Source organism: Nicotiana tabacum, chromosome 20 (assembly GCF_000715075.1).
Source record: "Nicotiana tabacum cultivar K326 chromosome 20, ASM71507v2, whole genome shotgun sequence".
Taxonomy (NCBI): domain Eukaryota; kingdom Viridiplantae; phylum Streptophyta; class Magnoliopsida; order Solanales; family Solanaceae; genus Nicotiana; species Nicotiana tabacum.
In genome coordinates this window covers 146,241,518-146,373,043 of record NC_134099.1, presented here as the reverse complement: position 1 = coordinate 146,373,043, position 131,526 = coordinate 146,241,518, and the positions used below count along the sequence as shown (strand labels likewise).

The 131,526-nt window shown below is 38.4% G+C and overlaps 2 protein-coding genes and 1 long non-coding RNA gene across 9 annotated transcripts; 2 read left to right on the top strand and 1 right to left on the bottom strand.

Annotated features, from left to right (window-relative positions):
- Positions 1-14,755: 14,755 nt before the first annotated feature.
- On the bottom strand, positions 14,756-28,126 carry LOC107761112 (uncharacterized). 4 transcript variants are annotated; one of them, XR_012703656.1, is made up of 5 exons: positions 24,249-28,126; positions 20,796-21,054; positions 18,722-18,857; positions 17,433-18,523; positions 14,756-15,327 (listed from the first exon to the last, which is right to left on the bottom strand). XR_012703656.1 is itself a non-coding variant. In XM_075240592.1 (5 exons), exons 3-5 carry the CDS (start codon positions 17,783-17,785, stop codon positions 15,010-15,012), a joined length of 585 nt encoding a protein of 194 aa, XP_075096693.1. In that variant the 5' UTR covers positions 17,786-18,523; positions 18,722-21,054; positions 24,249-28,126; the 3' UTR covers positions 14,756-15,009. The 4 variants fall into 4 exon arrangements, 3 of the variants coding, with proteins under 3 accessions (XP_075096693.1, XP_016434764.1, XP_075096694.1); XM_075240592.1 differs by having other exon boundaries at positions 17,433-17,576; positions 17,663-18,523; positions 18,722-21,054; XM_016579278.2 differs by having other exon boundaries at positions 17,433-17,576.
- An 8,395-nt stretch (positions 28,127-36,521) lies between these two features.
- Positions 36,522-41,589, top strand: LOC107761114 (ubiquitin receptor RAD23b). Of its 4 annotated transcripts, XM_016579282.2 has the most exons (13): positions 36,568-36,783; positions 38,116-38,277; positions 38,862-38,900; positions 38,997-39,055; positions 39,136-39,180; positions 39,296-39,473; positions 39,577-39,711; positions 39,788-39,856; positions 40,052-40,099; positions 40,175-40,284; positions 40,767-40,845; positions 40,947-41,108; positions 41,224-41,277. In XM_016579282.2, the coding sequence occupies exons 1-12, from the start codon at positions 36,718-36,720 to the stop codon at positions 41,061-41,063; spliced, it is 1,107 nt and encodes a 368-aa protein (XP_016434768.1). In that variant the 5' UTR covers positions 36,568-36,717; the 3' UTR covers positions 41,064-41,108; positions 41,224-41,277. The 4 variants fall into 4 exon arrangements, with proteins under 4 accessions (XP_016434770.1, XP_016434767.1, XP_016434768.1 ...); XM_016579284.2 differs by having other exon boundaries at positions 36,522-36,627; positions 40,947-41,589; XM_016579281.2 differs by having other exon boundaries at positions 36,567-36,783; positions 40,947-41,589.
- A 35,585-nt stretch (positions 41,590-77,174) lies between these two features.
- Positions 77,175-80,452, top strand: LOC142174761 (uncharacterized). The gene is made up of 2 exons (XR_012703817.1): positions 77,175-77,594; positions 79,920-80,452. It is a non-coding gene; the product is annotated as an uncharacterized LOC142174761 (long non-coding RNA).
- Positions 80,453-131,526: the final 51,074 nt, after the last annotated feature.

Below are 131,526 nucleotides of genomic sequence, written 5' to 3'. Positions count from 1 at the left end.
ACATTGGGAGCAGTATGTGTTATTTAATGAGTCAGCATTCCTCTGCACGCATTTCTCAAATGACTCTCAGGTGTGTCAGGGGAAAGGATTTGTTTTCCCCAAATGTCAAGGGAAAGGATACACACTAAAATATTCTTATTATTCAGTGACTTAAAAGATCTAACAACTAAAAAGAATAAGAAAATAACACAACTCGGGGCAGGGAGTGTTGGACTTTAAGCCATTGGGCTTTAAAGTAGAAGAAGTGTGAATTGGAAAATGGAGGGAAAATAAAAATTTGAAGAAGTGAACTTTTGTCTTGCACTTTGTCCCTCATTGGTAAGAGACAATCATATTTGTCTGCTTATATATAGATTCACTTCTTAAAGCTCTTAAAAAGGAGTTGAAGAGAATGAACCCTCGTGCCGTCGTCGTCGCTCGCTCGGCTCGGCTTCGGCTTCGAATTTGTCAAATGATCGAAATGAGCAAAGACATTGCCGACATTCAAGCTACTAAGCGTATGCTTGCTAGTAAGTTTGATATGAAAGACTTAGAAGTTGTCGATGTAATTCTAGGAATTAAAATCCAGAGGACTCCTCAAGGTCTAGCTTTGTCTCAATCACATTACATGAAAATGGTACTTGAAAAATTCAAACACTTGGAATTTAGAAGTGCAAGGACTCCAATTGACTTAAACCATCATCTTATGAAGAATAAAGGCGAAAGGAGTATGCTCGTGTGTTGGGAAGTCTAATGTACATCATGAACTGTACACGACCCGATATAGCTTGTGCAATAAGTAAACTTAGTCGATTCACAAGTAATCCTAACAAGCATCACTAGGTGGCTATGAAACGAGTTCTGGGATATTTGGAGTATACCCAAGACTACGCTTTGCACTACAATAAATATCCTGCGGTTATTGAAGGATATAGTGATGCTAATTGGATAACCGGCTCATCAGAAACAAAGTCCACAAGTGGATATGTGTTTACTGTTGGTGGAGGAGCAGTATCTTGGAAGTCTTCCAAACAGACGTGTATCGCTCGCTCTACAATTGAATAAAAGTTTATAGCATTGGATAAAGCCGGTGAAGAAGCTGAATGGCTTTGGAATTTTTTAAAAGACATTCCGTTCTGGCCAATACCTTTGGCTCCTATTTGCATACATTGCGATAGTGAGGCTGCAATAGGACGGGCAGGGAGCGTTATGTATAACGGAAAGTCTCGTCATATACGACGAAGACATAATACCATTAGACAACTACTTTCTAGTGGAATTATCACTATTGATTATGTAAGATCAAAGGATAATGTTGCGGATCCGCTTACAAAAGGCTTAACTAGAGAGGGAGTTGAGAAATCATCTAAGGGAATGGGACTATGGCCGAGGACAAGTCAACATGGCGGTAACTCTACCTAGAATTTTGGTTGTTCCGAGATCTAGGTTCAAGGAGCTCAAACAAAGTTATGATTGACCGGTTCAACATTGTCAAAATAAAAACTTTGGTCCATTCTCGTGATGAAGACAATATTCAGTAACAAGGATAGAACTGTACACGTTCTTTAATGATTACCTAAGTTTGATGAGGTATTTATCAAATAATGTCAATCTAAAGGATTACACGTTTAGGTGTGAAGTGGAAGCCGCTTCAATGAGAATTCTGTAAGGCCAATTCTCTACGCACTTATGAAACCAGGCGGTGTTCATGGCTAAAACGAACACAACAATGAGAACCAAAAGACGGTTCAGGGTTGGTTGTGTGTCATATGGTTGTCTAGGTATACACTAAAGTTCGACGGTTCAAAGATATCAAATCTACCGATTGACCGACTATATCCGACATATGTTCACTACGGAAAGTTCAAAGGGAAACCTACTTATCCAGATGCAATTAATCCTTACTTGCAAAATCACATAGCTTTCATCTATGATCTTTCTTGATACAGCCATTCCCATTCATGTGGGGGATTGTTGGACTTTAAGCCATTGGGCTTTAAAGTAGAAGAAGTGTGAATTGGAAATGGAGGGAAATAAAATGGAGGGAAAATGAAAATTTGAAGAAGTGAACTTTTGTCTTACACTTTGTCCCTCATTGGTGAGGGACAATCACATTTGTGTGCTTATATATAGATTCACTTCTTAAAGCTCTTAAAAAGGACTTGAAGAGAATGAACCCTCGCGCCGTCGTCGTCGCTCGCTCGGCTCGGCTTCGGATTTGGATTTGGATTTGGATTTGTCAAATGGTCGATAAGATTATTTTTTGGACAAAATTTATTTAATTATTTAATAATTAATTAAATGCCAAATCACTGCTGAAAATACGCCAGAACCCTGCTGAAAGTTTAGAGGGCCTCGCTGGCCGCGGTTCTGCCGCGACCGCGGTAGAACCGCGGCAGTCGGATTCAGAGCCTGCAGTCAGATTCCGTGAGCCTCTCTGGTCGCGGTTCTACCGCGATCGCGGTAGAACCGCTGCAGGCCGCGTATTTTCTGAAAAGGCACCTTTCCAGACACCTTTTCTGATATTTGCCTATAAATTCTGAGGCAAGTCTGCATCTTCTATATACGAAAAACACTCTAGAACTTCTTTCTTTGTGAATATACTGCATCCTAATTCGCAGTCTCTCTCTCTCAGATTCGTAAGTGTGATTTTGCTTCGTTCTTTGAGTTCGTTGGTATCCTGCAGTTTGTATTGCCACTGTTGCAGGAAGGTTTATTCCATTTTATCCTGGAAGGATTTAATCCATTACCTTGGCAATGTGTGAGAGGGTTAAAATTCCTTAAGGACGCACAAGAAAATTGTGGACTCGGAATATTTCTGATTCTTTACTATTTTATACATTTCTTTATTCTTCTAACAGTTTTCTGATTTTTGTTTTAACACAGTAACGCTTACAAGCTTAAGGAATTTTATTACGAACGTTTCTGTGTTGATTATTAAACTGTTTTCTATATACTCAGTTGGAGACTAAAGCCTTGTTGCTTTCTACTCCAATAATTATTTCTATCCGGTTTAAAGTACATAAAAACTTTGCCGGAATAATAAACGTACGAGTTTGAAGTATATAAAAACTTCACCATTGTTACGTATTGTATGTTTGGTTTGGTATTCAGTTTGAAGATATCAAAACTTCACTGATTTAACAAAGTTCTGTATTGTTTTCAACTTTACAGAAATATGACGAATGAAAAACAAACAAATGGAAGTGTTGCGGGAATGGGTGCTACCGTTACGAGTGATGCTGCCTTGTCAAGCCGTTCTACTCCTGCCCATGCTATGGCACCGGCAGAAAAACCCGGAAAGTTTTCCGGTATTGACTTCAAACGCTGGCAAATGAAGATGCTCTTCTACCTTACTACGTTGAGTTTGCAACGTTTCATCAAGGAGGATCCTCCGGTCATGGCTGAAAATACTCCGGATGATGAACGACTTGTTGTAACTGAAGCATGGAAACATTCTGATTTTCTGTGCAAAAATTACATTTTGAGTTGTTTGGAAGATAGCTTGTACAATGTCTATAGTGTCATGGAAACTTCAAAAGCGTTATGGAATGCGCTTGAGAAGAAGTATAAGACTGAGGATGCCGGACTTAAGAAGTTCGTGGCTGCAAGGTTCTTGGATTTCAAGATGATTGACACTAGGTCGGTCATAACTCAAGTCCAAGAACTACAAGTCATTGTGCATGACCTCCTTGCTGAAGGTATGACCCGAGTCAATAATTTTACTAATAAGATTTATCTTATTACTAATTATGAGTTTGTTATTGAAGGTATGGTCATAAACGAGGCCTTTCAAGTCGCTGCTTTCATTGAGAAATTACCTCCGTTGTGGAAGGATTTTAAGAACTATCTTAAACACAAGCGGAAGAAAATGACACTAGAAGACTTGATTGTTCGCCTGAGGATAGAAGAAGACAACAAAAATGCTGAAAAGAAGTCATGTGGAAACTCAACAATTGTGGGGGCAAACATTGTTGAGGAGGCACCACAAAATAAGAAAAGGAAGAAGGCTTCTGGACCAAAGAATTACCCAAGCAAGAAGAAGTTCAAGGGTAATTGCCACAATTGTGGAAAAAACTGGGCATAAGGTAGTGGATTGTCGTGCGCCAAAGACTGATAAGAAGAAAAAGAATCAAGCCAACATGGTTGAAGATGAAATGGAAGACTTGTGTGCCATGTTGTCTGAATGCAACTTGGTAGGAAATCTGAAAGAATGGTGGATAGATTCTGGAGCCACCCGCCATGTGTGTGCTAACAAGGAGTTATTTTCTTCTTATGCCCCTGCAGGTCCCCGACGAGACAATCTTCATGGGAAATTCATCTACGGCCAAAATTGAAGGAGTTGGAAAGATTGCATTGAAGATGACGTCGGGAAAAACAGTGACTCTAAACCAAGTCCTCCATGTTCCAGAAATTCGCAAGAATCTTGTGTCTACTTCACTTCTTGTCAAGAATGGATTCAAATGTATTTTTGTTTCTAATAGTGTTGTACTAAGTAAGAAAGATTTGTATGTAGGAAAAGGTTACCTAAATGAGGGCCTTTTTAAGCTAAATATAATAGCAGTTCCTATCAATAAAGTGAATGTTTCTTCTTACTTGCTTGAGTCAAACACTTTATGGCATTCGCATTTAGCTCATGTAAACTTCAAGACATTGCGAAAGATGATAAATCTAGAAGTATTGCCAAAATTTGATTGCGTTAATTCCAAATGTCAAATATGTGTGGAATCAAAGTATGCTAAGCATCCTTATAAGTTTGTTGAAAGGAATTCAAGTCCTTTAGACTTAATTCACACAAATATTTGTGACATGAAGTCAACACCATCTCGCGGTGGGAAAAAGTATTTTATTAGTTTTATTAACGATAGCACGAGATATTGCTATGTTTATTTACTTAATAGTAAAGATGAGGCAATTGATGCTTTCAAGAAATACAAGAATGAAGTTGAAACGCAACTAAACAAAAAGATCAAAATGATAAGAAGTGACAGGGGTGGTGAATATGAATCTCCTTTTGAAGAAATATGTTTGGAAAATGGCATTATTCACCAAACAACTACCCCTTACTCTCCACAATCTAATGGAATTGCGGAGAGGAAGAATCGCACGTTGAAGGAGATGATGAATGCATTGCTAATAAGTTCTGGATTACCACAGAACTTGTGGGGGGAAGCTATACTTACAGCTAACCGAATAATCAACCGTGTACCTCATAGTAAAACACAGTCCATTCCTTATGAGAAGTGGAAAGGAAGGAAGCCTAGCTTGAAATACTTCAAAGTATGGGGGTGTTTAGCTAAGGTACAAGTACCTAAACCTAAAAGGGTTAAGATAGGTCCAAAAACGGTTGATTTTGTGCTTATTGGATATGTAACCAATAGCAAGGCATATCGTTTTCTGGTTCATAAATCAGAAAATCCTGAGATTCACATTAATACGATAATAGAATCAGATAATGCTGAATTCTTTGAAACTATTTTTCCGTATAAAAAGGAAAGTGAAGTGACCTGCCAAAAGTCAAAACGACCTCGGGAGGAAAAAACAGATGGTATGCCTAATGAGGAAAATCCGAGAAGAAGTAAACGTCAAAGGACATCTACTTCATTCGGTCCAGATTTTCTGACTTTCTTGTTAGAAAATGAGCCTCGTACCTTCAAGGAAGCAATGTCTTCCTCAAAGGCACAATATTGGAAAGAAGCTGTCAATAGTGAAATAGAATCCATATTGAGCAACCATACTTGGGAATTTGTTGATCTTCCTCCGGGTAACAAAACGTTGGGTTCTAAATGGACTTTCAAGAAGAAAATGAAAGACGATGGTATTATTGACAAATACAAGGCAAGACTTGTTGTCAAAGGATTTAGACAACGAGAAGGTCTTGACTATTTTGTCACATACTCTCCGGTAACAAGAATTACATCTATTCATATGCTAATAGCGTTAGCCGCCTTGTATGGTCTTCAAATCCATCAAATGGATGTAAAAACATCCTTCTTAAATGGTGATCTTGAGGAAGAAATTTACATGAACCAACCTGAAGGGTTTGTGGTTCCAGGAAAAGAAAAGAAGGTGTGTAGACTTGTTAAGTCTCTTTATGGACTAAAACAAGCACCCAAACAATGGCATGCGAAATTTGACCAAACAATGTTGTCAAATGGTTTTAAGATTAATGAATGTGATAAATGTGTTTACATTAAGAACGTTCAAAATCATGTAGTCATTGTTTGCTTATATGTTGATGATATGCTAATAATGAGCAAAGACATTGCCGACATTCAAGCTACTAAGCGTATGCTTGCTAGTAAGTTTGATATGAAAGACTTAGGAGTTGCCGATGTAATTCTAGGAATTAAAATCCAGAGGACTCCTCAAGGTCTAGCTTTGTCTCAATCACATTACGTGAAAATGGTACTTGAAAAATTCAAACACTTGGAATTTAGAAGTGCAAGGACTCCAATTGACTTAAACCATCATCTTATGAAGAATAAAGGCGAAAGTACATCTCAATTGGAGTATGCTCGTGTGTTGGGAAGTCTAATGTACATCATGAACTGTACACGACCCGATATAGCTTGTGCAATAAGTAAACTTAGTCGATTCACAAGTAATCCTAACAAGCATCAGTGGGTGGCTATGAAACGAGTTCTGGGATATTTGGAGTATACTCAAGACTACGCTTTGCACTACAATAAATATCCTGCGGTTATTGAAGGATATAGTGATGCTAATTGGATAACCGGCTCATCAGAAACAAAGTCCACAAGTGGATATGTGTTTACTATTGGTGGAGGAGCAGTATCTTGGAAGTCTTCCAAACAGACGTGTATCGCTCGCTCTACAATGGAATCAGAGTTTATAGCATTGGATAAAGTCGGTGAAGAAGCTGAATGGCTTCGGAATTTTTTAGAAGACATTCTGTTCTGGCCAAAACCTTTGGCTCCTATTTGCATACATTGCGATAGTGAGGCTGCAATAGGACGGGCAGGGAGCGTTATGTATAACGGAAAGTCTCGTCATATACGACGAAGACATAATACCGTTAGATAACTACTTTTTAGTGGAATTATCACTATTGATTATGTAAGATCAAAGGATAATGTTGCGGATCCACTTACAAAAGGCTTAACTAGAGAGGGAGTTGAGAAATCATCTAAGGGAATGGGACTATGGCCGAGGACAAGTCAACATGGCGGTAACTCTACCTAGAATTTTGGTTGTTCCGAGATCTAGGTTCAAGGAGCTCAAACAAAGTTATGATTGACCGGTTCAACATTGTCAAAATAAAAACTTTGGTCCATTCTCGTGATGAAGACAATGTTCAGTAACAAGGATAGAACTTTACACGTTCTTTAATGATTACCTAAGTTTGATGAGGTATTTATCAAATAGTGTCAATCTAAAGGATTACACGTTTAGGAATCACCTATGTAAGTGTGAAGTGGAAGTCGCTTCAATGAGAATTCTGTAAGGCCAATTCTCTATGCACTTATGAAACCAGGCGGTGTTCATGGCTAAAACGAACACAACAATGAGAACCAAAAGACGGTTCAGGGTTGGTTGTGTGTCATATGGTTGTCTAGGTATACACTAAAGTTTGACGGTTCAAAGATATCAAATCAACCGATTGACCGAGTATATCCGACATATGTTAACTATGGAAAGTTCAAAAGGAAACCTACTTATCCAGATGCAATTAATCCTTACTTGCAAAATCACATAGCTTTCATCTATGATCTTTCTTGATACAGCCATTCGCATTCATGTGGGGGATTGTTGGACTTTAAGCCATTGGGCTTTAAAGTAGAAGAAGTGTGAATTGGAAATGGAGGGAAATAAAATGGAGGGAAAATGAAAATTTGAAGAAGTGAACTTTTGTCTTACAATTTGTCCCTCATTGGTGAGGGACAATCACATTTGTGTGCTTATATATAGATTCACTTCTTAAAGCTCTTAAAAAGGAGTTGAAGAGAATGAACCCTCGCGCCGCCGTCGTCGCTCGCTCGGCTCGGCTTCGGCTTTGGATTTGGATTTGGATTTTTCAAATGATCGATAAGATTATTTTTTGGACAAAATTTATTTAATTATTTAATAATTAATTAAATGCCAAATCACTGCTGAAAATACGCTAGAACCCTGCTAAAAGTTCAGAAGGCCTCGCTGGCCGCGGTTCTGCCGCGACCGCGCTAGAACCGCGGCAGTCAGATTCAGAGCCTGCAGTCAGATTCAGAGAGCCTCTCTGGCCGCGGTCGCGGTAGAACTACGGTAGGTCGCGTATTTTCTGAAAAGGCACCTTTCTAGACACCTCTTCTGATATTTGCCTATAAATTCTGAGGCAAGGCTGCATCTTCTATATACGAAAAACACTCTAGAACTTCTTTCTTTCTGAATATACTGTATCCTAATTTGCAGTCTCTCTCTCTCAGATTCGTAAGTGTGATTTTGCTCCGTTCTTTGAGTTCGTTGGTACCTTGCAGTTTGTATTGCCACTGCTGCAGGAAGGTTTATTACGTTTTATCCTGGGAGGATTTAATCCATTACCTTGGCAACGTGTGAGGGGGTTAAAATTCCTTAAGGACGCACAAGAAAATTGTGGACTCGGAATATTTCTGATTCTTTACTATTTTATACATTTCTTTATTCTTCTAACAGTTTTCTGATTTTTGTTTTAACACAGTAACGCTTACAAGCTTAAGGAATTTTATTACTAACATTTCTGTGTTGATTATTAAACTGTTTTCTATATACTTTGTTGGAGACTAAAGCCTTGTTGCTTTCTACTCCAATAATTGTTTCTGTCCGGTTTAAAGTACAAAAAACTTTGCCGGAATAATAAACGTACGGGTTTGAAGTATATAAAAACTTCACCATTGTTACGTATTGTATGTTTGGTTTGGTATTCAGTTTGAAGATATCAAAACTTCACTGATTTAACAAAGTTCTGTATTGTTTTCAACTTTACAGAAATATGACGAATGAAAAACAAACAAATGGAAGTGTTGCGGGAATGGGTGCTACTGTTACGAGTGATGCTGCCTTGTCAAGCCGTTCTACTCCTGCCCATGCTATGGCACCGGCAGAAAAACCCGGAAAGTTTTCCGGTATTGACTTCAAACGCTAGCAAATGAAGATGCTCTTCTATCTTACTACGTTGAGTTTGCAACATTTCATCAAGGAGGATCCTCCGGTCATGGCTGAAAATACTCCGGATGATGAACGACTTGTTGTAACTGAAGCATGGAAACATTCTAATTTTCTGTGCAAAAATTACATTTTGAGTTGTTTGGAAGATGGCTTGTACAATGTCTATAGTGTCATGGAAACTTCAAAAGCGTTATGGAATGCGCTTGAGAAGAAGTACAAGACTGAGGATGCCGGACTTAAGAAGTTCGTGGCTGCAAGGTTCTTGGATTTCAAGATGATTGACACTAGGTCGGTCATAACTCAAGTCCAAGAACTACAAGTCATTGTGCATGACCTCCTTGCTGAAGGTATGACCCGAGTCAATAATTTTACTAATAAGATTTATCTTATTACTAATTATGAGTTTGTTATTGAAGGTATGGTCATAAACGAGGCCTTTCAAGTCGCTGCTTTCATTGAGAAATTACCTCCGTTGTGGAAGGATTTTAAGAACTATCTTAAACACAAGCGGAAGAAAATGACACTAGAAGACTTGATTGTTCGCCTGAGGATAGAAGAAGACAACAAAAATGCTGAAAAGAAGTCATGTGGAAACTCAACAATTGTGGGGGCAAACATTGTTGAGGAGGCACCACAAAATAAGAAAAGGAAGAAGGCTTCTGGACCAAAGAATTACCCAAGCAAGAAGAAGTTCAAGGGTAATTGCCACAATTGTAGAAAAAACTGGGCATAAGGCAGTGGATTGTCGTGCGCCAAAGACTGATAAGAAGAAAAAGAATCAAGCCAACATGGTTGAAGATGAAATGGAAGACTTGTGTGTCATGTTGTCTGAATGCAACTTGGTAGGAAATCTGAAAGAATGGTGGATAGATTCTGGAGCCACCCGCCATGTGTGTGCTAACAAGGAGTTATTTTCTTCTTATGCCCCTGCAGGTCCCCGACGAGACAATCTTCATGGGAAATTCATCTACGGCCAAAATTGAAGGAGTTGGAAAGATTGCATTGAAGATGACGTCGGGAAAAACAGTGACTCTAAACCAAGTCCTCCATGTTCCAGAAATTCGCAAGAATCTTGTGTCTACTTCACTTCTTGTCAAGAATGGATTCAAATGTATTTTTGTTTCTAATAGTGTTGTACTAAGTAAGAAAGATTTGTATGTAGGAAAAGGTTACCTAAATGAGGGCCTTTTTAAGCTAAATATAATAGCAGTTCCTATCAATAAAGTGAATGTTTCTTCTTACTTGCTTGAGTCAAACACTTTATGGCATTCGCATTTAGCTCATGTAAACTTCAAGACATTGCGAAAGATGATAAATCTAGAAGTATTGCCAAAATTTGATTGCGTTAATTCCAAATGTCAAATATGTGTGGAATCAAAGTATGCTAAGCATCCTTATAAGTCCGTTGAAAGGAATTCAAGTCCTTTAGACTTAATTCACACAAATATTTGTGACATGAAGTCAACACCATCTCGCGGTGGGAAAAAGTATTTTATTAGTTTTATTGACGATAGCACGAGATATTGCTATGTTTATTTACTTAATAGTAAAGATGAGGCAATTGATGCTTTCAAGCAATACAAGAGTGAAGTTGAAACACAACTAAACAAAAAGATCAAAATGATAAGAAGTGACAGGGGTGGTGAATATGAATCTCCTTTTGAAGAAATATGTTTGGAAAATGGCATTATTCACCAAACAACTACCCCTTACTCTCCACAATCTAATGGAATTGCGGAGAGGAAGAATCGCACGTTGAAGGAGATGATGAATGCATTGCTAATAAGTTCTGGCTTACCACAGAACTTGTGGGGGAAGCTATACTTACAGCTAACCGAATAATCAACCGTGTACCTCATAGTAAAACACAGTCCATTCCTTATGAGAAGTGGAAAGGAAGGAAGTCTAGCGTGAAATACTTCAAAGCATGGGGGTGTTTAGCTAAGGTACAAGTACCTAAACCTAAAAGGGTTAAGATAGGTCCAAAAACGGTTGATTGTGTGTTTATTGGATATGTAACCAATAGCAAGGCATATCGTTTTCTGGTTCATAAATCAGAAAATCCTGAGATTCACATTAATACGATAATAGAATCAGATAATGCTAAATTCTTTGAAACTATTTTTCCGTATAAAAAGGAAAGTGAAGTGACCTTCCAAAAGTCAAAACGACCTCAGGAGGAAACAACAGATGGTATGCTTAATGAGGAAAATCCGAGAAGAAGTAAACGTCAAAGGACATCTACTTCATTCGGTCCAGATTTTCTGACTTTCTTGTTAGAAAATGAGCCTCGTACCTTCAAGGAAGCAATGTCTTCCTCAAAGGCACAATATTGGAAAGAAGCTGTCAATAGTGAAATAGAATCCATATTGAGCAACCATACTTGGGAATTGGTTGATCTTCCTCCGGGTAACAAAACGTTGGGTTCTAAATGGATTTTCAAGAAGAAAATGAAAGACGATGGTACTATTGACAAATACAAGGCAAGACTTGTTGTCAAAGGATTTAGACAACGAGAAGGTCTTGACTATTTTGACACATACTCGCCGGTAACAAGAATTACATCTATTCGGATGCTAATAGCGTTAGCCGCCTTGTATGGTCTTCAAATCCATCAAATGGATGTAAAAACAGCCTTCTTAAATGGTGATCTTGAGGAAGAAATTTACATGAACCAACCTGAAGGGTTTGTGGTTCCGGGAAAAGAAAAGAAGGTATGTAGACTTGTTAAGTCTCTTTATGGACTAAAACAAGCACCCAAACAATGGCATGCTAAATTTGACCAAACAATGTTGTCAAATGGTTTTAAAATTAATGAATGTGATAAATGTGTTTACATTAAGAACGTTCAAAATCATGTAATCATTGTTTGCTTATATGTTGATGATATGCTAATAATGAGCAAAGACATTGCCGACATGCAAGCTACTAAGCGTATGCTTGCTAGTAAGTTTGATATGAAAGACTTAGGAGTTGCCGATGTAATTCTAGGAATTAAAATCCAGAGGACTCCTCAAGGTCTAGCTTTGTCTCAATCACATTACGTGAAAATGGTACTTGAAAAATTCAAACACTTGGAATTTAGAAGTGCAGGGACTCCAATTGACTTAAACCATCATCTTATGAAGAATAAAGACGAAAGTACGTCTCAATTGGAGTATGCTCGTGTGTTGGGAAGTCTAATGTACATCATGAACTGTACACGACCCGATATAGCTTGTGCAATAAGTAAACTTAGTCGATTCACAAGTAATCCCAACAAGCATCACTGGGTGGCTATGAAACGAGTTCTGGGATATTTGGAGTATACCCAAGACTACGCTTTGCACTACAATAAATATCCTGAGGTTATTGAAGGATATAGTGATGCTAATTGGATAACCGGCTCATCAGAAACAAAGTCCACAAGTGGATATGTGTTTACTATTGGTGGAGGAGCAGTATCTTGGAAGTCTTCCAAATAGACATGTATCGCTCACTCTACAATTGAATCAGAGTTTATAGCATTGGATAAAGTCGGTGAAGAAACTGAATGGCTTCGGAATTTTTTAGAAGACATTCCGTTCTGGCCAAAACCTTTGGCTCCTATTTGCATACATTGCGATAGTGAGGCTACAATAGGACGGGCAGGGAGCGTTATGTATAACGGAAAGTCTCATCATATACGACGAAGACATAATACCGTTAGACAACTACTTTCTAGTGGAATTATCACTATTGATTATGTAAGATCAAAGGATAATGTTGCAGATCCGCTTACAAAAGGCTTAACTAGAGAGGGAGTTGAGAAATCATCTAAGGGAATGGGACTATGGCTGAGCACAAGTCAACATGGCGGTAACTCTACCTAGAATTTTGGTTGTTCCGAGATCTAGGTTCAAGGAGCTCAAACAAAGTTATGATTGACCGGTTCAACATTGTCAAAATAAAAACTTTGGTCCATTCTCGTGATGAAGACAATGTTAAGTAACAAGGATAGAACTTTACACGTTCTTTAATAATTACCTAAGTTTGATGAGGTATTTATCAAATAGTGTCAATCTAAAGGATTACACGTTTAGGAATCACCTATGTAAGTGTGAAGTGGAAGCCGCTTCAATGAGAATTCTGTAAGGCCAATTCTCTACGCACTTATGAAACCAGGCGGTGTTCATGGCTAAAACGAACACAACAATGAGAACCAAAAGACGGTTCAGGGTTGGTTGTGTGTCATATGGTTGTCTAGGTATACACTAAAGTTCGACGGTTCAAAGATATCAAATCTACCGATTGACCGACTATATCCGACATATGTTCACTACGGAAAGTTCAAAGGGAAACCTACTTATCCAGATGCAATTAATCCTTACTTGCAAAATCACATAGCTTTCATCTATGATCTTTCTTGATACAGCCATTCCCATTCATGTGGGGGATTGTTGGACTCTAAGTCATTGGGCTTTAAAGTAGAAGAAGTGTGAATTGGAAATGGAGAGAAATAAAATGGAGGGAAAAAGAAAATTTGAAGAAGTGAACTTTTGTCTTGCACTTTGTCCCTCATTGGTGAGGGACAATCACATTTGTGTGCTTATATATAGATTCACTTCTTAAAGCTCTTAAAAAGGAGTTGAAGAGAATGAACCCTCGCGCCGTCGTCGTCGTCGCTCGCTCGGCTCGGCTTCGGCTTCGGCTTCGGCTTCGGCTTCGGCTTCGGCTTCGGCTTTGGATTTGTCAAATGATCGATAAGATTATTTTTTGGACAAAATTTATTTAATTATTTAATAATTAATTAAATGCCAAATCACTGCTGAAAATACGCCAGAACCCTGCTGAAAGTTCAGAGGGCCTCGCTGGCCGCGGTTCTGCCGCGCCCGCGGTAGAACCGCGGCAGTCAGATTCAGAGCCTGCAGTCAGATTCAGAGAGCCTCTCTGGCCGCGGTTCTGCTGCGATCGCGGTAGAACCGCGGCAGGCCGCGTATTTTCTGAAAAGACACCTTTCCAGACACCTCTTCTGATATTTGCCTATAAATTCTGAGGCAAGGCTGCATCTTCTATATACGAAAAACACTCTAGAACTTCTTTCTTTCTGAATATACTGCATCCTAATTCGCAGTCTCTCTCTCTCAAATTCGTAAGTGTGATTTTGCTCCGTTCTTTGAGTTCGTTGGTATCCTGCAGTTTGTATTGCCACTGTTGCAGGAAGGTTTATTCCGTTTTATCCTGGGAGGATTTAATCCATTACCTTAGCAACGTGTGAGGGGGTTAAAATTCCTTAAGGACGCACAAGAAAATTGTGGACTCGAAATATTTCTGATTCTTTACTATTTTATACATTTCTTTATTCTTCTAACAGTTTTCTGATTTTTGTTTTAACACAGTAACGCTTACAGGGAAATCTTGCCAATAACGATCATTCAGCCACAAATGGCAAGGGGGCTATGGTTAATATCAACAGCATGCCACCTATACCAAATGCCTCAAAGCAATAGGGTAATCTGCTACCACCAAGATAATGTTTGACATGCCAAACAACAAGGAGAATGCACCAAAATGGTCTTTAAAACTAGGAGAGGAAGTTACGATACTATGTGCTAAAACACCAAAGGAGAACCTAATAATTTTCTAATGAAGAATAAAAAGTGAAAGATGTGCAGTGGAAGAATAATAGCATTATACGGTTCACATAATTACACGAGCATCTGGGCCAACCAGCCATTCTAAGGGTACAAAAGAAAATGCAGCACAAACAGATAATGCCTCTTCATTGAAGCATGAACCTACTACCATCAAAAATCATGAAATATAGTCTTTGTTTAGCAATAACCAATAAATAGATACTTCCATAACCTCGACAAGTTTACATGCACCACTGACGACAGTAGAGATCTGATATAGTATTTGTACAAAAACCTATTGGATGATCACCACAGCCTTCCTAGAGATAGCTTGCCCATGTAGTTCTGGTTGGATTGAGTTGCGTTTTCTTTCATCGAGTGAAAAATCGAACATTTTCTCCCATGTACCACTACCAGAATAACAACTAAAACATGGGGCGAGAACCATTCGTTCAAGTACCATTGCACTTCTCAGAATATAAACAGCAAATTCAATCTCTGCTTCGGATCTATGAAATCCACCGAATGTCACTTCTTTTAGCTTAGTGTGACATGTAGGAGATAAAGGAGGCCTTATGTCACTTCCTCTTTCTCCCCTTGTTGTCCTCGATTGCTGAGATCACAACGAGAATGAGATCAACGTATTGCTAATTGAATATAACTATGATTTATGTAGTTACGCAAGCTGCAATGTGAGCATTTGACTGAACCAAGACTACTTGCTAAAGCAGCACATTAATTGGACAATGAGGAATATACTAAGTAGTTCATTATGCTGTTGATCACAAAAATAGTTTCATGGAAATCAACTATAGTAAGTGTTTCATTCAGTTACGAGTCCAGTTAGACTTTTTCTAGCACACAGCAAGGCGTAACATCTGCTAGTTATAATGAACGAATGATAACATATAGTTCTCTAATGTATGCAAGACCTTGAAGATTTGTACTTTGCCAACTAAACTTATGTGGCACGTCGTTATCAAATATCAGCATTAACAAGGTTTTCAATGCAAAGTAGAAAAAAATTAATTCAAGATATTTTTTGTTGAGAAGATAAAGTGAGAAGATAAAGTAATTTTATAGATAAAGTAGCATAAAGGTGTGCTATTACAACTGTAAATATCTTCAGAAACAAAACAGACAAATATGCCCCTTCTAATCATGTAGGGTTTCTAACATCTGTTACACTTAGTCAACTATCCACACTCGAAAGTGAAGGAACCTTTTTCTGCAACTAATCATAAATGTTGGTAAACCATTTTTATTATTCTTCAGAGAAACTTTAACCTGCCGAGGCAATGAACGAACTGAGATCGTTCAAAGCAGTCCAATAAGAACAATTCTAGTATGCAATTCTCAATACAATGATAATTCCCGGCAAAAGTGTCTCAACATTGTTTCCTTGTTGTTCTGGTCAAGGGAAACATAAGTTGCAGTTTCTTCTTTGCTATGCTATTTTAATGATACATGAAGCCACATTCTGTAATGTCAAAAATATGTTCTTAAACTGTAGGTGCACAATAACATCATAATAGCAAATGGTGCCCATCCAAAATTAATTAGTTTGTATTTGAATCACTTTAGAGTTAAAAATCTTTCGGTAATCAATTCCTTTATAGTGTTAACAGATTTAAGGATATTTTGGTCCTTTTAACAGAATAAAGACCAGAATATTAGATCCAGAGGAGGAGCACTGATGCACCGGTGAAGAGGTGTGAGCGACTGGCTGTAGTGGGCACGCGGAGAGGTAGAGGGCGACCTAAGAAGTATTGGGGAGAGGTGATCAGACAGGACATGGCGCGACTTAGGATTACTGAGGACATGACCCTTGACAGGGAATTATGGAGGTCGAGCATTAAGGTTGTAGGTTAGGGAAAGTTGTGAATATTTCTACAGCACAATAGAGTGAGACTAGCCAATTAGGAGTTAGACTAAGAATGTCATTGGTCGTCTATTGATGTAGGGCTTTACCTGCTAGTTTTACTATACCAGCCATCTATTTCGTATTTCGTATTCTGTGTTTCATATCTCTTATATTGCTGTTATTTTATTATGCATTTTTATGGTACTAATATATCGGCTCCTGTTGCTTTTTGAGGTCTGCGTACATATTACCCTCCCCAGACCCCACCTGTGGGATTATACTGGGTCGTTGTTGTTGTTGTTGTTGTTTAACAGAATAAGCATTTATTTTATCAAACACATTAACAACTTATTTTCAGCTTCAACACTTCTATCCAAACACGTAACTGCTTAATTACAAAATTACCTCCAACACTTAAAAAGTGTTTTCCAGCACTTGATGCTTAAATGCTATTTAAATTTAGCTAACCCAGACGGGATCATAATCTCTCCGGCAGAAAATGAAGGATTTCTCTAATAGTAGACCAAATTATTATTTGGGGTAAACATTTTTATTAGTTCCCAGACTAGCTAGGTAGTGAAGGGTGTTTTGTCTCATGCGACAACCTAAGCACACCAATAGATGAGGGTTATTGGTAATAATACTACTTTTCCCAGTATAAATTGTTTTTGACAGAAAATGCATGGTTCCACATAAACACAAGGATAATTACCAGTAAATCATGCATGTGGGGGCAGGGGAGTGTGGACTTTAAAATTCAACAAATGCAGAAGTCAACATCATATAAGATCAAGCAAACAATATCCAGAATATCCAAAAAGGAAAAGAAAAAAGGATGAATATAGATAACTCACGACTAAATCCAAATGTCGAAGAAGAGGACAAGCGCCTAAGAGAGGGGGAATTTTGACTATGTCAAAGTCGTACGTGAACACAAGTACCAAGGTTAGCTCCCTAAGGTTTCTGAACATCTTTCTCTCGGTTGGGAAGTGTTTTATCTGAAATAAAGAATGCTTTAATTGATCAGGATCTTCAAAAAGACAAAGACCAAAGGAATTTGAGAAGACAAGACATCATCAGATACCTGAGAATAACCCACTTTGACTGTTAAAGATTTAACTTGAGCAGGTAAATCTCTTGCAAAATCACCAAATATGTATGGCATTGCATCGACTTCGTTAAAATTAATCATTACAATTTCCAACATGGGAACAAAAGAATAAAATCTTACTTTGCTAAAAAAAACACTCAAACCGACGAAGATTTTTAGCCCGAAGATCAATCTCTTCCAATCCGCCACAAGCTAAGAAAAAAACGGATGTCACTGTGCCAGAGATGCATAGCTTACAAGGAAGTTTGCTACATGCTAGCTCTAACTGGTTAAGATTCAAACAAGAGGAAAAACACTCTCAAGCTGTCCACTTGCTAACAGAACACCGTTCAAAGTAAGGGTCCTAAGGGAATTAAGACGGACTCCGGAACTTGGTTGGATAATGCAATGGTATAAATACAGGTGCTTCAATGAGGATGCCTGAGAGAGAAGCTCAAGAGAAAATTTAAACAATTTGTTGGGGTTGCGTATGGGATTGGAGTTGTAGATGGGGTGATCAGTGCCACAATCAAATGAAAGACGTAGTCTTTCAACACCTAATCTTGAAATAGAATGCATCCATTGGTCAAATTCCCTAAAAAACTTTTTACCACAGCAAAAGGTCATCTCAACATTAGCCACTTTACGACCCGAATAAAGCTGTAATAACTGTTCTTTCAAGGATTTTTGCTGATCGTAAGGGCAACAACTGTGATCCCAAGAGTCAATCCCAAACCTGCCAAGGGGTTCGAATTCTAATGTAGGCATAGAGTCTATTACTGTCAAATGTGCGAGAATGGAAATCAAAACATCATCTGGTAGTTGACCGAAGTAATCCTCCTTTGCACCATGAACCTAATTGCATTACAAGTTCCAGCAAGAATCTTTAAGGAGAAATTTTATAGAAGTCATGTTATTCCAGAAAAAGAACTAATAAACAAAATTCAAAGTTTTTTTTTCCTTTATGGAAATTTAAAGATTACTACGACTCTTTTTTAAAATCTTGCCAATTTGTTTCCACAAGACACCATCAAAATCAGATTTTGCACATACCTCTGCAAAACAAAGGGGCACCAAATACTTTTTGATTAATCGACGAACATTACTTCTCGGTCTTTTACCCAAAAACCCATAATAATTCATCCAAAGAGCAATTCCGCTAATGTAAGCAACGGCAAAATTATTCGTCCTAACAACAGGAAAAGGGAAAAAATTGCAGTAAAACACAAAAAGGAATGAACTTTCATTATTGCAAATTCAACTATCAACATGTTAAAGGAAGAGAATGTTTACCCGGAACATGTCTATCACCATCCACCATATCTGTAGAATTTTGTAACCAGCAAATGATATATATGTAAATCTGTACGTATAATGTACGTGTGTATATTATGTACCTCTGCTGCTAAAATATAAGCGAGAGAGAAAGCAGTCCAGCTTACTTGGGGCAGAAGACAAGGGTAAGGGAACTACCGAACTAATGATTTACTGCTGCTTGGCTTATATTGTACCTTGCGCATTATGCTGTTTGTTCCCTTTTTTCCTTTTGAAGAAAAGCTAGTACGGCTCTTTGTGTTTTGAATCCATCTTCCTGGTTTTTAATATAACTCGGTATATTCTAGTTTTACTGTTTTGGCCTTATGCATCTTAGGGTACGCTCAGTAAATAAAAGTAGTGTTGGTCTCTCTCTGCTCAAGTAGTTACTCAAGAAAAACAGCAAACAGTACCTTCAAAGGAAAGTTAGGCTTTTTCTGTAGAATTTTTGATAGATCACCTTTTGTTCAGTCTTTGCAAACTACAAAGTACATACTGAGGATAAACTGGTAAACCACTTCTCCATTGAATTAAATAGTAATGACAGCTTGATAAAATTCAGGCACGATACTTCCTCACCTTCCCAGTCAACGAAGAGAGCATTAGACACAAAGCCAAACACTAATCGATCAAGTAGTGTAACATGTGTTTTTCTCATTCTATTCAAATTAAAATTAAATCACTTTATCGACTTGAATGCCCAAAATGGAAAGTTAACACTTCATGTAATAAAGATGGTATGCTCAAGAATTTGGAAGCGTTAAACAAGCTTGTTGTCATGAAACAATTACTTGCAAGCAAAGAGCAGTTCCGCAAACCTGGAACTTACCTATATGACAGAAGGTAAAGATGTTTTCCTTTTCAGAAGGGGAAGATTAACATGAATGATTAAAGTAGAAACTTAGAGATGTTATCACGGCCATGGTTGTCCGTTCCTGAATGGAATGGACACTTCTAAAGTGGTTGTGTTCTTGTTGGATATTGACACAATCACTCGTTTGACCCTCATCAGACTTGTGTCAAACTCACCTCACTTATTAAGGTTCAAAGAAAATGTAGACAGGGTGAGCAGGAGTCAAAGTTGTGGTATTCCGGAGTCATGAAGGGCAAGAATGGAGTGGGTATCTTGGTTGATAGGGAACTTAGAGAGTCTGTGGTAGAGGTTAGGCGGGTGAATATAGATTAATTTCTATTAAGTTAGTGGTTGGAGAGTGCACCCTAAACATCGTTAGCGCTTATGCGCAAGCGGGCTTGGATGAGGAGGTTAATAGCCTGTTTGGCCAAGCTTCTCCAATCCTAGAAGCACTTTTTTTCAAAAAAGTGCTTTTTTTCAAAGTTGAAGTATTTGGCCAAGCTTTTGGAAGAAAAAAAGTGTGTTTTAGGATAAGCAGAAGCAGTTTTGGAGAAGCAGAAAAAAGTAGCTTCTCTCCAAAAGTACTTTCTTGAAAAGCACTTTTGAGAAAAATACACTTAGAAGCAGTTTTTAAAAGCTTGGCCAAACACTAATTGTTGCTCACAAGTACTTTTCAAATTAATTAGCCAAACACAAACTACTTCTCACCAAAAGTACTTTGGAGAAAAACAATTTTGAGAAAATGCACTTCTCAAAGTAAGTTGATTTTGCAACTTGACCAAACGGGCTAATATTAAGTTTCAAAGAAACATGATCCATATGTCATTGTTAATAGATAATGATGCATACATTTAAATATTCATGGTTATTGCCTCCCATTCTTTTTAGTTGGAATAATTCACATATATATAACTAATAAAATCATCCGTTTCCCCGAAATAAAAAGGAAGAGAGTCTTACCTCATGCAAGTTTGCGTTATTGTTGGCTTGGGCAATGCTTCTTTTCCTCAGTGGAGAGAAAATACGAAAATGATGTTCTCCGCTTTCCATCTGTCGTGTATTCTTGCTTATGTCTCTTTAATAACGAGATTGATGGGTTCCACTAACACTTGTTCAGATATTACTCCTTCCAAGGACGTTTTCTCGGGCTTTTTTCCCTAATCCCTTTCGGTTTGTGGATGATAAGTACTTCGTCTCAACTGTTGTTCTCTACATTCACCTGTATATTTTCGACTAGATTCAAGAATCAACCCAATACCATCAAGATACGCTAAGACTAAGCCAAAAAGGGTGACAACCTAGTGCAAGCTTTATTGAAAATGCCCATTTGATGAGAAATCTCTATAAAGCAAGAAGCAAGTTATTAAGCTGCACAAAGCTATTGGTTCTTATGCATATATGTTTTCTTGCTCGCTAGAGCTATATACATCACTATAGATCATCCAAGTTCTTGCTACATTGTGTCCTGCACTTTCGCAGTAAAGTGAGTGTGTTGGATAAGAACTTGTTTGCATCCATGAGGTAAAAGACAGACAGAGTACCTTAAAAGAATAAGATAAGATCTGGAAGTACTTGTATTGTTTTGAACCTAATACTTGGATAGAGAACCAAAAAAACTAGAGGTTTCGAGTGCGTAACTGACTCAGTCTTTCTCACTCTAAGAACAAAAACACTGACCGGAAATGTCAACATGCTTCTATTTCCAATTGCTTCCTCCACCCTCCAAATGAGAAATCACAAGCTCATTTCTGTTTCTAGATTGGTTAGAGGAAAAATGATAACTAGATATAAAACGAAAAATTCTTGAGATTGAAACTGATTCAACAAGCTACGCACATTGGAAGATCTTCAAGAATGATCAAGCTTCAAGATCTAGATAAAAGGATTTCCCCCAGGGCTTTGTCTAGTGGTAAGAGGGTAAAGAGCGATGTATGGGTTAGGCACACGTCAATACGTCATGGTTTTAGATCCTGCCACAAACAAAAGCCTAATATTCAAATGAAGAAGGGTAGAGGTGCGGGCCTATTATCCACCAAACTTTGAACAGTGCGCCATTGACCCTAGGAGATTTCTCGGTTATCAAAAAAAATTTGGGTTAAGAATTTGTTTGCCATAATTTGGTAGCTCATGAGCCTCACATTTTTCCATTAATACAAGCCTTTGATGGGATAAGTGAAATCTACATATGTCTGATATGTCAGGTAGGCATGTCGAGTTCATGCCAGATGCATACTTACCTCCAAGTCCATGCTACCTAGTTGAAACTGGAAGCAAAGTTTTGTCCGGAGAAAGGATTAGTGAACTTCTATGTAGAGTATCTAAAGTTTGTCAATTAACCCTCATTCATTTTCTTTTATTGCAGCTTGGATCCTAGTAGGTTATTCCAGTGGTTCTACAACTTCTTCTCGGAGATTTCTTTTTTCTTTTTGTTTTCCATCTAGCTAGCTATTGTGATTTGTGAGACTTGGTTTGCTTTTATCTGTTTTTTGTCAGTCTTGCGTGAGATAACAAAAGCTTCATTAAAGTATAACATCTTTGCAAAAGTTAAGCCTCTTTTCCTACTCTCAGGCAGGTACTTATTTTCTCACCCTATTCTAGTCAATCCCAAGCCGGATAAAAGAGGAGGGTGACAGCGGGTTGACGGCTAACAATAGTCATAACGAGTCCTCTGAAGCTATACTCCATCAAGGCAAATAGAGCCAAATGGCACAGGAGATACATAAAGCTGGTTCCGACCAATTCGGGATTGAGGCGTCAATGATGGATTTATTTTAAACCAAACTCACTTTAGTGACTAAGTAGCTTTACTAAAGATGTATAATTTTGTCTATGGCTGATCCTATTGGTTATCAGCTCAGCTTATCTGTTGGCTCATTTGTTGTATCTCATGAAGAACAAAGGGTATTCAATGCTTCTTTTGTTTCTCATAGGAAATGGTAAATTCAATACTAAAGTAAGTTCGAAATTAGTAGGATCAAACTTTATCTGTATCCAATGTTAGTCTAGCTTCGTTCAGTACAAGATTGCTGCATTTATGTATAATTTTTCTCAATGAGAAAATTTAATTTGGATCACCTGGAACCGTTTTGCCAAAAATAAGATTTAAACATATATTTTCACTTTTTCTTCACTAGATCTAATATTAGTAACACAAGGATTTAGCAAAACATATAGCATTGGGATGGAAATCTAAACTTCTTCTACATATCCAGGTATATTTTTTTAGTAGTTACAGCATAGCCCCTCGAAAACTGGAGCATAAGATATTGTAGACCGTCATTGGGTAATCTTAGATAATCCATATAGCACATCCACATGATCTTAATGCACATGGAAGAAACATCTTTTATTTGGATAATGACGGTATACGGCCCGGCTTGCACAACCTCAATTATTCAACCAGTTACCTGCTACCTCCTCCCAGCACAAGTACCGAGTAACTTTGCCCACCAAGATTTAGGCAAATGGAAAGAAATCACCTAGGTTTTTTTCCTCTGCTAGGATTTGAACCCTGGTTTCTACGATTTTCACCAACATCATTACCGCTAGGCCATACCCTTGGGTAAAACATCTATGGCAGAAACTTCTAATAACCAGAATACTTTCTTAGGATCATTACTGGGTTAAAATAGTTGCAGATCATTTTTTTATATTATATAAGCTGCCAAATGTTATGTGTTGTAATAGCTTCACTGATCAATGGAGACTTTATGTCATATTATTCTGACGTTAAGTAGGATAAAGCATCTTTTCTCATACAATTTTCCCATATCTCTAAGCTGCAATCGACAAAGTTATTGGCGAAGTTGACTTCTTTTCACTTCCTTCCTATCATTTAGCTCATGCATAACCGCAATATTGTTAAGAATTTCACATTGTATCTTAACAATAAAATATTTAGCAGCCACTGGGATATGTTAACCACTAATTTAGACCTTAAAGTCCAGAAATAGAACAAATGGAATTCTAGATTTCATTTGTTATATAAGGAAAAAAAAAGAAATGTAGAATCAAATTTCTTCTAAATACCCAATTAACATTTTTTTTAGTTACACTATAGCTCCTTGAAGACAGGTTAATAAGATATTATGGGCCATGATAAGTCTTCCAAGAATCTATATGAGCAGGGACTTCTCACGGAAATATCCTAACTCGGAAAATGCACTGAGTTGATGATTAACAAGCAAGAATAGTGGTCTAACAAGTCCAGATTCCGCACAGTTTAGCAATATTCAATCAAAGTAGAAGGTCAACTGTATCTGGACAAGTACAGAGTGATAATGAGAGAAAGACGCTACATTTAAAGACAAGGCCCTGGACAAAGTAAGAAGCCCTTGGAACTAAATTTGTTTGCTCAATACTAAGAGATATATAACTAGAGAAAGAGGAAAAGAGAGAAACTTTTGTTCTGACCTCTTCTTTTTCCAGATAGATAAGTGTTTTTCCTTGTCCAGCAACAACGTCACCAGTTTTCCAGCAAGAATAGCTGATTCCATCTCCATTACCCTGTGCAAAAGAAAAAATTTCCATCTTCCAACTGCAATTCCATTGTCAGAACGAATTATTTTTTCATTTCTCTTTCTGTCCCCCTCAGCCTCTCCCTAATGCTACTTTTATTTTTTCTTTCTAGAGGATTAGGTGAATCCTCCAACTCAGGATAAGATTTGAGCTTGTTATTTACACCAGTTCAGTATTAAGATACTCTGATTACATGCATCGTGCTGAAAAGAGGAATAACGAGGCATCGTTAAAAATAAATATACTGAAGCCATAAGATAATGTAACACTGACGGTACAGTCAGGTATCACTACAATGTAACTGCTAATTAAGACTATCACACTTTTGGTCACTGCTCAAATCCAGAGCACCAAACACAATCAGCCAAGAATGCTAAGTAAATCAGTCTACTAGACCTTATAAGAAAAACAAAAAACAACAACATACCCAGTAAAATCCGACTAGTGGGGTCTGGGGAGAGTAGAGTGTACGCAGACCTTACCCCTACCCCGAAAAGGGCAGAGAGGTTGTTTCCAGGAGACTCTCGGCTCAACAGGAGAGGCAATAATATCAGAAAAGAAACAAGAGAAAAGACATGTAACAACAAAAGATACCAGAAAGAAAATAACCACAACAAATAAGTGAAAGGACAATACCACAAAACTATGCAAAACAACAATGTGAATACAACAAAGACCGCTAACAAACCTAAACGAAACTCTATCAGACTACCCGGTACAAAGAGGGAAGAACTCTCGACTACCCCCTAGCCTACCACCCTAATGCTCGACCTCCACATGTTCCTATCAAGAGCCATGTCCTCGGAAATCTGAAGTCGCGTCATGTCCTGCCTGATCACCTCGCCCCAATACTTCTTAAGCCGCCCTCTACCTCTTCTCGTACCTGCCAAAGTCAACCGCTCACACCTCCTAACCGGTGCATCTAGGCTTCTCCTCCGCACGTGTCCGAACCATCTAACCCACGCTTCCCGCATCTTGTCGTCCACGGGAGCCACGCCCACCCTCTCCCAAATATCTTCATTCCGAATCTTATCCAGCCTAGTGTGCCCACACATCCATTTCAACATCCTCATTTCTGTTACTTTCATCTTCTGGATATGTGAATTCTTAACTGGCCAACACTCAGCTCCATACAACATGACCGGTCTAACCACCACTTTATAGAACTTACCTTTGAGTTTCAGTGGCACATTCTTGTCACACAGGACTCCAGACGCTAACCTCCATTTCATCTACCCCACTCCAATACGGTGCGTAACATCCCCGTCGATCTCCCCATCTCCCTGGATAATTGACCCCAAGTACTTAAAACTTTCACTCTTGAGGATGACCTGTGAGTCAAGCCTGACTTCCACATCTGCTTCCCCCGTCACGTCACTGAACTTACATTCCACATATTCTGTCTTAGTCCTACTCAACTTGAAACCTTTAGACTCTAGAGCCTGGCTCCATACCTCCAGTCTCTCATTAATGTCGCCTCGCGTCTCATCAATCAGAACTATATCATCATCGAACAACATACACCATGACACTTCTCCTTGGATATGGTGTGACAGTGCGTCCATCGCCAGAGCAAATAAGAACAGGCTGAGCGCAGATCCTTGGTGTAATCCCATAACCACCGGAAAAGGCTCTGAGTCACCTCCCACAGTCCTAACCCGAGTCATAGCTCCATCATACATATCCTTTATCGCCCTAATGTAAGCCACCAGCCCACCTTTCACCTCCAGACACCTCCAAAGGACGTCCCTAGGGACCTTGTCATATGCCTTCTCTAGGTCAATAAACACCGTATGCAAATCCCTCTTCCTATCCCTGTATAGTTCCACCAACCTCCGATGAGGTGGATAGCTTCCGTAGTAGAACGACCCGGCATGAACCCGAACTGGTTTTCCGATATAGACACCGCCCTCCTTATCCTCCCTTCCACCACCCTCTCCCAGACTTTCATGGTATGACTTAGTAACTTGATACCCCTATAGTTGTTACAATTCTGGATATCCACTTTGTTTTTGTACACCGGAACCATTGTACTCCACTACCACTCATCAGGCATCCTCTTTGTCCTGAAGATAACATTAAACAACCAGTCAGCCACTCCAAGCCTGCCCTACCCGTATATCTCCAAAACTCTACTGGAATCTCGTCAAGTCCGGTCGCTTTGCCCCGACTCATCTTACCCATCGTACCCACGACCTCCTCAACCTTAATGCGCATACACTACCTAAAGTCTCGGTGACTCGGAGTGCCCCAATTGCCCTAACACGATGTTTTCATCCCCCTCTTCATACAAAAGTTTATGAAAGTACGACTGTCATCTTTGCCTAATCTGGGCCTCTTCCATCAATACTCGACCGTCCTCGTCTTTGATGCACCTCACTTGATCTAGATCGCGAGCCTTCTTCTCTCTCGCTTTGGCCAATCGAAATAACTTCTTATCCCCACCTTTGCCCCCAAGTTCCTCATAAAGCCGACCAAAAGCAGCAGTCTTAGCCTCTGTGACCGCTACTTTCTCCTCATTCCTAGCCTCCTTATATCTTTCTCTGTTCGCTCTCCTCTGATCCTCGTCAGTGCTCTCTACTAACTTAATGTACGCCGCTTTCTTGGCTTCCACTTTACCTTGGACCACGTCATTCCACCACCAGTCGCCTCGGTGCCCGCCATAATAACCTTTCGAAACTCCCAACACCTCTCTTGCTGCCTCCCTTATACAGTCCACCGTCGTCGTCCACATAGCGCTAGCGTCCCCACCACTCTTCCAGGATCCCATATTTGTCAGCCGCCCCTCCAACTCTTGCGCATTATCCTTAGACAAAGCTCCCCACCTGATCCTCGACGGACCCCGTACAAACCTCTTCTTCCTCTTCATCAAAATACCGACGTCCATCACTAAGAGCCTATGTTGAGTTGCGAGGTTCTCACTCGTGATCACCTTGCAATCCTCACACAACCCCCTATCACACCTCCTGAGGAGGAGATAGTCAATTTGAGTCTTAGCCACCATACTCCGGAAAGTAACCAAATGTTCCTTCCTCTTCGGAAACATAGAGTTCACAATCACCAACTCAAAAGCTCTAGCAAAATCCAACAGTAAGGTACCACCCTCGTTCCTATCACCAAAGCCGAAGCCACCATGCACCTCACCATAGCCACCAGCAGACGACCAAATATGACCATTGAAATCCCCTCCTATGAATAGCTTCTCCGTCGGCTGAATACCCCGCACCACCTCATCCAACGCCTCCCAGAAGCGCCTTTTTACCTCCTCGTCCAAGAAAAACAAAAAGTTTCCAAATTTGATTTTTGGTGCAAGAAAATAAACTTATCCGAACCTCGAGGCAAGCGATAAATAAGGAATCTGGAAAATCTAACACCTCAGAGTGACTTAATCAGCGACTATGTTTTAACACCATTCTCTCATTTAGTAGTGAGCTGGACTTCCATAAAACTGAAGTATGCAGCAAGGCTATTACTTAATAGTCAGACCTTATAGACAAATAAATCAATAATATAATTAGTGATAATAATTCTAACCACAAAATCATCAATCACAAGAAGTTGGATGCTTTACAGTACTAGTATGTAGCTTCTTCGGACCTATTTGATTATTTTATATACTACACACCAAAGATGTGTTTCCCACATGCAAAGCACTATTTTTATTTATAACAAGAACGAACAACTATCTTAACAAATGAAATATTTGTAAGTCGGTGTTTCCAATCAAGAAAAAGAACACCAATAGGTTTGTTATCAAAAGTCAAGCAGTAAGTTAGGTGAATAAGAGAGATGTCCCACGTCTCAATACAACATTGAGCATCATGAGTTACGAGTAATAAGCTGCATAAATGGAGTTACTCGGCTAAACAATACCAATATATAGGAAAAAGAAAAAATTGGACCACAAACCATACGAGTTTTGATTTAAAAGTAAGACTGTGAGCTGATTAAGCTACTGCTGAAAAGGTTCTGTTTTACATGTAGTTAATATACATGAACTCTTGCATCATTCAATTTCACCTTTCTACTGAAGTACTAGGCTACAGTTATTCCTCCAAAACTGTTAAAAATTTACTCATTGACTATAAATTACAAGAGAATGTAGAAAATAAGAGAATTGTGCTAATTATACAACAGGGCAACCAACAAGGGATTCTTTTCTTCAAGTCCCTCTCAGTGGTTGCAAATAAATGGGGGTTTTTCTGGCCAAAGTTAAGCCCTGTAACAGGTGAGATAAATAGTCCTCAGCTCTGGTCCCTATCATCTTCAAAGAGACAAGTTAAACTTCAACAGTTATAGACTAGTTCAAAGGGCCGGCCACAAGAGAACTAGCACAGAGGCTACAAAGAAAGACCCTAGCATGGCCGGTGCCCTCTGATCCAGTAGGGACCAATACGAGCTCAATTGGAAGACAACAAAATCCATATATGCCTTTATTCCTCAGATACGCGAGCACATACTTTCTCCAGAAGCAATGGCCAATCCTTGCCAAGTTGCTGCCGGTTTAGCTCCATGGCAGCCCTAAAATCTTGCAATGATACCAGGCTGTCGGGAGCCTGTTCTTGCATGAATTCTGAAAATTTATCGCTACTCACCTGAAAATGATGGCCTAGTCTGAGACCATTAACAGGCTTCATATAGGTTTGCTGCTTCTCTTTGCTGACCTTAGTAGGTTCATGCCCAGACCTTACTCCCAAAAGTTGAACACAAGACCCGATTAAACCTTTTAAGTAAGAATCTAAACCATTGTTCACCAAATTGGCACAATCGACAGCCACCCCTTCAATTCCCTGTTCTGCAGCAATCTGCTCCATGCGTTCCCTCAATGTTAAGGTGTCCAACAAAGCACCAAAATTAGAAGAGCTAAAACATTTATTACTGGTTGCCAAAGGCAATTCTCTATGTGATCCACCTACACTAACAGGGTAAAATGGAACTCCAAGCGGCGCTTGTAGTTCACTCCTAGCATGCATCTCTTTCCCATCACCACTAACATGGTCTTTGTTATGTACAGAAACTGGACCTTCAAGTGGTCTCTTTGTTAAAGAAAGTTTGGAAGTTTCTAGATTCGCTGCTTCCCTTTCGTCGTCTGATCGCTGGATGAGTCCTGGATTGTGCTGTACAGACCTCAGGCCATCAGGGGGATTCAAGTCACCATTTTCCTTAGTAACATCAAAATCACTCGATTCTTCTGCTGTTGATTGTTGAAAAGTGAAACTAGTTTTCTCATTTGGTCCAAGTGCACTATGGCCATCCCCAGCACTACGATCACGGAAGCCCGTTCTGGTCTTTCGAGGAGATAATGGCAAAATGTCCCCATTTGACAAACCTGGTTGACTTGAAGAATGTCTTAACAAAACACACGACCCATTTTGCTCATAAGCATCATTTGAAGCCTCATTATTGCCAAGCGCTGCACCAGGCTTCAAAAACTCATCCTCATGACTTGACGGTGGAACTTTTGCACTACAAGCATTTTTCAAAATAGAACAGATAAACTGATTGTGCAGTGGAATGTTCTCTCTTCCGAAGATCCTAAGACAAATCTTATTGAACTCAACCTTGCTTATCTTCAAGCTCAGCAACCTATTTAAGTAATAAAAGTACTGTTTTGACCTATCTGGTCCGAGTTTCCTCACTATCAAAGCTTTCAGTTCAGCAAGATTGATCCGTGAATGCTGATGTGGCGGTTGCATCTCAGTCAGCACATAAATGCCATACACAAAAAGCAAAAGTTATAAAGTTTCCCCTGCTCAAAAACAAACTTTAGGGTCAGAAACCAATTCCACCACTAAATTAGGGTTTTCCCCCCAAACTCCAAAAAAACAACTTGGAAACTGCATTGAATCCCTCTAGTATCAATCTTTGCATTTTCCAAATCAAATCCCATCTCCAATATCCCAATTTGTAACAGTATAAGATTTAAAGGGGCTGAGGTCAGCACCAGAAATCCAAATTCTCAACTAACTCTCCCTCCAAAAATCCAATCTTGAAAAACTTCAAATCCCAAGTCCTACTAAAACTCCAACCTTAAAATCTCGTCAAAATCATTACTTTATCAAACCCTCCATTTCCAGCTAAGATACCTCCCCGTAACTCCAACTAAAACCCACAACTTTATTCCCAATTCAATAACTTCAAACTGCCAAGATTACCTAAAACATACCCAAAAATCAAGTTCAAGCTGCCAATTTTTTCCAAAATTTAAAAGCTTGAAGCTTCAAACCTCAAGTTCAAATTCACTTCTACATGAACAATGATTAAACTTCAAGAATTCATACAGACAAAAGTGAACACTCTTGACCTTATTGGAGCTTCACGTAACTGACACACAATTCAGATTCACAAAGTATTGTAAAAAAAACATTTTTTTTTCAACTCTTACTTGTTTCTTGATACCCATGTATAAGCTTCCTCTTCCATCTCTTTGCATTTCAGTTCTCCTCTGTTTAATTATCTTCTTCTCCAAAAATCACATCTTTTAAATCAAGAATTGAAAATACCCACTTCCCACTTTCTCTCTCCGACACTACTCTCTCTCTCTCTTCTTGATTTCTCCTGAAGCCGAGTCTTCTTTGTTCTTGTGTTTTTCGTACTTAACATTTTAGAACTTCATATTATCACACTCTCGTTTTCTCGTGTTATAGCACGCGATTATTTATTGGGTATTAATCGGAATGTGGAAGTTACAGGACTTAACTGCGCGTGGGTGAAGTAAGTTTAAGAGGATATATTTGCTCAAGTTTGTATGAAAAAAGAAGAAAGATTCTAAAGAGAAATACTATAAACTGCTTATAGGATTTAGTGAGCACTGAATTGCAGCAGTCAGCAGTCTTTACAAGGTCCTTTACTAATTTGTAGGAGTACTAAAATAGGAATGAAATGTTTTCTGTTTTGAAGATGAAGAAGAAAATAATTTAGTCTGACCCAAGAAAAAGTCAAAGAAAAAACACACAACACTTTGCACATCTGCTGAATTATTGAGGACTTGTGTTCATTTAAAACTTTACCATGTAACTTGAAAAATAATGATTCCTATTTTGTTTGAACTAATGCTAACTTCAATTATTCTATGCTTAGGTTAGTGGGAAGAAATCATTTAATAGGTTTTTTTTTTGTCTATGTTGGAATTTAATAACGAGACTTCATGGTTTATTTCCACTTATTAATTACTAGATCATATCCTTGAATGCAAAAAATAATTATGATCGACGATTAGAAAATTGAAGTAGAATCTAATCCGGTTAAATAAACTACATAAAGGGAAGGGCATTAACCAAGACCCTAGACCTTAAACCGCGGCAAGTGGACAAATATATGCTTCGAAGATCAATGTTCAAAGAAAAGCCGAAGATTAAAAAGTGTTTAATGTTTAGCCGCTTTAGAATCAGCTTCAGACACGTAGAACTGAAGCTGAAATAATGAATTTAGAGTTTCAAACTTTAATAATTTGGATCGGAAGTCAGAATTGTCACAGCCTAACTTCAAACCTATGAATGACAATGAGATTTGAGTTTTAGGCTATAACATTCTTGATCTTTTATCTTTATTTGTTCAAACTATCAACCTTCGAATCTGAATTTAGGCTCGTCGGTTCAAATATTAGACCCATGATCTGAAATTTAAACTATTTTACAACTTACACTGCAATGGAATGTGTATGTCCATTTCACTCCATTCATCCTTTTAAGTTTTTTGTAATATAATAAAATTCATTAAAATTTTGCAAGGAGAAAAATAAAAAAATCCACAAAAATCACTAGTGCTCCTTATTTAATTACCAAATCCTATAAGCACAGTTTATAATTTTAACACATTTTTAGAAAAAGATCTATAACATTTTTTTTATATATTCCTACTTCTTAGAAGAGGGAATAGCAGAGAGCTCTTCGTCAACATGTCTGCTTATGACGAGGGCAGTCTGGTCATTTGATGTGCTATTTGCTTTAAATTGTCTATTATGTCCTTATTTGTTAACTATTCGGATCAGATGTAGTAGGTCATTTTCTACTTATGCTGTGGCAATCACCGCTACCGAGTTTGAAGAACAATTTTCTCTCTCCTCAATATTTGACGCATAGTTCTTCGCCGCTCAAGCTTCTTCTACCAAAGTAAATCCTTTTGATTTGCTTTGTTTCCTCTCTGTTTTTCTTTGGGTTTTGCTACTTTCTTCTCTTTGATTTTCGCACATTGTTTTGCCAAAATTAAAATTTTGACTTCTACTGAGATTCTCAAAAATGACTAATCGAAGGTTACATATGTTACTGGATTTCCTTGAATAACAGAGTGATTTGGTCATCTTCTTGCAACACTGGTAACATCGTCATCCGCCAGCTGCACTTTTGCTCTGTCAGGGTAATTGCATGGGTTAAAAAGTTTTTCCCCAGCTATGTTGTATCTGGTACTTTGATATTGGTTCGGGCTTACAAAATGGTAAAATATTACAGCACAATCGAAAAAAATAAGTTGCCCGAGAGAATATTACGCAAGAATAATATTTTAAGAAATTATACTTTCATTATTTTGGCATTCAGATTGCGATTAAGTATGACTCTGTACTTTTTTCAACGCTTTAGAGATGCCAATAAAAAATTGTAATAAAGCAACATTATTTAAAAGTGTCAAAGGCATGTCCTAGATCATTCAAAAAGTGTTCTTAGTTGAAAAAAGGTAATGTTCATTGTGTTAGCTTTAGAGATACTTAAATTTACACACAATATTAATTTGCACATGCCAATACCCTTTGGAATTGTTACTACTCGAAACTGAGAACTTGACAAAGTTTCGCCTTGGAATATGAATGAAGTTGGAGTTAAAGCTGGTTGTCATGTGTTGAAGGATGTATTGATCCCTGTAGTATAGAACTTTGTATCTTGGTAGCTTGCCCTCTGCAGTTTTCCTTCTTGAATACCTTTCCACATCCTATATAATGGAGACAAGGACATAAACTTAAATTTTCTTACTTGAAGAACGATAGTAACTGAAAGTAGAGTGGACCATTGGACATGCTTGCTTACCCACTTCTATGTCATCTTGTAGTTTGTTTAATTGCAGCTATACATACTTATAGTTATAGGAACCTAATATGAATAAATTTTGCAGTTCTTATTTAGCTAAATTTTTTTTCTTCATATATTCCATAACCAATTGGTCATGAAATAAGCACTCTATTTGATGGTTCATTTTTATCTTGACTAAAACTTATTCTTCTTGTTATTGGTTTGGGTTTAGTAGGTACCAATAACATATAATCCTTTGCATGGTATAAAACTCAAGCTCATTGGTTTTAAAAGTTCTTTTTAGGTATTTTGTTGTGATTCTATAGCTGGGTTTCTATGAAATACAAAGCATAAAGATCAAAACAATTTGTTCATCTTCACGACTTCGGTGACGTTCTTCACTACTCCGTTTTGCTCTTTCAAGGTAAGTGCATAGTTAAAAAAGTTAGTTTGCTGATCTATCGTGTTGGGTCTTTTATTACGGCTCTATTGTTTGAAGGTTTATAAGTTTGACTTCACTGAGCTTCAATAAACTGATAATCAGACTGTAATCTTTAATGTATAACCTGTAAATTATAAAGCTTTGATTTTTTTCGTTCTTTGTCTCAAAGTAAAGATTTGGATAGTCTGAGTTGTTTAGTTAGCCTTTCTGGTTGGGTATAAATAAGAGCGTATGAATTGCTCAAATTAAAATAAACACTTAGGACCAAACTACTATTTCTGATTACTATCTTAAAGGTATGAAATGATGAGTACTTTAATATATGTTAGTTAGTAGCCATGTTGTTGGAACGTTAGAACTTTGCTCATATTTAACTTATGTCTCCTTCTTTGCTCATTGATATATTCCATATGTCTTACTTCTGCACTTTTATCATTGGAAGAGATAATATTTTCTATTTTACACAATCAACATCTTTGAAATCATTTACTCTATCAAGACCTACTATTCATCTATTAGTCGAGCAAGATTCTCAAAGCTTGCAGTAATTACTTCCTGAAATTACTAGTTGGGTTTATTGTCTGGATAATGACCTTGTATGTATTCAGTTACATGTTTAACCTGCATCTTTAGAGTTGCTTAGTTATTATACATAATTATTATCTTTATATGTTGCCGAAGCTGGACTGACTCAATAAATTTCTTGAGCACATGTGGCCTTATCTGGACAACATACTCTCCATTTCTTAACAGTGTTTTGAATTTCCTTCTCATAGTATCTTAGGTAACTAGCTTGTGTAAATTATTTTGTATAATTAGTTTTTTTGCATGACTGCAAAAAGTATTGTGCAGCTATTATTGTAGGGCAAAATTTTGAAACATCCAATTTGGGTTCCTTACCTACTTTCCAAGCTTAGTGATTCTTAGTGGCTATAACTAAAGTTAGTTGGTGTTTTTATTTTCAGATACTGTTTCGGCTTGCTAGACATTAAACTATGGCATAAGATACATAAGATGTTATTTCTTACCCGCATTCTTTCCATTTGTAAAAAAACATTAGATGACAATTGTTAAACGGCCTTGATGTTTTCATTTGGCAAGTAAATTTTCTACTTAAGAAGACGTATCAGTTATGTAGGATACTTTATAGTTGCTCCATTTTGTTAGCTGAAGTTCATACTCATATAAAACCGTCAAGGAGTTCACACTCAAACTAGTTGTTGCTGTTGTTTAGACACATAAGAAGAGTTTTTGATAAATCACTTGATTAGTGCAAGTTATGGACGAATTTGACTGCATTGAAAAGGTCCAGTTAGTAAAGCTTATTCATTTGACACAAAGATACAAACTCGCCAACTAAAAGGTCTTGTACAAATAAGAAGGAATGGCAAAAGGCGAAACAAAGGAGTTAAAAGTATAATTTTCCAGTAAAGAGTCCTCTGATTTTAACTTGATTTAGGCAAAAAAGTCTTTGAATATGTTGACTGACGTGCTTATGGATAGTCTTCTCGTATTGATAGAGTTTTCCTGTTAGTATGTGTTCTCTATACGACGAGTTCTTTGCGAGATACAATTACATGCTTTTCCTGAGAAGAAGTGGCTTACATCTGAAAATATTAATAGAGGTGGCATGTACTAGCCTTCTTGAGATATAATTTTACCAATTTCATTAAAGTTATCAAATGTAAATTGGTATGCTCCTTCGCTCATTATCAATACTTGTATTTACATACGTTATGCTATTCATTTACTAATATTTTAATAAAGTTTCACTTGATTCTAGTTCAACAATACTGTTATCAACTCATTTTTGAAATAATAATGATCATAAACATTTTCATGGATACTCCTTTTAACTTTGTGCAGATCAACTAGGCTCGCACATTTTGGATACAGGGTCTGTCCTTTCTGATGATTTAGTTCACAACGCGCTCAGCTCGATCTACTTTTTGACGAACTTATATGATATTGAAAACTAAAATTTAAAAGTCAAAGGATAAAGAACTTTATGCGCTTTGCTTTTGGGTCCTTGCAGATATTGTCACTATACATTTATTTACAGTAGTAGTATTTTTTATATTTCTCTTTAGCACTTACAAAAAATCATGATAAAGAATTTGAAAAATTAGTGAGAACTCTCATAAGAGAAAGTCAAAATGTTACGGTGAGAATCAGAAGTAACATAGTGTAATGAAACAATATAGATTGTTTATGTTGGGCCCGGGCGAAGCCCCCGGGCTATCCCTACTAGTATTCTCTATAAAAGGAGATGCCATTCACTCTATATTGAATACTTAAATAACAACTCATAACATACTTGTTGTATCCTAGATGCGCATTGTGTGCATAATTACTCTTTGAGACAATAATCGCATCACGCATCAAGCCTTTCTCTTATTTTCTTTTCCTTCTTTCTCCATCAAATTTTTTAGCACAATATACTCGTAAAACAAAAAGTTAAAATAATATACTCCCCGTTCAATTTCTGTGAACTTGTTGACTAGATACAAAGTTTAAGAAAAAATAAAAACTTTTGTAATTTGTGGTTCTAAACAAATTAAAAAGGGTTAGAGTATTTGTGTGATTATAAAAGCTTCTCGATAGTAGAATTGAAAGTTTAAGCTAAATTATTTTTAAATTTTTTATTTGAAACGGAAAAAAAAAAAGTTCACGTAAACATAAATTAGAACGGAGAAATTAGTACATCTTTTTCTAACACCATATACTCGTAAAACAAAAGGTTAAAATTAGTAACTCAATTTTCTTACAAACTGCAAATAGGTTGAAAATCAAAACCCATTAGTGCTCCTCTCTCATTACCAAATCTTGTAAGGTAAGCACATTTTATAATTGTGTGACATTCATAGCAGCATTTGGTGTTTTAGGGTTTTCTCTTTCAAAAGTAAATTCGCAATTCGACAATATGAAGCTTACAGTGAAAACTCTGAAAGGCAGTCACTTCGAAATTAGGGTTCAGCCCTCCGATACCGTTAGTCCCTCTCTATCTCTTTTAGCATTCTTTAATTCCGAATTTTGCACCTTTTTTTTTCTTTTTAAAGTAATTTGATAGTTTCGATGGTGGTATTGAATGAGCTGGAACTTTTCTGTCCTATTTTATATGACAGGAATTTGATTAGACATAGCTTTTATGATTTATTGGACTTATGTGTTATATGAATGATAGTGGAACAAAATATTGAAGTACTGGTTTGGAAGTTATTTGATAAAAAGGACAGCTTGGTGCACTAACTCTCGTGTAGCTACATGTGAGGTACAAGAAAAGGTTGAACCACATTGGGTTCTATCATATGTAATCTTATGTTACAATTTTGCAATAGGTTGTTTCCACGGTTTGAATCCTTGAAGGCTTGAACTTCCGGTCACACGACAACAACTCTTATAGTTACGCCAAGGCTCCAAATTTGAATAGATTAATAAATCTGAATTCTTGGAAGTTCTGAAGTTTGTGTAGAAATATAATGGTGTCAAACATATTGTGGGAGCTTACAAATTGGAAAAGAGTGTTATATAAATTGGTACAGAGGGAGTAAAATGGAAAGTTTGTCCCAACCTTATTTAGATTTAATTTACTTTACATTAAGGTAAAGAATGGCACTTGAACAACCGTGTGTTACATAATGCTAAGATTTTCTGCCAATGTGAATATTCTTCCGCGAGACTAAATTTTGTGGAGAAAATAAGAATCGTTGAATTGGGCAGAGTTATACGTTGAGTAATTTAAGCAGCCTTTGGTCTTTATTTATGATGCCGATTTTTTCCATGTCTTAGGAAATGACAAAAAGTGTGCTTTGATAGCCGACTATCCATTTAACTGATTTTACTGTTGTTTGAGAAGCAGAGTGTTAGAAATGATTGTTGCTTTGAAGGAGGGTTAAGATCAATTATTTGTAATTAATTCAGTTGTATGAGTACTTTAAAACATTTCTTCAATTATGATAGTGGATAGGCAAATGATTGAATCATGGATTTCTAAGCTGTTTAAAGCTAGAACTTGTTCTGCAGGCTTTTGTGAATTAGATACTGTTCCTTATTAAAAAAAACATTTGCAAATATTTAATTGCATATGAAGTTCCTTACTCTTTAGCTGAAGAGTTCTTGTAACTTTTTAGTGCGTATAGTGACTCAAATCCTAAGAATCTCACGTCGCTAGTCTCAGATGACAATGTTGCTTTTCTTCATCAAAAAATGATATGGTTGCTTTGACTTCAAATTAAAGACTTCTATAGAAATAGTGGTTACTGTTGTGTGATGACTTATAATACTTTTTCGGTCAATTAGATTGGATTTCTTGTGATTGTAGATTATCGCAGTCAAGAAAAACATTGAGGATATACAAGGAAAAGATAATTATCCATGTGGGCAGCAGTTACTGATTCACAATGGTAAGGTTTTGAAGGATGAAAGCACATTATTGGAAAATAATGTTTCTGAAGATGGCTTTCTTGTTGTCATGCTTAGCAAGGTAAAACTGTAAATCTTCGTGTTCTCCTTATCTGTGAAGTTCTTTACCTATAACTTTGCACTTCCTCAGCACCTAACTCATATCTTGTAAAAGTGCTGCCATACCCGTTTATCCTTTGAGAAATCTTTTCTTTTTATGAAGTAAGGATTTTATATCAGAGCATCCAGAGGATGCGAGCAGCTGAGCATAATATCCTGAGATCAGCATGATGTCCAGTCAATTAATTTTCTAACCCTCAAGCCAAAATCCACTATGGAGCTACTGCAATGTTGGAAGAAAGAAGGGTTGTGCAATAAATCTCAAAAGACTTAGAATACTGCCCTCAAGCCATTTGGTGGACTGTGTGACTTGAAAGAAATGATAGAATTTTTGAAGGCTAAAGGAGGAATATACATAGCCTTAATCAAAGATGTATTTTCTTGCTAGCTTTTTGGTACAATCTACTTATAGTACAGGATGTTGATGCATGCACAATTTATAGTTATGCTTTTGTCGCACTGGCTTAGTGCAAGCATTTATAAATTTTTTGATTACTTATCCCAAAAAGCATTTCTAACCTTCTATGCGTAATGTGCTTTCTGCAGAGCAAGACTGTTGGTTCAAGTGGGACATCATCTGCACCGGTACTTCTCTTCTTGTAGTCATTTTGGGATAGAGTTCTCCAGGTAGTGTCCATTCATTCATTTTCATAGTATTAATTCTTATTCTTTGAACGTTAGCAGCCTTCAGCTCCTACAGTCAAACCGACTCCAGCACCTGAAGTGACTCCAGCAGCACCGTAAGTCAACAATCTCAGTGTCAGCATAATTTGACTCTTGTTTACTCGGATTCTGCTTTTCTCATGAACATTCTGTGTAGGGAGCCTAAGGATGTTGCATCAGCATCTGATGCTGCAACAGCTAGGTAAGACACTTTACCAGTTTACTTCATTATAAGATCTCCTTTTGCATACTTCTTTGCATGTTCTTTCTTGATTCCCATGCTCGAGATAACTATTACATCTTTTACCTTGCTGCAGTCTTCCAACTGATAATTTTAGTCAAGCTGCATCAAATCTAGTTGCTGGAAATAATCTTGAACAGACAATACAACAAATTATGGAAATGGGCGGTGGCAATTGGGATAAAGAAACAGTGACACGGGCACTTAGAGCAGCTTATAACAATCCTGAAAGGGCTATTGATTACCTGTATTCAGTATGTACCTGGTTTGCCCCACTTTACAGGAAAAATCCACTGCAAGTCTGTTTTCTCTTATTCTTTTTGTCTTTTGAGAGGGATTTCTTCCTTTTGTTAATAGGGGATTCCTGAAACAGCAGAAGTTGCTATACCAGTAGCTAGTAGCGGGGGTAATTCTGCAATAGGGACTACTACAGTGCCTGCTGCCCCTGTTTCTGGAGCACCCAATTCAGCTCCTTTAAATTTGTTTCCGCAGGTCTACTACAGTTTTTGATTGATGCTTACGTTTGTTTATCCTTTTTCTTATGTCGTCTAAGCTGAAAGTTCTACAGGAGAATGTTGCTGGTGTTGGTGGTGCTGCCGCCCTTGGATCCCTTGATTTTCTCAGGAATAACCAACAGGTAAGATTCATCTTTTAGGCATTCAATTTGACTTTTGCCTATGGTCCTCAGTTTTGGTGGTAGGTTGCTCAACTTGAAGTAATTAGATTAAGCCGTATCTCTGTAGAATAGATTGCATTGGACATTCCTTTGTGCTTAAATTTCCCGGACATCTACTTTCTTGCCCCTTAAATTTCTCTTTTGTTTTCTTTGCAGTTTCAAGCATTACGTTCTATGGTTCAATCTAACCCGCAAATTCTACAGGCAAGTAACTCTCGTCCTCTAGTGTAGTTTATCATTGTCATTGTCTAAATGTGCAAGTTCATTCTTTCTGTACAGCCTATGCTTCAGGAACTTGGAAAGCAAAATCCTCAACTTTTGAGAATGATACAAGAGCACCATCAAGAGTTTCTTCAATTAATCAATGAACCAGTAGATGGTTCTGATGGGTTAGTGGCTTTCAGCTTACTCCTTATCAAGTTATAGTTACACATGGAATTTATATAATTTATCCCCCAAAAAAAGAAGAGGGTAAAAAATTTTGTTAAAAAAGAAAAAAGAAGAAGGATGCATGTATCTTTTCTTGAAATGGTAAGGGTGCATGTAATTTTGAAAAAAACATTCTATCATTTATCTGTTTCAGATCAGGTGGATGTTTAATTTGGTGCTTTATTCTTTGCTGTTTTAATTAATTTATTTGCCTAGAAATAGATTTTGCATTACTTCCAGTATCTAAGCATAGCACAGAATTTAAAGAGAATTTTCTCATTTTCATTTTTCTTACTAGCGAAGAGCTAAGGTGTTTCTGTTTTTAGATTTAATAATAGTACCAGGGCCACATTTGGAATACCATAGGTCTTTTCAATGGGGAAAAAGAAATGAAATACCTCAGATGCTTTTGGATGACATGCTTTGCCCTTGTTTCTTCTAGGGACCTATTTGATCAGCCTGAGCAGGACATGCCCCACACAGTTAGTGTCACTCCACAAGAGCAGGAGGCGATCGAGCGAGTAAGAGTCATCTCTCTTCATGCCCCAACTAGCTCTTGTTTTCTGTTTCATTCATGAATGGATATTATGATGTACATTAATTAATTGGTTCATATTTGCAGCTCGAGGCAATGGGTTTTGATCGAGCTCTTGTTATTGAGGCCTTTTTAGCTTGTGATCGCAATGAGGAACTAGCTGCAAATTATTTATTGGAGCATGCAGGAGATTACGAAGATTGACTGCCAGAATCTTCTTAGCAATATTCTTTTGCACACCACTAACAGGTCTTGAGTTGATTTTAATTACTCTACGAGGGTTTGTAAAGGAGGTTTTACTTAAACTGTGCGTCCAAAATTCTTGTCGAGTGGGGAAGGTTCATTTGGTAGCTTTGCTTTGCAGTTACTCCAAGTGAAAGAAAATGATCACTAGTGGAAATTTGTTCCGAAGACTAAAGAACTGCTGGTTTAGGTGGGAATAAGGCTGTATTGTGGTCCGGTCCCGGGCCTAAATGGGCTAAACGGGCTGGGCCAAACGGTCCCGGGCTCTGGCGGGCCGGTCTCAAGCGGTCCTGGAGGGTGGAACCGGCCCACTGTGGGCCTAAGCCCACATGGTTCCGGGCTAAATGGGCCGGGTCCACGTGCATAAGTGTTCCGGGCTATTTTTTTTGAATTTTTTTTTATCTAAGACAATTTCTTGTAAATTATATTATATAAGTGTGACTTAAATCTTCTAATTCAAATTTAAACACAAAAAATTGCAAAGAAATATTCAAGGGAATGCCTTATAATTTTTATTATTACGACATTAACAAAAAATGACAATATCGTTCTTAGTCTTCCTCCCCCAATGGAATGAGCACAACAAGGTGTTAATACCACCATTAAAAGGAAAAAAAAACTAATGAAGATGTGTCAAAATACAAGTTACATATTAGTTTATGTATTATCTCTAACAAATTTCATAAATCCTTTTAAGGTTCACAAATTTCATGTATTATCAAGAATAATAGGTGGAGGAGGACGGGTAACAGGTCTGCGTCGGGGAGCCGGGAGAGGAGTAATAACTTGACCACTAGATTCACCAATTTAGATTTTTCCTTACCACCAAACATTTTTTTTCAAAGAAAATGTCATATTAATTATAATTATACAAACTAAATCAAACAAAACTATAATAGTAAAACTCAAGAGTTGGAACGAGTTTACCGAATTGACGAACAACTTCTTGAAAATTGTATATCGTTGAAGACTTGAATACTTCAATTCGCCAACTTCACAATTTTTCACAAATTGCAATAATAAAGTAAGGAATTATAGAAGAAAATTAGAGAGAGAGATTGATGATTTTGTGAGTAAAAATGAAAGAATGAGGGGGTATTTATAGTTGAGAATAGGGAAAAAGTGTAATTATAAAAAGTTTATGGGCCAAATGACTATTTTTATTGGCAGGCCAACGACTAGTTTTTAAACTTCCAACCATTGGCCAATTTAAAAAAAAATATTTTTTTGAAAAATAGCCATTGGGCCCGTTAGGCCCGGTTGAACCGGCCCAGGCCCGCTAGCCGTTCCCGGGCTAAATGGTCCCGGGCTCGCGGTCTCAACATGGAGGACCGACCCACAGTGGGCTCCTAGGACCGCTTGGGACCGGACCGTTTGGACCAGCCCGTTTAGCCCGTGGTCTCGCGGTACCGGGCAGGGCCCGGACCACAATACAGCCTTAGGTGGGAAATGCAACTTCTGGGTTCTCCCATTATTTAATGCCTTTGACTTCTAGTTAGTCCAGTTGCTATTTTTGGGAAATTTGTTTTAAGACAGTAAAGTTCTGCTGGTTTTGACTTATTCCCATTGCGATTTAAGGCCTCTTGATTTTAGTTAGTCCAGTTGCTAAGGATGGGGTATTGGTGGGTTAAGTGGAGATGTACGGTTACCAATCAACAGATGCATCTGTTTTCCTGTGTTTGACTTCTGATTTTGCTCCAAGCGCATGGCCAACAAAAGGTACGCGATTCTCGATTGGATGGGAATTGGTAGAGGTGTACACAAGCTCAGGACTAGAATTACTACAGAACTTGATGGAAAGCCCTTAACATATTGGAAGCTTTTTGTGTAGCTGCAAAGGTTGTTCAAGAATTGCTTTATACTGTAGGTTCAAATTCTAGGTGTGCAATTTTTTTTTTAGCATAGCCTTTGCTTTTGTCAACATAATTGAAGCTCTCTCCAGGACTAATGAAGAAGCTAGCACAAGGTTAGCATCATTGTATCTAATGATAAAACCACAGCACACCATCACAATTCAAACTTGAGTGAGGTAGATAATAGTTATAGAACAACAACACAAACCCTGGGAGGGTAGAGTGTACGCAAACCTTACAACTATCCCGAAAGGGTAAAAAGGTTGTTTCTAGGAGACTAGATTATAGTTATAGTTGATGCAGATAAATTCTCCAAAGTACTAAAGATTCTACGCCATGTCATTCTCTAAAGTTGAAAACTTAGAAATTGTAAAGAACATGAACCCCAAATTAGAATTAATATTATGGATCAAAATGAGATATAGATATTATCTGTGCCCGATATTTGTATCCACACCTAGTCTTACCCCCAAAAGAAGTAAAAAGCGGGCGCGCGCACATACAATGAGTTAGAATTTAGTAACCTTCTACCACTAATATATTTTTTTACCCCTCTTTAGGAGCTCCTCATTTTGCTCCTTGGTGCTCAAACCCACAACTTCTACTATAGTACTATTTAATTGCACTTTCATGAGTTCGAACTTAAATGATTTCTTAACTGCTACTATCTGGTTGGACATTTCCAAAGGGTTGAGATCTAGTCCAGTAAAATTCCCTCCAGTAAAGTTCAATAGGGCGTTAATATGTTGACACGTGCTTTAATATAGTTTCAAACTTTCAATGGTCAAGATCTATTTGGTTTTTAACTATAGTTAATTATTCTCTAACTTTTACTTTCCTCTTGGAGAATCTAGACTAGGCCCCCTTTTCTCTTTACCCTTCCAGCAAGTTCTGCATTTTTTTTCCAGTTTCGAGATGTTCTGTAATGGATTAACAATTATGAATCATTCAATTCGTGTATTATATGTAATTCAATTCTAAAATGGAACAAAATCATATTACTAGTGAATAAATAGTATTCTTAGGAAAGGACAATATGCTGCATCTTCAACCAAATAGTACCAAATAGGGGACTTGTTATGACAAGAAGAAAATCAGTCCTGAATATTTAAGGACGAAAGAGAACAAATAATTATCAAATCTGTAAAGAGAGCAATATAAACTATACAAATCTTGAAGAATGGATAGAGATAATTGAAAAATTATTTGGCTGAAAGTTCTAAAGGAGTTTGAAGAAGGAAGAATGAAGAGAGGAGAGAGTAAAAATTAAGAAGACATGTATGTGTTATCACAGAGGCAATAGAGAAAAGTTAGAGAAGAATTAACTATAGTTAAAGACTAAATAGATCCTGACCATTGAAACTATACTAGAGTACGTGTTAATTGTCATGGACGCCTTTCCAGCTATGCCCTCCTTGGACCCCCTTGGACGCGCCCTATGGCGTCCTGGCAAGCCTCCCAACGCCTAGCGCCATGGACGGTCCCGTGGTCTTGGCCGCGCCAAGTGACAAGTGCGCCTGTGCCTATGTCGCACCACCGATAGCCCTCGCCAGCGCCCAGCCGCAGGCAGATGTCAACAGCACCGCGCGTGCAGACTCTGATGCTAAAGAGAAGGTTGCTGCCGTTATTGTAAATATAGAGTAGTTTTACTTCATGTATTTCCGTTATGTCTCTCTAGCTTAGTTATGTCAAGTCCTGTAACTTTGGTTTATTTTTTTAAGTACTAGGGGATCAAGCAATCAAACTTTCTAGCAAGCAAATAATTCTCTGTACTGGTGTCTCTTCCCCTTCGACACCGTGTTGCTTTTCAGTAATAGCTTTCATTTATGCAATCAAGCTTTCTTTTATTCTCATTTCTCTTTTCTATTCTCTCAATTGCTCTTGATATTGGTTTCCTATACGACACTGACAATCTCGTCTAGCGTACGGAAGGGATCCTAATTGGCGGATAGTAATTGATCACACCCAACTATGCCTTATAAGAAGGACAAATAGGTCGTTGCAGATATAATCCGGTTTACAAGTCCGGAGTCGAATCCCACAGAGAACTAAGGCTTATCTACAATTGTTCACTATCACCAAAAATACAAGCTTGAACAATTCATAACTTATAGATATTAAGATTCTTGTGTTTAACTAACTAACTAACTAACAAATTAAAATAATAAATTAACACTAAAGATACTACAGGTTGGAGAAAAGATTAAGGAGGTCTAGAGTTATGATTTCCCCAATTGTCGGAATCCTTCTCGCTATGTCTTCTATAATTTTGCCTAAGTGTTCTCTATCGATCATGAGCGCTCTACGTATTGTAATTCTCTCCCAAGTAATTACGACAATTTACTAGACATACTCTCCCGAGTTACGCTAGCTGGCTTTAATTACAGCTCACTTATATCGCACCCAAGATTTTGTTATCCCTAATCCCACCTTTAAACCCTTGGTTATTGATTCCTCACATACGTCGGGAGTGATGTTGTTTAACAACTACCTAAATATGCGCTCTCTCCCGAGTAATACACGCTAAATAGGCACAGCTAATTGAGGACCCTTCAATCAACCACAAGAATAATATAATTGAACAAATAGAGAAAATACTACGGCTCAATTATATAAAAGCATAACAAGAATTTATCCTACAAAAGGTTCCATTAAAACCCTAGATAACAAATTAGCTATTCATAATAGTATATAAAACTATAATACTAAAAGTCATAACCAATAATGAAAAATAGGAAGAGGAAGGAAAAACTCGTAGAAGAATTCCACGCCTTGCTCCTATTGCGTTTCTGCCTCCTTAGGTCTAAAATATATCAAAAGTATGTCCAACCCTTTAAAGTACCATTTTTCCATGTGTATATACCAAGTAGGGTCGGGCCCAAATAATTATACCTTCTCCTACACGAAAAAAACACTTTTCCAGGATTTGACTAGCGCGACCGCACTCGTGACCACGCATATTGCCCAGTATTCTGCCTGACGAGCGCGGTCTGAGCGCGGCCGCGCACTTTTCACCCTGTTCTGTTGGGAATTTGGAAAAACGTAAAACATGAAAGTTGTAGTCCTTTGAGTTATCTTTCCAACCATATATTGTGGAACCAATTGGAGTTTTGCGAAAAATATTATGTGCATTTTACTAGACAGTGCGTAATATGCCTACTCGATTCTTCGTTTGTTCTAACTATCATCCGTTGACCCCTGAACACGATCCCAGATTAATTCCTTGAGATTTTACTCAGACTTCAAAGCTCCAAATCACTTGAATTCATTCCATAATATCTACATAGCTCGAAATCACTCCTACGAGGCATAAAACACACAATTAGTGCAAGACACTAGCGATTAAAGTTCAAACTCAATTAAAGTGCAGTAAATTTGAGTGTAATAAGTGACTAAAATACATAATTATAGCATATCATCAACACCTCACACTTAAACCATTGCTCGTCCTCGAGCAATCAAACTACACTTTATATAGACACGACCTTTTTTTTAAAACAATTCTCCTAACTCATCACACCAAGAATATTTAAAATAGACTAAGCACAAAAGCGTAACATCTTCACCTCAATATTTGACTCATAAGTACCACGCATTATTCACAACTCACCCACTTACTCTAACATAGAGGTCACTGACATTACCGTTCCTTCATGAATCAAGTGCCTTCACACAACAAAAGAGAGTAGTTCCACACAATAAAATTTAAGAACACTTAGGAACTCAAGATAGAAAGAATTCACTCACTCTCAGAAATAACATTCGTATGCCACAAAAGATGCACCATAGACTTGCCCGTAGTATACTACTCTACAAATTGAGGTCATTCAGTCTAGGATCAAGTAGGACTTTATTTGGTTGCAATGTAGGCTGCAGGACGTGTGAGATACATTTAGATATAAGAGTGACTACACCTCCCTAAGCACTTTAATACATATAATTTAACATTCACCCCATACTTATGTCAAACCAAACTCCACATTCACATCAATATATATTACCCCATACTTCTTTAAGCACAATTACATCAAGAACCACCATTTATCAAGGAATATTTTTCGCAACAATACAACTATTTTTTTTAAATTCATGTGGCTCTTACTTTTTCAAAATAGTCCACCTTTCTCCTTATTTCATTAGTTCCACTCAAAAGCCAAACCAACCACCCCACACTTTAACTTTTACACAGCTCATAACAATTCAAGTGCTCATGAGAGGTTAGAAGGTTCAAATATATGGTTAATTCAAACAAATGGGTAAGGCTTGTAAAGTGGTTGCCAAAGAAACAAGATTACAGGCTCAAAGGGGTTAACTACGATACATAACAATTAGGCAGGTAAAATATATATATCTGGCTCAACAAAGAAATGCCTATATCACTTCCAAGACTGAATAAAACTACTATTTCGCTTTGCAAACACACGACGCAAGTTCTAGACATCAAATGCAATGCACTAAATAACGCAAAACCTTACACACACATGACACATAACTCACTCAGGATTGGATTCATAGACACTCTAGTCAAAGCAGTTAAGCAAAGTTAAGATCATACAATTTAAGGTACTTCTACAAGAGTCAAAAACTGAGCCTAAGCGTCACAACCAAAGTACTCACTATTCTCAAGGCATAAAGTCAAGAGATATTGCTTCATTTCAAAACACAACACAATGACTCATATTCCTAAAAAAACTAACTACACCATGTTCAAACAAAACCCTTGGAAAAGAACTATGGTTTAAAGAAAAACCAAGGGGTAATTGCTACACTACCTAACAAAAGAAAATCTTTTTGTTTTTTTTCTTTAAACTTAAATCCCTCAAGAAAATTGTCTAATAGATCCATCGTCGGGAAAAGTCCAATATTTTCTATTTTTTTTAAAAATATTCAATTAAACTAACATAACTAAAATAGTATAGAAAGTCACCCAGACAATCTCCTCACCCACACTTAAAATTGTGCATTGTCCCCAATGCACATCCATACATACAAGAGGGTTAAAGAAACTCTCTGGTAGGCCAAAGGCCGAAGCACTAGCATCTCACGGGGTACTCAGACTTCTCCCAGGCTTGGTTCTTCATGTGGGTACCTCACACTTTGTTCCAACCATCTGGTTTGTTGTTGCATCCTTCCAATAGCTTTGCTTTCCATGCTCCTAGAAAAACAAAAATCGACACTACAAAAATAATACAATTAAAAAATAAAATAAAAAATAAAAGAACGCAGTAAAGCTGGGTTGCCTCCCAACAAGCGCTTGATTTAACGTCGCGGCACGATGCGAATCACTTTCTGCCTCCACTTTGAACTTATAAATTGGACCCCAAGTTTTGATTCTGCTCTATGATCATGCTCCTGGGGTGGTGGAACGAATCTGACTGGCCCAATAAAATAATGTAGTATTTTGCATTTCTTGGCCTTTAGATGAGGTGTGTAATTCCGACTTTCTGGCAAGAAGAATTCCAGAATGTAGGCATCTTGTTCCTCATTCCTTGACTCCTCAAGTGGCTCGGATGAATCTATTTCTATATCATCATCCAAACACAATGTGGAAAAATGCTTGGAGTGTGGACCAATGCGCTCAACTACATGAACATTGGGACTGTCTACATTCTCAACACTAATGATAATAGAGTCAACTAAATATGTATCCTCAATATCCTTGGTTGACTCTAGTATCTCTTCTACGATATCGGTATCCTCAAAATCTAGTTCGCTTGATTGTTGATGTTTTACTTTGGCCTTCTCCTCTAGCTCATCCTCGTAATTTTTTAAATCCTCTAGTATAATGGCAATTTCTGCAGCCAATTCATGCTCATATTGGCTACTATCCACAATATCAACTTGTTGCGCTTTACAAAGTGCAATTAATTTATTCTCTTGAGCCTCCAAGTTATAAATAGTTGCCGCTTGCCTTTGTATATGCCGTGGTCTCTTATCATATAGTTCCGTGCAATACTTTAACATATCTTTGATCTCTTTCCGATCAGCATCCATGGGTTCTTTGTTCCTATTAACTTCACAAGAAAAAGAAGAACCATCAAAGTGAGGGGTTGGGGGAAGATAAGGACTATAAGCACAACCATGAAAGTGATCATCTTGACCACCACACATATCACACACATTCCACACATAAGATTGAGTTGGTGCACATAACTCACTCTCGGGAATATTTTGATAATTTTACCCTGCGTGGTTTCCTCCACAATATGCATAACAGGGATCAAAAGTAGAATTACCAATATCAAACTCTCATAATTCCAAGATGTCATGTCTCTCAGATCAAAAAATAAATAAATCAAATACACGAAAATAAAAATAACAGTTCAAACTTGCAACCTAGAAATATGTACACCTACAGCTACATCGTTAGTTCCCCAGCAACGACGCCAAAATTTGATCACGCCCAACTATGCCTTATAAAAAGGAGAAAGCGATCGTTGTAAATATAATCCGATTTACAAGTCCGGAGTCGAATCCCACAGAGAACTAAGGCTTAGCTATAGTTGTTCACTATTACCAAGAATACAAGCTTGAACAATTCCTAACTTATAGATATTAAGATTCTTGTGTTTAACTAACTAACTAACAAATTAAAATAATAAATTAACACTAAAGATACTACAGGTTGGAGAAAAGATTAAGGAGGTCTAGAGTTATGATTTCCCCAATTGTCGGAAATTTTCCCGCTATGTCTTCTATAATTTTGCCTAAGTGTTCTCTATCGATCATGAGCGCTCTACGTATTGTAATTCTCTCCCAAGTAATTACGACAATTTACTAAACATACTCTCCCGAGTTACACTAGCTGGCTTTAATTACAGCTTACTTAGATCGCACCCAAGGTTTCATTATCCCTAATCTTACCTTTAAACCCTTGGTTATTGATTCCTCACATATGTCGGGAGTGATGTTGTTCAACAACTACATGTCGCGCCCCCTTTTTCTTGCGAAATCGGATTTATGACATTTGGAGGGACAACTCGTTCCTTTTGGGAACTAGGTTTGCATTTGAAGAGTCGCCACCTAATGATTAAGGTGCATTAGGACACCAATGGGGTTTGATTTGAATAACTAGAGATAGGGTAAGGGCTTGAAATTATTCTAAGGGGAAGGTGTTAGGCACCCCTCAGAATCCACTAGCGTGGTTCCCGGCCAGACATTTATTGTGAATTCGGGTGCAATTAACATATAAGCAAATAAGGCTCAACTAAGAGGGGATTTCAATACATAATGGTTTGAAAGTAAACAAATTTGAAAGAACGATCAAAGAGTTGATTTTTAAATAAAGAGTTACAATGCTAAAAAAAAGAATAAAGAATAAAGGGGGTCCTAGGTTTATTAAAAATATGGATCACCCCACACAATGTCCGGTTATCACTCCTCAATGAGGGGCCACACGCGACATTATCGTGTGGTCATCATATCCATATCTCCCCTTCCCACCCCGTTAAGGTATTAAAGCACGGATTGGTCTCGATTACTTATTGCATGATATTACCCGTCCCATTCCTATCAGTCCCGGAGGCACTTAGGACTACTAATCCTAAAAGGGAGGGATATTAGGCTTATTTGAAGTTTCAAAGGTAAAAACTCTAAGACGACATACAAAAAAAATACATACTGCATATTAAAGGGGAAACACATAAGCATATAGGCTCAAGTATACCTCCTCAAACAAAACACATAAATAGCATGTCTTACACGTACTGCTTAGGTCTGATTTAAAATACTGAAGATGAGGGAGATTAATAATTGAGGCAGATTTGTTTATTACATAAATCAGATAAGAAGTTCGAATCAGGCCTGCCTGCTGGTTGTAGCGATTAACAAAATGGATTCAATTTGCAGTTATTATTCTAAGGCTTGCCTAAATGTTTAGGCGGGGTCCTATAGGCATGCTTCCTAAACCTTGTTAAGCGAGGGAATTAGGTTATTAAAAGAGGTTCAGAATGTACAAAATTAAGAATTAAACCGGTTACAGGTTCTGCAGGCGATAATATCTACTATTACTGATTTTAGTTCCTAGGAGCATGAAATCTAACATTGATTGTGAATAAAACGAATCAGAATTATTTAGAAACTCATATAGGCATGATTTCTATATGTAGTGAATATGCAGAATTTAAAACACCCTATAGGCATGGTTTCTAGGTGAAGTTTTGAATATGCAGAATTAAAAAGTACCCTATAGGCATGTTTTCTAAATGAAGTTTGCATATGCAGAATTTAAAACACCCTATAGGCATGTTTTCTAAATGAAGTTTGAATATGCAGAATTTAAAACATCCTATAGGCATATTTTCTACCCTTGTATGCATATTACCCGACCCTTTTTACTAGCCAACCCCAAATGTTTATTACAACTTATTACAAACCAGAATAATAAATTACATAAAAAACGTACAACCAGAAGAAGCCTGATTCTTGACTTCCTCTCTAAGTTATGAGATAAACCAACTCAAAGACCATTGATCCAAAGCCTTTCTTCAGACTTGAGTGTGTCAGAGTTTCCTAAAGGCCTCAATAGGACCCTGGGCAATGCTCACACCCAAGTTTCATAACCAGAATAGGGACAAGTATAGTGTGGAAGTGCCAACCCCCATGGGTCCGAGTTCAGAGGGAGCTCATAGGTCCCAAGGCAAGGCTCACAAGAGGGGGACAGAACTTAAGTCTAAGAGAGAGTGAAAGTGCAGAAACAGAGCTTTACGAACAGTTACAGAGTTGATAACTTCACACAAAAGGGGTTCAGGGGTTGGGAATTTATTGCAAAGAGCCTATGTACTTAGGCAAGGGTCAACTTTGGGCATGCACAACAATAGAAGATGTTGGCATGCCTATAAGCCTACCAGAACACACAACATCAGAGAGACATAGAGGTTATGATCCCAGGGGATCAAGTTCGAGTTATGGACAACAATGTTCCATACTGCCATGCCTCAAACAAACATAAGTATCAAACACATTGGGGTGGGGGTTTAAGATTTATAATACATAGATTCAGAATAGGAAGAAAGAAATTACAGCATGCTAAAATAAAGTACTGAATTAAATACAAGAAGTAGGCAGACAAGAATGCAAGAACATTAAGTAACCATGTTGTTGTCGATGCTGAAAACTTAATTAGGACATACCAGTTCAAAGAAGCAAAACGTAGTAAAGAAAGGTAGTAGGATTTTTGAAATATAGCTTTGGCTTTCAGCCAGCTAAATAGGCCACAGTAGAAGTTGTGAAGTAAGAGAGAATGTTTTGAGTATAAGTGAGTTCAGAACTAAGAGTGTTTGTGTGTTTGTGCTAATGAAAGAGCAAGGTACTTATAGTTTAAAAACAGGTAGAAAATAAGGCAAGAATCATAGTTTAGCAGTAATTATGGAACTATGTACTAATTAAAATCAAATCAGTGTAAGTACTTCCTTTAATTAAGGAGTTAAATTTAAGCGGTAATAGGCAGAAAACATTTAAGGAAAGAAATCAAGTAGAGCATCATGTGCAGAATAGAAAATTAGGGGTAAGTACATAGAGGTTCAATTAAGGGAACAACTAATGAAGTATCCTTGAAATACTCGGTTAATCCAAATAAGGTAAGAAGACAAAATAAAGTTGCAGAATATGGAGATAATCGAAAATTAGTACATAGTAAATCAGGGAATCAAGGATTTCGAAATCACTGATTTAAGGAGAATAACATGGGTTCCCATGAGTAAGCAAATAAACCAAGTTAAAATAGGAGAATCGAAAGTCTAAGGAAAGTTTTCAAATCAAGCCCAGAAACAAGCTCAGAGTCAATCAAAGAGAGAACCATGAGTCCTGTTTTAGCATATAAATAGAGTGCACAAAACATTAGGCATGTGAGGCTAAACTATGGCAAAGAGAAGCAGCATGCAATAACAATCACAAAATTAGTAGAGAGTGAACTATCGAAACATGGTAGTCACATAGGTCAACTTCATTAGCTTAGTGATAGAGAAAAGAGAGAGTATCAGAAGCATGCAAAAGGGTCAAGTAAAGAAAAGGCCCTATCTGAAAAGTATAGTCTAGTTTCAATGATTGCAAGAAACCAAATCACATAAAGAAACAGATGCTGAAACAAAAAGGATATCGAATCCAATCGAGCAACTTCAAACAGGTGAAACAGCTTTAGAAGCTCGAATAGGCCCAAGGAAATTAGGGTTTTAAAACCAATCGGATTCAGAGATGATGAACAAGTAAATCACACATCAAATGCTCTCAGAACTCGAATGAACCCAAAATTTTAGGATTTTTACCACCAATCGAGTCTAGAGATGAAAAACAAATAAATCAAACAAATACTAACAAAAATAGAATTGGAAACCTCGAAAGGAGTTAAGGCCCTTAAGAAGCAAACTCAAGTAGAAGAATGTCATAAGGAAACACAGCAAAACGTGTTAAACAACTTAACAGAAAACCTAATCGGAAATGATAAAGGTTTTGAAGGTAGAGTCTTAGAAGAAACTTTAAGGAAAAATGTTTAAAGGTTTAGAGCAAACACAGATCTAAAAGAAATCGGAAGAACCTTAAAGGTTAGGGTTTCAGAAGAACCCCAAATGGTGAGAAAGGCTTTGAAGACCATCGATCTAAGCATGAGAGTCAAGAATCAGACTCGAATAGCCATAACTGGCCGGGAGAAGATCAGAGATGATCGGAGAACAACCATAAACTGAAATCGACCCAGGTCTGAACCAAGTTCTTTCACGATCTGGCCTTGAAACCATAATAATCGGGCACGTAGAGACCAAAGGAGGTGGATACATGCCTCCAATGGTCTTGGAAGCCATGGATTTGGGAGGTTTTCGGGTGGTAGTTGAGGGCGGCGGCTAGGGTTTGAGAGGGGTTTGAGAGATGATTGAGAGAGAAGGGGGATTCAGAGGCGGCCTTAGGTAAGAAATGGTTAGGATTTGGGGGTAGTTGAGAATTAATTTAGGAAAGGGTTAATGTGAGCCGTAGATCAACGGCTGGGATTAAACGAGAATCCGAGCAGGTTGTTTAAAAGGGTTATGGGTCGGTTTGAATGGGAATTGGGTCGGGGTAAAATTGGGTTTAAATTGAATTCATTGGGGTCCGAATTGGGGCTATAATCGAAATGAAATTGGGCTAACATTTAAATAGCCACTTTTCCCTATTTGATTTATACAAAATAGTAAAATAATTGCTGGAAATAAATTAAAGGTACTAAAATGACTAATAGTATAAATATCAAATTAAAATACTGGACTTAATTTTTATAAATATAAACGTAATTAAATCCAAAAAGAGGCTAATATTGCAATTATATGCAATTTAGATTTAAAAAATACTAGATAAATTTGTAAAAATATGTAAAAATTATCTTAGCTATATTTTAGTATAAATATGAAAATTCAATAAATGAGTCACCAAAATGATAATTTCGGAAATAATTATTGGATTTTTCTGGATAAAATAGGGCAATAAATTGATTTAATAATCTGTAAAAAATTTAAAAAATAATAATTAAATATTTGGACATGCTTATATATGCATACATATGTTATTTGAAAGTATTTTGCATGTTAAAAATATACAAGGAAAAATTGGGTATCAACAGCTGCCCCTCTTTACTCGGGAAGGATGGAAGAGTTGTTGGGTAAAGATATGATGGCCAATTTTGACCGAACGAAATGGTTCGAAGAGGTTTAGGTCGCGCCCTGGCTTCTGAGCTGCCTTCATATCCCTGGTCTTATAGGAATCAGGCCATATGTAGTTCAGGATCTGTCGGCGGAGTATGCCGATGGAGACTTTCGAGAACGGACGCAATATTCAGGGCGGGGGAATGGTTAAGGTTTGACATGGCTGCGGGAACTGGAGCAGAATCGCTCCTGTTGAGATGGCCGTTGCTTGCCGGTTTTCCTGCAAATAAGCAATACAAGCATATATTGTGCATAAATTTAAACATGATGCAAATTCTCGTCAGACCATGATGATTGTGTTCGGACAGTTAGAATGACGTCCTTAGACCATGATGTCTTGGGCCATGAAGCGTATAATAAAGGATTCGCATGCCATGAAATGATGCTCTCGGGCTATGAGGATGACACCTCCGAACCATGATGCCTTTAAATAATGATATGCAAAAGATTAAAAGGGATCCTCAGGCCATGGCATGGTGTTCTCGGGCTATGAAAATGGTGCCTCCGAAAAATGACGCCTTTGGATAATTTGGCGATCTTTCAGCCCATATACAGTATGTGGCGATCTTTCAGCCATGCAATGTAGTATGGGGCAATCTTTCAGCCATGTAGATGCAGTATGAGGTGATCTTTCATCCATGGAGATGCAGTATAATGTAGCGATCTTTCAGCCATGCAAATGTAAATAAGGTGGAGATTTTTATGCCATGCAAATGTAAATAAGGTGGTGATCTTTCAGTCATGCAAATATAGAGGTGGCAATCTTTCAGCCATGCAATGTAGTATAGGGCGATCTTTCAGCCATGCAGATGCAGTATAAGGCGATCTTTCAGCCATGCAGATGCAGTATGAGGCGATCTTTCAGCTATGCAGATGTAGTATGAGGTGATCTTTCAGCCATGGAGATGCAGTATAAGGTAGCGATCTTTCATCCATGCAATGCAAATGTAGAGGTAACGATCTTTCAGCCATGCAAATGTAGTATAAGGTAGCGATCTTTCAGCCATGCAAATGTAAATAAGGTGGCGATCTTTCAGCCATGCAAATGTAAATAAGGTGGCGATCTTTCAGCCATGCAAATGTAGAGGTGGCGATCTTTCAGCCATGCAAACGTAGATAAGGTGGCGATCTTTCAGCCGTGCAAATGAAAATAAGGTGGCGATCTTTTAGCCATGCAAATGTAAATAAGGTGGTGATCTTTTAGCCATGCAAATGTAGAGGTGGCGATCTTTCATCCATGCAACCATAGATAAGGTGGCGATCTTTCAGCCATGCAAACGTAGATAAGGTGGCGATCTTTCAACCATGCAAATGTAGAGGTGGCGATCTTTCAGCCATGCAAACGTAGATAAGGTGGCGATCTTTCAGCCGTGTAATGGATATGGAGGTAGAGCTTAACCTCGGAAGGCAAAATGATAGCTTTATGCAATGCAGAAATGTAGATGGAGGCAGAGCTTAACCTCGGAAGGCAGAATGGTAGCCTTATGCAATGCAGAAAATGCAGATGGAGACAACGTTTAGTCTCGAAAGGCAGAATGGTAGCCTTATGCAATACAGAAGTGCAGATAGAGGTAGAGCTTAACTTCGGAAGGCAGAATGGAAGCCTTATGCAAAAATAAGATAGCAAATGGTAATAGAGCTTTCTTAGCTGATAGCAGATTGCGATATTGTGCCTGCTGGGGATATTGTGCCTGCTGGGGACACTATTGTGTGCGGATAGAACTTGTGAGTAAGTGCAACGGTTCTAAGAGTTGTATTCCTGAACAATGTTTCTCTCGTGAGTGTATAGTATATTTGATAATTTTGTAATCAAGTGCCTGCATCCAAAGAAAAATCGTGAGTTTTTTAAAAGGGGGGCGGTTAGTTCGTATCCCCCGCTGGCTCTACTTGACCTACTCGGCTTTGATTTGGTGATACTATATGTATCATTGGGGTAGCGTTGCTAAACAAGGCGGTTTCAGTAATAGACATGCATGATTTAGTAAAATTATGACATAATAATAATAATTTTTTAGATGAACCGATAACTGTGACGTGGTTCAGGACACTGCAACCTCTCTTGCTACGGAATTTTGAGGGTCCTCCTCAAAATTCTGCCCCAGTTTAATGGGTTGATGTTATTGACTGTTGCTTGCGATGATTGGCTGAAATCAACTTCGGAATTTTGAGGGTCCTCCTCAAAATTTTGCCCCAGTTTCCAATTGCGGGGGGAAATGAGAAGGGGAGATGGAAATTTTATTGAATTGTGACCGAACTCATAGGGATACCTACGTATCCCCTCTTAAACGGGAATCAGGTCAGGCATAGTTCAATTTACATCATATAGGAAAACATAAAGATTACACATAGTAACGCTTGACTACATCTGAATTGATCGACTTTGGCCATACTTCCCCATCCATTTCTGCAAGTATGAGGGCTCCTCCTTCAGAACCCGATGAACCATGTATGGACCTTGCCAGTTGGGAGAGAATTTCCCCTTGGCTTCATCTTGATGTGAAAAAATTTTCTTTAACACCAGTTGCCTTGATGTGAACTGCCTCGGCTTGACTCTTTTGTTGAAGGCTCTAGACATTCTGTTCTAATAAAGCTGATCGTGGCAAACTGCATTCATCCTCTTTCCATCTATAAGAGCCAGCTTCTCGTAACGACTCTTCACCCATTCTGCATCGTCGAGTTCTGCTTCCTATATGATTCTTAAGGAAGGAATTTCCACTTCGGCGGGAATGACGGCTTTTGTACCATAAACCAGCATATAGGGGTTGCCCCAGTAGATGTGCGGACTGTGATGCGATACCCCAATAAAGCAAATGATATCTTCTCGTGCCACTGCTTATGCTTCTCTATCATTTTCCTTAGTATCTTCTTGATGTTCTTATTGGCGGCTTCTACGGCCCTGTTCATCTAAGGTCTGTAGGCTATAGAATTCTTGTGTCTAATCTTGAAAGTTTCACACATAGCTTTCATCAGGTCACTATTGAAGTTGGAGCCATTGTCAGTAATGATTGATTCTGGAATCCCGAATCGACAAACGATGCGGTCGCGGACAAAGTCTGCCACGACTTTCTTAGTCACTGCTCTGTAAGATGATGCTTCTACCCACTTGGTGAAATAGTCCATGGCTACCAGAATAAATCTGTGTCCATTGGAAGCGGCAGACTCGATTGGTCCAATAACATCCATTCCCCAAGTAGCGAACGACCATGGTGAGCTTGTTGCATTAAGCTCATTTGGAGGTACCTTTATTATGTCTGCATGTATCTGGCAGTGATGGCATTTTCAGACATACTGGATGTAGTCCATGTCTATAGTCATCCAAAAGTAACCAGCTCAGAGTATCTTCTTTGCTAAGACAAAACCGTTCATATGTGGATCGCAGGTCCCAGCGTGAATTTCCTCTAGTAGCCTAGATACTTCTTTTGAGTCGACACACCTTAGTAATCCTAATCAGGAGTCCTCCTATACAGGATTCCTCCGCTGTGAAAGAAGTTATTGGATAACCTCTGAAGTGTATGTTTCTGAGTAGTATTTGCAAGTTCTGGGTATTCCCGTTTCGCCAAGTATTACTTGATGTCATGAAACCAAGGCCTTCCGTCTGCTTCTTCTTCAACAAGAGCACAATAAGCTGGCTGATCATGGATCCTTACTGGAATAGGATCAATGAAGTTTTTGTCCGGATATTGTATCATGGATGATAGGGTGGCCAATGCATCGACGAACTCATTCTGGACTCTGGGAACATGTTGGAATTCCGTCTTTGTGAACCTCTTTCTCAATTATTGCACATGGTGAAGATACAAGAGTATCTTGGAGTTCTTGGTTGCCCATTCTTCTCGTACCTGATGTATAATTAAGTCTGAATCTCCGATCACTAACAACTCTTGAATGTTCATGTCAATGGCCATCTTGAGCCCTAAGATGCAGGATTCGTATTCGGCTATATTGTTGGTGCACGGGAACCTGAGTTTGGCAGACACCGGGTAATGCTGACCGATTTCTGATACTAGGATTGCTCCTATGCCAACTCCTTTGAAATTTGCTGCTCCATCGAAAAACATTCTCCAACCATCACAGGATTCTGCAATGTCTTCTCCTATGAAGGATACCTCTTCGTCAAGAAAATACATTTTCAGGGGTTCGTATTCTCCGTCCATGGGATTTTCAGTGAGGTGATCTGCTAGTGCCTGTCCCTTGATCGCTTTCTGAGTCACGTAGACAATGTCAAATTCACTCAATAGGATTTGCCACTTGCTTAGATTGCCAGTAGGTATGGGCTTCTAGAAGATGTACTTCAATGGATCCATCCTTGATATGAGATATGTAGTATAGGCACAGAAGTAGTGCCTCAGCTTCTGAGCTACCCAAGTCAAAGCATAACAGGTGCGCTCTAACAGAGAATACCGGGCCTCGTACGGGGTGAACTTCTTGCTGAGATAATAGATGGCCTGCTCCTTCCTCCCCGTTTCGTCATGCTGCCCCAGAACGCAACCGAAAGCTCCATCCAATACTGCAAGGTAAAGTAATAAAGGTCTACCTGGCTCGGGCGGGACCAAGACTGGTGGTGTTGACAGGTACTCCTTGATTCTGTTGAAGGCCTTTTGGCAGTCATCAGTCCATTTGGTAGTGGCGTCCTTCTTCAACATCTTAAAGATTGGCTCATAAATAACTGTAGACTGCGCTATGAACCGGCTGATATAGTTAAGTCTTCCCAAGAAACTCATTACGTCCTTCTTGTTCTTTGGCGGTGTCAACTCTTGAATAGCTTTGACTTTCGATGGATCCAGCTCTATTCCTCGGCGACTCACAATAAACCCAAGTAGTTTTCCGGCAGGAACCCCAAATGCACATTTAGCGGGCTTCAGTTTTAGGTTGTACCTTCGTAGTCTATTAAAAAACTTCCTCAAATCTTCCATGTGATCAGTGGCTTTCTTGGACTTGATAATACCATCATCTACGTACACCTCAATCTCCTTGTGTATCATATCATGGAAGATAGTAGTCATGGCCCTCATGTAGGTGGCCCCTGCATTCTTTAGGGTAAATGGCATCATCTTGTAACAATATATTCCCCACGGCATAATGAAAGCCATTTTCTCAGCATCCTCTTCATCCATCCAGATCTGATGATAACTAGCGAAACAATCTACAAATGATTGTAACTCATGCTTGGCGCAATTGTCGATCAGGATGTGTATATTTGGCAAAGGGAAGTCGTATTTCGGATTGGCCTGGTTGAGATCCCGGTAGTCGACACAGACTCTGACATTCCCATCCTTCTTTGGCATTGGCACGATGTTGGCTAACCATGTCGGATATTCTACTATCCTGAGAACTTTAGCTTTGACCTGCTTAGTGACTTCTTCCTTGATCTTCAGACTCATATCAGGTTTGAACTTTATAAGCTTTTGCTTTACCGGCGGACATGTTGGATCAGTTGGCAGTTTGTGAGCCACAATAGATGTACTCAGACCAGTCATGTCATCATATGACCAGGCGAATATGTCCTCATATTTCCTTAGAAATTTTGTGTATTCCTTATTTTCTGATGGCGATAAGTGAACGTTGATTCGTGTTTCTTTGACATTTTCTACATCTCCCAAGTTAACAACTTCTGTTTCATCCAGGTTGGACTTAGGTCTGTTCTCAAAATTCTCAACTTCCTTAACAATCTCTTCTGGTATGTCATCTTCCTCTAAATCTATGTCCGTTTATTGCATTGTCTCGTTGCATGTCACAGTCATTGGTTCATCAAAATAAGTAATAGTAATGTTGTATAAGTAAAGTAATGAGAGAAATAATAATGAGTGTTGATTCATAAGAAAAGTCAAAATGCTTTGATAAATTGCTTAATTTTTTTGAACATTGAAGATCTTATTGCGGGAATTAAAATGCGAGAAGAAAATCATTTAGTAAATAAAAACAGTGCATGATGCTTGTTTTAGCCTTACTACCCCGAGGCTCGTCGGGCTCTGGTTGTCTTGATGGTCCAGTTATTGAGGCGTGCTCCTCTGCTTATAGCCTGTATAGAAGGGCCTTCCTCCCCCTCCTTCTCGAGAACAACACAGCAGTCCATGTCACCGTCTTCTAGGAATAAATTCTTTACTGCTGCTAGTGCTTCCTCTTCTTCTGACCCATATATAATATTGGCCGGTTGGAAGGTCTGTTCCAGATGTGGTATCGGCTGCTCCAACGGATAGTAAGGATCGCGCCATGTTGGCGACCTGTTGTTGAACTCTTCCCAAGTGTAAAGTGGTGCCATGTTTCTTGAGTTTTATGGGCTTGACGATTCCTTGGAGGTTCTTTCCGAGGCCCTTGCCAGGTTCGTACCCACTCCAATTCAGTATACTCTCGATTTTGTTATCTCACTATTTGTCTTTGTCGACAGCATTTACCCATTCGATGTGATGGTAAGTCTCTCCTCCTAGCTTCCTTCTTCCCTCGATTGACGGAATGGCCTGGCGACTGTATATGGGGTTGCTACCGTCGCCATGAATGATCACCTCCTGGTGATTCCATTCGAGCTTTACCGCCTGATGCAGTGTTGACACTATGGCCCTAGCAGCATGAATCCATGGCCGTCCCAATAGCAGATTGTAAGATGCTGGAACATCTATTACTTGGAAGTCAACATCAAACCAAGTTGGCCCCATTTGCAAACATAGACTAATTTCCCCAATAGTGGACCTCTGGGAACCGTCAAAGGCTTTCACATTGATGGCTTCGTCCTTTATTTCATGCAGTCCATTGCCCAACTTCTTGAGTGTTACCAGCGGACAAATGTTGAGACTAGAACCCCCGTCGATCAAGATCCTGGTGATAAAGTAGTCTTCGCATTGCACAGTGATGTGCAGTGCTTTGTTGTGTCCCAACCCTTCAGGCGGTAGCTCATCCTCATGAAAAGTAATTTTGTGACTTTCTAATACCTGTCCTACCATGTTGGCCATCTCCCTGCCAGTGATGTTACTTGGCACGTATGCTTCACTCAGCACCCTCAACAAAGCATTCTTGTGTGCCTCAGAATTTTGTAGCAAAGCAAGTATGGAGATTTGTGCCGGTGTTTTGTTCAACTGGTCGATGACCGAGTATTACATGGCCTGTATCTTTCTCCAAAGATCCTCAGGACCTGTCTCGATGATGGGTGACCGATTGGAGGCTTGCTTGCTTGACTCAGCTAAATGTTCATGGGTATAGACCCTACTAGTTCTCGTCATACCTTGTGCGACAACAGTCTCTTCGAACCTGACCTTGCCTTTCCTCCTTGCCTCGGTTGTATAGTCCCATGGTATAGCCTTTGTATGGAATGGCGTCATGGTCGTCATCGCCACTGGGATCGGTGTGGCTATCTTTACTCCGAACGGAGCATGTGCTTTGGGTGGTAAAACTGCAACTTCAAATGGTGTGGGTGTATTTGCTGGTGACACGAATTCGACCTCAATTGGTGCTAGTGTCTTTGCAGATGACGTTGCTTCAAACTCAAGTGGCACAAACATATTTACCTCAGTGTCTCCAGATGGCTGAATCTGGCCCACAATCGGATTAAGAGTAACCATTGGCTTCTTTGGGTCATCACCTTTTGCGATCAACCCGATTGACCCTTCGGGATCCCAATCATCCTCTATTTCAATCATGTGAACGCCTCCACCCTTATGGTCCGGCAGAGGGTTATTGCGGACATTTGGAGTAGGTTCCTTTGCCACAATAATCTTGTTGTCAATTAGAGCCTGGATCTTGTCCTTCAGAGAATGACATTCGTCGATGGTGTGTCCCTTCATGCCGGAATGATATGCACAGGATTTGTTTGGGTTAACCCATTGAGAAGGGTTCTTAGGGGTTATAGTAGGGATATGGGTGATATAACCAGCAACTTTGAGTCTCTTATACAACTGGTCAATAGGTTCAACAATGGCTGTGTATTGTTTAAGAGGCCTTCGATCAAAGTTTGGTCGAGGTCTAGGGAAGTTTTGACGTGTAGGAGGTGATTTATAGTGGGATGGTTGAGTATTGTAGGCTTGGTAAACATGTGCGGGTTGGGTATATCTGGGTGAAGTAGGTTGATATGTGGGAGGTGGAGGTGATTGATAAGTGGGTGGTGGAGTTTGGTAAGAGGGTGAGAGTGCTTGGTAGTTCGGAGTTGGTTGATATGTGAGTGGAGGTGTTGGGTAAATTTGGTATTTGGCAGGAGATTTGGTTCTCTGTGTGACCATTATGGCTCCTACGTCCTTTTTCTTAGACACACCACCAGACTGCAAGGCCTTATTTGTAGCTTGTAAAGCTTCGAAGTTTGTAACCATACCGCTTTTGATGCCCTCTTCAATCCTTTCACCCAACTTGATAATGTCAGAAAATTTATGGCTCTCAATCAACATTAGTCGCTCATAATACTGCGGGTCTTGAGCCCGAACAAAGAATTTGTTCATCTGTTCCTCCTCTAAGGCAGGTCTGACCTTAGCAGCTTCGGACCTCCAGCGAGTAGCATACTCGCGAAATGTTTCTGTAGGCTTCTTCTTTAGATTCTGAATATAAAACATATCCGGTGCATTCTCGGTGTTGAACCTGAACCTGTCCATAAAGTCGGACGCCATGCTTACCCAGCTTGACCATTTCTTTGGATCTTGGCTAATGTACCAAGGCAGAGCATCTCCTTTCAGACTCCTCATAAAAATCTTCATGCAGATTCTCTCGTCTTTTCCTACTCCAACCAGCTTGTCATAGTACGTTCTCAAATGGACCCTTGGATCCCCTGTACCATCAAACATCTCGAACTTAGGATGTTTGTACCCCTCGGGCAGTTTGACATCAGGCTGTATGCAAAGATCTTCGTAGATCAGCCCTTCAATTCCCTTGTTTCCTTCAACGCCTTGAATTCGGCTAGTCAATTTCTTAAGTTCCTCAGCCAGGTTTCTGATGAGCGAGTCTTTATCATCAGACTCGGGTGTGTTTGAGATGGGTTGGGTGGAATGTGGCATAGTCTCCACATAGATGGGGGTGTTATGATGGGTTTGGAAGTGGTCATTTGTGGAGTTTTGAAGTTCTGGGATGAGCAGCGGAGTATTGTTTGAAGTATGGCAGGTGTTGCAGTGGTGGTGAGGAGCGGGATGGTTTTATTGCTTTGGGATATTTTGTGGAGGTGCGGGGTTCTGAGCATTTGGGAAATTGACATCTGGAGTGGTGAGGGAAAATGACATATTTGTCATATTTCGAACCTGATCAAGTTCTTCTTGGAATTTTAATAGCTTTTGTTCGAGTTGGGATGCATGACCATGAGTGACTTCTACCCTTTCAGTTGAGTTTTCCTTTCTAGCATTGTTCAAATCTTCCATCTTCCCTTTGTTCTTGTTTTTGACAGGACTAAGAGAAGGAGTGGGTGGAGGGCCCCTGGATCTCGTGGAATAAGATGATGTTGCCAGAGTGCACGAACTAACCTTTGGGGAGGGGAAATAATAAACAAAAAATAAAAAACAAAAAGGTAACAAGTTAGTGAGGATTATAAAAAACATTGTGATATTTAAACACATAGTGCAGAATGTAAACTGTGTCCTAACTTGGGAACCTCTTTGTGCCCGAGGTAGGCCTAGCGACAAGTTGATTTGGAGAACTTAGAATGCTAAATGCCTTATTTTATTGATAAAAAATAGACGAATCCCAAATCGACACTAAATAACAGGAAATAAAAGTCACTAGTGGTCGTTGGCCTTATTACATTTCATAAAGCAAAAAAGAAAACTTCTATCTATTTGGTCCCAGAAGGACCTTCCCCAAACTCGGCATCCTTGGCTCCGTCCAACAGCTTTCCCAGCTCGCGAAGTCCTAGCAATAGGTAGGCTCGGGCTAGATGTCCGCCTTCGTTTCCTTCAGCATTTTGGCGGTCCTCGACCCTCTTAAGAAACTTCCTTTCTAGCTCCGCTATGCCTCGCTCCAATTATCCCAGTCGCTTGTTGGCACTGATAACCATGTCCTTCCACTCCTCAATCAGCTTTTGGTTGGCTTCTTATATCTTACTGTGCTCGCTTTCGCACTCCTGGATCCTCTTGCGCAGTTGATTGTATTTAACCTGTGCCTCGGCCCTCTCATCTACGATTCTGTGTCCCCTAGAAAACCCTGGTTGACCCAGACCATCCTGATTATCTTCCAACCAGCCTGAATAGTAGGGAGCGCAACCAGCGTGGTATCTGTCCGGCTCGATGGTATCTCTCCCAATGACGATCTTGCAGTGCCACATATGCTGAGCTTGACACTTGTAAGGACTGTCATCAGCCTGGAAATCAGCCCGGAAATGACTCATCTTGTCGACCCTGGGTATAACCTGCTTTCTACCAGCTTTTCTCATAACTTGGAGAGGGATGTAAGGGTATGTTCCTCTCAGACCGATCAATATCAGAAATGGTGCATCCTGGATCGGGCGATGAATTCCTTGGTAGGGAACCACTCGAACATCCATTGTACTTGACCCTTAGTTAGATTATCTAATAATTCTACCCATCCTTTGCATCTTCTGGCTGGGCAAACATGTTGGGCAAGTAATTCATTCGCTTCGGATGATGGAAAGCGATATGATCATCCCATTCCCTTTGCTGAATCTTTTGTCGGTAATCACCCCGTTGGAGATGCTCCATAAGCCAGAGCTGAAGTAGCAAATTGCAGCTTTCGAAGTGTTTGGCTCCTCGTTGGCATTTCTCCAAGGCTCGGTATATTTCTACAATGATCATGGGCACAATGCTGAAAGGTTGCCCACCAATTCCTTCCATTAGAGTTTTAGTTACCATAGCTAACCTGGTGTGGATCCTTGCTTTCTTCATTGGAAACACGATCATACCCAGGAAATAGAACATGAATACAAAGACCCTTCGGTGAATATGCCCTAATAAGGCGATAGCAAACTCGTCCGGATAGGTACGGTAGGATTTGCTGTGACCGTGAGTCTCGTACAAATAATCAAAAGGGATATAAGATTCTTTCATACATGTCAGTTCTGGATTCTTCTTTAAACCAATCATTTTGAGGAAACCTCTGCCCTTGCGGTTTTTAGGCATTAACAAACCCGGAGTTTCCCATGGTATACCGGTTAATCCTCCTATTTCTTCTAGCAAGGGTGTCATTTCAATGTCTCCGAAGCGGAATACGGACCTCTCACAATCCCAGAATAAAGTAGCAGCTTTTATAACCTTGTTGTTGGGTTGGATTTCCAGGAGGGAAGGTAGGTTGCCTAGATATTTCCGAACAAGGGTCTGATCACTGGAGTGGAGATCCTCCCACTAGCTTAGAAATTTTGGGTGGATGTTGGTGACCATGCAGAATCTGGGGATTTCGTGCCTCATATTTCTGCAAGACAAAAAGGTTAGGCCCTTACCCCCGTCAGACTCGACTATTTAATATCAACAATTGGCATAAAAGAATTTAGTTCTCCAAATAAATGCACAGAAAGTGGTAGTGTCCGTTTGGGTTTAGGAAAACCCAGTGGACTTTGGACAAGGCTATCTTAGAGAGTCATTATGCGGACAACATAACTGACTCGGCTAAGTTTGACCATGATGCATGCACAGTTAAACAAAGTAAGGTTTCTATGGGATTTTAGACTGGTACCCTTGAGCGTACAACTCAAGGGGGAAAGGCACGGAACCGTCGACTACACCGTTGATCGACTAGTTTTACCGCAAATATGCCTTTTCCGGATTTAGGGGGTGATAATATCGGAAGAGCGCAACCACTCATTATAAGCGTTGCTTTGGGATTTGTTCGGCACGAGTGGAATATGAGCATGATTGTGCAATAATTTAAAAAATGTTGTCACGTATTTGCATGTTTAAGAAAGCAGTAAATACAATAGTTTCATAATTTAAAGCAGTAGTAAAGGAAAGCAGTAAAGGAAAGAAACAAAAGATAAGTCAGTTTTGCAGTTGAAAAGGGAATTGAATGAACAAATAATTGCACGTAAAGAAGCATAAATTCACAATGATAGTCTGAAATGGTAAAAGCCTAAAAATCCCCAGCAGAGTCGCCATACTGTCGCGCCCCCTTTTTCTCGCGAAATCGGGTTTATGACATTTGGAGGGACAACTCGTTCCTTTTGGGAACTGGGTTTGCATTTGAAGAGTCGCCACCTAATGATTAAGGTGAATTAGGACACCAATAGAGATTCGATTTGAATAACCAAAGATAGGGTAAGGGCTTGAAATTATTCTAAGGGGAAGGTGTTAGGCACCCCTCAGAATCCACTAGTATGGTTCCCGGCCAAACATTTATTGTGAATTCGGGTGCAATTAACATATAAACAAATAAAGCTCAAATAAGAGGAGATTTCAATACATAATGGTTTAAAAGTAAACAAATTTGAAAGAACGATCAAAGATCTGATTTTTAAATAAAGAGTTACAATGCTAAAGAAAAGAATAAAGAATAAAGGTTGGTCCTAGGTTTGTTAAAAATATGGATCACCCCACACAATGTCCGGTAATCACTCCTCAATGAGGGGATACACGTGACATTATCGCGTGATGATCATATCCATATCTACCCTTCCCACCCTGTTAAGGTATTAAAGCGCGGATTGGTCTCAATTACTTATTGCATGCTATTACCCGTCCAATTCCTATCAGTCCCGGAGGCACTTAGGACTACTAATCCTAAAAGGGAGGAATATTAGGCTTATTTGAAGTTTCAAAGGTAAAAACTCTAAGACGACCTACAAAAAAAACACATAATACATATTAAAGGGGAAACACGTAAGAATATAGGCTCAAGTATACCTCCTCAAACAAAACACATAAAATAGCATGTCTTACACATACTGCTTAGGTCTGATTTAAAATAATGAAGATAAGGGAGATTAATTGTTGAGGCAGATTAATTTATTACATAACTCAGATAAGAAGTTCGAATCAGGCCTGCCTGCTGGTTGTAGCGATTATTCAATATGCAGTTATTACTCTAAGGCTTGCCTAAATGTTTAGGCGGGGTCCTATAGGCATGCTTGCTAAACCTTGTTAAGCGAGGGAATTAGGTTATTAAAAGAGGTTCAGAATGTACAAAATTAAAAATTAAATCGGTTACAGGTTCTGTAGGCGATAGTATCTACTATTACTGATTTTAGTTCCTAGGAGCATGAAATCTAACATTGACTGTGAATAAAATAAATCAGACTTATTTAGAAACCCCTATAGGCATGATTTCTATATGTAGTGAATTTACAGAATTTAAAACACCCTATAGGCATGGTTTCTAGGTGAAGTTTTGAATATGGAGAATTAAAAAGTACCCTATAGGCATGTTTTCTAAATGAAGTTTGCATATGCATAATTTAAAACACCCTATAGGCATGTTTTCTAAATGAAGTTTGAATATGCAGAATTTAAAACGTCATATAGGCATATTTTCTGCCCTTGCATGTATATTACCCAAGTCTTTTTACTATCCAGCCCCAAATGTTTATTACAACTTATCACAAACCCGAATAATAAATTACATCAGAAAAGTACAACTAGAGGAAGCCTGATTCTTGACTTACTCTTTGAGTTATGAGATAAACCAACTCAAAGACCATTGATCCAAAGCCTTTCTTTAGACTTGAGTGTATCAGAGTTTCCTAAGGGCCTCAATAGGACCCTGGGCAGCGCTCACACCCAAGTTTCATAACCAGAATAGGGACAAGTGTAGTGTGGAAGTGCCAGCCCTCATGTCTCCAAGTTCAGAAGGAGCTTATGGATCCCAAGGCAAGGCTCACAAGAGGGGGGCAGAACTTAAGTCTAAGAGAGAGCGGAAGTGCAGAAACAGAGCTTTACGAACTAAGGAAGGAAAGAGGTGCTGGGAAACAGTTACAGAGTTGATAACTTCACACAAAAGGGGTTCAGGGGTTGAGAATTTATTGCAAAGAGCCTATGTACTTAGGCAAGGGTTGGCTTTGGGCATGCACAATAATAGAAGATGCTGGCATGCCTATCAGCCTACCAGAACACACAACATCAGAGAGACATAGAGGTTATGATCCCAAGGGATCAAGTTCGAGTTATGGATAGCAATGTTCCATACTACCACGCCTCAAACAAACCATAAGTATCAAACACATTGGGGTAGGGGTTTAGGATTCATAATACATAGATTCAGAATAGGAAAAAAGAAATTACAGCATGCTAAAATAAAGTACTGAATTAAATACAAGTAGTAGGCAGACAAGAATGCAAGAACATTAAGTAACCATGTTGTTGTTGATGCTGAAAACTTAATTAGGACATACCAGTTCAAAGAAGCAAAACGTAGTAAAGAAAGGTAGCAGGATTTTTGAAATATAACTTTGGTTTTCAGCCAGCTAAATAGGCCACAATAGAAGTAGTGAAGCAAGAGAGAATGTTTTGAGTGTAAGTGAGTTCAGAACTAAGAGTGTTCGTGTATTGTGCTAATGAAAGAGCAAGGTACTTATAGTTTGAAAACAGGTAGAAAATAAGGCAAGAATCATAGTTTAGCAGTAATTATGAAACTATGTACTAATTAAAATTAAATTAGTATAAGTACTTCCTTTAATTAAGGAGGTAAATTTAAACAGTAATAGGCAGAAAACATTTAAGGAAAGAAATCAAGTAGAGCATCATGTGCAGAATAGACAATTAGGGGTAAGTACATAGAGGTTCAATTAAGGGAACAACTAATGAAGAATCCTTGAAATACTCGGTTAATCCAAATAAGGTAAGAAGACAAAATAAAGTTGTAGAATATGGAGATAATCGAAAATCAGTACATAGTAAATCAGGGAATCAATGATTTCGAAATCACTAATTTAAGGAGAGTAACATGGGTGTTCCCATGAGTAAGCAAATAAACCAAGTTAAAATAGGAGAATCGAAAGTCTAAGGAAAGTTTTCAAATCAAGCCCAGAAACAAGGAGCTCAAAGTCAATCAAAGAGAGAACCATGAGTCCTGTTTTAGCATATAAATAGAGTGCACAAAACATTAGGCATGTGAGGCTAAACTATGGCAAAGAGAAGCAGCATGCAATAACAATCACAAAGTTAGTAGACAGTTAACTATCGAAACATCGTAATCACATTGGTCAACTTCATTAGCTTAGTGATAGAGAATAAAGAGAGTATCAGAAGCATGCAAAAGGGTCAAGTAAAAAAAAGGCCCTTTCTGAAAAGTACAGTCTAGTTTCAATGATTGCAAGAAACCAAATCACATAAAGAAACAGATGCTGAAATAAAAAGGATTTCGAATCCAATCGAGCAACTTCAAACAGGTGAAACAACTTCAGAAGCTCGCATAGGCCCCAAGGAAATTAGGGTTTTGAAACCAATCAGATTCAGAGATGATGAACAAGTAAATCGCACAGCAAATGGTCTCAGAACTCGAATGAACCCAAAATTTTAGGGTTTTTACCACTAATCGAGTCTAGAGATGAAAAACAAATAAATCGAACAAATACTAACAAAAAATAGAATTGGAAACCTCGAAATGAATTAAGGCCCTTAACAAGCAAACTCAAGTAGAAGAATGGCATAAGGAAACACAACAAAATATGTTAAACAACTTAACAGAAAACCTAATCGGAAAGGATAAAGGTTTTGAAGGTAGAGTCTTAGAAGAAACTTTGAGGAAAAAATGTTTAAAAGTTTAGAGCAAACACAGATCTAAATCAGATCTAAAAAAAATCGGAAGAACCTTAAAGGTTAGGGTTTCAGAAGAACCCCAAATGGTGAGAAAGGCTTTGAAGACCATCGATCTAAGCAGGAGAGTCAAGAATCAGACTCGAATAGCCATAGCTTGCTGAGGGAAGATCAGAGATGACCGGAGAATAACCATAAACTGAAATCGACCCAGGTCTGAACCAAGTTCTTTCACGATCTGGCCTTGAAACCATAATAATCGGGCACGTAGAGGCAAAAGGAGGTGGATACAGGCCTCCAATGGACTTGGAAGCCATGTATTTGGGAGGTTTTCGGGTGGTAGTTGAGGGCGGCGGCTAAGGTTTGAGAGACGATTGAGAGAGAAGGGGGATTCAGAGCGGTTGTAGGTAAAAAATGGTTAGGGTTTGGGGATAGTTGGGAATTAATTTAGGAAAGGGTTAATGTGAGTCGTTGATCTAAGCGATCAACGGCTGGGATTAAACGGGAATCCGGGCCGGTTGTTTAAAAGGGTCATGGGTCGGTTTGAATGAGAATTGGGTCGGGGTAAAATTGGGTTTAAATTGAATTCAATTGGGGTCCGAATTAGGGCTATAATCGAAATGAAATTGGGCTAACATTTAAATAGCCACTTTTCCCTCTTTGATTAATAAAAAATAGTAAAATAATTTCTGAAAATAAATTAAAGGTACTAAAATGACTAATAGTATATAATCATCAAATTAAAATACTGGACTTAATTTGTATAAATATAAACGTAATTAAATCCAAAAAGAGGCTAATATTGCAATTATATGCAATTAAACTTTAAAAAATATTAGATAAATTTGTAAAAATATGTAAAAATTATCTTAGCTATATTTTAGCATAAATATAAAAACTCAATAAACGAGTCACCAAAATGATAATTCTGGGAATAATTATTATGTTTTTCTGGATATAATAGAGCAATAAATTGATTTAAAAATCTTTAAGAAATTAAGAAAAAATAATAAAATATTTGGACATGCTTATATATGCATACATAAGTTATTTGAAAGTATTTTGCATGTTACTCATATACTTTGGGAGTCGTATTGTTCAACAATTACCTAAATATGCACTCTCTCCCGAGCACTACACACTAAATAGGCACAGTAAATTGATGGTCATTCAATCAACAACAACAAACACGTAGTTGAACAAGTAGAGAAATCCAACAGCTCAATTATATAAAAACATAACAAGAATTTATCCTACAAAAGGTTCTATCAAAACCCTAGATAACAAATTAGCTATTCATAATAGTATGTAAAACTACAATACTAAAAGTCATAACCAACAATGAAAAATAGGAAGAGGAAGGAAAAAATCACAGAAGAATTCCCCGCCTTGCTCCTATTGTGTCTCTGCCTCCTTAGGTCTAAAATATGTCATAAGTATGTCCAACCCTTTAAAATACCGTTTTTCCATGTATATATACCAAGTAGGGTAGGACCCAAACAATTATACCTTCTCCTAGACGAAAAAACACTTTTTCCAGATTTGACTAGCACGGCCGCGCTCGTGACCGCGCATATTGCCCAGTATTCTGCCTGACGAGCACGACCTTAGCGCGACTGTGCAATTGATGCGCATTTTTCACCCTGTTTTGTTGGGAATTTGAAAAAACATAAAGCATGAAAATTGTAGCCCTTTGAGTTAGATTTCCAATCTTATATTGTGGATCTCAAATGAAGTTCTAAGAAAAATGTTATGTGTATCTTACTAGACAGTGTGCAATATGCCTACTCGATTCTTCGTTTGTTCTAACTATCATCTGTTGACCCCCGAACACGATCCCGACTTAATTCCTTGAGCTTTTACTCAGACTTCAAAGCTCCAAATCACTTGAATTCATTCCATAACATCTACATAACTCGAAATCACTCCTACAAGGCATAAAACACACAATTAGTGCAAGACACTAGTGATTAAAGCTCAAACTCAATTAAAGTGCAGTAAATTTGAGTATAATAAGTGACTAAAATACGTAATTATAGCCTATCATCAACACCCCACACTTAAAATATTGCTCGTCCTCGAGCAATCAAATTACACTTTATATAGACACGACCTTTTTTTAAAATAGTTCTCCTAACTCATCACACCAAGAATATTTTAAATAGACTAAGCACAAAAACGTAACATCTTCACCTCAAGATTTGACTCACAAGTACCACACATTATTCACAACTCACCCACTTACTCTAACATAGAGGTCACTAACATTACCTTTCCTTCATGAATTATGTGCCCTCACACTATAAAAGAGAGTAGTTCCACACAATAAAATTTAAGAACACTTAGGAACTCAAGATAGAAAAAATTCACTCACTCTCAGAAATAACATTCATATGCCACAAAAGATGCACCATAGGCTTGCCCGTAGTGTACTACTCTACAAATTGAGCTCATTCAGTCTAGGATCATGTAGGACTTTATTTGGTTGTAATGTAGGCTATGGGACGGGTATGATACATTTAGATATAAGAGTGACTACACCTCCCTAAGCACTTTAATACATATACTTTAACATTCACCCCATACTTATGTCAAACCAAACTCCACCTTCACATCAATATATATTACTCCATACTTCTTTAAGCACAAATATATCAAGAACCACCATTTATCAAGGAATATTTTTCGCAACAATACAACTATTTTTTTTAAATTCATGTGGCTCTTACTTTTTCAAAATAGTGCACCTTTCTCCTTATTTTATTAGTTCCACTCAAAAACCAAACCAACCACCCCATACTTTAACCTTTACACAGCTCATAACAATTCAAGTGCTCATGAGAGGTTAGAAGGTTCAAATAGATGGTTAATTCAAACAAATGGGTAAGGCTTGAAATGTGGTTGCCAAAGAAACAGAATTACAGACTCAAAGGGGTTAACTACGATACATAACAATTAGACGGGTAAAATATACATATCTAGCTCAACAAAGAAACGCCTATATCACTTCTAAGACTGAATAAAATTACTATTTCTCTTTGCAAATACACGGGGCAAGTTCTAGACACCAAATGCAATGCACTGAATAGCGTAAAGCCTTACACATACATGGCACATAACTCACTCAGGATTGGATTCATAGATACTCTAGTCAAAACATTTAAGCAAAGTTAAGATCATACAATTTAAGGTACTTCTACAAGAGTCAAAAACTGAGCCTAAGCGTCACAACTAAAGTACTCACTATTCTCAAGGCATAAAGTCAAGAGATATTGCTTCATTTCAAAACACAACACAATGGCTCCTATTCCTAAAAAAAACTAACTACACTAGGTTCAAACAAAACCCTTGGAAAAGAACCGTGGTTTAAAGAAAAACCAAGGGGTAATTGCTACACTACCTACAAAAGATTTTTTTTTTCTTTAGACTTAAATCCCTCAAGAAAATTGTCCAATAGATCCATCGTCGGGAAAAGTTCAATCTTTTTTATTTTTTTTTAAAAAATATTCAATTAAACTAACATAACTAAAATAGTATAGAAAGTCACTCAGATAATCTCATCACCCACACTTAAAATTGTGCATTGTACCCAATGCACATCCATACATACAAGAGGCACTACTAAAAAATCTGGTTTTAGCGACAGACAAATTCTGTAGCAAAACAGAAAAATCTGTCGCTAATCTCATTTAGCGACGGATTAACAACAGATTATAAAAAAATTCTACTAGCTATGGGCGATTTTACGACTGATTAGCGACGACATTCGTAGCTAATTTAGTTTTTTTGTAGTGAGGGTTAAAAAAAACTCTCTGGTAGGCCAAAGGCCGAAGCACTAGCATCTCATGGGGTACTCAGACTTCTCTCAGGCCTGGTCCTTCGTGTGGGTACCTCACACTTTGTTCCAACCATCTGGTTTGCTGTTGCATCCTTCCAATAGCTTTGCTTTCCATGCTCTTAGAAAAACAAAAATTGACACTTCAAAAATAATACAATTAAAAAATAAAATAAAAAATAAAAGAACGCAGTAAATCTGGGTTGCCTCCCAACAAGCGCTTGATTTAACGTCACGGCATGACGCGAATCACTTTCTGCCTCCACTTTGAACTTATAAATTGGACCCCAAGTTTTGATTCTGCTCTATGATCATGCTCCTGGGGTGGTGGAATGAATCTGACTGGCCCAATAAAATAATGTAGTATTCTGCACTTCTTGGCCTTTAGATGAGGTGTGTAATTCCGACTTTCTGGCAAGAAGAATTCCAGAATGTAGGCATTTTGTTCCTCATTCCTTGACTCCTCAAGTGGCTCGGATGACTCTATTTCTATATCATCATCCAAACACAATGTGGAAAAATGCTTGGAGTGTGGACCAATGCGCTCAACTACATGAACATTGGGACTATCTACATTCTCAACACTAATGACAATAGAGTCAACTAAATATGTATCCTCAATATCCTTAGTTGACTCTAGTATCTCTTCTACGATATCGGCATCCTCAAAATCTAGTTCGCTTGATTGTTGATGTTCTACTCTGGCCTTCTCCTCTAGCTCATCCTCGTATTTTTTTAAATCCTCCAGTATAATGGCAATTTCTGCAGCCAATTCATGCTCATATTGGCTACTATCCACAATATCAACTTGTTGCACTTTACAAGGTTCAATTAATTTATTCGCTTGAGCTTCCAAGTTGTGAATAGTTGTCGCTCGCCTTTGTATCTGTCGTGGTCTCTTATCATATAGTTACATGCAATACTTTAACATATCTTTGATCTCTTTCCGCTCATCATCCCCGAGCGCTTTGTTCCTATTAACTTCACAAGAAAAAGGAGAACCATCAAAGTAAGAGGTTGGGGGAAGATAAGAACTATAAGCACAACCATGAAAGTGACCATCTTGACCACCACACATATCACACATATTCCACACATAAGATTGAGTTGGTGCACATAACTCGCTCTCGAAAATATTTTGATAATTTTGCCCCGCGTGGTTTCCTCCACAATATGCATAACAAGGATCAAAAGTAGAGTTACCAACATCAAAACTCTCATAATTCCATGATGCCATGTCTCTCAGATCAAAAATAAAAAAAATTAAAAATAAATAAATAATCAAATACACGAAAACAAAAATAACAGTTCAAACTTGCAACCTAGAAATATGTACACCTACAACTATACCGTTAGTTCCCCGACAACGATGCCAAAATTTGATCACGCCCAACTATGCCTTATAAAAAGGACAAAGCGGTCGTTGCAAATATAATCCGATTTACAAGTCCGGAGTCGAATCCCACAGAGAATTAAGGCTTAACTACAGTTGTTCACTATCACCAAGAATACATGCTTGAACAATTCCTAACTTATAGATATTAAGATTTTTGTGTTTAACTAACTAACTAACAAATTAAAATAATAAATTAACACTAAAGATACTACAGGTTGAAGAAAAGATTAAGGAGGTCTAGAGTTATGATTTCCCCAATTATCGAAATCCTTCCTACTATGTCTTCTATAATTTCGCCTAAGTGTTCTCTATCGATCATGAGCGCTCTGCGTGTTGTGATTCTCTCCCGAGTAATTATGACAATTTACTAGATATACTCTCCCAAGTTACGCTAGCTGGCTTTAATTACAACTCACTTAAATCGCACCCAAGGTTTCGTTATCCCTAATCCCACCTTTAAACCCTTGGTTATTGATTCCTCACATACGTCGGGAGTGATGTTGTTCTACTACTACCTAAATATGCACTCTCTCCCGAGTAATACACACTAAATAGGCACAGCTAATTGAGGATCCTTCAATCAACCACAAGAATAATATAGTTGAACAAATAGAGAAAATACTACGACTCAATTATATAAAAACATAACAAGAATTTATCCTACAAAAGGTTCCATCAAAACCCTAGATAACAAATTAGCTATTCATAATAGTATGTAAAACTACAATACTAAAAGTCATAACCAACAATGAAAAATAGGAAGAGGAAGGAAAAAATCACAGAAGAATTCCCCGCCTTGCTCCTATTGTGTCTCTGCCTCCTTAGGTCTAAAATATGTCAAAAGTATGTCCCACCCTTTAAAATACCGTTTTTCCATGTATATATACCAAGTAGGGTCGGACCCAAATAATTATACCTTCTCCTAGATGAAAAAAACACTTTTCCCGGATTTGACTAGCGTGGTCGCGCTCGTGACCGCGCATATTGCCCAGTATTCTACCTGACGAGCGCGGCCGCGCACTTGACGCGCGCTTTGCACCCTGTTCTGTTGGGAATTTGGAAAAACGTAAAACATGAAAGTTGTTGCTCTTTGAGTTAGCTTTCCAACCATATATTGGAGACAAAATGGAGTTCTGAGAAAAAAGTTATGTGCATTTTACTAGACAGTGCGTAATATGCCTACTCGATTCTTCGTTTGTTCTAACTATCATCCGTTGACCCTCGAACACGATCCCGACTTAATTCCTTGAGCTTTTACTCAGACTTTAAAGTTCCAAATCACTTGAATTCATTCCATAATATCTACATAGCTTGAAATCACTCCTACAAGGCATAAAACACACAATTAGTGAAAGACACTAGCGATTAAAGCTCAAACTCAATTAAAGTGCAATAAATTTGAGTGTGATAAACGACTTAAATACGTAATTATAGCCTATCATCAGTAATTATACAGACACCGGTTGCTTAGCCTTACGTCACCCTTCCAAGAAATCTCGCGTAACATAACATATGAATGCTCTATTGAACTTTACTGGAGGGATTTTACTAGACAGGATCTCAACCCATTTCCAAACGCCTATAAAACGCGGTACTACTAACTACTAAGTTCTTACATCCACATTCACCGAGAGTTGCAAGACGAGCTGTGACAAAGGCGCCTTTTAGTAGAGAATGTAATTCAACATAACTTCTGCAAAATATTTTATAGAGATAATACCTAAAACTAGGCAAATCTTTAATCACACACCTAATCTTTTAGGGAAGACTTTTATAATAACATGCATATACACAATAAATCGATATAAAATAATTCACAGTAGTAAAGATTAAGGAAGCAAATCCTCAAAACCAACAATTCTATCCAAACTTATTTACAAGCTAAATTGTACAGTAATGAGCTGGCGTTATAATCACTAAACACCAATGAACAAAGTCCAAATCTTGTCTATCTCTGTAGAGAAAAGCGTGTGACCCTCGTGTCGTTGCGGGCATCTCTCCGAATCAAAAGGGGGCTCTGGATTCTTATAATTACCCATAATTCCTCAAAACAAACTGGACTCGTAATTGATTTTTGCAAGGAAAAGGACATCTCTTCAATCCCCATTAGCTACGATCTGGCTGAAGGACGTTCTTTTCGCTTTCCCCTTTCGTTGTAAGGCCCTTCCCTTTTGTCATCTCAATTAACGCATACGTATAATTTTTCAGCTGTATACAATGTGGTTTCTCTTTTATACGGTTTTGCAGATCTGTTTTATTCCTATCGATTTGTCGAAATTCATTGGTTTATTAACTTGATTAATTGACTGTCCTCGGAAAAAAATTGGGAACTTTTCTATCCTCTCCATTGAAAAATAAGGATTATGTAAAATTGAGATCCGTATATTACGTATGTCATTGTACGATTTTTAGTAATAAAGGAGTTTAATATTTGGACTCTCAAGTCGAAATGCAACTATTAACATTGAGGTTCAGTATTTAGTGAGTTTTGAGATGTTTGCATTACCTCAAAGTCTAACTAGTTTGGGATTGAGGTGCACTGACTAGTGAGTTTGTTTGATGAGTTTGATGTTTAGAGGCGATTTATGTTTCGGGCCTTGTACAAAGCATATTGATGAAATCGTGTGATTGATGAGTTTGATGTTTAGAGGCGATTTATGTTTCGGGCCTTGTACAAAGCATATTGATGAAATCGTGTGATTGATGAGTTTGATGTTTAGAGGCGATTTATGTTTCGGGCCTTGTACAAAGCATATTGATGAAATCGTGTGATTTCAACAAGCTCTGTTGGTTAGGGAATAATAACTTTGTGGAGATTAAGTATATTGGGCTTAATTGTAATTATGGATCAGGAAGAGGTCTTAACCTGATAAGTCTAGAGGTTTGATACAATCAACTTATAATGTAGTTACGTTGTATTCAGTGTAATATTTTACACAAATTGTCTAAAGGCATTAACACTATCTTTTTTAGAAAGCCTCAAAGTGTTGCCTGCTATAGTCTAAAACTTTGTTTGCAACAGATTATGTGGTTAAAGAAAAGTATGTAATCTGTTGAACTAAGCTAAAGGGCAGCCCGGTGCACTAAGCTCCCGCTATGCGCGGGGTCCGGGAAAGGGCCGGATTACAAGGGTCTATTGTACGCAACCTTATCCTGTATTTCTGCAAGAGGCTGTTTCCACAACGTGAACTCGTGACCTCCTGATCACATGACAACACCTTTATCAGTTATGCCAAGATTGTGTTGAACTAAGCTGCTTAACATTCTCTTTGCACCTTGAGTTGGGTTTATCACTCCTAAACTCGAAAAGAGATTCTCACTTTAGGGATTTTTTGGGAGTGATGGTCTTTGTCAATCGTCCAGTTGAGCTGTATTTATGCAGTTATGAGGTTGGTTTGTGCTAATGAACAGGTTTATTGAGTGTATTCTGAAATATCAATACATATTGATATTGCATTGACATCTGGCCTAGGTTGTTGCTCCTTTGATGGTGAGAAGTGAGAACATGAATGTTATGGTGCGGAAGAATCTGAATTTCATAATCAACTGATAACGACAGCTATAGGAATTAAACATAGCTATTGCGTCAGAAATATTTTGGAATTTCTGAATAACATGACCTGATTGCCTTTCTTATCTTAGAACTAGACAGAGCAAATTTGGATTCTTTGCATGCAGCATTGACATTCATGGTGCCGGATTACATCCATATACTACTTCACTACGATAGTGTTGCATTATCATTTGCTAGCATAGTGTTGTTACATAATGACTAGTATGAGGAGATTGTTATTCTTTGCATATTGCGCTATGTTATTAATATCCCTTTTTTTGATACAGTGGAGTTGTCTAGCAGATATAGAGATGGATAATGAATAAACCATATATGGTAACTCGATCATGAACCGAGTTAATGCAAATGAATCTCATATGCATTTAGTTTTAATTTAAGTGAAATGAAATGAAAAAAAATAGAGATCTGCTACTCTGCCCTCTAACCATGTTGCTACATTCTCTCGTATCGCGTAATTGATTATATGATCTCCCCCCCCCCCCCAAAAAAAAAAAAAAAAAAAAAGAAAACCATATCCAGAAAATGATGTCTCTAATCAATTTAGTGGTAAGAAAAGGAAGGATGTGGAAATGGCTATTGTTGGCCATTATTTTTGCCAATCATTTTACAGTTATCATTGTTACTTTGACATTGTTGGATTAGTTACTAATGGTTCAATTGTTTTCAGTAGTTCATATCTTAATTTCTAGATGTGTTATAAACTGGCTTCATACCTGAAAGCTAGCTAGCAGATGCCTATTATATCGCCTTCTCCCTCCCTCTTTGTCTTGCCCCAATTGCTGCTGTTAATGGCTTAGGGCCAGTAAAATATAGATTTTCACTTCCATTTGTTGTCTCCCAGAATTTAATCAGTGCTCTGTGCTCTTCTATAGCACTCATATTGCTTACTACATTGAATTTAAGTAGGTGCAGGAATTGTATCCGGTTGCAAAAGATTCGGTGTATAAGCTATGGTTCTTGAAGTTAATATATCTTCACCTCATAGGAGGTCACAGACCCAGACTGCATTTTCAACTTCATCATTAAAAAGACAACATTCTCGAGGTGATGAATTTGGGAGCTGTTCGACTCTACTTCAGCGTCACCGCTTCCTGCTAACTGCACTTGCCCTCCTAGCGTTTCTTTGCACTATCTATCTCTACTTTGCAGTCACTTTAGGGGCCGGTGACTCATGTTCTGGCTTGAAAGGGTCTCAAAAAGCAGCATGCTATGTGGAGCATGGAAAAGCATCGATGGCCAAAGGAAAACTCAAGTTCTTCTAGCACATTGATAGTTTTCTAGCTGAAATAGCGGTTAGCTGAATGATTGCTCCTTTCTTTCCTTGTGAGGGGCACACTCGTATAGCTCAATGTAACATTCCTCCTGTATTCTTTTAGACATCTGTGCTATAGTATGATTTATATATATATATCAAATTGCACCAAATTTGGTCCAGGAAACTATTTGACATACGTGAAGCGTTCTCTGTTGCTAAGAATTAATCGTGGATGTTTAGCTCTGCTGTTTGAGTGCCATTTTCTTGTGGCATACGGATGTAAACGACGATGTGACGATGAATGAACTGGAAAATAACATTATTGAGGTACAACGTGAAGATAGCTTGCCATTCTGAAGGCTTTTAAAATCCTTCAATGGACTAAGGAGCAAGTCACCACTCAATTCCTCCAACTCAGAATCACGTTTCCGCTTGCTCTTTTGTTTTTTCTTGGGATTACTGCACTTTTGGTCCCTTCGGTCATTTGGTAAATTGTAATTTTGATCATTGTCATCAGCATTTCTTCACAGTTGAGCTATAATGGTTTCTTTCTGAAATTCCATTACCCTTTCCCTTTCCCTTTCTCGTTACCTTTAACCTTTCACCAAAAAAATAAAAAATAAATAATTGAACCACGTAAAGAGCTTGCAACGGGAAAACTAAATCATGAAAAGAACAAAATTGGTAGCTATGCAGTTGAGCAAGAGTAACAACGGGTCAAAACTTTGTCTACAAAGTAAACTAATACCATTGCATATCAAGTCTTCTTACACTACTCTCCTTTTAGATGCTGCTGGCGGTTACAGAAGATAATGCAAATAGGGATGGCAATGGGGCGGGGCGGGTTTATACTTATGCGGGTGCGGGCGGGTTAAAATAACAGAAATTTATTTTTTTGCGGGTGCGGGTGTGGGTTTAAAATTTTTACGAAGTTACTGCGTTTCAAGTTCCTGTTGTTGTTATTGAAATTATTCTCACTTTTCCTTCATTTGTGATGGATGAATGATGAATTAATAGGATCTTTACTGAAATGAACAAATGCTTTAATTTTTTCTAGCAAGCTGACCTTTTAGTAAATAGCTTTTGTAATTTGGGATGTGTAGCGCATCCCAGTGTGGAACTTTAAGCTTAAGATTCTGATTCTCAATGAACTGGAAAGAATGGCTTTTTTGCCTTATGGCATCCTTCATCTGTTACTATTGTATATTCCTCCTTTTTTTTTTTTTAAATTTTTTTATTAAATTATACATTTTCAAAATATAACCGGTAAAAAGATTATGTATTTAACATTTGAGGATATAAAATCTATAATAAGACACTTTGAATTAAAGTATGGTGCTAAATAATCACTTTAGATGCTTGATTCTGAATATAAATGATTATTGTTTAGATTAAATATACTTATAATTGAAATAAAAATAAGACAAATTGAAAGGAAAAAAAATTGCGGGGAGAGGCGGGGCGGGTGGTGCGAGTGTGGTACGGGACGGGTGGACGCGGGTTAAAAGAGCTATGCAGGGCAAGGCGGTACGGGTTGAAATTTTGTGGGTTAAGATAGAACCCGCACCATTTGCCATTCCAACCAAGGATGCGACCAACCCCACCAAGTAGCCACCTATAGCTCCATAAGTCAAGGAAAAATATTTTATTATAAATATATGAATGATATCTACAATTTTTTATTTTATCCACACATTAAATAAGCTACCAATAACACTATTTATAATAATACGAGACCTATTTTTTTTAGGGATAATGCACAAAATCCTCCCCGACCTATGACCATATTACCAGCTACACACATTTTCTTTTCGAGGGTCCTATTACCTCCCTGAACTTTTTTTAAGTAATATTATTTACCCCTTAAAAAGCAACAACCAGATGCGTGCAAGGTGGTGAAATACATGCGCCTAAAATGTGTATTTCTTACTTAAAAACTTTTTTTCACCGTTTTCTCTTTCTTCCTTATTTTCCTATTTGCAGGCCTTCATTACCATATCCGGCCAAAAGGCAAAAACCTCATTTAATGGATTTTATATAATACTTGTTTGATATTGTCAGATCTGGCCGGAGAACGAAACTCCGACGAAGACCCTTGCTCCAACGAAACTCCAGTGAACGAAACCGTTTTGATTGTTTGTAGGTTCTTATTGAATCATGCTCGTTGCTCCCTGTAGTTGTAGCTCTGTTTCTATTATTAAACATATCTGCTTTTGATTTCTGGGTTGATTTTGCGTTGTATTGGATTTTTGCTCCGGCATTTCACCGTTGAAACGATGTCCCCCTTGTTCGTACGAGAAGAGGTTTAGAAGCGAAGGAGACTAAGTAATTTGATGTAATTAATTCTGTAATGTCCAATCAAAAGATGGCACTTGTACTTGTTATTCAATTTTAAAATTATTTTTGTAACTTCCACTTGCCTTTAAGAGAGTGTACACACTCTCTATGCCACGTCAGCACTTAAGGTGGTGTTTATTATACTCTAAAATAATCCAGGGGGTAATAGGACCCCCGAAAAGAAAAGGTGTGTAGTTGGTAATATAGTCATAGGTCGGGGAGGATTTTATGCATTATCCTTTTTTTTATTACTATAATTAGGAAAACCTATTCCTATATTAATTCTGACTACAAATCCTATTTAGACATTAATTAAATAAACTAGCAAATATCAAATCTTAAACAATTAAGGTTTCCTACTACAACTTTGAATTAAATTTCCTACATTATCCCGTAATTCAAAGTTGCATACATCTGACTTTTTTATTGTTGTTGTTGTTGTTGTTGTTGTTGTTGTTGTTGTTGTTGTTGTTGTTGTTGTTGTTGTTGTTGTTGTTGTATTGTAGAATTTCTCTCGAGGTTCCACTTTTGTTGAAGCACATATCTCCAACCCTCGTTGATGCACTTTGTCACCAACACCCAATTTTGTTGAAGTACATGTCGTTGATGCGCTTTGTCACCAACAACTAATTTTGTTGAAGCACTTGTCTTCAACTCCGTTGATGCACTTTGTCACCAACAACCAATTTTGTTGAAGCACCTGTCTTCAACTCCCATTGATGCACTTTGTCACTAACACTCAATTTTGTTGAAACACCTGTCTTCAAATACCGTTGATGCACTTTGTCACCAACATTCAATTGATAATGCACCTGTCACCAACTCTCAAATTATTATTTTTTAACCACTACTCTCCAATTTCTTAAAAAAGAGTTTCTTCCGTTTGTGCCATATTGGCTAGACCTCTTAGAACTTAAATTTCATCCTTCTATTTTTTTACATGCATATATCATTGGCTTGTTATTTGCGAACATATTCAATAACCAGACGGGCGGCACATATTAGCTAGTACCACCCGCCGACAACGAAAGCTATTTGATTCTCTCCCAAGATCGTAGAAGCTTTGATACCAATATGAAGGAAAATATTTTTATTATAAATCTCTAAAAGCTCTTGACAACAACAACAACAACAACAACCCAGTGTAATCTCACAAGTGGGGTCTGGGGAGGGTAATATGTACGCAGACCTTACCTCTACCCCGAGGGGCAGAGAGGCTGTTTCCAGGAGACCCTCGGCTCAAAAAGGCAACAAGAGGCAACAAGAGACACTATATTAGTACTATCAATAGTCTCATAATAAAACACCATAAAATACCATAAAATCCATAACATAACATAAATAGCATACAAACAAAGTAACAGAGTAACAGCAATATAAGAGATATAGGAAATACGAGAATATGTAGGGTATTAATACACAGAAGATAAAGCCCATCATTAGTAGTTGATCAATAGCATCCTAAGACTAATTACTAACTAGCTAGTCTCACTCTAGTGCGCTGTAAAAAAGACATCATAATTTTCCCTAACCTACAACCTTAATGCTCGATCTCCACAATTCCCTGTTTAGGGCCATGTCCTCAGTAACCCTAAGTCGCGCCATATCCTGCCTGATCACCTCTCCCCAATACTTCTTAGGTCTCCCTCTACCTCTCCTCGTACCCACCACCGCCAGTCGTTCACACCTTCTCACCGGTGCATCAGTGTTCCTCCTCTGAATGTGCCCGAACCATCTGAGTCTTGCTTCCCGCATCTTGTCCTCCATGGGGGCCACACCCACCTTATCTCGAATATCTTCATTTCTAATCTTATCCTTCCTTGTATGCCCGCACATCCACCTCAACATCCTCATCTCTGCAACTTTCATCCTTTGGATGTGTGAGATCTTCACCGGCCAACACTCGGTTCCATACAACATAGCAGGCCTAACCACTGCCCTATAAAATTTACCTTTCAGTAACAGAGGCACTTTCTTGTCACACAGGACTCCCGTAGCTAACCTCCATTTCATCCACCCCACCCCTATACGGTGTGTGACATCCTCGTCGATCTCCCCGGACCCCTGAATAAACGACCCCAGGTACTTGAAACTACCCCTCTTAGGGATGACTTGAGAATCAAGTCTCACTTCCACTCCCGCTTCCGTCGGCTCTGCCCCAAATTTGCACTCAAGGTATTCCGTCTTTGTCCTGCTCAACCTGAAACCTTTGGACTCAAGGGTATGTCTCCAAACCTCTAACCTCTCGCTGACGCCGCGTCGTGTCTCGTTGATTAGGACTATGTCATCAGCAAATAGCATGCACCATGCCACCTCCCCCTGAATATGATGCGTCATAGCATCCATCACCAGGGCAAATAGGAAAGGGCTGAACGCAGACCCTTGGTGCAACCCCGTAATAACCGGAAAATAATCTGAATCGCCTCCTGCTGTCCTAACCCGAGTCTTAGCTCCATCATACATGTCCTTAATCGCCCTAATGTAGGCAACCGGGACCCCTTTAGCCTCTAAGCATCTCCATAAGACCTCCCTAGGAACCCTGTCGTACGCTTTCTCTAGATCGATAAACACCATGTGGAGTCTTAGCTCTAAAAGCTCTTGACAATTCTCACAAATCCCACATACATAAAATAAGCTGTTAATATCCCTATTTATAATAGTATGAAACCTATTTTAACTAGAAATAGGAAAGCCTACTCCTATATTAATTCTGACTACGAATTCTATTTAGGCATAAATTAAATAAACTAACAAATATCAAATCCTAAACAATTAAGACTTCCTACTACAACTTTAAGTTAATTTTCCTACAATAAGTCACACAAACATGCCATTTCTCCAAACACATTATCCACAAATAAGAACAAACAAATAAAGAAGCGAAACATAAATTAACATAAAGAACTTTGCAAAATAGCAAATCAAAAGTTTAAAAAAAAGACGTAAACTTGTGATAGTTTTTGCCTGCAAAGGTGTAAGGGGGGGATATATATTGAATATTGACAAAATATTTAGATACCAAGTAAAAGGTCAGCTATTTGTTCCAGAGATAAAGAGACTACTAAAGTTTAGAACGGTACATCCAACCAATTCTCAAACTCAGGAAGTCAAAATGCCTATAACAAAATTAACAATAGCTCTATTTGTGAAATTATCATCCGAACACAGATGAATCCACCACTACATAATTCAAAGAAACACACAAGACAATAGAGCAACTTAAAAAAAGTTACAAGACAATGAATCTATTAATTCCAACTTCTTTGCTCTATTCTCTCCCTCCCTCCCTCCCTCACTTTCTAATCTCTTTAGAGAGGAGATGTCACTTAAATGTAACTCCTAAGGGTTCATAAGCATCCCTCGGTTTGTTTATTTTCCAGCGCAACATATCCTCCTCTGTTGGGCTTTGAGGTGTAGCGGTCGCCATGGTCCCTCTCCACCTTTGCAAGAATTCCTCCAGCTCATAGCATCATGGACTGACTCAACCACAATCTTCCTTTAATACCTGGTTTGTTGTGCTATTTCGTTGCATTTCGTATTCTTTCCCTTTTCAATGGCTTTACTTGTCTCTTCATAAGTATCAACAATCGTTGTCGCCTCAATGTATTCTTGGAGACACTTGTATTGCGGTGTTTTTGTCTGTAAATTAATCTAGAGCAAAAAAGAGAGTAAAGAAATGTTAATGTATACTAGAACATTACTAATTAATTAATAAAGAGAACATTAAGTTAGTATACCGAGTTGTTTCTGATGAAGAGTGGAGCCTTTCCTTTGCTGCTTTGGCTTTTCGACATTTTCACACTAAAGAAGAAGAGAAGGAATTAAGAAGAAATAGAGAGTTTTGATTCAGATTGTGGTGTTCTAAGTTACATCCATTAAGACCCTATATAGATGCAATGCACTCTCATGTACTCATGGAATAACGTCTCGATAAAATTCATGGCCTAAAGCCAAATTTTAATAGGGGACCTTTTTTTTTCTCCTTTTTGTCTATAGTGTAGTTATCTTACAAAATATAATATTAATATTTATTTTGGTTTATTTTTTTCTTTCTTTTTATTTGTAGTGTAGTTATCTTACAAAATATAATATGTACTATTAATATTCACATTGGTAAGAAAATTCAAGTTAATAAGATGTTACCCACGTTTTTATAATGTATTACCTTGGCCACAAGTCTTTGGATTAATGCCACACAAGTAGCTTAATTCAAAGTTCTAAAATATTTTTATTGTTAAAAAATAGATAGTCTTTCTTTCTACTTTTATAAGGAGTTTGTATTTTATTTTTATACATTTTAATATTGTCTAAGTGAAAATAAGATAGAAAATTTATAACTAAAAATATTCCCCGCCCCTCCCTTAAGCCAGTATTGCACATGCAATACTGGAGTTTTGAAAATTGATTTGCATGCAAGATGCTTAGTAACTTTTGTAACTACCCATAAAACTAAACACCTATATGTTAGTAATATCTTTTGGTTACCATGTCGGATAAATAAGGATATCCCATGGGATAAGTATCCTAACTTCTACATTCCACTAATTTGGTATAAAATCATCCCACCATTAGCTATTACCCATAACCAAACATGGAATAAGTACAAATCCTGTCACGACTTTATGTCGTGGTATAGTAAGAACCACAGAAGTTTACGATGTATTGACAGCTCATAGTAACTTATTATTATATTAGCTAACTTATTACTGAAACCGTTACTAACGTATTTATACATTAGTTTATAACATGCATAGGCAGTCGTGTAAATGAGGAGACATCCCACACCGATCCCTGAAAACGAATAGGGCTTGTTTAATTTAAAAGAAGGAATTTTTACATTCCTATACACTAATGAAACTATATTACCATCCCTACTCAAGTTTTACTATAATTACATTTTATATACCCAATTACCATTTATGTTCATTTTAAGGGAATTAATGATAATAATTAGTGTCCTAAAATTACTCTAACGTATCTTCCACTCCCCCACATTAACATTATTTGTTTGAATTGGATGTTGTTGCAAAGAATTGAGAATTCTCTCTACGTCTCTATCTATCTCTTAATCTCTAATTTCAGTAATGTAAAGCAAAGGAAAAGAGAGCAGCAATTCCACCATTGACAACCATTAAAAAGCTTTGAAGTTTTGAATTCGAATTTGGGTTTTCAAAAATCATTATTTGGTTGGATAGGGTATTGTTGTAAACAATTGAGAATATGGTTTGGAGTTTAAATCTCAATTTTGAGGGGTTTTGGTGAAGATTAGACTTGGTTTTGGCTGAATTTCAGATTGAAACTCGAAGAAGAAGAAGAAGATATGATATACATTATATTTACAAAATTATAGTAAAATTGTAAAAAAATTGTAGAAAATTTGTATTCTGTTGTTTATATTTTTTTTTATTTAACTATTGTATGAAAGTTGAACAAGATTGTATAAAAATTATATTTAAGTTGTATGATATTGTAGTTGTATATAACTGAGTAAAAATAATATATGAAAATTGTAGATAAGTTGTATAATATATAATTAGTTGTATGAAATTTGTTTTTACTATGTATAAATCAGATACAAAATATACAAAAGACATATTGTATAAATTTTGTATTCAAGTTGTATGTTATTGTAGTTGTATTTAAATAGGTAAAAATAATGTGTGAAAGTTGTAGATAAGTTGTATAATATATAATTAGTTATATGAAATTTATTTTTACTATGTATAAATCAGATACAAAATATACAAAAGACATATTGTATAAATTTTGTATAAAATTTGCATTTAAGTGTCGCGACCCTAAACCCGAACCCGGTCGTGATGGCGCCTCTCATGAAGACAAGGCCGGCCGACATTTCCCATTTCAGTTTTAAGCAATCAAACAATAAGAATTTAAGTCTAAAACATGATAATTAATCCAAAAGTGAACAATTAACAGTACAATTGCATAAGATAAACCCAACACAGCCCAATACTGGGGTGTCACTAGTCATAAGCATCTAACAATACGCTACAAGTCTGAAACGCCTACTAAACTATTACAGAACAACTGATAAATGGATAGAAATGAGATAAAGGGGGAGAAACACGGGACTGCGAACGCCAAGCAGCTACCTCGTAGACGCCGAAGTCTGCTGAGAGCTCTCAACTCGCGCTAGTAGGATCAACAACGCCTGAATCTGCACAAGGGGTGCAGAGAGTAAAGTGAGTACTCCAACTCAGTGAGTAATAATCATAAATAAATGACTGAGAGATATGAAAACACGTAAGGCACATTACTGGCTATAATGAAGCAGTAAAACTGGTAAAACAACGAATCAGTAAAGATATGTGAAATCATTTAAGTTCAGTTTAAAGTTCATGAAATGCCTTTTCAACAATTAAACAGATAAATGACAGGTAAATAAGAACAATAAATACATAAAGGTTCGCCCCTCGAGCACAATATCAACAAATCCGCCCCTCGGGCAATATCTCAGAACAATACTAGTCCCTCGGGCTATATTTCACATCACAATGGGTACCCGCGCTCACTAGGGGTGTGCAGACTCCTGGAGGGGCCCCTTACGACCCAAACGCAATATCAAGCAATCTCATGGCATCATCACTAGGCTCTCGGCCTCATATCAACAAGCCACCTCGTGGAGTACATATCTCAGGACCTCGGCCTCATAATCATAATCAGTGTTACCTCACAACATAGGCCCTCGACCTTACTCAGTCAGAATCTCACAGCCACTCGGGCAACAATAAAACATAGTGCTCAGCCCAAAATATCATTTAAAACATCATTTAAGTGTTAAAGTAGATTAAACATAGCTAAGTTATGAAAAAAAAGTAGAATATAGCATGACTGAGTTCAAGTATAAAGTCAAAACAGTGAGAAAATAACAATGAAAATCCCTTAAGGGTTCAAATAGTTGGCACGAAGCCCAAATATGGCATTCAGCCATTTAATTATATTAGCCCATAATATTTATTTGAACCAGTATATTTAAAATATAGTCTAAATTATTTATTAAATTTAAATTTAATAAATTTTACATGTCTACAAATACTCCTACTTAAAAGACTTGTCACGGTATATATTTTGTTTATCAAAGACAAGGCTAGAAGTGTCAACTCATATAAAGATTAGCTTTGAATTTGTATGCTTCTCACGTGAGGCAAATGCCACTACTTTTTGAATTCATAAATTGTCATATCTGTCATGACATGGACAATCACTAATCACATTACTTTCTCCACTTATTTTGCCCAATCGCGTTCTTTAACAGGGAATATTTTCCCTCTTTTTACGCAGATCCTTGGACATCCCAAGTCGGATACATTCGGGTAATTATTTGGAATCGAAATGCTTCAGGAAGCATATTTGACTTCAAATTGGATACCTAGTGCCATTCCCTGTACATATAGGGAAGGAGTGTTTTTTTGCCGCCTATACACATGATCCCACATCGGTAGGCACACAAGTCGTCCTTTACACACCTATATAAACCCCATGCTCATGTGATTGTTGAGCATCAATTCGCATTTTTCGTTTTTGTAAGGCACTTAAGTTTAGTTTTGTAGACTCGGAAGCATCAATGCGAAGGTAATTTCATCTTCTTTTCTTGTGCTCACACTGACAATTTCAGATTGCGCGACTTCACCAAAACTTTTGTATCTTGGTATGGAAGCCTCGAGATCGGAAGATGTCTTACTTTCCATCAATCGAAATTTAAGAGCTATAGTCTCACAAATATCATGGGTTCAAGTCTCACTGAATTTGAAACGTTGTGCCAGACAATCTTTTCCTATATGTGTGTTTCCTTTTGATGCCTCTCTTCTCTTCCCTTTTTCTTAAGGCAGAGGGCGGACTTGGAGACCAACAAACTTGAAGGTTTGGCGAACCTGAAGATATAGAGAATCCCTGGACTTCAATGCAAATACTTGACATCCTCCTAAAATTGGCCCATTGAAGATATCAATTTACCATGGAAGGTTGCCCCATTTAAATCAAACGAGATCAAAGTTCAACAAGAGGATGACATTTCAGCTTGATCTTACATTCCTTCATACTTCATTCGAACAACAAATAGTTTTCAGTCAAATATGCGGTAAAATAGTCATTCGGGATGGACTAAGTCACAATCCCCAATAGTGCACGACCCCACGCTCGTCATCTAGCGTGTGCGTCACTTCTATATGGCACAACGATGTGCAAATCCGGGGTTTCATACCCTCAGGACATCATTTACAATTATTACTCACCTCAATCCGGTCTAAACTCTAGCCCGCGATGCCTTTGCCCTTACGAACCGACCTCCGGATGCTCCAAATCTGGCCACAATCAGTACATAACCATTAAAATATGCTAAGGGAACAAAGCCCACTTGAAAATATCTAATTTACATAAAAAATCCCGAAATTGTTCAAACCCGGCCCCGGGCCCACGTCTCGGAATCTGACAAAATTAACATCAATAGAATTCTCATCCTCCCACGAGTCTATAAATATCAAGAACATCAAAATCAGACCTCAAATGGCTCCTTAAATCCCCTATCAAAGGTCTCTTAAATTTCAAGCCCTAATTACCCATTTTTGCTACTGATTTTCCATGGATTTCAAGCTGACAATGTTAAAATTCATCATAGAAACAAGTTTAGGGTCCAAAAATCTTACCTCCACGAAATCCTCTTGAATTCCCTCTTCAATTAGCTCTTCCAAGCTTTCTCCCGAATGAAATATGGTGAAAACCCTCTCAAAATCGCGAAGGTTGAAATATATACATTCTGACCCAGGCATTTTCGCACCTGCGGTTATTCCATCGCATCTGCGGTACCGCTTTTGCGGTCCAAGAGCCGCTTATGCGGTCCTTCACTTAAGTTACCAAAAACCGCATCTGCTGATGCCTTGCCCGCACCTGCGCCTTCGCAGGTGCGGCTCCACAACCGCTTATGCGGCCACAACATTCCTAGCCTATTTTCGCTTCTGCGACCAATCTCCCGCATCTGCGGTGTCGCACCTGAGGTCCTAAATCCACAGGTGCGGAAACAACAGAAACAACAAATCTACAACATTCACCAAACTCCCAATCTCTCCGTCGACCATCCGAAATCACCCCGAGGCCCACAGGACCTCAACCAAAAGCACAAACATACCCTATAACCTTATTCAAACTCATCCCAACCTTCGGAACGCTCAAAAAAATATTAAAACACAAAAATCACATCAAATTCAAGCCTAGGATTCAAAAATCTACCGACTTCCGCTTTTGATCAAAAACCCAACTAAACCACGCCCGAATGACCTGAAATTTTGCACACACATCCCAAATGTCACAACGGAACTACTGAAACTTCCGAAATTTCATTCCGACCTCTATATCAAAATCTCACATAGCAACCGGAAAATGCCAAAATCTCAATTTCGCCAATTCAAGCCTAAACCTTCCACGGACTTCCAAAATGTTTTCTGATCATGCTCCTAAGTCCCAAATCTCCTAACGGAGCTAACCAAATCATAAAAATTCCGATCCGAGATTTTATACTAACAAGTCAAATCGTGATCAAACCTTTCAAATTTCAAGCTTCAAATTGAGAATTGTTCTTCCAAATTCATTCCGATTACCCAGAAAACCAAAACCAACGATTTATAATACATCACACGGGGCAAGACATGCCCGAGAACTGGCGAGCAAAGTGCAAAAGCTCAAAACGATCAGTCAGGTCATTACATCCTTCCCACTTAAACATACGTTCGTCCTCGAACGTGCCTAGAGTCATTCCAAAAGCCAACCAATCGCTGAATAACCTTACCATGCATATACCCGGGGGTGATCCCTCGTTACCCTATCTCATATAGGTCCGATAATACAATGTGACTGAAATTTCACAATCCAACTAGCCCATTAACCTTAGAACTACATTTCCACTTCTGAAATCTTCCACAAGATCAGAATATCACATCTATACTCTGAATAAGTCCGAACCAGCTGTAATAACCTATACTTGCAACCTCAGGTTCAATTACATGATATACCACATAACTCAAACACTTGTAGCGATAAGTTCTAATAACAGCAGCTGCACACAATAACCGAATACCGGTAGGAAACCCCTTATCAGCTAAAGTCTTATTCCAACACTTTCATATACTGCCAATGATAAATAAAACACGCAATAAGCCATAACCATTTTTCAGATCAACCATTCATGAAGCCATTTCTCCTTGGCAAGCAAATTTCTGAGCCGAACCTCGATATTATCCTTCCAACATGCTGAAATCAAATCCGTTTGTATTAATTAAAGACCCCAACGATCTCATATAATCCAACACAATTACTCTGGTGACATAACACATCAATACAGGCTAAAGCCGCAACTTGTGTAATCCACGCACCAATAAGCAACAATCCGAACATACTCAAATCATGAAAATGACTCAAATGAAAAAGCTGTACCGCAAGCTCACCGGTACCACCACACACAATGCTGAGAACCCATCACACATCATAGAAACAGAACATACGAATCTAACCTGCAGGATCATACCTCCACATAGCTTCGCTCCAATGTGCGACCTCATCAAAACACTAGTCCACATGAAATACCTCAAGTCACTATGCTCAAAAATCGACAACCATGTGCAATATGATGTCTAACACCAAAGCAATCGTCATAACCACCGCGAAGCAATTGACATAACATTACACATACCCGAAGGGACACATTCAATACACCACCCGCCGAGCAATACCCAATACTCTTCCCGCTCGACTTCCACCATGAAACCCCAATGGAACCGCACCACACATGCCTATAACCAACAAATCATAATGCCTCGCAACCCAAAAAAGTAACTCATAGATCACTTCAGAATACTAATAGCTCGATAACAATTGGATCAACACATCCCTCACAAATGGCAACTCGAAGTCAACAAAGCCGTCTCGATGTAGAACATACATCCCTATAGGTCTACCAATGAACCCTTATTAAGGAGTTCCTAAAGTTGTTCGTTCAACTCCTTTAACCCCGCCGGTGCCATACGCTACGGTTCCCGGCACCAAATCGATACCAAAATCAACAACCTCGTTCGGTGACATGCCCATCAGTAGGAAATATATCCGGAAAACCCCTCATTACCGGAACTGAATTAATGGTAGGAGTCTCTGCACTGACATCCATCACGAATGACAAATATGCAAGACAACTCTTCCCAGCCATTTGCTGGGTCTTCAGAATATAAAACCGCCCTACTAAGAACATAATTCGTCGAACCTCACCACTCAATCCGTGGGATTCCCGGCATAGCCAACAGCGCTGCCTTAGCGCAATAGTCTAGAATAACACGACACAGAGACAACCAGTCTGTACCCAATATTACATCATTATCTAACCTATCAAACAACAAAAGATCCACTCGGGTCTCCAAACCCCGATAGTCACTATACAGTGTCGATACACACGACCCACAACCACAACATAACCTGTTCATGAGAACTTCCCCTCTCCAAATCCATATAGCACACGAATCACCATACATGATCTCAATTCCGCCATCCAAATATACAATACACCTCCAATGTCCAATCATTCCACGAGAGGTACTCTTATAGTTCTTCTGTGCCACCAAGCAAACTCGAATATCAGCAGACGATCCAACAAGAGAGTTATTGATACCCAATTTTTCCCTATGTATTTTATACCCAAAATATTTTCAAAATAGCATATATATGCATATATAAGCACACCCAAGAGTTTTGGTATTTTTGTGATTTTTAAACCAATTTACTGCCTATTTTAATACCACAAAAATCCAAAATCATTCCCAAAATTATTATTTTTGATGAATAACTTATTTCATTCTCATAGTTACACCAAAATATAATTAAGGTGATTTTTGCATATTTTTACCAATTTATTTGGCATTTTAAAGCTAAATTGCATATAATTGCAATTATAGCCTATTTTGTAATTAATAGTATTTTATAACAATAAAATTTGCTCCAATATTTTTAAATTAATATTTATATAATATTTGCCTACCTAATATTTTTAATTTTCTTTTAAAATCGTTATTACTATTTTTATAAAATAGAAAGGTGAAAAGTGGCTATTTAAAACCTAGCCCCAGTTGCATTTCAATTACAGCCCAAATTGCACCCCAATTCGACCCAATTTCAATCCCCAAATCAAACGACCCAATTTCAATTTAGCCCGCCCCTGACCCAACTAACCTAACCCGCCCGGCCTCCCCTTTTAATCCAGGCCGTTGATCATTCTGATCAACGGCCACGATCAGTTATTTCCTTTTTAATTCCCACTTACACCCTAACCCTAAATCACTTCTATCAGATACACCACCTCTAAACCCTCGTCCTCTCAAACTCTCTCTAAGCCTTCTCCGAAACCCTAATCTTCCCTACCGATTTCTACCCTGTTTCACCGGAACCCATGGCATTCCAAGCCCTGGGTGACCTGTACTCACCTCCATGTGCTCTTGTACACTTGCTTCTTGAAGAATCGAGGTCTGACCTTGAAGGTTTTCGCTCAGATCTCCGCCGATTCAAGTTGCACGACCATCTCCGGCTTTGCTCCGGCATGTCCTGATCCTATCTCTGACTCGTCCGACTCAGATCAGACCTTTTCCAGGCCTTTCTCGCCTCTAGGGGTCTTCTGAAACCCTAGCCTTTCGAGGTTCTCCTAATTTCTCTAGATCTATTCTAGATCTATGTTTATTTTAAGGTTTTCAAACGATTTCTCGAAGTTTCTTTCAAAACTTTGCTTTCAAAACCGTTCATCTTCTTCGACTTAGGGTTTCTTTAGCTTTACTTGCTCTACTGTGACTCTCATGTGTTTTTACTGTATTTGTTCTACTGTGATTCTTGTGTATTTTTCTTCGACTATACTTTCTTCTACCATTTCCTTATGATTTCTTTTACTGTATCTTGTTCTTTTATTATGTTTTCATGAAATGTGTAAGGTCTTAAGTTCCTTTGGGTTTTCTGAACTTATTTTGTTGTTATTCCTGCCTGATTTACTTGCTTTCGTCTCTACACTCGATTAATGGTAAAAACCTTAGAATTTGGGGGTTTCATTCGAGTTCTTGAGGCCACTTGTTACGTGACTTGTTTGCTTCCCATCTCTGAACTTGTTTGGTTTCAAATCCCTAATTTCTGAGTTCCTAAAGTTGTTTCATCTTTGCCTGACCTTCTGCATGCTCTCTGATATTCCCTCTTGCCTATAGTCCACTACTCACTGATTTTTGATTGAAATCCAGCCTCGCATGTTTAAAGCTTATGCACTATTTATAGGTAGAATTTCCCACTCAGAATAACCTCTGATTTTGGGACTGATTTCAGACTTCATTGTGTAAGCCTGATTGATTCATTCCTTGTTTAATTTGAAGACCCTCTCTAACCTTTCGATTCCCCTATTTTCTGACTTGGTTCATTAGTGATTTTTGAATCTCTGATTCCCTGATTTACTATATACTAATTGATTTACTCCTTGCCTTATTTATTTAACCGCGTGTTTCAAATCCTCCCCTATTTATTTACCCCTTATTTGTATGCTATGCACAATGTGTTACATGATCCCCTTTCCTTAAATAATTTCTGCCTTTTACCGTTCAAATTTGGACTCCTTAAATAAAGGAGTCTCTGCTATTGATTGATTTTAATTGATACATGATTATTTTCTTGCCTTGCTTACCCTGATTTCAAAGTATAAATACCTGCTCCTCTCTTAACACACACAAAAAAAACACTTCAGAATTCAAACACACTTCGAGCACTTTTTTTCTTCACAATTGAACACTATCCAATTTCAAAAAAAAAAAAAACTAACATTTTTCGTGGATACAATATTTGGATACAATATTGGGAAAGAACTAACATTTTTCGTGGATACAATATTTGGATGTCCATAAATCGAATCGTGTATAAAATTGGGAAAGAACTTAAAAAGTAAACAAATTAATAGTTTCTACAGAATCTTCATTGTTTCATTTAAGGCGAACTCCTCTTCTATATATTTTTTATATAAAATGCCATGATTCGTTTATAAATCCTATGTCCTTCTCATGTATTTGTTTTAGTCCAAAGTTGCAATGGTTTGGTTAATGTTTGCAATGGAAGATAAGAGTCAAGTTGATAAGAAAGAGGACTATTATACAAATTGATTCAATAAAATTACATCACATGCAATATAGTTGTACGTTTGAACCATTCCTAATATTGTATCAACTCACCTTCCACATATGATTATATATATACTCATCATCATGCCATATATGAACATACAACTTATATCAATCTAAACCAAAATCAGATTTTTTACAAGATATACTAATAATGTAATTTCTTGATACTTCCATTCTACTTTACATTTAGCTAACAATATTACGGGATGTAATTAATGGCCCATTTTATGCCATATTCCCTACCTTGATATTTCAATCATGACTTCACTTAATGAAAATTCCGAAATAGATGATATTATTACAACACTTAAACGAGTTTTAAGAGGTAACAATTATCTTATATTCATTACGCCAAACGTACTACTATATTAATCAACTGAAACAAAAACCAAATTTTTAACTAATGAACTTGAACGAATGGAAAACAGAATTATAATTCCCGAACTTCATTAATTTGTCATGTTGAAGCTTTTCGTGACATGAATTTACAGATATGTACCTGATATTGGAAGCAAAAGAAAATGAAGATGAGAATCAGCAGCAGTAATAACAGTACAACAGCAACAACTGCCCAGCAACAGTAACAACCCAGTAACAGACCGGTGGAGTAGTAATCCCAAAAACAAAAGCTTTAAGCTTTAAATGAAACAACAACCATTAATACTAATTTCAAACAAAGAAAGAAAGCAGTAGATTTTTAGTTTTATTTTTATTTTGAAAGCTTAAATATTTTTCGGAATTTTTCTCTCTTCTATTCTCTGTCCGTTTTTTCTCTCTATCTGTGTGTGTATTTTTTCTCTCGTATCTCTTTCTATTCTCATATGTCTTGTGTTCAAGACTTCACATATATAACTCATCCCATAAACCTTTCAATTAATTAAAATCCATACTTTTTCTCTACCCAACCCATTATCTTTCCACTCATCCCCATTACATTAAATAAACATATCACACCACCCCATTATATTTTGTCCCCCATGCTTCATTTAAAATAATGCAAGATTCTCCTTTAAATTAAATCTTGTCCCCCCTTTATATTAAATAACCATATCACAACTCACCCCATTTCATTTTGTCCCTCATGCTTCAAATAAACAATTACAAAATGTACAATTCCTAAACTACCCCCTCCGACCTTACTGAAATTACCAAACTACCCCTAAACGTACTACAAATTTACCAAACTACCCATCAGCTATAACACATCAATTAATCAAACTTAACCAAAATATAGACAATATGATCAATTTCTAACAATGTTCAAACAACAATATGAACACGGATGAACATCATAACAACAATATCACATGAACACAATTTTAACAACATTCCAACAACAAATCACATGAACACAAATTGAACAACAAAGAACAACTAAAATTTGATTGAACAATATTTTAGCAACAAACAATCCTATTTTCGGATTCAACAACTACAACAAACAAGTATATTTAGATTTCTAACTTCAATCATATTGAACTTAAAATCAATTCTAACAACATTACAACCAACAATTCCTATATTAAACTTTATGAGACAAATTCAAGAAATAATCACAAATGGTAAACAAGAAATCAAGCTATACAAATTTCGGATTCAAGAACAATCAAACAAAGTATGAACATGAATTAAATCTATTTTAAACAACAAACATGATGGATTTAAACGATTAAACCAACATATTTCTCTAAACACAACTAAATTCTTTTAGACAAATAACAAGATCGACGAATAAACAATTATGAACTTAAGCTTAAACTTAACAATATTAACAACTTCTAACAATACATAAACACATGAAACAAATTGAAGAAATAGTTAATTAAATTTCAATTTGAATCTAACAAACATCAAACTAACAAATATTCATTTAAACAATAATACAAACATGAAATGAATATGAAAACAACTAATTAAACTTCTATTTTGAAATCTGAAAATTAATTTAACAAACAACATGAACATGAACAAAACCAAAAATCAAATATCTAACCATAGACATGAACAAAGCAAACATTCGCCGATTTTAGATTCGAAAAATATCAAAACAAAATAACGGACAAAATAAAATTCAAAAACTACTAACCGGATTGAAACGACGAACAACGACCAAACAAACAACGAACTTGACGAGCCTCGACCAAAACGAAGAAGACGGAAGGAAAGGAGCAGCAGTCCGCAGCTTCAACCCAGCTGAAAACGACGAGAAGCGGAAGCAAGCCGGAGCAGCGAGCAGCAGCACGTCGCGGACAGCAATGGACGACGACATGGTCGACGTCGAAGCTCGTCCATGGTTGGACGTAGTAGAAGGCAGAAGAAAATGAAACGCAGCAGTAGCAGATGCGTGAGCGGACAACCATGGCATCTTGGTTCGTTTTGTGTTGTTCCGGCGTGGCTGGGGGTCGTTCGGAGGTGGTGTTTGGACGGAAAAGATCTAAGCAACCACAGCAGTAGCTCGACGTGCTCGTAAGGAGGAAAAGAAGCAACATGGTCAGCCATAGACGTCGAGCTCAAGCTTGAGCTCGACGAGCCTCGTCAATGGCGGATAGGGCTAGGGAATTCGGACGAAGAAGAAGGAGATGAAGACGATGTAGCCATGGGTGGTCGGATTTAATGGAGGATCGCCGGAGAGGTTTTGGAGAGGAAGAAGATAGGGTGGCCATTGTTGGCTTTCTTGAAGCTTGAGGAAGAAGAAGAAAGAAAGAGGGGGGGGGGTCTCTTAGTCTTTAAGGTTTTCTTCTTTTAATTTTTGCTTTGTTTTTGTAAAATGTAAGACAAAGGGGGTTGGGTCTTTTGGGTTATGGACTGGGTCGACCCAGTTCGAAATGGACTGGGTCGTAGGGAAGATTGAGCCATTTTTTGGGCTTGTGGCTTAAATTTGAAGAAGAGGCCCAATTCCGACTTTCTTTATATTTCCGCTCTCTTTTCTTCTTTTATTTCTCTAAAACTAAATTATAAAAATACTTAAACTATTATTAAGAACTAAATTAAGTTATAAAAGTGCAAATTAACTCCCAATAACAATTAATGCACAATTAAATAATAATTAAGCATAAAATTGTATATTTGGACATAAAATGCTAAAAATGCAAACGATGCCTATTTTTGTAATTTTTAAATTTTTGTAAAACAAATTTAATTACTAACAATTTTAGAATCAAATCCTACATGCAAAATGCAACATATTTTTTGTATTTTTTATTAATTTAGCAAATAAGCAAACACAGAAAAATAATTATCCAAAAATATCACAAAAATACTCAAAATTGCACACCAAGGAAAAATCATTTGATTTTGAATTTTTTGGGAGTAATTCTCATATAGGGCAAAAATCACGTGCTTACAGCTGCCCCTCTTTGCCCGAAGACACGAAGGGTTTTCGTGCAATGATAAAGCGAGCGATTTTTGCTCATCCGAGTACTCCGTGTGAAGCATTTTTTGAAAAAGATTTGACCGAACCTTTGCTTCAAAGGTTTCCTACATATCCTGGGCTAAACAAGAATCAGGTCAATGTAGTTCGGGAAATTTTGGGTAGCTGGGACTACCGTTGGACTGCAATGTTACTGTTGTTGCATGCTATTACTACTGCTTACCGATCTCCTTGTTACACCGTGCTTAAAAGAAAACAAGAAGCTAAGCTATACTGCAATTTTTCTTGTTGCCTTGCTTTCTTGTCTGCTTGCCTTTTTTCCGGTGTTTTTCTTCTTTTTGACACATGCACTTGAGTTTGTGCTGTGACCTCTTGTTGCAACCTTCTGTTTCCCGGTGCCGGGGAATTTTATTGTTTCCCGCTGGGGATTCCTATTGTAACCCTCTGTTTCATTGTCCTCTGACTTGATCTTGAAATGTATGCCTCTGTTATCTGGGCAGGCTCCCAACTTCAATACTTGAAAATTAAAGACTTGAAATGTACGCCTCTGTTATTTGGGCGGGCTCCCAACTTCAATGCTTGAAATATAAAGACTGAAATGTATGCCTCTGTTGTCTGGGCGGGCTCCCAACTTCGACGCTTGAAATATAAAGACTGAAATGTATGCATCTGTTATTATGGGCGGGCTCCCAACTTCAACAACTGAAATGTGAAGACTTGAAATGTATGCCTCTATTATCTGGGAGGGCTCCCCACATCAACAACAACTTTTTAAAAATAAGCGCCATTCCTCTTTTCAGGCGGGCTCCTGACTTCAACCGATACATCGCCATTCCTTTCTTTAGGTTGGCAAGATTTCAACAACTTTGAAAAACGCCTTTCCTCTCTTCAGGCGGGCTCCTGACTTCAACAACTTTGAAAATAATTCGCCATTCCTCTCTTCAGGCGGGCTCCTGACTTCAACTTTGAAAATAATCGCCATTCCTCTCTTCAGGCGGGCTCCTGACTTCAAACCATATATCTCCATTCCTTTCTTTAGGTTGGCAAGATTTCAACAACTTTTAAAAACGCCTTTCCTCTCTTCAGGCGGGCTCCTGACTTCCATCAATAAATCGCCATTCTATTCTTCAGAGGGGCTCCTGACTTCAACAATAAATCGCCATTCTATTCTTCAGGGGGGCTCCTGACTTCAACAACTTCTTTTTTTTTTCAAATTCAAACTTTTTTTTTTCAAATCATCCTAGGAGAAAATTCATCAGACTAGGATTTGATATCTTATCTTAGGAGAAAGATTCATCGGACTAAGATTTGATATCTTATCTTGGGAGAAAAATTTCATCAGACCAAGATTTTGACTCTAGGAGATAAATCGTCAGACTAGGTCCATTTGTTGTGATCTTAGGAGAAAGATTCATCCGACTAAGATTTTATCTTGGGAGAAAAATTTCATCAGACCAAGATTTTGACTCTAGGAGATAAATCGTCAGACTAGGTCCATTTTGTTGTGATCTTAGGAGAAAGATTCATCCGACTAAGATTTTATCTTGGGAGAAAAATTTCATCAGACCAAGATTTTGACTCTAGGAGATAAATCGTCAGACTAGGTCCATTTGTTGTGATCTTAGGAGAAAGATTCATCCGACTAAGATTTTATCTTGGGAGAACAATTTCATCAGACCAAGATTTTGACTCTAGGAGATAAATCGTCAGACTAGGTCCATTTTGTTGTGATCTTAGGAGAAAGATTCATCCGACTAAGATTTTATCTTGGGAGAACAATTTCATCAGACCAAGATTTTGACTCTAGGAGATAAATCGTCAGACTAGGTCCATTTTGTTGTGATCTTAGGAGAAAGATTCATCCGACTAAGATTTGATATCTTATCTTGGGAGAAAAATTTCATCGGACCAAGATTGTATCGGGAGGTAAATTCATCAGACTAGGACTTTTTATCCTAGGAGAAAAATGTAAAGATCAATGATTTGAGAAACTTACCTTCGTAATTTCTTCTTTTCTTTTCTCCTTCCTTTGCGCTGCTTTGTTCTTGCTTGCTGGGGATAATACCACTGTGGGAGTCTCCTTTCTTCCCTTCCTCCATTCTTTATATATATATATATATTTTTTTTTCTTTTTCTTTTTTTCCAGAATTTATTTTCTCTCAACACTGTTGGGGATAAAAGTGTTATCTTCTTGGGATAACATTGTTGAGGATAACGTTGCTGGGGAATTTTATCCCTTCAAATCGATGCTTCATTCTTTTGGAAGCTGCTGGGGATGATAATGGCTCTTTGTTTTTCTGAGCACAAGTGTCATCCCTTTATTCTGTCTGCTGAGGATAACTTCCTCCATTGGAACTTATTATGTTGGGGGCAACCCTGGTTCAAAGACCACTTCCTTGGTGTTATCTTTATTCTTCCCCAGATGGGTACCTGATTTCCAGAAAATTTTCTAATTGAAAAGAAAATTTCTGCCCCAGTTTGATAATCTTTTTTTTATTTTTTTTATGGCATGCCTTTCCGTCATCAATGCCATTTCCTTTACCTGTTTCAAATCAAAAATTTGTTAGCTTAAAGCGTTGTAGTTGGCTGTGATACTCCACTGGGATGGTTTTTTCTTTCTCCTTCTTTGCTCTGCGTCCCACAACTTGTTGGGGATGATATTATTTGCTGGGGATAATCTATTTCTGTTGGGGATATCCCTCTTCTTTTGTGGCACAGCTCGGAAATTGGCTTTTCCCCGACTTTTTAGTCTCGCATGAATTTCTCAAATCATGCTCATTGCTCTCCTTGCTGTGTTCATGGGCCTTGGCCTTGAGGTTTATAACCTTTGGTTTTGCAAGGATATCCCTCTTGACACTCGTCAATCCTTCTGTCAATTCCCTTTTGTTGGGGATATCTTTCTTGACACTGGCCTCGCACTTGTTCCTTGCTGACTATACCACTTGGATGTACTAGTCAGATCTCCTCTTGCATAATTGGAAAGCTGATGGCCTATTTTGAAGTCATTTTCCACTGGTTCTGACCAAACAGACTCTACTGGGGAAATTTCTATGAAAGGAAAAGATAAAAGGAAACAGAATAAAAGACAACGGAAAAAGATGACTCTTTAACAAAAGAAACTATAAAGAGAAACCTATCAAACGCATATACCGACTCTAATGGTCATGACATGCACCTGTGGCCTTATCCTCTGCCGTCAATCGTCTTTCAAGACCTTCAATTGGCAATTCCCATCTGATTCTTAATCTTATTCGACTTGTAGTGCCCGAAGGGTTTTCACTATCAAGCCTCTCTCATTTTGGTTTTTCTCTCAGCTTTCATCGCCTTATGGTGTCCGTGAAGATTTTCACCGATAAGACTTTCTCATTTGTATCACTTTCCAGTTGGGGATTTGGAGTGTTGCCGGTATGACTCTCTCTGCTGGAGATTAGAGTCCTTTCTGCTGTGGAACAGAATGTTATGTTCGCTGGTAAGACTCTCATTTGTCTAACTTGGCATCTTTTGCAGACTGGTCAGAAGGTCTTTCTTTGGACCGTAGTGTGAGTTTTGGATAGGCTAGAAAGAAAGGGTATTAAAGGCTCAAAAACAAAATAAATTTGGGGTTTTAAAATTACAACCTTCGGAACCAATTTTACTTACCACGAGCGCAACCCTTGTCCCAGTTTCTTGCTTGGGGATTATTTATTTATTATTATTTTTATTTTTAATTTTTTAATTTATTACACCATGCATACCATGCACATTATGCACACTATGCACCCTATGACCGAGCCGTGAGGCGCCTACGTATCTTCTTTGAGGAATCAGGTCAAACGTAGTTCCCAATTCCTCTGTTTTCATTTGACTTTCTTTTGTTTTTTTTTGTTATCATTTTTCTTTTCTTTTCCTTTTTTTTTGTTTTTTTTTTTGATTTTTTTTCCTTTACCTTCCAGGCTCGTATTTCCTAGTCGTTGCTATTGATTCCGAACGAGGGGTATGAAAGAAAATAAATAAGGCTCAAAGGGGGGTAACGAAGGATAAAGTGTTTAGATAGCAGAACAAATGCCTTCGTCATTCCAGTCTTCAAAACATGCCAAATGCAAACAACACAATTGATCATAGATTTATAGTCTCTTCCGATGGTGCTGGACTTGACAATTATGTTAAACACTTGCTTTTTCATTTGTCATTTCTAAAGCACCGTTGGGCGACACTCTCATTCTCATGAACGACCCTCATGCCAATTTGGCGAATCTTGAATTTAACGGTTTTCTTTAAGTTTTACTTGCCCCAGTTCCACATGACTCGGGCTTCAAATAATCTCAAACTGTTCTTATTTCCCTTAAATACTTTGATCACCTCTCCAGGGTTTTATGATTAACTTTAAAGACCAGGCCCAAACTGTGTGCACATGTCATGTCACTAGAATTGGCGTTGAATAAAAATGATAAAAGTACTAAACAAAAAGATGACTGGAAACAATAAAAGGCCGGCTTTTGTATTAGACTACCGGCGAAATGGTTTGAATAATAAAACAAACAAAACAACCAGAATAAAATCCTAACACAGCCTTGACAAAACTTAAACAAATTGATATGACAAACTGGAAAGATAAGAAGGTTTGACACAAGACAATATTCGGATTACAACCCTAAGAATAATCCGGACAACAGAAATGACAACAAAATAATACACCACCAGCTTCTCTTTTGCTAACCAAGGAACGGAGCGTCCTCTCATTTTATCAAAATTGGCATCTTTAGCCACTGAGCTTTGCAGTATTTTCCAGACCATTTCCAACTTCGATATCATTATCATCAGTTAGCGGCTTTCCGGGATGACTCTAAAATCCCATGTTACCAGGCATCCTCCCCATAAAGTGTGCATCATGATGTGCAGGTAAAGGATTCTGCGCGATATTCTGGGTGTCATTACCTTGGATCACAATCAGATTTTCCTGGATCATCCTTTCTATTTCTTTTTTCAAATCCCGACAACTTTCAACATTGTGCCCCTGGGCATTGGAATGGTATTCACACCTTTTAGAAGGATCAAAGCTTTTTGCACGTGTGTCCAGATGATTTGGAGGAATAGATGCAATCATGTCGTGATGCTTTAACCTCTCAAATAAGCTTTCATAGGACTCTCCTATTGGTGTAAAATTATCTTTCAACCTTCGTTCTCCTTTATACTTCTGGCTTGGATGTGGGTTATAGGGCACCTGAAAGTTATGTGGAGGCTTCTGGAGATTTTGTGACGCTCGTGCTCGCCTTCTGGGGCGTTTTGGTGGTCGGGCAACATACTAAGGTGGAACAATAGAGTGTTGTGGGTTCTGAGGGGGGTAATATTGCTCAGGGGATTCATAGATAACTTTAGGAGGCTGCTCATACCTTCGAGATGTTCTCCTAGGACCTCTTCTTGACCCTGATGTCATCATGATTTCTTCAATCTTCTCATTTGTGTCGCAAAAATTATCAGACTCAACCCGGACAGCGTGAGTTGCAGCTTTAAAAACTGCTTGACTCATAATTTTTCCTGTCTTAAGACCATTCTCTATTATTTCTCCCATTTTGATTGCTTCCGAGAAGGATTTGCCAACTGCGGACATCATGTTCTGAAAGTAAACTGGCTCTTGCGCTTGAAGGAAGACAGTTATTAGCTCGTGGTCATCCATGGGTGGCTTAACTCGAGCTGCTTGCTCTCTCCATTTAATGGCATATTCCCTGAAACTTTCACTTGGTTTCTTTTTCAGGTTTGAAAGGGAAATGCGGTCTGGGGCAATGTCGACGCTGTATTGGAACTGTTTGACAAATTCTTGTGCCATGTCGTCCCAGACATACCAGCGAGACGTGTCTTGATCCATAAACCATTCGGAAGCTACTCCCGTAAGGCTTTCCACAAAATAAGCCATCAACAATTCTTCATTTCTTCCCGCACCTCTCAGTTGATTGCAATACCTTTTCAGGTGGGCAATGGGATCTCCATGTCCATCGTACTTTTCAAATTTGGGAGTCTTGAAACCAGGCGGCAAGTGGACATCGGGGAACATACATAGATCTTTGAAGGCAACACTCTTTTGACCAGACAACCCTTGCCTATTTTTCAACCATTGTTCTAAGTTTTTCACTCTTTGGGTCATTTCTTCTTGTACCATCTTTCGGGCAGGCTCTTCAATCTTTGCAGGAAGATCAAACGAGTACGGGTGGTACTTAGGAGAGTGGTACTGCTCTTGCAAATTGTGACTCATGACGAGGCTGTCTTTGCCCACTGGCCCATGCTTGACACACTCCGGTCATTTGCTGTTTCAGCATTCTATTTTTCCGGCACAGTAGACTCTTGTTGAACCCTTTGAACAAACCGACCAACTCAACTTTCTTCACAATTCAAAACAAAACATGTTAGAATGGACTCAGTCGGTTCTTATTACTAGCAACATCTTTTTCCCTTTTTTTCATTTCTTTTTCATTTTTTGTTGTGGTCGAATCTTATGGAGATTGCCTACGTATCATGACCCCGCATGAATCAGACCTTGCGTAGTTCGGACCAATAAAAGATAAACAATAATAATCATTTTTTCAATTTTCATATTAAAATAAATTGGGTTTCAAAGGTATGAAGAAGACCTACAAACTCGAATATCAAACAACCCACATATTTTAATCAAAAGATTTACAAACTCCAAAAACAAATGGCCAACTTCCTTTCTCCGTTTGACAAATGCAACCGAACGGTTATTTTTTTGCAAATGTGGCCCCTTCCAAATTTTGAGGCCGGAGAGGATTATTTTACGACACTTTACAAACTTGTTCATTCTTTTACGAAAATAGCCTTTCGACAATTGAAAGATACTCTAGGGCTATTTCGGCAAGAACGGTTTAAGACGTGGTCAAAGCTGGCTCGGCTTATTTTGACCAAAAATCCAAACAGTATTCACCTAACCGTTGACTCTTTTTTTTTCAAATTACAATAAAAACCGGGTGTTGCAAACACGGCCCTTCAGCGCCTCGGGGACGAAGATTTTTTAAGGCTATGTGGGTCAACTGGACCAAATTTTAAAAAATGACCCAAAGGTAGCTGTTTATGCAAAGTCAGCCTTCCGGCGTCCCTTTCGGGAACATTCGGCTATGTCTTGATAAAACAGCGTCACCCGACTTCTTTATGACAAAATTAAAATTTTGACATATTTTTTGGCTTTTTTTTAGCAAAAAGTGGAGGCTGGACACTGCCCGACTTATTTACGACAAGATTAAAATTTTGACACGTTTTTTTATTATTTATTTATTGGTTTTTGGCTTATTTTAGCAAAAAGGGGGGTTGGACCCAATGAGGGTTGCCTACGTATCTCACATCCGGTGAGAATCAAACCCGCATAGTTCGGGCAGGTCATGATTAAAGTAAGTAAACTAATTTTAAATTATTATTATTTTGAATTTGTAAAAGAACTGCTTTGAAAGAAGAAATGAAGTATATATATTTTTTTTGAATTTTTGATTGATTTTCTTTTTGAAAGAAAGACTTCTAAGAATTCCTTTTCTTTTGATTTGAACTTTGAGAATTTCAAAAGTAAAAGGAAGATTTTTTTTTTGTTTTTTCTTATTCTAAGAAGAAAGAAAATATTTTTTTTTTGGAATTTTACCTTTAATAAAAGAAATGCTTTCTAAAAAAAAATATTTTTTTGAATTTTGAATTTTCTTTTCAATTTTTAAAGAAAAGGAAAATATTTTCGAATTTGTTTTATTTTATAATATATATATTTTTTTATAATTAAAAAGACTTTCTTAAAGAAGTCAATAATGGAAAATATTTTTTGGATTTTTTTTTTGAAAATTGGGAGTCTAAAAAAACTTTTCTAGACTTTGGCAGGACAAATATTTTTGCAACAAATAAAGATATATATACATTTTTTGGAAATAAAGAAAAACTTTTTGGATTTTTATATATATATATATATATATATATATATATATATATATATATATATATATATATATATATATATATATATATATATATATATTTGCAACAAATAATAAAACCACTTTCAACGCGACTCTTTTTATTTTATTATTTTTATTTTTATTTTGATATCTAAACAAATAAATAAATAAAAACCCATTTTAAAAACAAAACTCTTTTTCATTTTCATTTTTTATGGAAAGACAAACTATTTTTTCTTTATATATATATATATTTATTTTTTATTTTTTTGAAAAATAAGACAGAACAACGATTTTTTTTCTTTCTATTTTTTCTTTGGTTTTAATAAAACAAACTAATAAAACATTTTTTTTTCATTTTCTCAAAATTTCGGCAGAGTTTTGACAGTATTTGGGCATTGGTTTTTTTTTCAAAAATAAACAGTCAATTCCCTAACCGCTATTTCTTTTTTTCAATTTTAAAATATTATTCATGATATTCAAAAGTCAGTCAACACACAAATCCGGATCAAATAAATGCGCAAGTAGCAGCAAGTAAGATGCATCAGGATGGTCATTTGTTTTGGTACACCTGTCCTAGACAGACCCAACCCCTGTGTTGAGTCTCCAAAGTCAAATGCACGTGATGCAAACAATCGCTCCTACTAGGGATCCGGCATGAAGCTGAGTTATTCTAAGTGAAAAAACCTGAGGCATATTGATCTAGCCCTGGCTTACCCAAACGGACAGTTTGAGCCGAAGCGAGGGCAACGTACCGGGAGCACGAAAGTCTACCCGGCCTAGTTACTTGTCCCAACTTCGTCTTATTTGGTATGACTTTAACAGAAAGGTGGGCCACGCGCACGTGTGCACCATAAATTTAGAAGACTCAGAAAGAAGGGGGTTTCGTAGCAGTTGTATATATTCATAATTCAAATAATATTAAAGCGGTAAAAGTGTCATTTAGCACATTGGGCATATATCATGTAGAAAAAAATCAGATAATAAATAAAGCCAACTATAACAATTATTTTAAGCTCGAATTCTTGAACCCTGAACCAGTGGTTCTGGGTTTTGTCCCCAGCAGAGTCGCCAGAGCTGTCGCACCTCCTTTTTCCGCGCCCGCGAGGGTGCGTGGGGAGTTTTCTCCAATTAAAGGACAGTCGAAACGAGTTTTTTTTGTTTGTTTCAGAGTCGCCACCTGGGAATTTTAAGACGTCCCAAGTCACCGGTTTTATTCCCTGAATCGAGGAGAATATGACTCTGTCTATTTAACAGTCTGCGTACCAAAAATCCGGATAAGGAATTTTGTTAACCTGGGAGAAGGTGTTAGGCATTCCCGAGTTCCGTGGTTCTAGCACGGTCGCTCAACTGTTATATTCGGCTTGATTATTTTGATTTGTAAAATACATTTTTATTGTATGATTTTATTGTTACCGCTTCTATTTATATTTAAAGACCCTTCTTTGAATCGAATCACGCGTACGTATATTCGTGTTATAAATTATATTTTTAAAAACATGTGGAGTTGTGTCACGCGCACGTGTACACAATAATATAGATAATATTTTTATTATAATAATTATATTCGAAATTATGCTTTAATAAAATCAAGAACATTCGCCCTTTTTGTATAATTAAGTAGTGAACCTCACATCTCGGGGTTTTATGAAATTAATAATGATATTCTCCGAGGAATCCCTTTTATTAAATATTCGATCGAAGTTGCGCGAACGCATAATCCGAATTGCTTTTAGAAATATAATCAGGTTACGCGAACGTATCCCTAATCACAAAATATTCTTGATAAGGTTCTCTACAAATTGTTATTATGTGTTGACCGCGAGCCTTGTTTTACACATATGAATCATATACCTCAAATTTTAAAGAATTAATGACGTGAAAAAGAAAACAGACAATATGTATCTAAAAACTAACATTTTTCGTGGATACAATATTTGGATGTCCATAAATCGAATCGTGTATAAAATTGGGAAAGAACTTAAAAAGTAAACAAATTAATAGTTTCTACAGAATCTTCATTGTTTCATTTAAGGCGAACTCCTCTTCTATATATTTTTTACATAAAATGCCATGATTCGTTTATAAATCCTATGTCCTTCTCATGTATTTGTTTTAGTCCAAAGTTGCAATGGTTTGGTTAATGTCTGCAATGGAAGATAAGAGTCAAGTTGATAAGAAAGAGGACTATTATACAAATTGATTCAATAAAATTACATCACATGCAATATAGTTGTACGTTTGAACCATTCCTAATATTGTATCAACTCACCTTCCACATATGATTATATATATACTCATCATCATGCCATATATGAACATACAACTTATATCAATCTAAACCAAAATCAGATTTTTTACAAGATATACTAATAATGTAATTTCTTGATACTTCCATTCTACTTTACATTTAGCTAACAATATTACGGGATGTAATTAATGGCCCATTTTATGCCATATTCCCTACCTTGATATTTCAATCATGACTTCACTTAATGAAAATTCCGAAATAGATGATATTATTACAACACTTAAACGAGTTTTAAGAGGTAACAATTATCTTATATTCATTACGCCAAACGTACTACTATATTAATCAACTGAAACAAAAACCAAATTTTTAACTAATGAACTTGAACGAATGGAAAACAGAATTATAATTCCCGAACTTCATTAATTTGTCATGTTGAAGCTTTTCGTGACATGAATTTACAGATATGTACCTGATATTGGAAGCAAAAGAAAATGAAGATGAGAATCAGCAGCAGTAATAACAGTACAACAACAACAACTGCCCAGCAACAGTAACAACCCAGTAACAGACCGGTGGAGTAGTAATCCCAAAAACAAAAGCTCTAAGCTTTAAATGAAACAACAACCATTAATACTAATTTCAAACAAAGAAAGAAAGCAGTAGATTTTTAGTTTTATTTTTATTTTGAAAGCTTAAATATTTTTCGGAATTTTTCTCTCTTCTATTCTCTGTCCGTTTTTTCTCTCTATCTGTGTGTGTATTTTTTCTCTCGTATCTCTTTCTATTCTCATATGTCTTGTGTTCAAGACTTCACATATATAACCCATCCCATAAACCTTTCAATTAATTAAAATCCATACTTTTTCTCTACCCAACCCATTATCTTTCCACTCATCCCCATTATATTAAATAAACATATCACACCACCCCATTATATTTTGTCCCCCATGCTTCATTTAAAATAATGCAAGATTCCCCTTTAAATTAAATCTTGTCCCCCCTTTATATTAAATAACCATATCACAACTCACCCCATTTCATTTTGTCCCTCATGCTTCAAATAAACAATTACAAAATGTACAATTCCTAAACTACCCCCTCCGACCTTACTGAAATTACCAAACTACCCCTGAACGTACTACAAATTTACCAAACTACCCATCAGCTATAACACATCAATTAATCAAACTTAACCAAAATATAGACAATATGATCAATTTCTAACAATGTTCAAACAACAATATGAACACGGATGAACATCATAACAACAATATCACATGAACACAATTTTAACAACATTTCAACAACAAATCACATGAACACAAATTGAACAACAAAGAACAACTAAAATTTGATTGAACAATATTTTAGCAACAAACAATCCTATTTTCGGATTCAACAACTACAACAAACAAGTATATTTAGATTTCTAACTTCAATCATATTGAACTTAAAATCAATTCTAACAACATTACAACCAACAATTCATATATTAAACTTTATGAGACAAATTCAAGAAATAATCACAAATGGTAAACAAGAAATCAAGCTATACAAATTTCGGATTCAAGAACAATCAAACAAAGTATGAACATGAATTAAATCTATTTTAAACAACAAACATGATGGATTTAAACGATTAAACCAACATATTTCTCTAAACACAACTAAATTCTTTTAGACAAATAACAAGATCGACGAATAAACAATTATGAACTTAAGCTTAAACTTAACAATATTAACAACTTCTAACAATACATAAACACATGAAACAAATTGAAGAAATAGTTAATTAAATTTCAATTTGAATCTAACAAACATCAAACTAACAAATATTCATTTAAACAATAATACAAACATGAAATGAATATGAAAACAACTAATTAAACTTCTATTTTGAAATCTGAAAATTAATTTAACAAACAACATGAACATGAACAAAACCAAAAATCAAATATCTAACCATAGACATGAACAAAGCAAACATTCGTCGATTTTAGATTCGAAAAATATCAAAACAAAATAACGGACAAAATAAAATTCAAAAACTACTAACCGGATTGAAACGACGAACAACGACCAAACAAACAACGAACTTGACGAGCCTCGACCAAAACGAAGAAGACGGAAGGAAAGGAGCAGCAGTCCGCAGCTTCAACCCAGCTGAAAACGACGAGAAGCGGAAGCAAGCCGGAGCAGCGAGCAGCAGCACGTCGCGGACAGCAATGGACGACGACATGGTCGACGTCGAAGCTCGTCCATGGTTGGACGTAGTAGAAGGCAGAAGAAAATGAAACGCAGCAGTAGCAGATGCGTGAGCGGACAACCATGGCATCTTGGTTCGTTTTGTGTTGTTCCGGCGTGGCTGGGGGTCGTTCGGAGGTGGTGTTTGGACGGAAAAGATCTAAGCAACCACAGCAGTAGCTCGACGTGCTCGTAAGGAGGAAAAGAAGCAACATGGTCAGCCATAGACGTCAAGCTCAAGCTTGAGCTCGACGAGCCTCGTCAATGGCGGATAGGGCTAGGGAATTCGGACGAAGAAGAAGGAGATGAAGATGATGTAGCCATGGGTGGTCGGATTTAATGGAGGATCGCCGGAGAGGTTTTGGAGAGGAAGAAGATAGGGTGACCATTGTTGGCTTTCTTGAAGCTTGAGGAAGAAGAAGAAAGAAAGAGGGGGGGGGGATCTCTTAGTCTTTAAGGTTTTCTTCTTTTAATTTTTGCTTTGTTTTTGTAAAATGTAAGACAAAGGGGTTTGGGTCTTTTGGGTTATGGACTGGGTCGACCCATTTCGAAATGGACTGGGTCGTAGGGAAGATTGGGCCATTTTTTGGGCTTGTGGCTTAAATTTGAAGAAGAGGCCCAATTCCGACTTTCTTTATATTTCCGCTCTCTTTTCTTCTTTTGTTTCTCTAAAACTAAATTATAAAAATACTTAAACTATTATTAAGAACTAAATTAAGTTATAAAAGTGCAAATTAACTCCCAATAACAATTAATGCATAATTAAATAATAATTAAGCATAAAATTGTATATTTGGACATAAAATGCTAAAAATGCAAACGATGCCTATTTTTGTAATTTTTAAATTTTTGTAAAACAAATTTAATTACTAACAATTTTAGAATCAAATCCTACATGCAAAATGCAACATATTTTTTGTATTTTTTATTAATTTAGCAAATAAGCAAACACAGAAAAATAATTATCCAAAAATATCACAAAAATACTCAAAATTGCACACCAAGGAAAAATCATTTGATTTTGAATTTTTTGGGAGTAATTCTCATATAGGGCAAAAATCACGTGCTTACACCGGGAATCCTTGAGATTCTTTGGAACTTTGAAACACTTTGGATAAAGAGAAGGCTTTGGAAATTCGGAATTGGTTAATCACATGTTGTTGGGCATTAAGATTGAATTAGGCTGCTCGGATCTAGCTGTTAGTTTTTAATGTATTTATTTTCTTTCTTTTGGTCTGTAATAATTTGTATAAAGGATTTGGGGAATATAGTAAAAGGGTGTGGGAGGGGTTTTACATTCTTGCATCAGTAGGGGTAGAAACCATGCTTTAGGATTGTAATTTTTTAGAAATCCTGCCTATAGGGCTGTTCAATATTTCTGGTTCCACATCACCTAGAGACCATGCCTATAGGGTTAACGCTTCATTGTGTTACAAATCACATAGAAATCATGCCTATAGGACTTAACGTTCATGTAATCAATGCATATAGAGATCATGCCTATAAGGAATGCATATGCATTAGGCAAACTGTAGGGTTAATTAACCCAATCATCTTTTACAAGTTCAATAACAGGTTTTAGAAAATCAAAATAGATATCATGCCTATAGGATCAACATCAAACTCGTCTGATTCGCTTAAAGTAATAATAATCTATTAACTGGTCCTTAACGTCTTAATACAGCAACGATTTCAGAAGTCTTAATTCTTTGACAAAAACTCTCTTGACTCAGTATGCTTTTAAATCCCTCAAATCGGCACCTTTTTCTGAAACAGTTTCTTTCTAAACATTCTATCTAAATGTTTTACTCAGACCCTGAAATTGTCTTTTAAAACAGTTGCAACTTACCCTTTCCTTAGATATTTCTATCTCTAAAACTCTTTCACAACCATTTCTGTGTTTTATTTTTACTGCGGTCCATACTTTCTTTTCAAAACTCCTCTGCATTGGACTACTTTTTCCTGAAACCAGTACCTTTTAAATCACTCGCTTGAAATACCTTAATCTCTGACAATCGGATCCGAGTTGCCTAATGTAGACTTTCTGTCTAAACGTATGTGTTGAACTAGTCCGCTCGCCGCTTAATTTTTTAACTTAAGACCAAATCAGTATATGCTAAGACATGCTAAACTAAGTGTTTGTTTGGTTAAGGGGTTTACTTGAGCCTTACCTATTTGTTTGTTCATCCTTATATTTGTTACTTGTTTTGTATGTCGCAATTAGAATTTTAACCTTTGAACCCCATATATGCCTATATCCCTTTCCCTCCCCTTTAGGATTAGAAGTCCTGATACCCTGGTACTGATAGGTTGGGACGGGTAATAGCATACAATAAATAACGATACCATTTCGCGCCTTAACACCTTAACGGGGTGGGAAGGGTAGATATGGATATGATGACCGATGCGCTAATATCACGTGCGACCCCTCTTCTGAGGAGTGATCGCTGGGTATTGCATTGAAGTGATCCATATTAATTATAAACCTAGGACTCCTCTCCCTTTACTTGCTTTCATCTCTTCTTGTAAAACTGTTCAAATCTCTTTTTCATGAATTTCTGCCTTCTCTACTTATCTTTGAAAATTTTCAACTTGGTCGCAATCTTATGTGCGAATCCTTATTTGAGCCTTGATTGTTTACTTGTAAAGTCACAATTGCAACATGGCCGGGAACCACACTAGTGGATCTTGAGGGGTGCCTAACACCTTCCCCTCGGGATAATTTCTAGCCCTTACCCTAATCTCTGGTCTCTTCATCTCAAACCCTTCTTAAAGTGTCCTAATGCACTATAATCATTAGGTGGCGTCTCTTCAACTTCCAAACCCAATTCTCGAAATGGAATAGAGTTGTCCTCCCAATGTCGTATACCCGATTTCTGACCCCATGGTTAGAGGAAAAGGGGGCGTCGACAGCATGGCGACTCTGCTGGGGATTTTCTTTAGGCTTTTACCATTGCATGTTGCTTGTGACTTTACTATCTCATTAATTGCTTTATTTACTGTCTTTTGTTCTTTCACTACAAAACTGACTTGGCTCTTCATGTCTTTTCTTTCCTTTAGTTGTTTTCCTTTATTGCTTTATTTCAATGCTGTTGTAATTACTACAAGTATTGTAATTATTTATCTTATGAACGTGAAAATACATGTCAATTTGTTTCATTCTTGTAAACTAAATCTTCAACATCATATTCCACTCGTGCCAAACAAACACCATAGCAACGTTTATAATGAGTGGTTGCGCTCTTCCAATATTATCACCCTTTAAATTCGGTAAAGGCGTATTTGCGGTAAAATCAGTCGATCAGTGGTGCAGTCGATGGTTTCGTGCCTTTCCCTCTTGAGTTGTCCGCTCAAGGGTACCTGTCTAATACCCAATAGAAACCTTACTCTGTCTAACTGTGCATGCATCATGGTCAAACCTAGCCAAGTTAGTTATGTTGTCCACATAATGACTCATTAAGATAGCCTTGTCCAAAGTCCATCGGGTTTCCCTGAAACCCAAACGTACACCTACATGTTCTGTGCATTTATTTGGATAACTAAATGCTTTTTATGCTAATTATTGGTTTAAATAGTCGAGTCTGGAGGGGTAAGGGTCTAACACTCTGTTTTGCAGAAAATGAGGCACGAAGTCCCCAGATTCGGCATGGTAACCAACATTCATCCAAGGCTGCTGAATTGGTGGGAAGATCTTCACTCCAGTGATCAGACACTCGTCCGCAAATACTTAGGGAATCTTCCTTCTCTTCTAGAAATCCAGCCTGACAACAAAATCATAGAGGCTGCAACTCTGTTCTGGGATAGTGACAGGTCTGTATTCCGCTTCGGGAACCTTGAAATGACTCCTTTGCTCGAAGAAATAGGAGGCTTAGCTAGTATTCCTTGGGAGACTCCGGGTTCGCTTATGCCAGAGAATCGCAAGGGTAGGGGTTTCCTTAAGATGATGGGACTGAAGAAGAACCCAGACTTGACCTATTTGAAAGACTCCTACATCCCATTCGACTATCTGTACGAGAGGTACGACCATAGAAAGTCATACCGCACCTACTCAGATGAATTTGCCCTCACCTCACTGGGGCATATTCACAGAAGGGTCTTCGTATTCATGTTTTATTTCCTGGGGATGATAGTTTTCCCTACGAAGAAGGCTAGGATCCACACCAGATTGGCCATGGTAACCAAGACTCTGATGGAAGGAATCGGCGGACAACCTTTCAGCATAGTACCCATGATTGTTGCTGAGATATACCGGGCTCTGGACAACTGTCAGCGAAAGGCTAGTCATTTTGAGGGATGCAATTTATTACTTCAGCTCTGGCTCATGGAGCACCTCCAGAAAGGAGAATACCGAGAAGAGATCTTACGCAGAGACTGGGATGATCACATTTTCTTCCACCAGCCAAGGCGTATGAATTATATGCCTAACATGTTAGCTCAGCCAGAGGACGCTAGAAGATGGGTGGAGCTATTTGAGAATCTAAAAGAAGACCAGGTACAGTGGATGGTCGAATGGTTCCCTACGGAAGAATTCATTGTTCGATCCCGAGATGCACCATTTCTCATACTCATTGGTCTAAGAGGAACTTATCCCTATGTTACCCTCCGAGCCATGAGGCAGGCTGAAAGAAAGCAAATCATACCAAGGGTCGACAAAATGAGTCACTTTAGGACCGATTTCCAGGACGATGATAGCCCTCACAAATGCCAAGCTCAACACATGTGCCATTGCAAGCTCGTTTTGGGGAAAGAATCTATTGAGCCAGACAGGTATCACGCTGGTTGCGTGCCGCATTATTCGGGTTGGTTGGAAGATAATCACAATGGTATGGGTCAGCCCGGGTTCATTCACGAACACAGAATCATCGACGAGAAAGTTGAAGCACGGGTTAAGTACAATCAACTGCGCAAGAGGATTCGAGAGTGTGAAAGTGAGCATCGGGAAATACAAGAAGCCCATCAGAAGTTGATCGAGGAATGGAAGGATATGGCTGTCAGCGCCAACAAGCGACTAGGGTATTTGGAGCGGGGTCTAGTGGAGCTAGAAGGAAAGTTCCTCAAGAGGATTGAAGATTGTCGAAACACTGAAGGGAATGCAGGCGGACATTTGTTCCAAGCTTATCTATTGCTAGGACTGCGCGAGCTGGTGAAGCTGTTCGAGGGGGATAAAGATACCGAATCTGGGGAAGGTCCGTCTGGGACCAAGTAGTTAGGAGTCTTTTATTTTGCTTCTAATGATGTAATAAGGCCGATGACCACTAGTGACATTTTATTTTCCGTTATTTAGCGTCGCTTTGGAGTCATCTTATTTTTTATCAATAAAATGAAGCATTTAGCATTATAAGTTCTCCAAGTTAATTTGTCGCTAGGCCTACCTCAGGCACAATGAGGCACCCAAATTAGGGCGCGATTTATATTCTTGCACAATGTGTTTAAATATTGCAACATTTTCTTCTCATAACCCGCACTAACATGTTACCTTTTTTGTTTTTCTTTATTTTTATTCCCCTCCCCAAAGGTTAGTTCGTGCATTCTGGCACCATCATCAAACAGTACGAGATCCAAGGGCCCTCCACCTCCTCCTCCTCCAAGTCCTATCCGGAACAAGAGCAAAGGTAGAATGGGAGATTCAAGCGCCAGAAAGGAAATTGAAAGAATTGAGATTCCTCAGGGTACCCCGGTTGCTAAGGAAACTGCTGCCCAACTTGAGCAGAAACTATTGAAATTCCGAGAAGAACTGGATCAAGTTCGGAACTTGGCAAATTTGTCATTCTCTCTCACCGCTCCTGATGTCAACTTTCCAAATGCTCAAAATCCCATCTCTCTCACCGCTCTTGATGTCAACTTTCCAAATGCTCAAAATCCCGCACCTCCACAGAACACCCCATAACCACAGATGCAACCCACTCAACACTGCAACACATGCCACACTCCAAACAACACTCCACTGCTCATTTCTGAACCACTGAACACCACAAACAACCACCTCCACAACACTCCCATCTACGTAGATACCATACCTCACTACACTCAACCAATATCAAGTGCACCTGAGTCTGATGACAAGGACTCTCTTGTCAGAAACTTGGCAGCAGAACTCAAACCAGCCAGGTCCAGGGCATGGAAGGAAACAAAGGCATAGAGGGGCTGAATTATGAGGACCTCTGCATTCAGCCAGATGTTGAACTTCCTGAGGGATACAAACCTCCCAAGTTCGAAATGTTCAATGGCACGGGAGATCCCAGAGTCCATTTGAGGACATATTGTGATAAGCAGGTCGGAGTCGGAAGGAATGAGAAAATCCGTATGAAACTCTTCATGAGAAGCCTGAAGGGGGATGCTTTATCCTGGTACATCAGTCAGGACCCCAAGAAATGGACGAGCTGGGTAGGTATGGCATCGGATTTCATGGATAGGTTCCGATTCAATACAGAGAATGCATCAGATGTATTCTATATCCAGAATCTGAAGAAGAAGCCTACCGAAACATTCCGCGAGTATGCTACCCGTTGGAGATCAGAGACTGCTAAGGTCAGGCCGGCCTTAGAAGAGGAACAGATGAATAGATTCTTTGTCCGGGCTCAAGACCCACAATATTATGAGAGGTTGATGCTGATCGAGGGCCGAAAATTCTCTGATGTTATCAAGCTAGGAGAAAGAATTGAAGAAGGCATTAAGAATGGTATGGTTACTCATCTTGAAGCATTGCAGGACACCAACAAGGCTTTACAGTCTGGTGGCACGTCCAAGAAGAAGGATGTCAATGTCGTGATGGTCGCACAAGGAGCCAAATCACCACTAAAATACCACACCTACCCGTCGCCTCTACCTACACCCGCACCCTCTTACCAAAATCCACCACCCGTTTACCAATCATCTCCACCTCCCGCATATCAATCCACTTTACCCAGATACTCTCAACCTGCACCTGTTTACCAAACCTATAATGCCCAACCCTCTCACTACCAATCACCTCCCACTCGCCAAAATTTCCCTAGACCCAGACCAAATTTTGATCGCAGACCTCCCAAACAATATACAGCCATCGCTGAGCCAATTGACCAGCTGTATGAGAAACTTAAAGCTGCTGGTTACGTCTCCCCTATCCCTGCCATAACTCCAGAAAATCCTTCCCAGTGGATCAACCCTAATAAGACATGTGCGTACCATTCCGACATGAAAGGTCACACCATTGACGAATGCCGCTCGTTGAAGGACAAGATTTAAACTCTGATCGACAATAAGGTTATCATAGCAAATGAGCCTGCTCCTAATGTCCGCAACAACCCTCTGCCTAATCACAGAGGTGGGGACATTCACATGATCGAGATCGAAGATGACTGGGACCCCAAGGGATCGATATAATTGATTGCTGAGGATGATGAGCCAAAGAAACCGATAGTCACACTTAACTCGATTGTTGTACAGAACCAGCCCTCCAGGGGCGATGAAGTGGACATATCTATACCTCTCGAATTTGAAGCACCTTCTTTTGCGAAGGTTGCCGGGCCAATTGAGGTTGTGTTTGGGGTTCCAAAGGCACATGTACACTTTGAAGTTGCTGTGTTACCACCGAGGGTACCCATGCCTGTAGCAAAGTCAGACGTAACACCGTTCCACTCAAATGCCATACCATGGGATTATACAGCTGAAGCAAGGAGGAAAGGAAAGACCAAGATGGGAGAAGCAATTGCTGCGCAGGGTATGACCAGAACAGGCAGGGTTTACACTCCAGAGCACCTAGCTGAGTCCAGTAAGCAAGCCTCGGGACGGACTACTGAAACTGGTCCCGATGATCTTTGGAGGAAAATACAAGCTAAGGAGTATTTGGTCGTGGAACAGTTGAACAAAACACCAGCACAGATCTCCATCCTAGCTCTCCTACAGAGCTTTGATGCACACAAAAATGCCTTGATAAAGATATTTAGCGAAGCTTATGTGCCCAACAACATAACTGGGGGCGAAATGGAAAATATGGTAGGACAAATACTGGAAAGCCACAAAATCACCTTCCACGAAGATGAACTGCCGCCGGAAGGACTGAGTTACAACATGGCCCTACACATCACCGTGCAATGAGAGGATTACTTCATCACTAGAGTCTTGATCGATGGAGGCTCCAGCCTCAACATCTGTCCATTGATAACTCTCAGAACATTAGGAAAGATCCTGCACGAGATCAAAGATGGGGCCATCAACGTCAAAGCCTTCGATGGGTCCCAAAGGTCCACTATCAGAGAGATCAGCCTATGCTTGCAAATGGGGCCAACCTGGTTCGACGTCGATTTTCAAGTGATAGATGTCCTAACATCCTACAATTTGCTGTTGGGACGATCGTGGATCCATGCCGCTGGAGCTGTAGCATCGACCCTACATCAGGCAGTGAAGTTCGAATGGAATCACCAAGAGGTGATCATTCATAGCGATGGTAGCAACCCCCATATATAGTCGCCAGACCATCCCGATGATTGGAGGCAGAATGAGAATAGGCGGAGAAATATACCACCACATTGAAAGAGTCAACGCTGTAGACAAAGATAAATGGTGGGATAACAAGATTAAAAGTATCCTGAATTGGTGTGGATACGAACCTGGAAAGGGACTCGGCAACAACCTCTAGGGAATCGCCAAACCCATCAAACTAAAGAAACATGGCACTACATTTGGTTTGGGGTATGAGTACACTTGGGAGGAGTTCAATCACTGGTCGCCACCATGGCGCGGTCCCTACTACCTACTGGGGCACCCGATACCTCACTTGGAGCAGACTTTCCAGCCGGCAGATACTATATATGGGTCGGAGGAAGATGAAGCAGTGACAGCCGTGAAGAATCTGTTCCTGGAGGATGATGATATGGATTGCAGTGTTATTTTCGAGGAGGAAGGGGAGGAAGGCCCTTCTATACAAGTTGTGAACCGAGGAGAGTGCCTCAGCAATTGGTTAATCAGAACCACCAGGGCCCGGAAAGCTTTGGGGTAGCAAGGCTAAACAAAAGCACCATGCATCACATTTTACTTTTTACTAGCTGATTTTATTTCTGCATTGTCTTTAATTCTGAAAAGAGCTCTGATACTCAAAATAATTATGAATCTAATCGCAGTATTTCAGTTTATTATATATCTCGCTCTTATTATTTTCCTATCATTCACTTTATTTTACACAGCATTACTATTACTTGCCTTGATGATGAACCAATGATTGTGACTTGCAATGAGACAACGCAACAAACGGATACGGACCCCGAAGAGGATGATATACCAGAAGAGGTCATTAGAGGAGTTGAGAATTTTGAAAATAGGCCTAAGTCTAATTTGGATGAAACTGAGGTCGTTAATCTGGGAGATGTAGAGAATGTCAAAGAAACGCGCATCAGTGTTCACTTGTCACCATCAGAAAAGAAAGAGTACACGGAGCTCCTAAAGGAATATGAAGACATATTCGCCGGGTCATATGATGATATGACTGGTATCAGCACATCCATTGTAGCTCACAAACTGCCAACAGATCCAACATGCCCGCCGGTAAAGCAGAAGCTCAGGAAATTCAAACCCGATATGAGTTTGAAAATCAAAGAAGAGGTTACCAAGCAAGTCAAAGCCAAGGTTCTCAGGGTAGTAGAGTATCCGACATAGTTAGCCAACATCGTTCCAGTGCCAAAAAAGGATGGGAAAGTTAGAGTTTGTGTTGACTACCAGGATCTTAATCGGGCCAGCCCCAAAGACGACTTCCCCTTGCCTAACATACACATTCTTATCGACAACTGCGCCAAGCATGAGTTGCAGTCTTTTGTTGATTGTTTCGCTGGGTATCATCAAATATGGATGGATGAAGAAGATGCAGAGAAAACGGCTTTCATCACGCCGTGGGGAATGTACTGTTACAAAATGATGCCATTCGGTTTGAAGAACGCTGGTGCCACCTACATGAGATCCATGACTACCATCTTTCATGACATGATACACAAGGAGATAGAGGTATATGTGGATGACGTCATCATCAAATCCAAGAAAGCCAGGGATCACATGGCAGATCTAAGAAAGTTCTTCAACAGACTGAGGAGGTACAATCTGAAACTGAATCCTGCCAAGTGTGCATTCGGGGTTCCTGCTGGAAAATTATTGGGTTTCATCGTGAGTCGTCGAGGAATAGAATTGGATCCAATCAAAGGTCAAAGCTATCCAAGAATTGCCGCCGCCAAAGAACAAGAAGGACATGATGAGTTTCTTGGGAAGACTCAACTATATCGGCCGATTCATAGCTCAATCCACGGTCATTTGTGAACCTATCTTCAAAATGTTGAAGAAGGACGCCGCTACCAAATGGATTAACGACTTCCAGAAAGCTTTTGATAGAATCAAGGAATACCTATCAACGCCGTCGGTCTTGGTTCCACCTGAGCCAGGAAAACCCCTATTGCTTTACCTTGCGGTATTGGATAGAGCATTCGGTTGTGTTTTAGGACAACATGATGAAACAGGGAGAAAGGAGCAAGTCATCTACTATCTCAGTAAGAAGTTCACACCGTACGAGGCCTGGTATTCTCTTTTAGAACGCACCTGTTGTGCTCTGACTTGGGTCGCACAGAAGTTGAGGCATTACTTATGTGCTTACACTACTTAGCTCATATCCAGAATGGACCCTCTGAAGTATATCTTCCAGAAGCCCATGCCCACTGGCAAGCTCGCTAAGTGGCATATCCTGCTAAGTGAATTCGACATTGTTTACGTAACCTAGAAAGCAATCAAAGGGCAAGCCTTGGCGGACCATCTCGCTGAGAATCCCATAGACGGAGAATACGAGCCCCTAAAAACGTATTTTCCTGATGAAGAGGTATCTTTCATAGGAGAAGATATTGCAGAATCCTATGATGGTTGGAGGTTATTTTTCGACGGAGCTGCAAATTTCAAAGGAGTAGGCATAGGAGCAGTCCTGGTATCAGAAACCGGTCAGCATTACCCGGTATCCGCCAAGCTCAGGTTCCCATGCACCAACAACATGGCCAAATATGAAGCCTGCATTCTAGGGATTAAACTGGCCATTTATATGAACATTAAGGAGTTACTAGTAATTGGAGACTCAGACCTACTCATACATCAGGTTCGAGAAGAATGGGCAACCAAGAATCCCAAGATACTCCCTTATCTGCATCACATACAGGAATTGAGAAAGAGGTTCAGAAAGATAGAATTCCAACATGTTCCCAGGGTACATAATGAGTTCGCCGATGCACTTGCCACTTTGTCATCTATGATTCAGCATCCAGATACAAATTTCATTGACCCCATACAGGTCAATATTCATGACCAACCAGCTTATTGTGCTCATGTTAAGGAAGAAGCCGACGGGAAACCATGGTTCCACGACATCAAAGAGTATTTGACCACAGGAGAATATCCAGAGCTTGCCAATGCTACCCAGAAATGCACGCTTCAGAGACTATCCAATAATTTCTTTCACAGCGGAGGAATCCTGTACATGAGGACTCCTGATTTGGGTTTACTAAGGTATGTCGATGCAAGGGAAGCAACCAAGTTATTGGAGGAAGTACATTCAGGGACCTGCGGACCGCACATGATTGGTTTTGTTTTAGCAATGAAGATACTCTGAGCAGGATATTTCTGGATGACTATGGAAACAGACTGCATCCAATATGTCCGAAAGTGCCATCGCTGTCAGATACATGCAGATATGATAAAAGTTCCTCCAAACGAGCTTAATGCAACAAGCTCACCATGGCCGTTCGCCGCTTGGGGAATGGATGTTATCGGTCCAATCGAGCCTACCGCGTCAAACGGGCACAGGTTCATCTTGGTAGAAATTGATTATTTTACTAAATGGGTTGAAGAAGCATCATACAAAGCAGTTACCAAGAAGGTGGTAGCAGATTTCGTCCGCAACCGTATTGTTTGTCGGTTCGAAATTCCAGAGTCAATCATCAGCGACAACGGTTCCAATCTTAACAGCGACCTGATGAAAACAATGTGTGAGACTTTCAAGATCAGACACAAGAACTCTACGGCTTATAGACCGCAGATGAATGGAGCCGTAGAAGCGGCCAACAAAAACATCAAAAAGATACTAAGGAAGATGATCGAGAGGCACAAACAATGGCATGAGAAGTTGTCATTCGCCTTATTGGGTTATCGTACCACAGTCCGCACATCAACCGAGGCAACTCCCTACTTGCTGGTTTATGGTACAAAGGCAGTCATTCCCGCTGAGGTAGAAATTCCATCATTAAGGATCATACAAGAAGCCGAGTTAGATGACGCAGAATGGGTAAAAGGTCGCTACGAGCAGTTAGCCCTCATAGATGGAAAGAGGATGAATGCAGTCTGTCACGGTCAGTTATACCAGAACAGAATGTCCAGAGCCTTCAATAAGAGAGTTAAACCAAGGAAGTTTACACCAGGACAGCTGGTGTTGAAGAAGATATTTCCACATCAAGACGAAGCCAAAGGGAAATTCTCTCCCAATTGGCAGGGTCCATACATGGTTCACCGAGTTCAAATCGGAGGAGCCCTTATTCTTGTAGAAATGGACGGAGAAGTCTGGCCGAAGCCGATCAACTCAGACGCAGTAAAGAGATACTACATTTGATCGTATGCTTTTCTTTATGATGTAATTTGAACTACGCCTGACCTGATTCTCGTTTAAGAGGGGATACGTAGGCAGCCCTATGGGTTCGGTCACATTTTAATAAAAAATCCATTTTCCCCGCTATTGGAACTGGGGTATAATTTTGAGGAGGATCCTCAAAATTCCGAAGTCAGTTTGTCGGCTTTCACATCAACATCAACCCAGTAAACTGGGGTAGAATTTTGAGGAGGACCCTTAAAATTCTGGAATCGATCCGCTTTCAGTTATTCAGCACAACCGTCAGCAGTGCCAGCCCAGTGAACTGGGGCAGAATTTTGAGGAGGACCCTCAAAATTCTGGAATCGATCTGCTTTCAGTTATTCAACACAGCCATCAGCAGCGCCAGCCCAGTGAACTGGGGTAGAATTTTGAGGAGGACTCTCAAAATTTTGGAGCAAGCAAGGTTGCCGTGTCTTGAACCACGTTGCAGTTGTTGGTTCATCCAAAATAAAATCATTCTTTTTTCAAAATATATATACTTACATTACATTTACTGAATCATGCATAAACATCATTTGCATCACCGTCGTTTAGCAATGCTACCCCAATAATACATAACGTCAGGAGCCAAGGGATACGAACTAACCTTCCCCCTCTACAGAACTTATGATTTTTCTTTGGATGCAGGAACTCAGATCGCAATGCAAAACGCATTCACTCTTCAAAGTCGAAACCCTCGAAACAATCACTCAACTCACAAAGGTCTACTATCTACACCCAACACTCCCCAGCAGTCATGATATCGCAACCGCCTATAAGCTAAGAAAATTACTACTATTTGCTCCTTTACATTCCTGCACTGCATGAGGCTACTTTCTGCCTTTCGAGACTAAGCTTTGTCTCCATCATCACCTGCATAAGGCTACTTATCTACCTTTTGAGGTTAAGCTCTACCTCCATCCTGCATAAGGCTACTTATCTGCCTTTCGAGACTAAGCTCTGTCTCCATCTGCATTCTTGCATAAGGCTACTTTTCTGCCTTCCGAGGTTAAGCTCTACCTCCATCCTGCATAAGACTATCTTCTACCTTTCGAGACTAAGCTCTGTCTCCATCTGCATTTTGCATAAGGCTACCTTATCTGCCTTCCGAGGTTAAGCTCTACCTCCATCTGCATATCTTTGCATTGCATAAGGCTACTATTCTGCCTTCCGAGGTTAAGCTCTACCTCCATCATCACCTGCATAAGGCTACCTTATCTGCCTTTCGAGACTAAGCATTGTCTCCATCCGCACTTCTCTGCATTGCATAAGGCTACCTTTCTGCCTTTCGAGGTTAAGCTCTACCTCCATCTGCATTTTGCATAAGGCTACTTTTCTGCCTTCCGAGGTTAAGCTCTACCTCCATCATCACCTGCATAAGGTTACTTATCTGCCTTCCGAGACTAAGCTCTATGTCTCCATTTGCATTTCCTGCATTGCATAAGGCTATCTTCTGCCTTTCGAGGTTAAGCTCTACCTCCATCCTGCATAAGGCTACCTATCTACCTTCCGAGACTAAGCATTGTCTCCATCGCGCTTGGGATGAAATATCGCCACTTTATTTTTTCGAACGGCTGAAATATCGCCACCTGCATTCAATCTCTCACTTCGGCTAAAATATCGCCACCTGCATTTCAATTCGCGCTTTGGCTAAAATATCGCCACCTGCATTTAAATTCTCGCTTTGGTTGAAAGATTGCCACCCTTTGCATTCATTTGGCTGAAAGATGGCCACCTTTTCATGGGCTGAAAGATCGCCAACTTATTCAAAGGCGTCATAGTTCGGAGGCACCACTTGCACAGCCCGAGAACACCATTTCATGGCCTGCGAATCTTTTTTTTATGCTCTTCATGGCCCAGGACGTCATAGTCTGAGGACGTCATCCTAATCGTCCGAAGACAACATTCATGGTCCAATGGGAATTTGCATCATGTTTTAATTATGCACAATATACGCCGCATTGCTCATTTGCAGGTACACCGGCTGGGCCACGGCCGCCACAGCAGGAGCGATCCCGCTCCGGTTCTCCGCAATCTATTCGACTCCAAACACCTTTTAAATCTGACCATCGCGTCCGTCTTTTCGAATCTCCATCGACACATTCCGTCAATGGTTCCTGAACTACATGTGGCCTGATTCCTGTAAAACCAGGGATATGTAGGCAGCTCAGAAACCAAAGCGCAATCAAAGTTCTTTTTCAATCACCGTTTCCGGTCAAAATTAGCCATCTTGTCTTTACCCGACAACTCTTTCATCCTCCTCGGGTAAAGAGGGGCAGCTGTTGATACCCAATTTTTCCCTATGTATTTTATACCCAAAATATTTTCAAAATAGCATATATGTGCATATATAAGCACACCCAAGAGTTTTGGTATTTTTGTGATTTTTAAACCAATTTACTGCCTATTTTAATACCACAAAAATCCAAAATTATCCCAAAATTATCATTTTTGATGAATAACTTATTTCATTCTCATATTTACACCAAAATATAATTAAGGTGATTTTTGCATATTATTACCAATTTATTTGGCATTTTAAAGCTAAATTGCATATAATTGCAATTATAGCCTATTTTGTAATTAATAGCATTTTATAACAATAAAATTTGCTCCAATATTTTTAAATTAATATTTATATAATATTTGCCTACCTAGTATTTTTAATTTACTTTTAAAATCGTTATTACTATTTTTATAAAATAGAAAGGGGAAAAGTGGCTATTTAAAACCTAGCCCCAGTTGCATTTCAATTACAGCCCAAATTGCACCCCAATTTGACCCAATTTCAATCCCCAAATCAAACGACCCAATTTTAATTTAGCCCGCCCCTAACCCAACTAACCTAACCCGCCCGACCTCTCCTTTTAATTCAGGCCGTTGATAAGAAGTTCTTTCCTTTTTAATTCTCACTTACACCCTAACCCTAAATCACTTCTATCAGATACGCCGCTTCTAAACACTCATCCTCTCAAACTCTCTCTAAGCCTTCTCCGAAACCCTAATCTTCCCCACCGGTTTCTACCCTGTTTCACCGGAACCCATGGCATCCCAAGCCCTGGGTGACCTGTACTCACCTCCATGTGCTCTTGTACACTTGCTGCTTGAAGAATCGAGGTCTGACCTTGAAGGTTTTCGCTCAGATCTCCGCCGATTCAAGTTTCACGACCATCTCCGGCTTTGCTCCAGCATGTCCTGATCCAATCTGTGACTCGTCCGACTCAGATCAGACCTTTCTCGCCTCTAGGGTTCTTCTAAAACCCTAGCCTTTCGAGGTTCTCCTAATTTCGCATGTTTAAAGCTTATGCACTCTTTATAGGTAGAATTTCCCACTCAGAATAACCTCTAATTTTGGGACTGATTTCAGACTTCCTTGTGTAAGCCTGATTGATTCATTCCTTGTTTAATTTGAAGACCCTCTCTAACCTTTCGATTCCCCTATTTTCAGACTCGGTTCATTAGTGATTTTTGAATCTCTGATTCCCTGATTTACTATGTACTAATTGATTTACTCCTTGCCTTATTTATTTAACCGCGTGTTTCAAATCCTCCCCTATGTATTTACCCCTTATTTGTATGCTATGCACAATGTGTTACTTGATCCCCTTTCCTTAAATAATTTCTGCCTTTTACCGTTCAAATTTGGACTCCTTAAATAAAGGATTCTCTGCTATTGATTGATTTTAATTGATACATGATTATTTTCTTGCCTTGCTTACCCTGATTTCAAAGTATAAATACCTGCTCCTCTCTTAACACACAAAAAAAAAACACTTCAGAATTCAAACACACTTCGAGCACTTTTTTTCTTCACAATTGAACACTATCCAATTTAAAAAAAAAACTCTCTCTACTACTACTCTACCTCTAATACTGATCACTCTGCTCCTCTTCTCTTTTACTGTCTGAAACATTCTTGAGTTCCTTTTGAACTCTCAAGTACTTGCGGAGGAATTTGGATTTTGATCCCGCTAACTTCTGGCTGTTTTATTTACTTTTGTTGATCTGCTGTTCTAAAACTTGCAACTGGTATGTCACTCTAGTTAAATAATACCCTCTCTACTATGTGTTTATTTTACTCCTAGCCTGTTGTGCTTTCTTGCACTATGCATCTACATCCTAGTCTGTTATGCTCTCCTTCCTTATGTTTCCGCACCCTTAGCCTATTATGCTTTCTTTCTTCCCTTGTGTTTATGTAAATGCTTTTCTAGGTGAGTCCCTTCCCTCTGAACCCCTTTTGTGTGAGAGTACAATTCTGAGTCATGGCAGCACCCTGTTATTGCTGCCCATGACTTTGAACTAGGTTCTTGAACCCTTACTCAAATCAATTCCCACTCCCTTCTTCCCCCTTTATGTGCTGAGCCTTGACTCAAGTCCGGTGGTGTTCTAATCACCATCCAAACTCAAGTCTGACTTCTAAAGTCTGATCTTAATTTGTTTGGACCAAGCAATTGGTCAGGGGTGTGCCAGTCTATACCCATGGCTGGGCATGACCACCCTTTGCTATGGTTCCCCAATCCCTTCTTCACTTTGCACTCATTCCTAGTTCTAAGTTCTGCCCCTCTCTGGTAAGCCATGCTTTGGGACCCTTGAGCTCCTACTGAACTTGGATGCCTGAGGGTTGGCTGTTCCGCACTGCACTATTCTAATTCCAAATGGTATCCTAAGTGTAAGCAATGCCAGGAATCCTTGAGATTCTTTGGAACTTTGAAACACTTTGGATAAAGAGAAGGCTTTGGAAATTCGGAATTGGTTAATCACATGTTGTTGGGCATTAAGATTGAATTAGGCTGCTTGGATCTAGTTGTTAGTTTTTAATGTATTTATTTTCTTTCTTTTGGTCTGTAATAATTTGTATAAAGGATTTGGGGAATATAGTAAAAGGGTGTGGGAGGGGTTTTACATTCTTGCATCAGTAGGGGTAGAAACCATGCTTTAGGATTGTAATTTTTTTGAAATCCTGCCTATAGGGCTGTTCAATATTTCTGGTTCCACATCACCTAGAGACCATGCCTATAGTTAACGCTTCATTGTGTTACAACTCACATAGAAATCATGCCTATAGGACTTAACGTTCATGTAATCAATGCATATAGAGATCATGCCTATAAGGAATGCATATGCATTAGGCAAACTGTAGGGTTAATTAACCCAATCATCTTTTACAAGTTCAATAACAGGTTTTAGAAAATCAAAATAGATATCATGCCTATAGGATCAGCATCAAACTCGTCTGATTCGCTTAAAGTAATAATAATCTATTAACTGGTCTTTAACGTCTTAATACAACAACAATTTCAGAAGTCTTAATTCTTTGACAAAAACTCTCTTGACTCAGTATGCTTTTAAATCCCTTAAATCGGCACCTTTTTCTGAAACAGTTTCTTTCTAAACATTCTGTCTAAATGTTTTACTCAGACCCTGAAATTGTCTTTTAAAATAGTTGCAACTTACCCTTTCCTTAGATATTTCTATCTCTGAAACTCTTTCACAACCATTTCTGTGTTTTATTTTTACTGCGATCCATACTTTATTTTCAAAACTCCTCTGCATTGGACTACTTTTTCCTGAAATCAGTACCTTTTAAATCACTCGCTTGAAATACCTTAATCTCTGAAAATCGGATCCGAGTTGCCTAATGTAGACTTTCTGTCTAAACGTATGTGTTGAACTAGTCCGCTCGCCGCTTAATTTTTTAACTTAAGACCAAATCAGTATATGCTAAGACATGCTAAACTAAGTGTTTGTTTGGTTAAGGGGTTTACTTGAGCCTTACCTATTTGTTTGTTCATCCTTATATTTGTTACTTGTTTTGTATGTCGCAATTAGAATTTTAACCTTTGAACCCCATATATGCCTATATCCCTTTCCCTCCCCTTTAGGATTAGAAGTCCTGATACCCTGGTACTGATTGGTTGGGACGGGTAATAGCATGCAATAAATAACAATACCATTTCGCGCCTTAACACCTTAACGGGGTGGGAAGGGTAGATATGGATATGATGACCGATGCGCTAATATCACGTGCGACCCCTCTTCTGAGGAGTGATCGCTGGGTATTGCATTGAAGTGATCCATATTAATTATAAACCTAGGACTCCTCTCCCTTTACTTGCTTTCATCTCTTCTTGTAAAACTGTTCAAATCTCTTTTTCATGAATTTCTGCCTTTTCTACTTATCTTTGAAAATTTTCAACTTGGTCGCAATCTTATGTGCGAATCCTTATTTGTGCCTTGATTGTTTACTTGTAAAGTCACAATTGCAACATGGCCGGGAACCACACTAGTGGATCTTGAGGGGTGCCTAACACCTTCCCCTTGGGATAATTTCT

Bases quoted from the DNA above. Each gene is read 5' to 3' on its own strand.
- LOC107761112 (XM_016579278.2), bottom strand. The intron at 17,577-18,721 runs GTATGTGCAAAA...TCTTTATTTCAG, and splicing joins TGCCCCTTTGTTTTGCAGAG to ATAAAACACTTCCCAACCGA. The intron at 15,328-17,432 runs GTGAGTTATCTA...TTGTGATCTCAG, and splicing joins TTCGACATTTGGATTTAGTC to CAATCGAGGACAACAAGGGG.
- LOC107761114 (XM_016579281.2), top strand. From the start codon at position 36,718: ATGAAGCTTACAGTGAAAACTCTGAAAGGCAGTCACTTCGAAATTAGG. The intron at 38,278-38,861 runs GTAAAACTGTAA...TGCTTTCTGCAG, and splicing joins TTGTTGTCATGCTTAGCAAG to AGCAAGACTGTTGGTTCAAG. The intron at 38,901-38,996 runs GTACTTCTCTTC...TTTGAACGTTAG, and splicing joins GTGGGACATCATCTGCACCG to CAGCCTTCAGCTCCTACAGT.